Source organism: Oryctolagus cuniculus, chromosome 5 (assembly GCF_964237555.1).
Source record: "Oryctolagus cuniculus chromosome 5, mOryCun1.1, whole genome shotgun sequence".
NCBI lineage: Eukaryota > Metazoa > Chordata > Mammalia > Lagomorpha > Leporidae > Oryctolagus > Oryctolagus cuniculus.
In genome coordinates, this window is record NC_091436.1 from 116552800 (window position 1) to 116660326 (window position 107527).

The 107527-nt window shown below is 45.5% G+C and overlaps 1 protein-coding gene and 2 pseudogenes across 1 annotated transcript; 2 read left to right on the plus strand and 1 right to left on the minus strand.

Annotated features, from left to right (window-relative positions):
• Positions 1-5123: 5123 nt before the first annotated feature.
• LOC100355456 (protein ILRUN pseudogene) lies at positions 5124-5937 on the minus strand (annotated as a pseudogene).
• Positions 5938-23237: 17300 nt separating this feature from the next.
• On the plus strand, positions 23238-89353 carry GCM1 (glial cells missing transcription factor 1). The gene is made up of 6 exons (XM_002714506.5): positions 23238-23444; positions 72996-73193; positions 84072-84324; positions 84977-85089; positions 86156-86284; positions 87733-89353. Exons 2-6 carry the CDS (start codon positions 73125-73127, stop codon positions 88471-88473), a joined length of 1305 nt encoding a protein of 434 aa, XP_002714552.1. The 5' UTR covers positions 23238-23444; positions 72996-73124; the 3' UTR covers positions 88474-89353.
• Positions 62937-66108, plus strand: LOC138849873 (kelch-like protein 8 pseudogene; annotated as a pseudogene).
• Positions 89354-107527: the final 18174 nt, after the last annotated feature.

Consider the following 107527-nt stretch of genomic DNA (forward strand, 5'->3'; position numbering starts at 1 on the left):
CGTGGGCCGCCAGGTTGGAATTCGCCAGGTTAGTCCGGGGAACTTGGACTGAATGCCGGTGGTGGCGGAAACATTCGCGGAAGCCGCCGCGTGCAGAGAGAGCACGGGGCGTGAATAGATGGGGAACGCAGGGGCTGGCGCGAGGCCGTGGTGCGGGCGCGAAGTGCGTGGAGACTGCGGAGCGTGCGCGCAGAGCCGGGAACCCGCCGGCGGGGCGAGGCGCCGGGAAGCCGCGCAGAGCCGTGAAGCCGCCGCGGGGCGGGCGCCGGCGGGGCGAGGCGCCGGGAAGCCGCGCAGAGCCGTGAAGCCGCCGCGGGGCGGGCGCCGGCGGGGCGAGGCGCCGGGAAGCCGCGCAGAGCCATGAAGCTGCCGCGGGGCGAGGTGCCGAGAAGCAGCCTCGGGGCGAGCGCCGCCGGAAAGCTGCAGGGATAAGAGAAACAGAAGTTTTAGAAGTAAAGTGAGAGAAATAGGAATGCTGGAAGATAGAAGTAAAATGGGAGAAATAGGAATGCCCGGAGATAGAGAAATAGAGAAATAGAAAGGCCTCCCTACAACACTGCAATGTGAGAGCTTGGATTCGGTCTGCCTGATTAAGTGAGGCGATGAGCACCTGGGCGGCTAGCAGCTTATGCGCCGCAGGTCACCGAAGACAGGCACGAATTAACATCAGTAAGGCTTCCCCACAATACAACAATGAGAAAGCTTGGATTCGGTCTGCCTAATTAAGGCGGTAAGCGCCAGCAAGCAGCTCGACCAGAGTATGAGCTGCAGGTCACCGAAGATAGGCACGAACCAACACTAATAAGTCTCCCCCACAATATGGCAATGAGAAGGCTTGGATTTGGTTTGCCTGATAGGGCTTGTAAGCCCCTGCAGGCAGAGCAGAGCATGCGCTGCAGGGCACCGAACACAGGCACGCATCAGCGCCTAAAAACCTCCTCACAACATGGCGAAGAGAGGACCCGGATTCGGTTTGCCTGATTGATAGGACTTGTAAGAACCTGTGGCAACTCTAGCAAGCAGAGCAGAGTGTGTGCCGCGGGACACCGAAGACAGGCGCGTATCAACGCCAAAAAATAAAAAGAAAGGGGGATCTGTGGGGAGCAACTCGGACTATACTGTTACTGGAATTAAGACTTATTCTATGCATCTGCTCTCCCTCTGTGGGGAGCAATCCTGACTAGACTAAGTTACTCGAATTAGGACTTATTCTATGCATCTGCTCTCCCACAATATGGCGCTGGGAGAGAAGTAAACAGCTTCCGCACAGCTGCCTCCAGTTCAACCAATTAACTGTAGGACTTGCTCCTGATTGGAGAGCAGCGTACTCAGCCGAGTTGGGATTGGCGGAGGAGGACTATAAAGGAGGGGAGAGACGACATGCACCAGGAACATCTATGGGGAACATCTAAGGGAACCCGTGCAGCCCCCGAGAAAGCCGGCCGGCGGTGTGCCGCTCCCCTGCGGAAGTGGGGAATGCGGCCAGGGGGAACTGCCCTTCCACGGAGGTGGAAGGGATAGTAGCCAACCCGGGAAGAACCAGCAGCAGACCCGGGGAGGGCCGAGCAGACGAAAGAACAGCGCAGGGTCCTGTGTCGTTCCTCCACGAAGAGGGGGAGCGACATAATGGTGCCGTGACTGGGATATGAAGCCTAGGCAGGGTTTAGTGTCGTTCCTCCACGAAGAGGGGGAGCGACAGAAAAACCTCCTCATCTTCTTCTCATCCAAGGCACCATGAGGCCCTGCCACAAACACCCACCCAGCTTGTGTGCTCCACACACCACTGTCCTGGAAGGGGCAACCACTGCTGCTCCCCATTCATCCAGGAAACGAGGGACGGGAAACGCAGGGCAGGGAGGGGAGCCAGTGTGTGTGTCCGAGCCCTCGCCGCCCTACCATGCTCTCCTGCTGGGGCTCACCGTGAATTCGGGGATCTCTTTGTTCTCACGCCCACTTCCCACCTGGGCCATCTTCAGGCCACACCAATGGAGTTGGTGACTAAGGTTCTCTCTAGGCTGGATGTGACTTTGATGGGCTTTAGGTGACAGCCAGTGGGAGAAGGCTGGCTGTTTCTGGTAGAAAAATGCCCCAAATTCAATTGTTCCTGTGGGAAAAAGAAAAAAAGGCATGCACCTGTGCACACAACCCACACAGCACAAACAGCTCACTCCATGCACACAGCCGGGTTCCTCCCAAGCCAGAGTCCCTCCGCCTCCCCATCTGGCCTCAGACCTGATGACCTAAGGATGGGCCTGCCTCACTTCCTGGACGCCACACATCGTGCTCCTGTCCAGAGGTGGCCGCCACTTGGGAAAGACTCTAAGAGGAGCAGGACTACTGCGGCTGAGAGGCAGCCTCTACCGACCCTCCAGGCAGGGGAGGAGAGGGGCCCTAGGCATTGCTCAGAACCCACACCAGTGAAGGGAAGACAATGACCGGTATTGAGGCCTTCCTGGGCCTGGGGAAGTCATGTACCCTCTTCTGCCCCACGCCACGGCTTGCACTTGCTCTGGCTCTCTGCAGAACCCACTTTTCCAAGGATGAACACAAAAACGGCTTGACCTTGGGAAGGAAGCCAAGGTATGTAGGACATTTAACTTACCAGGTGAGGTAGCCTACAAGCAGGAGGAGCAGCAGGACCCCACTCTGGCAGGTGGACAACGAAGGTCCTGGTGGCAAATCGAGGGGCACCTTGTGTGGGTCAGATGGGAGCCCAGGAAAGCAGGGGCTGTGAAACCCCCCACGATCCTGCCAGGGGCAGCTAAAGGATGTGCTGCTTCAAGGTTATCAAGAGGGAAGGATGGCTGGGCACGCGTGGGCTCCCAGGTGGCAATGTCTCAGAAGATTGGCACCAGCAGCAGCAGCGGCTGGGCCTAAGAGGGCTCTCAGACAAAAAGCCATGCTGAGCCCCAGGGCATGGGCACCAACAGGGGCTCCCTCTGCTCTGCTGGGGAGGGGCCCTCACGTGTACATAGAAAGCAGGTGCTCCAGGGAAGCCCTCCTCTAGCCCCAGACCCGGCTGTACTGCCCTCGTGGGTGGATATTCCCTCTTTGCCTTTCTGACAGATGTGTGAAGATGAAGGGGGAGATTCATACAAGCTTTTTCTTCCACAATTAAACTTTAAAAAAAAGAAACAAATGGTGAGAATTTGAATTGGTCCCTCTTATTATAGTATTGAAATTAAGTCTACTTAATTTAACAAGTCATGTTCATGCCCTTGGGGTTGGCGCTGTGGCACAGCAGGTTAAAGTCCTGGCCTGCAGTGCCAGCATCCCATATGGGCATCGGTTCTAGTCCCGGCTGCTCTTCTTCCAATCCAGCTCTCTGCTATGGCCTGGGAAAGCAGTAGAAGATGGCCCAAGTCCTTGGACCCCTGCACCTGCGTGGGAGACCCAGAAGAAGCTCCTGGCTCCTGGCTCCTGGCTTCCGATTGGCGCAGCTCCAGCCATTACGGCCAATTGAGGAGTGAACCATCGGATGGAAGACCTTTCTCTCTGCTCTCCTCTCTGTGTAACTCTGACTTTCAAATAAATAAATAAATCTTTAAAAAATAGTCTCAGAAGAGAATGAGGAGGAGCAAACACCACACATTTTTTGGAACTCGGACACCCAGAGACAGGCAGGCAAGCAGACCCTCGTCCACACCCAGGCTCTACGACCCCTTGCAGCCATCATTGCCTGATCTCCCTGCTAGTCTCACACCCCTCGGGCTGGATGGGGGTGTGGTAATAAGCAGGTGACCTGCAGATACACCCTAAATACGTTTCCAACTCTCAAACCAAGACTCAAAGGAGGGGGTGAGGGACTTTGCATATTCTTGTATCTTTGGCAGACAGCTGTTCTAGCCTGGCTCAAGCTTCCTGGAGAGAGCCACAGCTCAACCCGCTTGGAAGCCACAGGGGCCAGTGAGGCCGCCAGCCCCGGAGAGCAGCAGCCACAGCAGCCATGCAGCCTCGGCTCCCGAGGGGCTGCCCCATGCCCAGCTCCTCTCCAACAACTGAGCATCCTGCAGGGGTGGGCTGCGGGGGCAGGGAGGTCCTCTAATCTCCACCTAAATGTGGTTTCCAAGATCAAGTAGGCAGTGACTGAGGCCCGTCCTGTGACATAGTCCCCACCTGGAGCTGTGTTTCCGTGCTTCTATCAGCTCAGCCTTCACTAACAGGCTAACTGGAGGGGACACAGGGAAAGGAGTTGTGTGACAACAGAGAACCACGGGACACCTGCTGGTGAGCTGCACCGACATCAAGTGCGTGCACGTAGCCCGCGCATGGACAGCACAGGGGCCCTCTTCCCAGAGTGAGTGGGGAGCCACTGTGTGAAGAGCCCAGAAGAGCAGTAGGCAGGGCAGCACAGCTCTGCCAAGAGAACCATGGAAAGAAATCCATCTGAACTGTTGCAAGTGTGTGCGGAAGGACGCCTCTCGGCCTCAGCAACCCCACGTCACCAAGAGCTGTCCTCGAGGCTTCCTCTGCTGGCCACACAGGGGAGTCTGGGCTTCAGAGAGGTTCTGATGCTAACACGCCTCAGGGTTGCTGAATACAAATGTCAAAGGTGTAAATCACAGAAGTTTAAAGAGAAGGAGGAGGAAGGGTGATAACTCATTGGCGGATGCCATGAGAAACAGAAGGGGTCAGACTTCCGGAGCCACGCGGCATGGCAGCCACGCTCAGTCGGGATCGACTCTGCAGTCCCAAACAGGCGACACGGTTTTCACCCTGCACATATCCAGAGCAAGCACTATTCTATGAAGAGTACATTATCCCTTATTTAAAAAATAAAAGTGGGAAAGGGGAAAAATTAACAGGTGCTCAAAACTACAACCTCTCTGTAGGCAAAATAATTTTTGTTTAGAAAGATGGCACACACACCCCCCCTTTAAACACTTTTCTCCTTCCCGGGTGACCTAATGACTTGTTGGGCTGACACCTAATGAACAAAACTCAAAGTGGCTGCATGGTTTCACTCACACATGCATACTGCGTTTACTCAAAATTGGTCTGTTCTGCTTCCTCCTCTTCTTCCAGGATGAGGGGCACAGCCAGGGATCCGTGCTATGTGGTCTGCAATCCCCCAAAGTCAGGCCTTCTGTCTTTTGTTATTTTTTCTTCTTGCTGATGCCCGTTTAAGACTGGCTGAAGGGGGAAGGCCCGTGGGGCCCCTGACTGTAAGTCACTACTATTAAGTTGTTCGCGTGACTGCTGGGGGAGAGATTTACAGAGTCTATTCTGATTTTGCTCGGTTTGGTCAAGTGTTTTTGCTGATCGAGTCGAACTCGGAACACCCAGGGTCTTTTAAGTTGTTCTCATTTGATTTGTTGGCTCCTTTGGGGAGAGGCAAATGGGTTGGAGCTTCCTTCTACCTTGCGATGTGGCTGTGTGTTGAACTCTGTTTCAAAAGATGACAGCTGCTGTGTTACTCCTAAAAGTCCACCCACCTCCACCCTGAGTATCACCCAGATGACATCGCCATAGTAGAGCCCTGTAGCAGTGCTTGTCCCCACTCTCCCTGATACATTCCTGTCTGCTTGGGGCTGCACACCTGGCCGCTGACATCTGCAGTCTCTTGGTGCTCTAGCGATCTCACTGTCACCATGTTCACGTGTCCAGATTGGTCTCCCCCCACATACTTGAGATAAACCCCGGGAGGCCAGGCTTCTGCCTCAGGATTCTGGATTCCCCTGTTTTTATAAACTGAGTATCAGGAGGAATTGACTCCCCTGCTCCTATGGTGACATCTTCAACAAAGGACATGGAGGGCACACTGATATTTGGGCTTTCAAAGTCATAATAGGCTTCAATTGCTGCTTGCAGGTTCCAGGTGGTCATTTCCAGGAAGAAGCCGCAGCCTCTGGAACTCGGAGATGAACAGTCCCTGTTGGTGTTGCCCAGCCAGCTGGGCATCAGCTCGGGGTCCAGGTCCACGTCCATGACCTCCATGGTGGGGCCGGACACTCACTTCCTGACCTCCTTACAACTGAGCTGCCGCCACCACGGCTGCAGGGCCTGGCCCAGGGACTGGGAGGAGACTGTTGGTGGCAGGTGCTATAACCCCGCTCCTTTGAAGTAGGCCCCGGGCCTCTCACTGCCTCGTGGGGTAAACCCACTCAGCCACTCACTCACTCTCACACTCCCTCCCCTCCTCCCCCCCCCCCCCCCCAGCATCGACACCGCCTCTCGCTTTGCTGTTGCCTCCACCTCCATTCCCAAAATTTGTAAATACGTTTCCTTGCATAGTGGAGAGGACTGTGTAGATGTGACGAGACAGGGAGAGTATCCTAGATTATGCAGGGGGACCCAATGTAACCCCATGGGTCTTTAAAAGGGGTGAACCTTGGGGCTGGCATGTGGCATAGTGCGTTAAGCTACCTCCTGCAATGCGGGCATCCCATATGGGCACTGGTTCATGTCCCAGCTGCTCCACTTCTGATCCGGCTCCCTGCTAATAGCCTGGGAAAGCAATGGAAGAGGACCCAAAGTACTTGGGCCCCTGCCACACACATGGGAGACTTGGATGAAGCCCCTGGCTCCTGTCTTCAGCCTGGCCCAGTGCTGGCTGTTGTGGCCATCTAGAGAATGAACCAGCAGAAGAAAGATTCTCTGTCTCTGTCTCTCTATCTCTGTGTGTGTGTGTGTGTGTGTGTGTGCATCTCCCTCTCTCTCTCTAATTACTCTGCATTTCTAATAGAAATCTTTTTTTAAAGGGTGGGAGGAGACCCTTTCCCAGATGTGTCAGAGCTGGATGTGACCATGGAAGACAGGTTGGAGACAAACAACTATTGTTGGCTGTGAAGATGCAGGAAGGGGTCCAGTAGCCAAGGAATGTGGGCTGCCTCTAGAAACTGGAAAGAGCTGGAGATTCTCCCCTGGGGTCCCCAGAACAGAGTGCAGCCAATGAATTTGAGATCAATGAGACTCAGGTTTGAGACATTGCAATGGTTTGAGACCAGTGAGACTCCAGTTGGACTTCTGACTTCCAGAGTTCTTAAGATAACACATCTGTCATTGTCTTTTTTTTTTTTTTTTTGGACAGGCAGAGTTTAGACAGTGAGAGAAAGAGAGAGAGAAAGGTCTTCCTTCCGTTGGTTCACCCCTGAAATGGCCACTAAGGCAGGCATGCTGCGCCGATCTGAAGCCAGAAGCCAGGTGCTACCTCCTGGTCTCCCATGCGGGTTCAGGGCCCAAGCACTGGGCCATCCTCCACTGCCTTCCTGGCCCACAGCAGGGAGCTGGCCTGGAAGAGGAGCAACCAGGACAGAACCGGTGCCCCGACCAGGACTAGAATCCGGGGTGCTGGCACCACAGGCGGAGGATTAGCCTAGTGAGCCGCGACACTGGCCTGTCATTGTCTTTTTAAACCACCAAGTTTGTAGTCATTTATTACTGCACAGAAGAAATGAATGAAATCCATATTTTTCCATTCTTCATATTCATGAATGTGTCTTTTTCTCCTCTAGAAAGTATTCTTGATTTCATCTTAAATGTTTCATTTCCCTTATCTTCCATTAGCAAAGATCTTTCCAGACATCCCTTCCTGACTTTTCCAGGAGCTGTGAAATTGCAAGGTTTTTATTTGTTAGCATGTGCCTTGTGACTGCTTATAGATCGCATTTTGTAAATAAGAACAGGACACTCCAGAGAGGCCAATGGGCTTGTCAAGTTCACACAGTTACTAGATGGAAGACAAAAGACGAGTACCACACCTAGGCCTTGACCACCATGTGCTCTATTTATCACTTCCTTCCCCTTCAGAACAAAAATTAAAAAGTAGAACAACTTGGTTTTTTTTCTTTGTTTTGGAGCTCTGAGACATTCCTAGAGTTGACATAGTATATGCTGAGGCTTCCTGCAGAAAGTCCTGGAGAACTTAGTTCAGTGACGAACTCCAGGAACATGTTTAATCGGCTTCTGTGCTCAGATAAGCTTGGGGAATGCAGCATGGTTATCCCTGCCTTGGGAAGTTGTACACCCAAGCTTAATAAAACTTCTTGGGAGTTCTGTAATAGAGAAACACGTACTAAGCCAGAGTTTGCTCTTTTCATGTAACACCCATATACACGCAGCAAGAAAGGCTGGTGTGGACAGTCCTTCCATGTCTTGTCTTTTCTGTGTGGTTTGCTTAGCACTGTGAGTGTGCTTGACCTGATCGTGCAGTGTGGGATCCTCTGGGAGTTGAGCAGGTGAGTGCCAGCACAGAGCCATCAGTTATCAGCCGTTCTCTCTTGCTTCCTCATTAGCAGAACCCACTTTAGTTAAGTCAGTGAGTGCTAAGCTAAATGTACTCAATTTCTCAGACTCCTTTGAAGTTAGGTGTGGTCGTGTGACATGATTCTGGCCAATGAGATGGGAACAGAAGTCTGCGGAGACACTCTCAGAAAAGTTCACACATGCATTTCTTCATCTTTCTTCTTCCTGCCCACAGTGCAGAGGCCCCATGTGGAGGTCCAGCAGCCATCTTGTGACCATGAGGGCAAAGGCCATTTACCAAGAAAGGCAGGACACTAGTTTGCAAGAGCGTAGGCACCTGATGACAGGAAGTCATTTGCCATTCTTGGGGCAGCCTCTAGGCTCTTTCAGAGCATGTGAGAAACAAACTGCCCTGCAGTTAAGTTCCTGTGGCCAAGTTTTTGCCAAGTCACCAAATTCAGTGGATCTCAAAGTGTAGCCCCCAGACCAGAAGTCTCCATACCACCAAGGAACTTACTAGAAGTGCACATCCTGAGGCTTCATCACAAACTTTACTGAATATGGACTCCAGAGGTCAGGCCCAGTGACATGTTTCAGCAAGTCCTCCTGGTGGTCCTTGAATACACTCGAGTTTCTGAATGTTTGACCTAGGTCACACCTGTCAACCTTCAGTGAATTTAAACCCAAGGCAGGGGTGGGCACTTAGCCTAGCAGTTAAGATACTGGTTATGATACCTGCAACATATATTGGAGTGCCTGGGTTCAATTCCTGCCTCCAGTTCCTGATTCCAGCTTCCTACTAATGAGCACTTGGGAAAGGCTCAAGTTATTGGATTATTGGGTTTGTGCCATCTACACTGGAGACTTGAGTTGAGTTTCTGGCTCTCAGCTTTGGCTCTGGCCCAGTCTTGGCCATTCTGAGGAGTGAACTAGCAGATGGGAGCTCTCTGTCTTTCTGCCTCTCCAAATAAACAAATAAATAGTTTCAAACCCAAGTTCCAGGCTCCTGGCTTTAGCCTGGTCCAGCCCTGGCAATGCAGGCATTTGGAGAGTGAACCAAGAGATGGAAAAGCTCTCTTTCTTCCCTCTTTCTGTCTGCCTCCCTCTCAAATAAGAACGGAAAAAATTTTTAAATATATTAAAAAACAAATAGTTGAGTTTGGGCAACAAGGCCCATATCCACAGCTAACAAAGCATGGTTTCTGTGGGAGGAAGTGTCCTGCTGTGTCTTCAAAGTCTCACAGATATAGAAGTGAAGATAACAAAGATGCAAGTGGGAGCTGCCAGCACTCAAAGGGTGTGGTTGATCCTGGTTCATGTAGAGTACCAAGGGACATTGCAATTTTTATGGGAAGGTTTCCCTTTAGTTTTTCTGAGATACTTCCCTGTGGGTTGCCTCCAACTCTGGTCATAAAGCAACTAAACCAGAGTATAAATAAGACTTGTTTATATCTAAGAATTTGCACATGCATATACAAGACTGGGGATGGGGCCAGTAGTGTGGCATAGTAGGTTAAGCATCTGCCTGTGGCTCTGGCATTTCATATAGGCGCTGGTTCAAATCCCAGCTGCTCCATTTATGATTCAGCTCCCTGTTGATGGCCTGGGAAAGCAATGGAAGATGGTCCAAGTGTTTGGGCTTCTGCACCCAAGTAGAAGACAGGGAAGAAGCTCCTGGTTCATGGCTTTGGATCTGCTCAGCTCTGGCCATTGCGGCCATTTGAACCAGTGAATGGAAAACTTCTCTCTGTGTCTCTCTGTCTCTCTGTGTCTCTCTCTCTCTCTCTGTAACTCTCTCTCTCTCTCAAGTAAATAAATAAATCTTTTTAAAAAAAAGATTGGGGAGGTTGTAGTTTTAAATGACCATGGTGTCTGGCAATGTTATGAGAATGCTTCAGGATGTACGAGGATCCCATTCCCAACATGTGATCTCCAAACTATTCCATCCCTAGGTGACTGTTTTCTCTGAAATAGCCAATGGTTAATACGCATTCATTTTCCAAAGAGGGTGCTCACACACTTTTGTTAAATCCTCATGAGAGTCCTAGAAGGCCACTATATGTAGTGGACATTTGTTAGACTCTTGGAAGCATAAGGTACCTGATCCTCTGCTTCCTATTCCTGGGTTCTGTGGAGGCTTCAGGACCCAGAGGCAGGTGTCAGTAACTCAGCAGCAGAGGTGGTGCTGAGAGTTTAGCTCTGCAACAACACCTGCTGTCCAGTGGAGGTAAAGTCAACATCAATTTCCTTACCAGAACAATCCTGCAGCTTTCACCTTGCATGATTTTTCTTGCTCCCTGGCTTCCCTTGGTTTCTGCGCGGCCTCTGCACCTGATTCAGACAGCCTTCCCCTTTATTGTGTGAATTGCCTAAAATTCTTCCAGAAGCTGCTGTTTACCCAGGCAAGCCAGAGTCATTTTCTGTTGGTTGCAACAGAACATTGTGTCTGACTAACCCAATAGTATTGCCATGTTTTTCAGATAAAGAAACTGATACACAGAGGTTAAGAAATCCACCAAATGGAACTTCCCAGCCTCCAAGATGGTCCCCAGTGAGCCTCACCTCTTAGTTTCCACACCCTTATGTAGTCTGTGTAGAGTACTGCCAGAAGGGATGGTATGTAACTTTTTTTTTATTTATTTACTTATTTGAGAGGTAGAGTTACAGTCAGAGAGAGACAGAGAGAAAGGTCTTCCTTCTCTTGGTTCACTCTCCAAATAGATGCAACAGCCAGAACTGTGCCCATCCGAAGCCAGGAGCCAGGTGCTTTTTCCCAGTCTCCTATGCAGGTACAGGAGCCCAAGGACGTAAGGTCATCTTCCACTGCTTTCCCGGGGCATAGCAGAGAGCTGGATTGGAAGAGGAGCAGCCGGGACTAGAACCAGCACCCATATGGCGGAAGTGCAGGCGGAGGATTAACCTACTGCGCCACGGTGCCAGCCCCGGTATGTGACTTCTAAATCCAGATCGTAATTGCTGCTTCTTTACTGCTTTCTTGGGTTTTTTACTCTGAGCAAAGTCAGAACTGTATCATGGGGACGTATTAATCATGTCTTTTATTTTTTATTCTGGTGTTTTTACAACTGAGACCTTGCTAACCCTGGAGGGACTGCTCCTCTTAGGGCTAGTCAATCCCTAGAGATAGTGAGCAATCATTCTGTGAGGGCCCTTTCCAGCTGCAAACCAACCAATCCAGAGGCCACCTCCCTCACCACCACCATCTACCTTCTGCTCTAGTCACCCTGGGGCCAAGTACTAGACAACTGGGGCCAGCCCATTGCCCAGAGCCTGTTGAGATCGTTCAAACCAGCCAATGGCAAGCCTGGTTACCACCGCCCTTACTCATTCCTTCCCATAGAAACCACAATAAAGGCTCTTACCCACATTTCCCCCTACCCCTCTGCCTCCTGACACACACTGTTGCTCCCTCCTGGGTCCCCTGGGATGTGCCATGCCCCTTCCTCTTGGGAATGTGAATATAATAAACTCTTTTCATTGGCAGTCATCTCCTAATCTGTTGGCCTTACCATACCTAAGTAATAATAACAAAACCTATATTTTAAGACAGAGGATGCTCATGAAGCCCTGTGGAGAAGCCCATGTGGAGAGAGGACCTGAAACCTCCCAGCGCAGCCAGCACCAATTTGTCAGCCATGTGAATGAGCCATCTTGGATCGGATCCACCAGTCCTCATAAAGCCTTGGGATGACAGCAGACACCTGCCTGCAAACTCGTGAGAGGAGAGAGTCTAAGCCAGAACTGCCCATCCAAGCCACTACCAATTTTGTAACCCACAGAAATGGAAATATAATACATGCGCATGCTTACAGTACTGACCCTTTATCCATGGTTTTTCTTTCTACAGTTTCAGTTAACCACAAGTAACCATGGTCCAAAATATTACATGGAAAGTTCAAGAAATAAGCAACTCACATTTTAACTTATTATGACCTGTATATTATTATAATTGTTGTAATTTATTATTAGGTGTTGTTAATCATTTACTATGCCTAATTTACAGATTAAACATCATAAGTATATATTCTCAAGGAAAACCATAGTATATACATGGTTCCATACAATTCTTGGTTTCAGCTATCCACTGGGAATCTTGGTGTGTCCCTGATAGATCAGGAGGAAATTACTGTGTGTGTGTGTGTGTGTGTGTATGTTTTAAATATTTATTTACTTGAAGGGAGTAGTGATGAAAGAGAGAGAGAAAGAGAGAGAGAATCTTTCATTTGCTGGTTCACTTTCTGGATGGCCACAATGGCTGTGTGCTGGTCCAGGCCAAAGCCAGGATCCTAGAACTCTACCTGGTCTCCCACATGGGCTCCCACATACTTGTGCCATCCTCTGTTGCTTTCCCAGGCACCTTAGCAGGGAGCCAGATCAGAAGTGGAACAGCCAGGACTAGAACCTGTGCTCTGATATAGGATGCTGGCATTGCAGGCTGCAGCTTAGCTCACTGGACCACAACACCGGCTCCAACTCCTGTGTTTTAAACATTCAATGCTGATGTTATTTATCCCTCAGCAATGACTTCTTAGTGGAGGAACTGAGATTTGATACCAGGTCCATGCAGTTCTCAATGAGGCGTCCTCATTGCCGCTGCTGTGTGCCAGCATGAGTTATATTAGGACGATTTGGGCTCCTCATTCAAACAATAAGAAAACTACCATAATCTCACATAGCAAAACTCAAAGATGGGGAGGTTTCAGTGCTGATGAATTAAGCAGCCCAGAGACAGCCCCAAAGACCCAGGTGATTCGCTTTCTCTGCTCAGCTGAGCTCACTCAGCCTGTCAACTGATCTCATCTTCAAAGGTGGTTGCAGCTTTCCAGGCCTCTCTTTCAGGCATGATCGTGTGCTATCCCGAAGCCTCTCAACTGACTGTACCTTATGGGATGGAATTGCAGTCCATGGCCACATGTAAAGCAGTCACTGATGAGTGAATGGGAGAATAGGAGCACAGTGATGGTTAGAATTCTCAGGGTTTCCTCCTGGGGCTGAGACTTAGGAAACTTCCTCTCAGTTACACAGCACTGGGGGCACCCTTGGACCAAAATCTGTGTTCTGGCAACAAGGGCATGTATACAGAAGGGGACTGGCGGTAGTGGATGATTTAGGTACATTATCTTCTATCTTCCAGGAGTGGGGGGCCTTTTTTTCTGCCAAGGGTTATTTGTTTATTTATAACACCATTTGCAGGCCATACAAAATGTTCAACTTAAACATTAACCTGCTATAGATTTACTGAATTTTGAGTCCTGCCTGTGGTTGCCCTGGCAGGACCAGACCACATGATTTTCTGGGCCTTATGTAGCCCATGGACTGGAGGTTCCCCACCCCAGTGGCCATTAAGGGGTCAGCTATACAAGTTTGAAAGGAAATACAGACTGGGAGAAGGTGTGGGAAAAAGCAAAAGAGTCGGGAAGGTAGGTGGAGACCCGGTGAGAGGCCTTGGGCTCTCCGCACAGAAAGAACCTCCCTTTGTCCTGGGCAATGAGTCTTTCCCTAGAAGCACTGTCCACTCACCCTACTTTGCTTGCTGAGGTTGGGTTATGTAAGTGTTGTCACATCTGACTGCTCTTCCATTTTACCAGTCAAGATGAAAGGACCCAGCTGCCTCCAAAAGCCTCCCAGTCAACAAACCCAGAGCAGGCTGTAGGTGATCAATCAGCTGGTGGCTCTGATTGAAATTCATCTGCACTTCCCAAGGTGGAAAGCAGCAGCAGATATGAAAAAACTCCTCCTCCATATTAGATGAGGGAAGGCTCTTTGTTTCAATGATAGTTTGTGTCACCAAATATATTCAGCTTCCTTTATCTGGGCATGGAGTAATTCAATATGGAGAGTAAGAGCAATAGGGCACTTAAAATTCAACCCAGTTAATTTTGTAGGTGTGGAAAATCAAGTTCACGTTGAAGTGACTTAGGTATGGTCACAAAGACAAAACTGAGACTCAAACTGAGTCTTCAAGTTCTTGCTTCACAAACTGTTGAAATCTTTACTTAATGTATGCTAAACTGATCTTCTGTATATAAAGAGAATCGAAAGTGAATCTTGATGTGAATGGAAGGGGAGAGGGAGTGGATAAGGGAAGGGTTGCAGGTTGGAGGGACGTTATGGGGGGGAAGCCATTGTAATCGATATTCTGTACTTTGGAAATTTATATTCATTAAATAAAAGTTAAAAAAAGAAATTAAAAAAAAAAAGTTCTTGCTTCAATACTCTTTCTCATTACACATTGTGGGAACAGATTCTATGCCAAACCTAAGAATTATTTTTCTGGATCACAGAATTGCTTTAGGTAAAATGGTCTAAAGTTCCTCATGTTCATCTGAAATTACCAGTTATGTTTAATATTGAGCTATTTATTTGTAAGATTGTCTAATTAGACTTTTAAGCTCCACCCTTACAATTTATTGGGTGTTTACCAAAACAGGCCAGCATTCCAGTTAATATTTCAACCACTTTTGTCACCCTCCAATAAATTACATAAGAAATTATCAGAGTAAATTTTTTCCTGTGTCAACAGAAATTAGGGACTCCTAATTTCCAGGACAAGAGTGCACTGAACTCATTCCTTCCAAGGGAGTATAATAAGCTTCCTGAGAGGCCCTTTCTAAAATAACTCTCTTCTCTCTCCCGCTGACTCACAGGACTAACCTTACCTGACGCAGACCCGCATGACTCGCGCAATGGGAATTTCCCAGCAGTCTTGCTTCTTGGGTGATTTTCACTCTTAGTTTCTAAGTTTGTGCTGCAGAGGTCAGAAGGAGCCGCAGATGCTGACTAAGTGGGTCTCTGTCACCATTTTCCATAGCTTTCCCTGCCAAGACTCATTGCAACTTTGGAAATATCATAAATGATTAAATTTATATGAAAGACTCTAATAAAGACTAAATCTGGTGAGGGGTGTGTGTGTGTGTGTGTGTGTGTGTGTGAAAGGGAAAGTAGGTAAATTTGGGGGTTGCAATTTTAGCACTTGAAACCGAAAAATAAAGGATAGTTAGCATATATCCACAATAAATGTGATTTTCACTATTTTGGGTTAACTGCTTTGCTGTTATACCCAGAAAAATAATTTAAAGTGTTCATAGGTTTAAGTAAATGATCCACAGCAGATCATCAGAATCCAAATTGGCAGTCTGTTCAGTAACCATTGCTTCAATTTTCAGGTTGCCAAATCACTACCAGGAAAATATGCTTGGTCAACCAAACTGTTTAAGATTTATTTGTCCTCACCCACTCTGGCCCATAAGTGAGTAAGCTAACGTGCGCAAGAAGCAAGGTTAGAAACAAACTCTGATTAACAATCCATTCACGCAAGATACATTGAACACTTGCTATGTGGCAGGTTTTGTGCTTCAATAAAAGAAAGAGTAACTAGGAAAAGATGAAAGGTTTCCACTGGGTGTCACACACTGCCAGGAGCATGAGCTGCACCTGGTGAGGTACCAATCTTAACTGGCATAAGGAGATAATGCCAGAATCTTTTCAGGAGGAGGTAGGTTCTGAACAAAGTATAGGGAAGGGTAGAGTTAGGCAGACATGGATCAGGAAAAATGAAGGTTTGGAAAGAGGCACAGTCAAGGACTTCAGACTTAACATGACAGAGGGTGGGGGTGGAGTGAGGAGTTGGATGGGAGCAGAGGGTGGAGGACCAGCTCACAGAAGGCTGTGCCTGTTTGCCTGGAGATCAGACTAAATCTTGAGGGCCGTGGGAGCCACCAAAGGAATAATTTCAAGCAGAGGGGATTTATTTGGAGCTCACTGGAGGAGGAGTGAGGAGGCTCATATTTCTGTGTGTGTGTGTGCACATTTAATCTTGTTTGGACAGGCCTTAAGCTTGGTAAAGGACTGTGGAAAGTATTTAAGACTAAAGAACCAGTGCATGCTATCATGCACTATTGCAACAGCCTATTCACTCACATAGCACACTAGGATTCTCAATGAGTATTTCCTTCTCTACATCTGAGCAGAAGTGCTGGGTAGGGAAGACAGCAAATAAAAGAGATGGCAAACGTGGATTGCCATTTTAATCTGTCTCCAGGTCTCACACTGATGTTTCATTGGAGTATTTCACATTGGCTTCTTTAAACTTTTTCTCATGAAGGTCTTGACAACTGCCATGTCAACATGTGCCCTTAAAACAGTACACAAGGCAACTTTTTGCTGACCACAGGAAATAATTGACACTCTTTGCTTCCCTCTTCCCAGGCATTTGTGCCTTTACATGAAGTCATTTGTATTTCAGAGTTTGCAACTGGGTTCTTTAGCTTTTAGATGCCAATATTTATTTGCATGAGCCATACAAGAGAAACTGAGAAATTCCTTCTGTGGCTAAATACTTGGAACTTTGAAGAGAATGAATAGTAAAGATTCTTTGTCAGATGCAGATTTTATTTAAAACCTGCATCACGTGGCAGGTGTTTGGCACAGCACTAAAGATGTCACCTGGGGTGCCCACAACACGTATTAGAGTGCCTGTTTTCAAGTCCCAGCTCCACTTCCAGTTGCAGATTCCAACTGATGCACACCCTAGGAAGCAGCAAGTGATGGCTTGAGTGGTTACGTCCCTGCCACCCACATGGAAGACCCACACTGAGTCCGTGGATCCTGGTTTCATGTTGATCCAGCCTTGGCTGCTGTGGACATCGGAGGAATGAACCAGCACATGGGAGACACCCCCCCCCCTTTCATTTAAACTAAATAAAATTTTAAAACCAGCTTTATGGAACTAAAGGATAAGATATGCTCATTTAAAATTTTAATTACTATCATCTCATGAATTGCCTTGACCAGACTCAATACGTTAAAATATATACCACACAATTAAGATGGTTTCACCAAATATATCCATTTTTCATTAAAAATTCAGACACATTTAAGATTTTTGGGGGTAAGATTTATTTATTTGGAAAGCAGGGTTACAGAGAGAGGGAGAGACAGTCAGAAAGATCTTCATTCCATTGGTTCACTCCACAAATGGCTGCAACAGTCAGGGCTGGGCTAGGCCAAAGCCAGGAGCCTGCAACTCCATCTGGGTCTCCTAATTGGACGGCAGTGGCCCAAGTACTTGGACCATCTTCCACCACCTTCCCAGGCACAAATGCAGGGAACCAGATTGGAAGTGGAGCAGCCAAGACTTGAACTGGCACCCACATGGGATGCCAGCATCCCATGCAGTGGCTTAACCTGCCACACCACAATTTAGGCCCCTTCTTAAGCATCAAACTTCTTTTATGGCTCCTTTACCCATCCCTATATTCACATCTATGTGTGTTTTTTTTAAAAAACTGATTTACATCTTATTTTAAAGGCAGAGAATCAGAAAGAGAGAGATCATCCATATTCAGGTTTATTCCTCTAATGTCTGCTACACCCAGGGCCAGGCCAGGCTGAAGCCTAGAGCCAGGAACTCAGTGTGGGTCTTCCATGTAGGTGGCAAAGACCCAATTACTTGAGCCATTATTTGCTGCATTGCGGATGCACATTAGCAAGAAGCTGGATCAGAAGCAGAGTAGCTGGGACTAGAATGAGGCTCTCCAAGATGGGATGCAGGAACTCCAAGTGGCGACTCATGCTCCTGAGACAAATGCCCACCCCATATTCAACATTTTTTAAAACAAATAATACATTTTATCAGATAAATCAACATGAGGAATTCTCCACAACCCCCATAAAATATTTCTATTGTTTTAGGCACAAAAATGCCCCAAATAAATCTATTTCTGTGCTGGTTATGTTTTAAAATATTTATCTGGAAGATGTTCAGAGGTTATGAACTCATTGAAAAAAATTATATTTTTCTGTGATTCTTTTTTACTTAAAAATTCACATAATTGTACGTATTTATGGGGTAGCATAATACAAGTAATTCCAAAAGCTGTACCTATGAAATTTATATTTATTAAATAAAAGCTTTCCAAAAAATACAATATAAATATACAATGTATAACGATCAAATCAAGGTAATTAGCATTTCCATCTTCTTAAACAGTTATTTATTTGTGTTGAGAAGCTCAAAGCCCTTCTCTTTTATGAAATATATCTTTATGAAATATGTCAAATGGTTGTTATAGTCACCCTACTGTTCAATAAACATTAGAATCTGTTCCTCCTATGCAACTGTATTTAAAAAAAAAAAAACTATTTATTTATTTATTTGAAAGAGAGATCTTCCAATCACTGGTTCACGTCCCAAATTGCCAGAACTGCTGGGACTGAGCTAGGCCAAAAGCCAGAATCCTGGAACTCCATCTAGGTCTCCTACATGAGTTGGCAGGGACCCAAGTACTGGGGCCATCATCTGTTGTCTTCTCAGGCATGTTAGCAGGGAGCTGGATCAGAAATGGAGCAGCTGAGGGTTAAAGGCCTGGCCTGCAGCACCAGCATCCAATATGGGCAGCAGTTCAAGACCCAGCTGCTCCTCTTCTGATCCAGCTCTCTGCTATGGCCTGGAAAAGCAGTGGAAGATGGCCTAAGTCCTTGGGCCCCTGCACCATGTGGGAGACCTGGAAGAAGCTCCTGGCTCCTGGCTTTGGATTGGTGCAGCTCTGGCCATTGCAGCCATCTGGGGAGTGAACCAGCCGATGAAAGACCTCTTTCTCTGTATCTACCTCTCTGTAACTCTTGTTTTTCAAATAAATTAAAAAAGAAAAAAGAAAAGAAATGGAGTAGCTGGAACCCACACTGGTGCTTATAGGGGATGCCATTATCACAGGTGGTAGCTTAACACACTACACATGACACCAGTCCCTGTGATTGTATTTTGATATACTTTATCTAACCTCCCTCTATGCCCCTGGAATTTTATTTTTTTAAGATTAGTCTAGGGTAATTTCACATAAGGAATCACGGGATGAAGCTACATCTCTATTTTGTAGATTTGTAAGTTAGCAGTGACGCCCTCTGCCCATTCCATTAAAGACCACAAAGGCCTTAAATGCCCCCAAAGCTGACCTGTGCACTTCCCTCATCCTTTTACCCCAGCCTCTGTAATTTGTGACATAAGAAAAGGATCAAGCCCAGCTCTGGCCATTGCAGCCATTTGAGGAGTGAACCATCAGACAAAAGACCTTTCTCTGCCTCTGCCTCTGTCTTTCTGTAACTCTGCCTTTCAAACAAATAAATCTTAAAAAAAAAAAAAGATTATTCAAGGCTTATTGCATGATGCTCTCCCCTCCTAACTAGCCTGGAAACTGACTGTGGATGAATTTAAAGCAGAGTGGAAGGCAAGAGCCGAGGCAGAGGCAGAGGCAGATTTGGGGACATTTTTCAAATACCTGATGTGGGTCTAGGTGGCAAGCGTGCACTTCTCAGGAGTGACTGCAGGAGGAATACGGGTGAAGCACAAGCGAGACACAAGGAGTTAATCCCGCAGGGTACAGGGCAAGAGCCAGTAAGGAATTCTAAAAATAATGCCTTCTCCTTCACAAGCGAGGCTGTCTGCGAGGAGCAGAATTGGCGAGCTTATTAGCTTCACTGCTTTGCCCTCTGCAAGCTGACATTCCCAGCTTAAATCCTGGCACAATCCTAAAATGGGAGTCAGCTCTGCAAAGGTAGGGAGAATTGAGGACACTGAAGAACAGATACTAGGAGAGCTTAGTGGCAGGAAACGAAGTCTCAATTGCACAGCGTGTTAGTGGCAGCTCTGCCTTCTTGTTGCTCTACACAAAGGTGAAGGACAAGGAAGCAGCCCGAGTCCTCGTGGACAGCCTTCCTCTCGTTCCATCTCTTGGTCGTTCTGTGGTGTCAGTTGCTCTGGGAGGAATAAGTAGAACAGAAATTTGCCGAGGCATTGGATTGTGTATCCACACCAATTCCATTTTCTGTGCCCTTGATGCAAAAGGAGCCCTTGCTACAGATCCCATTTCCTAAGAAACTTGCCACTCAGATCAACAAACCTTTTCTACAAACACTGCAAATTGTTTTAAGTCGTGGTGCTCACCCTACAGCTGGTTCCACACAGTAAATCTTCTCCCCCTTTCTGCTGCTCCTCTAAATTTTCCACCCTCAAATATTTTGGTGCCCTGTACCAGATATTAGAGATACATAGAGGATCAGAACAGTCTGAATGAGTCTCAATCTGGTGAAGGAGATAAACCAGGCTGTTAAAATCGTTAATAGCAAAGCCATTTGTCATGAAGTTGTAGCTCATATTAGAAGTAGAACTTATACTTCTTATTTTTTTTAATTTGAGAGGCAGAGAGAGAGAGAGAGAGAGAGAGAGAAACAAAGAGATATAATAACTCCTATCCACTCCTTCATGCCCAAAATGTTGCAACAGCTGGAACCAGGAGCCAGGAACTTAATCCAGGTCTCCAACGTGTGTGGTAGGAACACAAGGACTTGAATTATCACCACTGCCTCCCAGGGCCTGCACTGGCAGGAAGCTGGAGCCAAGAATACAACCCAGGCACTTTGATGTGGGACATAAGCATCTTGACCAGCATGACTGCTTGGCTAAATGCCCACAAGAACTCACACCTTCTGACTCATAGTGACGACCTCTATGCTCTGCATACAAAGCATGTACTCTTTATAATTAGGCAAATTCCTTTCCTAAATGGATTTATCATTTCAGAAAAGGCTATTTGTGTTAAATAACACAATTTCACGTGCTATCTCATTGACCCCAAGCCCTTTTTCTTTTTAATCTGAAAGGCAGAGAGACAGAGAGGGGGCAAAGGGGGAACAAGAGAATCTTCCCTCCATTGGTTCACTCCCAAAATGCTAGCAACGAGAGAGACAGAGAGAGAGAGAGAAAGAGAGAGAGAGAGAGAGAGAGAGAGAGAGAGAGAATATATAGAGAGAAATCTCCCCTCCATTACTTCAGCCCCCAAATGCTAGGAGGGAAGAAGGGAGGGAGAGGGGGGAGAGAGTGAGAATATATATAGAGAAGTCTCCCCTCCATTAGTTCAGCCCCCAAATGCTAGCAGGGAGGGAGGGAGGTGGGGAGGGAGGGAAAGAGAGAGAAAGAGAGAGAGAGAGAATGAATGAATCAATATAGAGAGAGAGGTCTTCCCTTCATTGGTTCAGGCTCTCCACCCCCGCAATGCTTGCAATAGCTAGGGCTAGGCCATGCTGAAGCTAGGAGCCCAGAACTACATCCAGAATTCCCATTTTGGTGACAAGGACTCAAGTACTTCAGCCTTTACCTACTGCTTCTGAGGGTGTACATTAGCAGGGAGCTGGAATCAGGAGTAGAACCAGATCTTGAACTCATGCACTCTGATATGAGATATGCGTATTCTAAGCAACATCTTAACCATTGCAGCAAATGTCAGCACCTCACCTCCTCAAGATGCTTTTCAAAGAAAGACCTTATCTGAAAAAAAAAAATAAAGCCTTCCCACCACTAGAGAGGTGGCCTATGAACTTAGGCTTTCCCTACTGAATGATTTGGAGCACATACAAGGGAATCCCTTCCCTCTCCAGAAGGCTCATCCTGGCCCTGTTGCTTGTGGAAATGTAAACTGACCAGGCTCTTAAATTTTCTGAGCCTTAGGTTACATGACCGGGATACAGGGCTAATGCTCATGGAGTTATATTAAAAATGAGATACAGGGCCACAATATTGTGCAATAAATAGAAGTGATTATTATTAACTGGGAACTATGTATTATCTCATTTTTAAGCTCCTTTCCTGATAAGGATGGTAAGAGAAGATCTGACTAGCAGGTGTATCTTTCTGAAGGGAGGCAGGTATTGTGACTGGTGATATAGTAGAGGCAGAAGTTCAAGTCTTCTATTTGATAAAGCATGGTGTCCCTGGACACTACAGCTGGGCTTTTGGGAGTAGACTGATAGCAACCCCAGGAACCCAGAGTGGAAGTATTGAGTGCCAGAGAGACCAGCACAGGTCCCAGAAAGGCTGAAAAGTTCACAAGTTTATAGATAGGCTAGTGATATAAACCCAGAGAAGACATTGGCTTATGTTTATTTATTTTCATATGAGCAATCTTCAAATCTTTTTGCTTTCAGGTTTTATAAATTCATCTCTCCACCACTGCAGCCACAAGTCTCAGAGAAGCTAAGTCTCCATTGCTTGGTGAAGAGCACTGCATCTGTCACCTGCAACCCCACTCTGTGAATAGTCAGGACCACACCCCTTCCCCCTCTCCCTTAGAGATCCAGCAATGGTTCTGTAAAACCCAATCAGAACATCACTGCCATGATGCAACATGGGGAGCCTAGTTTATGTCCTAAACCTCGAACTTCACCTCTATGTTAGCCAAAGATCACATCCTCAATGTTTTGGTTAGCTATAGCTATGTAGCCAACCACCCAAATACAGTGCCCCCCCCCCAAAATATCCATTTAATTTGCTCATGATTCTAGGAGACAGAAATGAAGGCCCAGCTCAGCACTTGTGCCCTATGTGGGTCCTCTCGGGCCGTTGACTCAGCCATGTACATCTGGTGGTTGGGTCTAGATGGAAGACACAAGGAGGTTTCTGTCCCTTGTCTGGTGCCTGCTGCTCCTTCACGTGGCCTCTCTACACTTCTGACTTGCTCTTCTTCACAGCACGGTGGTCTTCAGGTAGTCAGACCCTACATGATGCTGGCTTCCCAGGGAGTACATGGCAAAGGCAGGAGCTGCAGACCTCTTAATACGCATACTCAAAAGTTACATGCCTCACAAATTCTGCATTTCAGTTGACCAAAACAAGTCACAGGACCAACTTGTGTTCAGAAGGAGGGTAAACAGAGCCCACTTCTCATGGGAGGAGGCCTAAAGAACTTACAGCCATGTTGCATCCTCTGCAATCACAGCAACCTTGCCTGCCCTCTAGTCTAAGCCGCAGGCGCTGCTCACGTCTGCTCACGTCCCTCCCGGCACCCTCAGTGTCTGCTTCAGGACATCTATCACAAGACAGGTGGATGCCGAGCTGTTTGCCTCTCAGAAACCTTATCTCAATGAGGGCAAGGAATGAAGGAAATGTGCTTAGACTCATTGTGTCCCAGTGCCCCATGCATTGCAGGCTCTCAGAAAACATGTGTTTGAAAACCGGAAAAAACCCTCATGGTGATAAGGCAAGAACACACTCAGAGAAGCCTCGGAACAACACAATAAAGTTCACAAGGTAGAATTCTTTGGAGGTAAAAAATGTGCGATAGTGCAGTAAGCCTTTGAAATCTGTCTTTTCGGATAGCAAATCTCTCATTAGCCATCTAGGAATCTCATACTTCCTGTCTCTCCTACTGTGGAAGAAAACATCTGGCACGTTCTGCCCGGCACCTCTAAACGTAAGTTTTCGAAAACTATCACCATTTTAAAAACTTTGCATTGCCATAAAATACATACAAAATGTCCTATCTTAACCATCTTCAAGTGTCCAGTTTTGTAGAGTTAAATTTTTTCACATGGTTGTAAAATCAAACTCCAGAATATTTTCTTCTTGCAAAACTGAAACTCTGTACCTATTGAACAATAGCTGCCATAACTCACTCTCCCCAGCCCCCGGCAAACACCACTCCACTTTCTGGTTCTGTGAATTTGACTATTCCAGGTCTCTCATTTTGTGGAATCTACAGTACTTGAATTTTCTGACTGTCTTATCTCATTTAGCACAGCGTCCTCAAGGCTTATTTGTGTTGTACTATGTGTCATAATTTCCTTCCTTTTCTATTTTATTTTAAGATTTATTTATTTATTTGAAAGGCAGAGTTACATAGAGGGAGAGGCAGAGAGATTTTCCAGCCACTGGTTTACTCCCCAAATGGCCACAACCACCAGGGCTGGGCCAGGATGAAGCCAGTAGCCAGGAGCTTCTTCTGGGTCTCCCTGGTGGTTTCAGGGGCCCAAGAACTTGGACCATCTTCTGCTTCTTTCCCAGCCACAGGGAACAGGATCAGAAGTAGAGCAGCTGGAACTTCAACCAGCACTCATATGGAATGACCGTGGCTCATATGTTGGCTTATGAGTATGCCTGGGTATGCCACAACACTGGACCCAGAATTTCCTTCCTTTTAAAGGCTGAATAATATTCAGAAGTAGCTATATTTTAAAACCATTGATTTAGTTTCCATTGTGAAAGTAAAGGCACCCATTTCTGAGAAGACTTGAGAAGAACAATGCCTAGAAACACTAAATTTATCTGCCCATCCATGTTACGTGGCCTCATTCTTCAATTTGGGCACCAAGAAGTTTATGTTGCCTTCTTTAATCAACTCAACAACCCTCCAGTGTGTCAAAATTCATCTGTGCCAGGCAGCAAAACGCTTGACAGAGATAAATGCTAATCTATCCTCAGGACCGACTGCAAAACTGGCAGAGCTCAATACAAAATGAAAATGCAGGGTGTTTTGTTTCAAAATCATCTAGAAATTTAAGATAGCAACAGCAAAGTATTCAATTAAACATGATACTTTTAGAGGTTCGTGGAAAATGTAATTAATAAGCCTGCACTTATTTTGGCATAAAAATATTTTGGGTGCAAATGCATGGATTTCAAAAATTTTGTTGTACCATGATAGAGTCATGATTTTAATTATAATTTTCCATACATTTTTAAATTAAGTATTTACATTTATTTATTTGAGAAGAAGAGTCAGAAACAGACACACAGAGACCTATTCACGCTGGTTCACTCCCCCAAATGCCCACAATAGCTAGGACTGGGCTAGGGTAGTAGCTAGGAGTGGAGAACTCAATCTGGTTCTCCCACATGGGTGGCAGGGACCCAAGCACTTGAGCATGACCGGCTGCCTCTCAGGGTGCACATTCAAACCTACCCACTCTTAAATGGGATGCAGTATCCCAAGCAGTGTCTTAACCACCTATGCTCAATGCCTTCCCCCTTAACATAGACTTTGAAGTTAGCATTGCCTCTACTGTAAGGGCTTCCCCAGAAAAATACTGACTTGGAATTTCTGCCTGTGTCTGAAACCCTCGTTTTTTCAAAATCACTAGACTGTCCTTGAAATGCAGCAAAGCGATGCCCTAATACTTACTAGGAAATCCTCTTGAGGCCCAGTTTTTGTGAATTATTATCTTATCCAAGTAGAATGAAATATCACAGGGTTGGTGATATATTCCAGCTACACAGGGCCCTGGAGGAATTCCCCAAATATCTTCTGGTTTACTAAGATATTTTATTATGGCTGACAGCTGAATTTATCAAGGCTTTTTATCATCTATACATATAATTAAGGGGATTTTAATCCTTTAATCTGATAATATAATGCTTTTTGATGAGGGTTTCCTTATATTGTACACCCTTACATTCCAAAGTTACACTTTAAATAGTCAGATGGGCACCAATTCGAGTCCCAGCTGCTCCACTTCTGATCCAGCTCCCTGCTAATGAACCTGGGAAAGCAGTGGAAGATGGCCCAAGTGCTTGGGCCCCTGCATCCATGTGGGAGACCCGGAAAAAGCTCTCTAACCCCTGGCTTCGCCTGGCCCAGCCCCAGCCGTTGAAGCCATCTGGAGAGTAACCCAGCAGATGGAAGATCTCTGTCTCTTCCTCTCTGTGTAACTCTGACTTTCAAATAAACAAATCTTCCAAAAAAATGGTCAGATGGTGTTAGTCCTTTACAATTGTGCTGTATTTATTTGGTAATGCCTAGGACTGTCGTTCATATTTATAAGACTGGTCTATCATTTCTTCTTGTCTCTTTTTTCATTAGGTATTACTATTAAGGTTATGTTGTTTGGTAAGATGAATTAAGGGCTTTGTGTTTTCTGTGATCTGCAATAGTTTAGATAATACGGAAACTTTGCTGCTCTTTAAAGGTAACACAGAAGTTTTTTCATAGTTAACATCTAAATTCCTGTTCAGTCTCCTTCCTGGCAATTAATTAGTTTATTCAAGTTGTTTTATGTCTCCTTGGAACCAGGTTTGACATTTCTATTTTTCTAAGCCGACTTCCTCCAGTTCTCATTTGTTTCCGTGGAGCTGAATATTACAGCTGCTTGTAATTCCTTAGTCATGTCGGTGCTGGTGAATATGTACATCTTTCTCATTCCAATTTTTCTGTATCATTTACAGAAAATGTGAATTTTTAAAGAGGAAGATCCTTTTAAAAGAATCTGGCTCAAAAGAAGTTTATCTTTTCTATCCTTTCAAAGAATCAATCTTCTGATTTGTTTTACTTTATATTTCTTTATATTTTCTGATTATAATTAATCACTTTTAGCTTCTGTCTTTATTACTTCACTCTTCATACCTTTTAAAAGAATATCTGTGGTGTTTACCTAATTTATTAAGATGAGTACCAAGTTTTTTATTACTATTGTTTTAGCCTTCTTTGGTTTTTTATTTCTTTTTCTATAGGATCAACAATTGTCAGTCCTCAGGGGCCTTTTCTTCCTTCCTTCCTTTCTTTTTCTCCTTTCTTTCTTCCTTCCTTCCTTCCTTTTTATGACTTAATTATTTGAAAGTCAGAGTGATGCAGAAAGTACAGAGATTTTGCATCCATTGGTTCACTCCCCAAACAGCCTCAACAGGTGGGACTGGGCCAGGGCAAAGCCAAGAGCTAGGACTCTATATGGGTCTTCCTGATGGGAGGCAGGGGTCCAGGTACTTGGGCCATCTTCTGCTGTTTTCCCAGAAGCATTAGGAAGGAGCTGGAGCAGAAGCACCCCCTGTGGCACAGCGCCAGCTCCTAGACTTTCTTCTTTGGGCATTAATGTGTACATGGTTATAAAATTTCTTTGGAATACAATTCTCGAAGTTTCTTTTCTATTTTACATAAAATATTCTCCTCTTCATTAAATTCTACATGTTCATAATCTGTTTGATTTTTCTCACTAACTTTTTCACAAATGAGTGTTTCTTAATTTACACATAATTAAAATATTTAATTATTTTTTATTTATATCTAATTTTATTGTGTAATGATCAAAACTTCTTTAAAATTTTTGGTATGAGGCTTTATTTAAAATCTTAAAACTGTTAAAATCTTAAAATTTTGTTAGATGTTTTTATTTGAGACTAAATACCAAAAATTTTTTTATAAATAATCCATAGACATGTGAGGAGAAAATCTTACTTGAAGGATATAAAGACCGTGTCTACTGGGAGCCGGCACTGTGGTGTAGCAGGTAAAGCGGCAGCCTGCAGTGCCAGCATCCTATGTGGGCGCCAGTTCAAGTCCCAGTTGCTCCACTTCTAATCCAGCTCCTTGCTAAAGAACTTAGAAAGCAGCAGAAGATGGCCCAAGTGCTTGGGTCCCTGCCTCCCATCTGGGAGACCCATATGGAGTTCCAGCTCCTGGCTTTGGCCTGGCCAGCCCTGGCTGTTGAGGCCATTTGGGGAGTGAACCAAAGGATGGAAAATCTCTGTCCTCCCTGCATCACTATCGTTCTCACACAAATGCTTCTCATTTTTAGGGCGTTAAGAAGGTAGAGACTAAAGGAGTTGGGAGGCCCCCATTTCCCAACTGACCTCTCTTAACATGGCTCACCCACTTCCCCTTCCATTTTCAGGTGCCTGCTGGGCATCAGGCAAGGGGCTAGGCACCAGGACATGGAGCATGGATGAGACCTTGGAACAGGCACATCAGTAAACGCTGTCAGGACAATGTGGGACATGTGGTGACAGGGCCCAGCGAGGACACACAGAGGGTAGTTGAGTCTAGCATGCGAACGCATGGGAGGTTTCTCAAGGAGACTGCCTTGTGTTTGGCCACTAAGATGCATCCCATTCCTCACAGTGTTCTTGTGTTTTACACAGTGCTTATAAGCCACCTGATTTTTGTTCTTCTTCTTTTTAATTTTTTTTTTTTTTTTTTTTTTTTTTTTTAGTTTGAGAGAGAGAGTACTGCCTACAATGGCCAGGCCAAAGCCCTGGGGCACTCAATCCAGGTCTGTCAGGTGCATGTCAGGGACCCAATTATTTGAGTCATCATTGCTGCCCCCGAGGAGCCACATCAGCAGGAAGCTGGAGTCAGGAACCAGAGCTGGGTATCAGTTGGAGGCACTCCTATGTGACCCATGTGTCTTCATTGGCGTCTTAATGGCGAGGCTAAATCCCTGCCCCTTTCTATTCTTTTAAAATGAGAGGAATCTATGATACATATAATATGACATGTATGATTATATCAAGTGCCTTAGCTTGCTTGGACTGCTATAATAGGACACCATGGACGTGGTGACTTACAAATGACAGAAAATTTATTTCTCACAGTTCTGTGGTCTGAGAAGTTCAAGATCAAGCCCTGGCAGATTCTGGGTCTGGTGGAGACTCATTTCCTGGCTCACGGAGGGCTCTCTTCTTGTTGCGTTCACACATGGCAGAAGGGGCAGGGAACTCTCCAGGGCCTGCACTGATGTCAATCATGAGGGCTTTGCTCTCACGACCTAGTCAGCTCTCAAAGTTACCAACTCCTAATGCAGGAGCCCCTTGCTTATCCATGGGGGAATATGTTCTAAGACCCCCCTGTGGATTCCTGAAACTGCAGGTGGCATGCACTCCATATACTAGCACTGGGATATATATAAATATCATAACGTCAACCCGATAACCAAGATGGCAACTCAGTGACCCCTGGGCAGGTAGCACATACAGCATGGTTACGGGGGGCAAAGGGATGGTTCATGTGCCGGGTCCACAGTGAAGCAAGATTTCATCATTCTACTCAGAACAGCACACAATTTAAAACTTACAAACTTGTGTATGTCTGGAATTTTCGTTGAATATTTTCAGATCACAGTGAACTGTGATAACTGAAAACCATCAAAAGTGAAACTGTGCTTGGGACAGTGGGACTACTGCACCATCATATTGAGGATTGGGAGTGAACATATGAAGTGTGGTGAGACATGGACATTTAGTCTGTAGCATAAAGAGTGCTTTTTTCTTCTTGCTAGTGATACACTTTTATCTGATATGATTAGATTTTCTGCTCGGAGACCTTTGTAAAAGTGTTCAACAGTTGCTAGAATTTTTTCTCTCACCACTGAACTTTCTGGAAGGAGACTTGTATCACCCAGATCAGAAATGCTCCAGGTTGTCACATGTGGAAATGAAAGTGACCCTTTCACAACTTTACTGAGCCAATAATGAATACATAGGTCAAAATGAGACTTGTCTAGTTATCCCAGACTAAGATCTTTTATTAGAACTATCAAGCTGTCACTAATCAGAAGTGGTCTATTCTGTATTTACTATGGAACACTTTGTGATATTTAACCTATCCAGAGAAATCATCAGATATCCTGTCCTCTCCAATAGCTGCTGGTCCTCCTGTCATTTCATAGTTATTTTCCCAGATTTTTTAAAGCATTTATCTCTAGGCCATCAGAATTCCTGACTTCCATCTTTTACTCCACTGGCCTTCATTCTTTAGTGACACAGCAGGTTAAGTTCGGCTTGGTATGCCCACATCCTAGATCACAGTGCCTAATTCAAGTCCCAAGTGCTCCACTTCTGATCTAGCTCTCTGCTAATGCACAGTGAAGGCACCGGATGATGGTCCAAGTACTTGGGCCCCTGTCACTCACATGGGGAATCCAAGTGGAGTTCCTGGCTTCTGGCTTTGGCCTGGCCGAGCCCCAGCTGTTGTGGGCATTGAGGAGTGAACCAGTGGATGGAAGATCTCTCTTTCTGTCTCCCCCAGTCTCTCTGTGACTCTGCCTTTCAAATAAACAAAAAATAAATCTTCAGAAAAAAGAATTCCAGATGTGAAGTCTGGCTGCATGGAGAATGGGCAGCGGGGGTTTTGGGAGAGTGCTGAGGAGAGGAGCGTGCCTACCCTCATCACCTGGCTGCCTACCATCTCCTCACCGGCCTGCTGGGCCTTTGTCAGGCACAGTGTGACAGGGATGCTGGCGTTTTTGCCTGAGGCATGGGTACAAACTACCAGCTGGGCGCAGGGCAGGATGAGGGTGTCTAGAGTTCTGTGGAGATGACAGGCACCGGCTGGAGACCCCTGGGGTCCTGTCTGTGTCCTGCATGGCCGGTACACAGCTTGACAGTGAAAGACAAGAAATGGACCCTGCCCCAACACCCTTCCACACAGAGCAGGGAAGCAGTGACTACAACAGACTCCGGCAGCCTCCCTGAGCCCGGAGCACCATTGCCTCTCCTTTCTCCCATCCGCAGAACAGAATCTCTTTGCCTCTGTTTCTTCTTCCTTTCTGGAATCACTGTGGGGTGATGTGGGGGATGGAAGCAGGGAGGGTGTTTTGTCAGAAGGAACACGGCTCACCCAAGAGCAGCATGGTTACACCTCTCTTCCTCCATCCCTACCTCCCAGGGCCTGGCTGATCCTCACCTATCACGAACCCAAACTTCCTCCCCTGGGGGTTTGGTGCCCACACTCTGAGGAGCTAGGCCTCCATCAATTCCACCCCCCCAGTCACATGCCCTTCCTCCTGTTCCTGATGATCCACAAACAGACAGATGGTGCAGTCGTCAGACCCAGCAGCCTGGGCTCCACCTGCGGGAAACTGGAGAAGGGGCAAGCCCACCTGGCCATGGACAAAACCAAGACAAATATTTGGCTCTGAACAGATGTCCATGGAACAAAAATGACAATGATCCTCCACTTGACCAAGAAAAAAGCCAACTGGCCATTCTCCCATAAGAACAAAGCACAGCCCTGCCCCTTGAGTGTTGCTGGGTATCTGCCCATCCAACCAGCCTCACCTACAGCAAGGACCTGAAACCTGGAAGGGAAGCCTGCACAAGGAGGGCGTTGGGGAGAGAGGACAGAGGGTTTTAGAAACAAACTTACAGTAATACTGAGGGCAGAAGGAGAGGGAGAGACGATTGGAGGGGCAGAGGCTGGTCCTGAAAAAGCAAGCAGCAGCTTGTGCAGTGACTGGGAACACAGAAGAGTTTTTTTTTTTTTTTTAACTTGCAAAAGATTATGCAGAGTGGCATCTCTTAACTTTGAATAAATTTAGAGCTTTCTAAAACAGGCCTCTTGTTTTCTAGATACTTTCTGCTTCTTTTTGAGTGAGAACCTGCTGTGTGCCAGGCACTGTTGGGAAGGGTAGAATAAATTCATGGCTATGAACCTGGAGTCAAGGCTATGACTGCAGTGACAGCAGGATGTCCTGGGGTGCTGGTGTGTGCCAGTCAGCCGCTCATGGGGCTGTCCCAAGTTCTCTTCAAATGTAAACAGATAAAAATGGAGAAAAGAGCTGATTGAGTTTTTGTTTGGGTGTTTATGTTTTGGGGATCACTGGCTTTAAAAAAATGCTGCTGCATAATCCAAGAGTAATTGAATGGATCTTTTGATATTCTAATCCCAAACCAAGAGTTCTGAGTATAATTCATTTCTACAAATGCTTACTGAGCTGCTAGGATCATTTTTTATTTGTTGCCATGTTTGTTTAAAGATGATTAATTATACAATAATTCTCTCTTTTTAAAAAGACTTATTTGTTTATTTGAAAGTCACAGTTACACACAGAGAGAAGGAGAGGCAGAGAGAGAAAGGTCTTCCATCTGCTGGTTCACTCCCTAGTTGGCCGCAATGGCTGGAGCTGTGCCCATCCAAAGCCAGGAGCCAGGAGCTTCTTCTGGGTCTCCCATGTGAGTGCAGGGCCCCAAGGACTTGGGCCATCTTGTACTGCTTTCCCAGGCCATAGCAGAGCTGGATCAGAAGTGCAGCAGCCGGTTCTCGAACTGGAGCCCATATGGGATGCCGGGACTGTGGGTGGCAGCTTTTCCCATTTCCCATTTCCGGTCCAGCAAGCTGAACTTTAAAAGAAAGGCTGACTTCCAGCTTGGAGAGATATTTCCATGAAAAATGTGCACGTAACTTAAGATGTAAAATTGTTGTTCAGACAGTGGAAAAACTTCATCCAACTTCATCCTCATCTTCATTGTCTTTTTCTCGTTTTCAAATATTTGTCGAACTTCAATTATAAAACAAAGAAATTTTAATATGTTACCTATTTGGGAGGCAGAGAGAGCAGAACAAGAGAATGAGAAAGAGATCTTCCATCCACTGGTTCACTCTCCAAATGCCTGCAACAGCAGGGGCTGGGACAGGCCAAATCCTCGATCAGGGAATTCAGTCCAGGTCTCCCACATGAGTGGCAGGAAACCAGTTAATTGAGCCATCACCACTACTTCTCAGGATCTGTGTAAAAGGGAACTTGGAGTCAAGAGTCAGAACTGAGTAGCAAACCCAGTTACTCTAATGTTGGATGCCAGCATCTTAACAAGCTACTTAACCATTAGGCCAAATGCATGCCCCAGAACAAATGTTTTTAATTCTTATAACCTGCTGAAGCACTTATACCCTTCTGCTTAGAAGGAAATTCAGCCTCCAGGTAACTCAGTTGTCTCCAAAACCATACCCCTAACTAATGTGATGTATTAAAGTGGTAGATGCAGGAGGAAGCTCCTGGCTCCTGGCTTTGGATTTGGCTCAGCTCTAGCCATTGCGGCCACTTGGGGAGTGAACCAGCAGATGAAAGGTTTTTTTCTCTCTGCCTCTGCCTCTGTATCTCTGCCTTTCATATAAATAAATAAATCCTAAAAATAAATAAATAAATAAAGTGATAGACAAATTTTCTCTGTGAAGGGCCAGATAGTAACAATTTTGTTTTGTGGGTCATATGGTTGTCATTGAAACTCTCAATTCTGCTTCTGGAGGGAAAAAGAAGGCATAGCAACACATAAAGAAGACCATGGCTGTGTTCCAGTGCAACTTTATTTATAGATGCTGAAATATGAATTTCATATATTTTTCATGCACCAGGAAATATTCCTATTTTGGTTTCTTTCCAAATCATTTAAATATGTTAACATTATTCTTGAGGTGTTTACAAAAAAAGGCAGCAGGAGAAGTTTGGCTCAGGGTGCTATAGTGGTAAACCTCTGACTTGTTATGTCTCAACTTAGAAAAAGTCGGCATAGACCTCCAATATTGAACAGAGGGAATCTTAGTGGTCAACAGTCAGTGATGAAGGTGCACACATTGGTGCCAACAACCACTATTTACAGTGGAATGACCACGTGCCTCCATCCTATGCTTTACTCAGATCTCTCATGTCATCTTTGTAGCAACTCCGTGAATTGGGGTCGGCATTATGGCATAACTGGTGAAGTCGCTGCCTGCAATGCCAGCGTCCCACATGGGCAGGGTTTCCAGTCCCTGCTGCTCTACTTTCCATCCAGCTCCCTGCTAATGTGCATGGGAAAAGCAGCAGAGGGTGGTCCAAATGGTTGGGCCCCTGCACTTGCAAGAGAGACCCCATGAAGTTCCTGGCCCAGCCCCAGCAGTTGAAGCCATATGGGGAGCCAATCAAGAGATAGAAGATGTCTCTCTCTCTCTCTCTCTCTCTCTCTCTCTCTCTCTCTCTCTCCCCCCCTTCCCTCTCTTTAACTCTGCCTTTCAAATAAACAAATCTTTAAAAAAAAAAAAAAAAGCCTCTGTGAATTGCAGTTACCCAGGAGTTTCCTCTCTTTACAGATGCAGAAATCGAGCCTTGGAGATGTTAAGGAGCTTGCTCAAGGTCACAGAGTTTGTGATTGTGTGTGACTCTGAATTCAGGGCATCTAAAACGCACAGGGCTGAATGTCTTTTACCCTCTCCCCTCTCACGTTTTTTAAGCATTAAGTATTTTTTTTATTTTAAATTTATTTACTTTCTAAAACATTAAAAACATTTTATTAACAATAACTGTACATATTTATGGGGTAACGTGTAATATTTCTGTCCATACACAGTGTGTCTTCCCAGTGAAGGGGACGACTGACAGAACGGGAGAAAGTGTTTGTAGGCTACTTGGCCCTTTCACTCTTGTCCCCAGCCTGGCAGGCCTCTCCTAGCGCCTTATCTAAAAGGCCTGCTTCAGCTTCAGCATTGCCCAGTACTTTGAATGCTTTCCTCCAGATCTCTTCTGGAACCCATGCATCCTTCAGGTCTTAACTCAAATGTCACCTGCTTAAAGAGGTCTTTCCTAGTCACCTGTGCACACATATGCACACACACACACATGCACAAACATAATCTGACGTTCTCCTCATCCTGTACCAGCTTCTGAAATTGTCTTTGTTCATCTATTTTCTTTTGTCTCCATTAGTTTGCAAGCCCTTGACCTTGTCCATCTTTTACCATTGTCCCATTTCTGCAACACTTGATACACAGTAGGTATTCAACAAGTTATAACTCCATATTTGATTCCACATTTATTAAGCAACTTTCAAATTCCAATCTATTCTCATCTGTTAGGAGGCACTTAATATTCATACGAAATTCTAGAAGTGAATTTTTGTAAAGATTTATTTATTTATTTATTTGAAAGGCAGAGTTTCATAGAGACAGAGATTTTCTATTTTCTGGTTCATTCTCCAGATGACTGCAATGGCCAAAGTTGGTCCAGGCCTAAGCCAGGAGCCAGGAGCTTCATCCATCTCCCAAATGGGTGTGGGGCCCAAACATGTGGGCCATCTTTCTCTGCTTTAACAGGCATATTAGCAGAAATGTGGATCAGAAATGGAGCAGCCAAGACTGGAACCAGCACTCACATGGGATGCTGGCATCACAGGTGGCTGCTTAACCCATTATGCCACAATATGCCCCTATTCACTCATTTATTTGAAGGGCAAAATGACAGAGAGGAAGAGACAGAGATGGAGAGAATGTCTACCCACTGGTTCATTCCCCAGGTACCCACAACATCCACATCTGGGCCAGATATTATTGGACAGGTCCTGTGCTCACACACAATTACTGATGTGAAAAAAGGACTCATATCTGAGAAAGAACATTTATTATTACCACAGGCCTTAGGAGAAAGGGGCATGTCACACTGAGGCCCAAATCAATCTCCCCACAGAGAGAGAGGTTTGGAAATTTATGGAGTTAGGGTAATTGGGGTGGAACTGAATGAAACAAAGCAATAGAATATGGTCGGCGCAGCAGCTCAATAGGCTAATCCTCCGCCTACAGCGCCGGCACACCGGGTTCTAGTCCACGCTGGGGCACCAGATTCTGTCCCGGTTGCTCCTCTTCCAGTCCAGCTCTCTGCTCTGGCCCGGGAGTGCAGTGGAGGATGGCCCAAGTGCTTGGGCCCTGCACCCGTATGGGAGACCAGGAGAAGCACCTGGCTCCTGGCTTTGAATCAGAGTGGTGCGCCGGCCACAGCGGCCATTGTGGGGTGAACCAACGGAAAAAAGAAGACCTTTCTCTCCGTCTCTCTCTCACTGTCCACTCTGCCTGTCAAAAAAAAAAAAAAAAAAGGCAGCAACAGAGACCCAAGTATGTGGACCATCAGTTGCTGCCTCCCAGGCACTTCAGTAAAAAACTGGATTGGAAAAGGAGCCAAGACTCAATCTCAGGCACTCAGATATGGTATATAGGCATCTTCAGTAGTGGCTTAACCTGCTGTGCCACAATGTCTACCCCCTACAGTTAATTTTAAAAAATTAAGCCAAGCCAAGCTGTTGCTAGTTCAGGGATCCTATCGCTACACTCAATCACTTGCAAGCAGCCTTTACTATTTTTGCCATAATCGGGTGATTTCTATGAAAGAGACTCAAGGCAAAACATAAACAAGCACTTGACAGAGGCTGAGGACCTGTGAAATGGCAGGATTTTACAGCAGGTGGGCCTACCCCTCACTTCATTTGTGTGGATTCAGTGTAGGCCTTTAGCATGTAGGAAATTAAAATTTTACTCTTTGGAACTTTCTGGAATTTGTTTTGGAAAATTTCCCAGCCGAGGTGGTTAAATCTGCAGATGTATAATGCACAGATGTGGAGGACTGGCTGTACCATCTTGTTATTATTTACTTAATAATTTTTGCTAAATGTGTGCATTACAAAAACTTAAAGACATTGTAAAAGGAAATTTTATGTGGTATCATAAAATGAAAAAGCATGTGCCACAAGTAAAAAGTAACTAAAAATAAAAACAACAGAAATAAAAAGGATATCCTTAAATATAGTTTGATGCTATCACCTGCTGGGGGGTGGTAGCTCTTGTTAAAAGGATGATTAGCAAGTGTTAAGGACCCTCTTCTCCTAGATTTAATCAGGATGATGGAAAGCAGTGAGCCATTGAATTTAGTACAATCAGTGTCCTACTTCATGGCAGGCCCACTGCACTTTGAGGAAGCGTCCTGGAGATGACCACCTGGTTGGAAGGATTCCTTCAACTTGTACTTTGGGTGCAGGGGCTGGTGTAGGTGGAAGGGTGGCCTGTGCAAGCATTTGGGAGGTGGGTGTGGTATCGGTTTGGGTGAGCAGGTATCTTTTTCCGAAGATGATATATTAGGGCTTCCTAACATCTCTGGCCTCACAGATAGGAATCAAGTCTAGGCCTTGGCTCCTTGGCTATGGGACGATCTGACTGCAGCCCCACACTTACTCATATGGATATTGAAGAAGGAAAAAACATGCTTTTTTTTTTTTCCTCTGTTCTTTCTACTAGAAATGTTTATCATGGACAAGCAGAAGAAAAAAAAAACAAAGCTAAGAACAGAGGAGTTTCTGCACAAGTAGATGTCTGTCTAATCTAGTTTTTCCCTTTGAATTTAGCTTTTGCTGATCGCCATAGTTACCCTCACTAACTCTAGTGGACCATGTAAAGGGAAAATTAATTTATGAATGAGACCCTGTAGTATAAAGGACTCTGTATTTGCAAGTGGGAAACCTGTAATCTGATTGTTCAATACTTTTTAGCTGTTAGAATCACTGTGACTGTTATACACCATCTCCTGTCATTTCTCATTTTCCTTCCACCTTCCACCTTTGCCCTCAGCCCCTTGTAAATTAGCTATCCTGATGTGGACTAGCCTAAGGGGTCTTCATGGCTCCTTCATAAGTCAAGAACAGCACTTCATTCCCTCCTGAAAAGCAGGGGCCTGGACTAATTAATCTCTTGTACCCACCAGTACCTTGTTCACAGAATCCACAAATTAGAGAAAACCAACTGTCCATTGGTACCTGACTCCTGGACTGGAAGCAAGCATGAGATATTCCAGTGTTTGAGCCGGTAGCCAACACGACAAATTGAGATTTATAGACCATCAACTGTGTATCGTAATGATGATGATGACAAGGAATTTTCACTGAGTATTTACTTCTCACAGGAACCTCATGTGTTAGTTTTTATCCTTGGTTCCACTTTAAAGAGGTAGAAACTGGTATGCATGCAGAGAAGTCACATCATTGGTGCACGGCACACAATCAAAAGTAGTGGCAAGGATTTTGCATTCAGCCCATCCAAAGGGATGGGCTACCAAGAGGTCTAGGAGACCTGGGGGTGACTGGGTGATGGAATCTGGGTGATGGTGTCTGGGCAGTTACTGAACTGCGTACCTTTGTTAAAATTCATAAATCCATACACATGGGGAGGATGAATTTTACTCTGTGTAACACATTAATAAACTCAGTTTTAACAACAACCGAAAACCAACAGCTAAGGAAGAGAGGGAGGGAGTTGAGGAGGAAGGAAGGAGGGAAGGATTCTCCATGGAGCAGGCTTGGCATCTGGAGACCAAGAAGACTCCCTGTGAGTCCTGAGCAGCGTGAGCCCCCAAGCCATCCAGAGAGCCACCAACCCCAGTCTCTGTGTCCACAGCCTCGGAGAGAAGAACAAACACTTCAAGGGAGGGAGCTTCTCTCTTCCTCTGTGTCTGTGCCTCCCTGCAGCAGCTGTTTCCCGGGCTTGTCCCTGCCCTTGGCCCTTGGTTCATGCTCTCTTAGGAACATGGCCTGTTCTGGTAGACACAGTACTGGCTGCCGAGAGCTGAGGCTGAGGACTGTTTGATCTCACCTTGGTTTCACCAAAGCATGAAATTCAGGCATGAGACTCGCAGGAACCTGAGGTTTCTGGTGGAGAGTTGGCCCATATTGATCTAAGCAAATGGATGCCTGGATAAGCACTGTTACCCCCAGCAGTCTGACCAGAATGGCTGAAAAAGCATCCTGCCAGAATGAACTAGAAAGTACTGGGTTCCCCTGCCAGCACCCAGATTTCCATTTTTTTTCCTCATTAGCACAAAGAGAATTACCTAATCCCAGCCTGTTTATTTCATTCTAAATTACAGTCCCAAGGCCTTTGCTGAGTTGTCATTTTCAGGAGATCAAAGTGTTTGCTAGACAGAGCTGATTGATTAGCAAGCTAACAGACCATTTGATCTCCTTTGTGTACCCAGAAACCTCCCACCCCATTTTACTTTTCAGTGAATAACTTATGATTTGTGCAATTTACATAGGCTTTTTAAAGTTGGCCTTTCTTCTAGGTAAAATGGTGATCACACATAACGCTGAAGGTGAGTAGAAAATAAGTAAAGGCTCAAAGGCAAAAGTCACTTAGCAAAGTTGTTTGTTCACTCAACTCAAAATAATCAAGGTGAACAAAACAGACAAAAATAATTTGCCTGGTGAAAGCAGCATTCTGCTGAGCTGCATAGCTAAATACACTGTAGAATAGGTTAGAAGTTGGTAGAGCAATGTCAAACAGGAGGGCATGGCTGTGGGGCCAGGCCCCAAGGTGGGTGAAAAGGTGACGTTTCAGCAGACTTGAGGGCAACACCGAGGTAAGCCACACAGCTTCTAGGGAAGAGAATTCCAAGTCGAGGCAACAGCCAGGCACCAAGAAGGGGAAGACCTGCCTCCTTCCAGAGGCAACCAGGAGGCCATTGTGTTGTCCTGTGATCTGACTTCCATCTGAAAGGATTGTTTTTGGCTGCTTGTGAGGAAGAATATCACATAGGGTGTGTTAGGTAGGCATTGCAGGGAGGTGAGGCCTGGTGAGACATGGCCAGTGCTGGAAAGAGTGTGGAAAGCCAGCCATTAGCATTTTCCGACAGATTCAACGTGGCATGGGGGAGCCAAAGTGACCAGTGATGACTGCGAGGACTTGGGCCTGAAAGGAAGGATGATGTTGCTGGTACAAAGGCAAGGGAGACAGGTTGGGCATGGAGAGGAACTTGGATTTCAGTTCTGGGCCAAGTGTTGGGCTGGAATGTTGATTTGGGTAGGGCTGGGCAGCTTGATTTTTTTTTTAAGATTTATTTATTTATTTGAAAGGCAAGGTTACAGAGATGCAGAAGCAGAGGGAGAGAGGTCTTCCATCCGCTGGCTCACTCCCCAGATGGCTGCAATGATTGAAGCTGAGCCGATTTGAAGCCAGGAGCTTCTTCCAGGTCTCCCACGTGGGTGCAGGTGCTCAAGCACTTGGGTCATCCTCTGTTGCTTTCCCAGGCCATAGCAGAGAGCTGGATTGGAAGAGGAGCAGCCAGGACTCAAACTGGCACCCATTTGGGATGCCAGCACTGCAGTGTAGCAGCTTTACCTGCTATGCCACAGCACCAAATCTTTACTTCTAATATATTTTTTAAATGCTTAATTAGAAACTCCCAATACAGAAGTAATCCTAGCAAGCCATTTTAAAGCTTCATTGTCTTGGGCCAGTGCCACAGCTCAATAGGCTAATCCTCTGCCTGCGGCGCCGGCACACTGGGTTCTAGTCCCGGTCGGGGTGCCGGATTCTGTCCCATGTGGGAAGCAACCCGGACTAGACTAAGTTACTGGAATTAAGACTTATTCTATGCATCTGCTCTCCCACAATATGGCGCTGAGAAGGGAGAAACAGCTTCTACACAGCTGCCTCCAGTTCAACCAATAAACTGTAGGACCTACTCCTGATTGGAGGAGAGCAGCGTACTCGGCGTGTGGGTAGCAGAGTTGGGATTGGTGGAAGAGGACTATAAAGGAGGAGAGAGACAACATGCACCAGGAACATCTAGGGGAACATCTGAAGGAATACCTGTGCAGCCCCGAGAGAGCCGGCCGGCGGTGTGCCGCTCCCCTGCGGAAGTGGGGAAAGTGGCCAGGGGGAACCGCCCTTCCACGGAGGTGGAAGGGACGGTAGCCAACCCGGGAAGAACAAGCAGCAAACCCGGGAAGGGCCGAGCAGACAAAAGAACAGCGCAGGGTCCTGTGTCGTTCCTCCACGAAGAGGGGGAGCGACATAATGGTGCCGTGACTCGGATATGAAGCCTAGGCAGGGTTTAGTGTTGTTCCTCCACGAAGAGGGGGAGCGACAGTCCCAGTTGCCCCTCTTCCAGTCCAGCTCTCTGCTGTGGCCAGGGAGTACAGTGGAGGATGGCCCAAGTGCTTGGGCCCTGTACCTGCATGGGAGACTGGGAGAAGCACCTGGCTCCTGGCTTCAGATCAGCATTGTGCGCTGGCCACAGCGGCCATTGGGGGGTGAACCAACGGCAAAGGAAGACCTTTCTCTCTGTCTCACTGTGCACTCTGCCTGTCCAAAATTAAAAGAAAAGCTTCATTGTCTGATAGGAATCTACCATTGTGTCCACCAATCTCCAATGCTCCTTACCCCACAACTCTCCACTGAGGCATGACATGCAGTGGCCAGGAGCCCTGTCCTCACCAAGATCACCACTGCCTAGGTGTGGTCCTCCAGCTGCCGGAAGTTATCGGCCTGGGCTGGAAGCCCTCAGGACCCTTGTTAATGCTTGAATTTACAAATATTCCCACATTGGCTGCACCTGAACGCTCCGAGTAAACTCCGCCCCACGCATGCACGTCCTTCACAAGGCTAGAGGTCAGCCAGGACAGTCCCAAGGCTCCCAGCCCTGGACCACTTAGGGCTGCCTACTGGTTAGCCCTGTAGCCCCCTCCATGGTGCCTTGTCTTCACAGGGCCCACCCCATCCTGCGGCTCCAAAGTGACGGCCCATCCGTCACCCACAGCCAGGGCTTTGGGCAGTTTGAGCGAGGGCAGAGACAGGTGAGAAGAAAGCTCCAGGTTTTTCTGACTAAAAACCTTCCACCATGTTAACATGGAAAATCTGCAGTGTGCTCTGGGCTTGTCCAGTCAGGGCATTGCCTGGAAATCACCTAAGCAAGGACCTCTAATAAAGCATCAGGTGTTGAGATGAAGGCCACGTGATCCTTGTAGGGGCAAGGGAAATTAAGTGCAGGGGGAGGGGAGCCGTTAGCAGGGGCAGATGCGGCTGGTTTTTCCTGGAACGTTGAGGTTGAGTTATGTATTAGTTGCTCTTGCGGTGGGGCTAAGAAGGCAGTGGGATAACGGTGCAGGGACCTCAGGAGAGGACTGGGCTGGGGGCATCTGTTCCAGAGCCCTCGGCCTGAGAGATAGGTTTGAAGGCTGTGTGACCGAAGGATTCTAATGCAGGAGCGGGCAGGCAGAGTCTAGGGAAAGAGTCCCAGGGCTCTCTAGTGATAAGTAGAGAAAAAGAGGAACAAGGCCAGGAGACTAGGAGGAAACAGCCACCCACTAGGCGTATCTAGAGGGTGTGGTGCCTGGGAAGCCATCTAAAGAAAGTACCTGGAGGCAGAAAGAGTGACCCACCATGTCACACGCTGCCTGCCCGACCACCAGGTAAGAGGGGACCAAGAACGGTCATCAGAGCTAGGCCTGCAGAGACTTGGTAACTTGGATGTCAACAGGTTCCTAGAGTGTTGGGAGATGGTTTAGGAGAGATTTGGAGGGACTGGGGAGTTTTGCTGCAAAGGGGAGTACTGACAAGTGGTGGCGGGGGGAGCCAAAACAAGAGGCTTTATTTATTTGTTTTTAAGATTTATTTATTTGATGGAGGCAGCGCTGTGGCCCAGTGGCTGGATGGCCCAAGTGCCTGGGCCCCTGCACCCAACATGGGAGACCTGGAAGAGGCTCCTGGCTTCAGCCTGGCCCAGTCCTGGCTGTTGCAGCTACTTAGGGAGCCAACGGCTGGAAGAGATTTTCTCTCTCTCTCTCTCTCTCTCTCTCTCTCAATTTTATTTATTTGAAAGGCAGACTAACAGATATCTTTCATCCATTGGTTCACTCCCCAAGTGGCCACAACAGCAGGCGCTGGGCCAGACTGAAGCCAGGAGACTGGAACTCCATCCAGGTGTCCAAGTAGATGGCAGGGATCCAAGCAATTGGGCCACTAGACGCTGCTTTCCCAAGCATATTGGCAAGGAGCAGGATTGGAAGCAGAGTAGCCGAGACTCGAACCAGCACTCTGATGTGGCGGCTGCACCACATTGCAGGCCACTTAACCACTGGAGGAAAGCGGCCGGCGCCGCAGCTCAATAGGCTAATCCTCCGCCTGCGGCACCAGTACCCCAGGTTCTAGTCCCGGTCAGGGCGCCGTTTTCTGTCCTGGTTGCTCCTCTTCCAGGCCAGCTCTCTGCTGTGGCCAGGGAGTGCAGTGGAGGATGGCCCAAGTGCTTGGGCCCTGCACCCGTATGGGAGACCAGGAGAAGTACCTGGCTCCTGGCTTAGGATCAGCGCAGTGTGCCGGCCGCGGCAGCCATTGGAGGGTGAACCAACGGCAAAGGAAGACCTTTCTCTCTCTCACTGTCCACTCTGCCTGTCAAAAAAAAAAAAAAAAAAAAGACTGGAGAAAAGACAAGCTTTTTGGAATATTAATAGGAGGGATTTATTGGGCCTGTGCAGGGTGGGTAGAAAGGGTAAGGTGGTGTCCTTGTGGAGAGAAGAGGGGATGAGACTGTGGCCTTGGAGCGGAGCATGGATAGTCTGCAATGGCCTGGTGGAGCCTGTCTTGGTAGGCGCAGGTCACGCGGTTTCTATAGCAACGACGCTAACAGTGAGGAGCAGACAGGGAATACGCACAACACAACTGTGTTTAAACAGCAGTGAAGTTTGGATTATGTAATCTTCTATATCACAAAATATTTTCTTCTGATTCCCACCCCCAACCGTTCAAAAAACGCAAAATCGTCACTGGCAGGAGGTACAAAAGCAGGCCGGGGCTGGATCTGGCCCAGGACGTTAGTGGACCCACCCTGCTTGCCTCTGACAAGAAATTGACGAAAATGGGAAGAATAAGTGGGATACACGTGGGGTGGGAGTCAGGGTGGGAGGAGTGGAAATTCTCCATGGTGAAGGAGGACCCAGGGCCGAGCATGAAGGAGAAAGTCAAGATTTGAAGGGACCCAGCGTTGTGGCACAGAGGGTTAAGTGGCTGCCACTTGCAATGGCGACATCTCATGTTAGGGTCCTTGTTCTGGTCTTGATTGCTCTGCTTCTGATCCAGCTTCCTGCTAATGTGCCTGGAAAAGCAGCAGATGGCTTCAGCCTGGTCCAGCCATGGCGACATTTCGCCAGGCAGCCGAGGGCCCCTCTGACGAGCAGTCAGGAGTTAACAGGAGACCTGTCCAATGGGGGGCGCTCTTCAACCATGTCAGCTGTGCAGATAGGGAGCGTGTTATCAGTTAGGCTTTAGCCTCAGCTGTGTTTTGCTAAGGGAGTTTTGAGTCAGAGGAGGCTGAGGAAATAGAGTTAATATGAGTATATGAGAGCAATTAAGATGATTGCAGGCTTTCCACATTTAGCAAAAACAAGAGCGTACTTTAAGACATTAATGGAAAGTGGAATTAAATGATAAGTTTATTTTACTGCAAAGAACTTTTGAAACCCATGCTTATGTGACTCTTCAAAAAGTTTGTGAGGGATGGGTCTTTGGCACAGCTGTTAAGATGCTGTTTGGTATGCCTGGAGTGCCTGAGTTCGAGTCCCCTCTCCTGATTGCAGCTTCCCACTAATGCACTTCTGTGAGGCAGCATGGATTGGCTCAGGTAGCTGGGCCCCTGCCACCCGTGTGGGAGACCCACATGGAGTTCTGAGCCTCTGGCTTCAGCCCTTCCCATCCCCAGCTATTGCAGGCATTTAGGGAGAGAACCAGAGAATGGAAAATTTCTCTCTCTGTCTCTCTTTCAAATAAATAAGTTTTAAAAAAGGTTAAGTTAATAAAAAATGTATTATGGAGACATTGCATAGATTTTAAAAAGTTTTTCACCAAAATAAATTTATCTTTTAATTCCATTTTCCACAAACTTTCTGAAATATCACTATATACAATGCCCATTTAAATTTGAATTTCAACCAGATAATGAAGATTTTTTTATTATAAAGATGAATAGAGGGGCTGGTGCCGTGGCACAGTAGGTTAATTTTCTGCCTGCAGTGTTAGGCTTCCCATATGGGCACCAGTTCTAGTGCTGGCTGCTCCTCTTCCGATCCAGCTCTCTGCATCCAGGGAAAGCAGTGGAGGATGGCCCAAGTGCTTGGAGAGGAGACAGGGAGGAGGCTCCTGGCTTCATTCGGATTGGCGTAGCTCCGGCTATTGCGGCCATTTAGGGAGTGAACCAATGGAAGGAAGACCTTTCTCTCTGTCTCTTCCTCTCACTCGCTATAACTCTACCTCTTAAATAAATAAATAAATTAATTAATTAATTAATAGAAGAATTCCCATGGTTAGAAAGGAGAGAGGCCATAAAGCAGGTGAAGAAGGGTCAATGGATCAGAAGCTCTAGTGGGAGAGATTGTGAGTGTTGCCAGAAAGGGGGTGCTTGAAAGTCACAAGGTGGAAGGCAAGGAGGCAACAGTTGGCACTGGAGTATGAGCAGTTATGGTCACTGGTCATGACAAGGGGCTGGGGTCCAGCCATGAGGGTGAGTGGGTGGCAAGGGGCAGAAGACAAACTCACTGCAGGTGAGGAATTCAAGGAACAGAGTTCAGAGAGGTCCTACGTGGATAGTGTATGGATCATGCCACACAATGACTAAACAATTGTGTGTTTACTGTATGAATAGTGTTACATTGGGACATGAAATAAAAATCATTAGGAGTGTTCCAAACCCAAGCTTTTGGTCTAAGGTTAAGGTGCTGCTTGGACACTCAGTGACACTCTTAGAGTACCTGGGTTCCAGTGCCAGCTCCATTCCCAGTCCCAGCTTCCTCCTAATGTGTACCCTGAGAGGCAGCAAGTCATAGCTCAAGTATTTGGGTCCCTGCCACCCATGAGGGTGACTTAGATTGAGTTCTGGGCTCTGCTCTTTGGCCTAGCTCAACCCAAGCTATTAGACATCTGGGGAGTAAACTAATGGATAGGAGCTCTCTTTGTCTCTCTTTCAAATATGTATGTATATACAAATTACAAAAATATATGTTCCTGTCTAGGGTGACATGGAAACTGCAGAGACTAGAAAGGTCTTTTACAGCAATCTGGAATGTTAGGCTAACAAATTTCCGACCAACGGTTCTATTGTCCCCAATCCTGTAGAGAGTGGCAAAACCAGCCAAATCAGCCTATCTCCATCCCATTTGGTACACCTTAATAGGAAAGTGTTTTTTTTTTTTTTAAGATTTATTTTCTTTATTTGAAAGACAGAGTTACAGAGAGGCAGAGTTGGAGAAAGAGAGAGAGAGAGGTCTTCCATCTGCTGTTTCACTCCACAGATGGCCTCAATGGCCGGAGCTGGGCCGATCTGAAGCCAGGAGTTCTTCCGGGTCTCCCACACGGGTGCAGGGGCCCAAGGACTTGGGTCGTCTTCTACTGCTTTCCTACACCATAGCAGAGCGCTGGATCAGAAGTAGAACAGCTGGGACTCGAACCGGCGCCCATATGGGATGCCGGTGCTGCAGGCGGCAGCTTTACCCACTATGCCACAGTGCCGGCCCCAATATGAAAATGTTTAAAACACTTGAAGCACCTTCCTCTTCTAGTCTTGGAGCCTTTTTTATTCCAAACATGAAGATACAACATTCCAGGTAGCTGGTTCTTGGTTTCGTTGCTTATTTCCAAGTCATATGTAGTTAGAGGAGACTGGATTGTTAACTCTCTTTGTATGTTATGATGTCATATAAACTGTGATTGGATAAGTTGTAGGTTTTTTTTGTTTGTTTTTTAAAGATTGATTCATTAATTTGAGTAGAGTTACAGAGAGGGAGAAGCAGAGGGAGAAAGAGAGGTCTTCCATCTATTTGTTCATTCCCCAAATGGCTGCAATGTACAGGGCTGGGCCAGACCTAAGCCAGGAGCCAGGAGCTTCATTGGGGTCTCCTATGTGGTTGTAGGAGCCCAAGCACTTGAACCATCTTCCACTGCTTTCCCAGCCACATTGGCAGGGAGCTGGATCAGAAGTGGAGTAGCTGGGATTGCAACTGGTGCCCATATGGGATGCCAGCGCTGCAGGCGGCAGCTTAACCCACTATGCCACAGCTCTGGCCCCAGGCTTCATAATCTTATAAAATACTTTAGGATATGTTTTTGCTTTTTTGTTTTGTAAAATGAGTATAAATAGAGAAAGGGGGAGGGTTGAGCCTTTAAAATATGCATTGGATATATATGGTTGGTGCTGTGAAGTTGGGCTAAAGAGAAGTCAGGTGTCCTGCTCAGGTGAGCAGGTGAGTAGGATCAGACCCTTCAGGAAGGAAAGGCATAAACAAACATTATAATCACAGATTCTGCACTCACTAGACTGGGATATTCGACATAAACAATCAAAGGAGGACATGGCAGAGGCTGTAGAATAGTCAGGTTTTCAAATCAGTCTGCTCTGCAGGCTGCTCACCCTCACCAAGAGATGTGGCTACTTCTCAAGGAAAAGTAAGATCCATCTCGGCATCACATAGAGATGGGAAATGATGATTTCCGAGTTCTTTCTGTAGGCTGTTTGCATGGTTCTAAAATGTAAGCTCATGAAAAGGCTGCAGACTCAGTAGGGAAGCTGGGAGCCAGCAGTGTCCAGGGACATCCTGATGAGGGAAGGCAAGGGTAACTGCAGGGAGTGGGTGAAAGTTCCCCGGGGCCAGGGCAGTGTTAGCTCGCAGCTGTGTCCTCAGTTCCCCCAGCGCACTTGGCACAGCGAGGGGCTCAGTAAATATTTTCCGAGTGAATAAATCGGAGAACAGCGAAAGGAAACCTTCGGACTCTCCCAGGGTAGCTTGGGCCACTCTCCCAGATGTGTAGCCTGAGGCATTAGCATTTCTGACTTGGGTTCCTCCAGTGAATGAGAGAGCTTCAGCAGAGATTAAGTAACACAGCAGCTGACACTTGGCCTGTTCCTTTTACCTACAGGGAAACAGATGGCAAGTAGTGAGCGCATGATGGAAGCCGTTTTAGAGTTTTTTGTTCTAAAGGAAAATCTTTTTTTTTTTTTTAATTTGGAAATCTTGGAACCTAGGAAAATATTTTCCAATCAAGTTTATTGTTTACTCTCCATTTTAAGTCAACTCCTATGAAAGATAATTTTTACATACATTATCTTATTAGACCCTGGAAAAAATCCTTTGGAATAGGCAACATTCTGGGGAAAAAAAAGTGACAGATATGCAAAAAACTAAACAAAAGCAGGTTAATGGATGAGATAAGACTTCAAACCCAGGCTATCTGATGTCAAAACCCGAAGTTTACCTAACTTCTCACCCAGAGCCAGACTTTTCACAGCAATGGTTCTTTCTAGATTTAGGGGTCATCATGGTATTGATTATTCCAAAGTTCTTCTTTCCACAATATTGGAATCATTCTCTGTCGATTTCAGCCCATTAGCACGGGGTCTAGGATCTGGAGTGTGCAAAGGGAAAACAGAGCTGGCCTGAAGATGCAGCTGTGTCCCAGTGACTGTTCCCGCTGCCTGGGCAAAGCCCATGGCCCTGCACACAGGGGACAAAGAAAATGCTTGGTGCATTGACTCTAGTTTGGTCTTTCTTGCTGTGATTGCTAACGGATGAAATAGCTCCCATTTCACTCCCTCCAAGGTCACAGCTGATGTTCTGCAAGCTGCTGGCTCTCTGCCCAGAAAGCTCTCCCGGGGAAGATTGACTTAATCTCCTAATTCATTTAGTCAGAAGTGTTTGTTGAGGGCCTACTATGTCCTGGGCAGTGCTGGGCCCATGTCAGTGAACCAAGTAGACATCTGCCCTGTAGAGTTTACCATGAGTTTGAAAAAATAAAGAGCTCCTCTATAATCTTTCAGAGAGTGATAACTGTTGGGAGAGATGGGAAGGAAGAAGTAGGAAGAACTGGGAATTTCAGAATGGGAACTGGGGTGGTTACCACTTAAATGAGTTGGCTATGTGGGCCAAGATGAGGGGTGTGAACCAGGTGTCTTGTGGCTATGGGCGGGGGGAAGGGTAAAGAAGGCTGTGCTCCTGCAGCTCCAGCACACCTGGACAGACAGGCAAGGCCGAGGGTTGCAGGAGGCAAGGTGAGAGACATGGTCCACCTCCAGCCACATGCAGCTGTAGAGCGCTTAAAATGCAGTTTGTCCTCCTCCGGCTGTGCTGTGAGATGAAATGTCTCAGAGCGTTTCAAAGACTGTGAAGGAAAACAAGCAACAAATATCTCAATTATCATTTTGATTCCATGCTGAAATAATATTTTAGAGACACTGGGTTAAATAAAACAATGCTATTCAAGTTCATCTCGTTTATTTCTGTTGACTCAATTTAAACAGCCACAGGTGGCTCACATTCTATTTCTGCTGGACCGTGCTGGTCTGGAGCCTTGAGTGCCTTTGTAAAGATTCTGGATTTTGTTCTGAACAAAGTCGGAGCCCTTGGAGAGTTTGAGCAGAGGAGTGATATGATCTGACTTTTAAAAAAAAAATTCAGGTGGGAGGCAGTGCTGTGGCATAGCAGGTTAAACCTCAGCCTGCGGTGCAGGCATCCCATTGGGCACTGGTTCATGTCCTGGCTGTTCTACTTCTGATCTACCTCCCTGCTATGGCCTGGGAAAGCAGTGGAAGATGGCTCAAGTCCTTGGGCCTTTGCACCCATGTGAGAGGCCCGAAAGAAGCTCCTGGCTCCTGGCTTCAAATCAGCCCAGCTCCAGCCATTGTGGCCATTTGGGCCATTTACTTATTTATTTATTTATTTGAGTTATTTATTTGAGAAGCAGAGTTACAGAGGGAGAGAGAGGTTCAGAACTAGTGATGGAAAACCTCTCTCTCCCTCTGTAACACTGCTTCTCAAATAAATAAATCTTAAAGAATAATCCAGGGCCAATGCCACTGCTTAAGCCTCAACTTGTGATACCTCTGTTTTGTATCAGTGTCAGTTTAAGTTCCCAGTACTCTGTTTCCATTCCAGTTCCCTGCTAATGGCCTGGGAAGACAGTGGAAGATGACCCAAGTGCTTGTGCCCCTGCCACCCACGTGGAAGATCTGGTTGGAGCTCTTGGCCCAGCCTGGCTATTATGACAATTTGGAAAGTGAACCAGAGGATGGAAGATCTCTGTCTCGGTTTCTCCCTCTCTCTGTGTGTCGCTCTGCCTTGCAAATAAATCTTTAAAGGTAAACTTAAAGAATCCTGTTGATCACTGTGTTGAGAATGAACTGTTTGAGCACACACATGACAGCAGAGAGACCAGCTGGGAGGCTGTGGAGTAAGCTGGGGGGAAATGATGGTGGTTTAGCTCAAGTGGCAGTGGTGAGATGTGGTCAGCATCCTGAGATATTTTGAAGATAGGGCCAACAGGATTTCCTGTGGAATTAGATGTGGGTTATGAAAAAAAGGAAGACATTGGTGATGACTGCAATGATTTTGGCCTGAGAAACCGGAAGGATGGGGTTTCCGTTAATTGGGACTGGAAGACTGGACAGAGCAGTGGAATAGGAGGTTGTCAGTATGGGTGTCAGTCACATGGAGACATTGAGTAATTGGATATTAGCCTATGGTGCTCAAGGGACAAGACCAAGCTAGAGACAAAAACTTGGAAATTTTCAAAGTGGCAAAGTCAACAGACTAGAGGATGCCCACATCCAATTTTGTGTTCAGTACCCAGCTCTGTTCATGACTCCAACTTCCTGTCAGTGCAGACCCTGGGAGGCAGCAATGATGGCTCAAGTAATTTGGTTCCTGCCACCCATATGGGAGATCTGGATTGCATTCCTGATACCAACTTCAATGTTTAACCTGGGACTGTTGCAGGCATCTGGGGAATGAACCAGAGGATGGGAATGTTCTTTCTTGCTCTGGCTTGCTCTCTCTCTGCCTCTGCCTCTGCCTCTCAAGTAAATAATTAGATAATTGTTTACAACAAAGAAAAAAGTGCAAGGAATGTGCCTTGGAATACCAGGCAATGCTGGATTGGATAGAAAAGGCAGAATCTATAGGACTAAGAAAGGAGGAGCAGAAACCAGATGGCTGTACCCTGAGAGTCCATAGAAAACTGTTTCTAGTAGAAGCAAGCGATCTGCTGATTCCAGTGTTGTCTGCAGATACAGTTGAGGATACAAGTGACCGACGGATTAAGGTGATGTGCAGGTCAGGAGGAGTTTCTTTGGCCTGAGCAAACGCCTCCATGCATTGGGTACACCCAATAATAGCAGGAAGGGCTTTGAACCAGCATGAATCAGAGTCTGCAAAACTGGAAGAAGAAATAGAGAAACAGGGCCAATGAGGGATTGTAAGTAGTGATGGGAGAGATAGGAGCAGGTTTATGTGCTGATGGAAATAACCAGTAGGGAAGAAAATTGATGATGTGCGGAGAGAAGGTGGACAGTTGGTGGAGTCGTGTTCCTGTGGTGATGAGAGCTCCTGTGTAGGACACAGGAAGGGTGGTTTACAAGCAGAGACGCGGACCGGAAGGGTGCAGATGTGATAGGGACGTCACATCGTGGAAGTTCTGTCGGTGTTAGGGAGCAGGACCACGGGCAGGGTGAGCTGTGTGAGCTCTGCAGAGCGAGTTGAAAGTGTAAAATAGTTGCCTTGGAGAGTTTGAGTGAACACACTAGGGAAATACACAATAACGTTTATGCCCATGGATTTGAAAAGTGACGACCCAGGCAGGGAGGTGTATTCACAGGAGAGATCTTAATGATTGACCAGAGTTGACTTACTCAAATATTTGTTGACTCTTATCACAGCAGCAATGTAATAAAACTGCTCTGTAGACAGAGTCGCTAACTAATCATCTGCTGCCTCTTAGGAAACCTTGCTGCAAGAGCCCTGCCCCCTGTTGGCCCTGTGAGGAACTGTGGCTGTGAAACACCCTAAAAGACAGGGCTGCCACCTGGTGGCCAGTCACTGCTGCTGCAGAGACGCCAGTCTCAAGCTCACTGCAGGACTTTCTCGATGTTCCCACCCCGTGACTAGCGGCTGCTCCCCCATATTGGTTAGCTCTGTATTTCCCCACCCTCACCATCCCAGCCTTATTCTCAGCACCAAACAAATCAATCTCTACTGTGGGATGCTCGTTGCCTGGGAAGGTTTCCATCTTAGCAGACAACACTGGTATCAAGAAGACCTCAAGAGCCAGTGAAGTGAAATAGTTATTGAATTTCAAACATCTGAGGGACACCAGGGCAAATGATATTTTAGATCAAGGGTCTGTACATGCGATCACCCCACATCCTGTCAAGTGCATGGAAAACCACTGAGCATAACTTTTGTGCTTTTCTATTACATTTATATCAGATAACTAAAAATCTACAGTGCCTGAGGCTCTAAATGTGCTAATATCTACTTATCACCCAGTGGTTTGTCCTCAGAAATCTTTTTTTAAAAAAGATTTATTCATTTATTTGTAAGGTAGAGTGACAGAGTGAGGAGGTGGGGGGGGGGTTGGAGAGAGAGGGAAGGGGAGAGAGAGAGATCTTCCATCTACTGGCTCACTCTCCAAATGGCCACATATCCATCCTGGTCTCCCACATGGGTGTAGAGGCCCAAGCACTTGGGGCCATCATCTGCTGCTTTCCCAGGCTCATTAGCAGGGAGCTGTATTGGAAGTGGAGGAATTGGGACTGGAACCAGCACTCTAATATGGGATACTGGAGTCACAAGTGGAGGTTTAACTTACTGTGCCATGACAGCAGCGCTGTCTTTAGAAATCTTGAATATTCTTCTCTCCTTACACTTGTTTCCTAGGTTGATTAAAATTTTATAATTAGTACTATTACTATAAATGTATTGGTGCTCTTTAAAAATTCAATGAATTATCCAATAGGACTATGTAGCATATCAGGTTTTATGATTTTTTGGTAATTTTTTAAAAATTATTTATTTATTTGAAAGGCAGAATTACAGAGAGGCAGAGAGAGAGAGGTCTTCCATCTATTGGTTCACTCCCCAGATGGCTGTAACAGCCAGAGCTGTGCCCATCTGAAGCCAGGATTCAGGCGCTTCCTCCGGGGATCCCACTTTGGTGCAGGAGCCCAAGGACTTGGGCCATCTTCTACTGCTTTCCCAGGCCATAGCAGAGAGCTGGTTTGGAAGTGGAGCAGCCAGGTCTTGAACTGGCGCCTATATGGAATGCCGGTACTACAGGCAACGGCTTTACCCCCTACACCACAGCACTGGCCCCTGTAATAACTTTTTAAAGAAAGATTATTTATTTGAAGGACAGAGTAATAGAGAAGAAACCACACACACACACAGATCTTTCCTCTGCTATTTCACTTCCCAGATGCTTGCAACAGGCAGAGCAGAACCAGCCAGAACCAGGAACTCCCAGGTGGGTGACAGGGAGTCAAATACTTGGGCCATCATTTGCTACCTCCTAGGGTGTGCACCAGTAGGAAGCTGGATCGGAAGCAGAAGAGCTGGGAACCAGGCTCTCTGATATAGGAAGTAGACATCCTGAGTGGTGACTTAACCCACTGCCCTAGATTTTGTTTTACTAACAGATTAGATTAGTTATCTGGCAGCAAAACCCAGAAGCGACAGAGCAGCAAGTGGGCAAGTATCTTTCACTCACTCTCTATTTTTACCTAAGTTATACCTGCATCTAAATTCAAGTGGTAAAAACAGCTTCTGACGCAAGCCCACAAGAAACTGGTCTGTGTCTTCTCACCTGCCCGTCCTGGACTCACAGGAAACGCCCCTGAGCTCCTTTGGCAATTTCCCTTGGTATTTTTCTCTGTGTTTCTGTATAAAATGCTGATGCTTCTCAGTTTATGAATTTCAGACTTTATTCACTCTCCTCCGCAGAGAGAATTTTGAGTAGAAATAGTTTTGGCAAGTCAACAATTAGCATTCTCGTTAATATGATGAACAAATGTAGTTCATTGCTGAGACAGAATCCTCTCTTTTCCCTCAGTCGATATTTGCCTCACTTTCCCACTTGGCTTTCTATGCCTTCCTTGTTTTTTTTTTTTTTTTTCCTGAATCTGTACCCTGCACTGATGAATAATTTTTGCACATTCTCAAAGCTTTGCTTCTCAGTTTTCCCTGTATATACAGTACCTCCAGAGAAACAGAACTAATTCCTATTTATTCCTATGAGTGTGTGTGAGAGAGAGAGAGAAAGAGAGAGAGAGCAGAGAGAGCAGAGAGAGATTTATGTTAAGGAGTTGGAGCACCTGACTGTTGAGTTTGGGAAGTGCAGACTCTGCAGGGGAGGCTGGCATGCTGGAATCCCAAGAAACAGCTGAGGTTGCAGCTCAAGTTCAAAGGTAATCTGTAAGCAGAATTCCTTTTTCTTTGGGAGATATTAGTCTCTTCCATCTCTGAGCATTCTTTTTTTTTTTTTTTTTTTTTTTTTTTTGACAGGCAGAGTGGACAGTGAGAGAGAGAGACAGAGAGAAAGGTCTTCCTTTGCCGTTGGTTCACCCTCCAATGGCCGCCGCGGCTGGCGCGCTGCGGCCGGCGCACCGCGCTGATCCGATGGCAAGAGCCAGGAGCCAGGTGCTTTTCCTGGTCTCCCATGGGGTGCAGGGCCCAAACACCTGGGCCATCCTCCACTGCACTCCCTGGCCACAGCAGAGAGCTGGCCTGGAAGAGGGGCAACCGGGACAGAATCCGGCGCCCCGACCGGGACTAGAACCCGGTGTGCCGGCGCCGCTAGGCGGAGGATTAGCCTAGTGAGCCGCGGCGCCGGCCTCTGAGCATTCTTAAGCCCTTAACAAGATGAGGCTCATCTACATTAGGGAAAGCAATCTGTTTTACTTAAAACCTACTTCTGTAAGTGTTAATCTTAACTTATTCTCAACTGAAAAATATTTTCACACCAACATCTAGACTGATGTTTGACCAAACATCTAGGTGTTGTGGTCTAGGCAAGTTGACACATAAAATTAACTGTCACAATTTAAAAAGAAATAAACGTACCCATCAACCTCCCTCCGAGATCCTGTGCACGCCCGCCCTGCTGGAACTTCCACACACATCTTCCTGGGCTTCTCTCGGCATCATTTCTCGTTTTGGTGGAACACATCCTTCAGTAGCTTCCAGGACACAGAGAAGGAATGTTTCCGGGACACAGTCTTTCTGTGTTTGGAAGTATTTGGTATTCTTCCCGCACACTTGCCTGACATGGGTTACTCTGGAGTCAGGGCTCACTTCAATTTCTCAGGGTTGGAAGTGCCTTGCCCTCAGAGTGTTGGAAGCCTCACTCAAATTTCTTGTGCTTTCTCAGAGCTGATACTTTAGTATAGTCTGGTGAAATTTTGATTCCTATCTTTTGTATATAACTTGAATTTTTTCTCTGGAATTAAGAATTTTTTTTTCTAAGGGCTGACATTGTGGTGAAGTGGGTAAAGTCACTGCCTGCAAAGCTGGCATCCCATATGGGCTCTGGGTTCGTGTCCTGGCTGTTCCACTTCTGCTCCAGCTCCTAGATGATGAGAAAGCAGCAGAAGATGGTCCAAGTACTTGGACCCCCTGCACCCATGTGGGAGACCTGGGAGAAGCTCCTGGGTTTGGCCTGGCCCAGAGCTGGCTGTTGCAGCCATCTGGGGAGTGTACCAGCAGATGGAAGACCCCCCCCCCCGCCCCGCCGAGTAACTTTGACTTTCAAATAAATAAATCTTTAAAAATAATATCTTTTCCTCTTGATTCCCAGTGTCCTAAACTCACAGTGATGCCTCTACTGTGGATTGTATTGTGTTTATTGTCTTGAGCGCTGGGTAGAATTTTGTCCGCAATCCGATGTCCTTCATTTCCAGGAAAGGCTCTTGTTAATTTCTTCTTTTTGATTTTCAATTATTTCTTTTCTTGGCAGCTTTCAATTTTAGGTGGGTAGACTTCTTGCTCTGATCCTCTAAATTTATATCCTATTTTTGTTCTCTTTGATTTTTAGTTTAATTCTCTGATTAGTGGATTTTCCTGATTTCATTTTCTGTTTGTTATAAATTTTTTCCTAAAAATTTTTCTAAAGATTTTCTAAAGATCTAGCATTTTTAGATTGTTATATTTATAATTTTCCCAAACCCTTTCTTGTTCCCTTTTTTTTCTATTTTCTGTTGCATTTGAAACTCCATTCTCAAAAACCTTGGTGGCATAATTGTAACACTTTTTTTTTTTTTTATGATAGGCAGAGTTAGAGAGAAAGGTCTTCTTTTTTCCGTTGGTTCAGCCCCCAAATGGCCGCCATGGCCGGCACGCTGCGCCAATCTGAAGCCAGGAGCCAGGTGCTTCCTCCTCGTCTCCCATGCGGGTGCAGGGCCCAAGCACTTGGGCCATCCTCCACTGCCTTCCCGGGCCACAGCAGAGAGCTGGACTGGAAGAGGAGTAACTGGGACAGAATCCGGCACCCCGACCGGGACTAGAACCCGGAGTACCGGTGCAACAGGCAGAGGATTGGCCTAGTGAGCCACGGCGCCAACCTGTAACACTTTTTTTTTTTTTAATATTTATTTATTTATTTGAGAGGCAGAGTCATAGAGAGAGTGAGGGAGACAGAAAAAGTCTTCCATCTACTAGTTCACTCCCCAAATGGCTGCAGTGGCTGGAGTTGGCCTGATCCGAAGCCAGGAGCCAGGAACTTCTCTGAGTCTCCCATGCAGGTGTGGGAGCCCAAGCACTTGGGCCATCTTCCACTGCTTTCCCAGGCCATTAGCAGGGAGCTGGATCAGAAGTGGGACAGCCGGGCCCGAACCGGTGCCAATATGGAATTCTGGCACCACAGGTGGAGGCTGAACTCACTACGCCACAGTGTCAGCCCATGCAGCACTTCTTGTACTGTTCCTCTTTCCTCCAAGTCTTGGTTAGTTCATTGGTTGGTTTTACATCTTTCTCCTTCAAGTTGGTTACTTTTCCCAAATGTGTAACCATCTTTGTTCAAATTGAAGAGTGAGGTCATTTTTTTTTTTTTAAGCTTTATTTTATTTATTTGAAAGAGTTACAGAAACAGACAAGGAGAGACAAAGATCTTCCATCTGCTAGTTGGTTCACTCCCCAAATAGCTGCAATGACTGGGGTTGGGCCAGTCCCAAGCCAGGAGCCAGGAACTTCTTCAGGGTATCCCATATGAGTGCAGGGGCCCAAGCACTTGAGCCATCTTCCACTGCTTTCCCAGGCACATCAGCAGGGAGCAGAATTGGAAGTGGAGCACCCAGAACTCAAACAGAACCCCATATGGGATGCCAGCACTGCAGGCCATGGCTTAACCCACTGGGCCACAGCACCAGCCCCGGGAGGTCATAGAGCTGAATTAAAGCTCTATGTTAGACTTAATGACTGGTGGGTTCTCCTTTAGGGTATCAGTGAGCTCCCCTTTTCATTGGGAAGCCCTAAACTATTTGCATTTCTCCCTTATAAGACTGTTCAATTTTCTCAGGAAAGAAAGATCATCCAGGGCAGGTAGTTAAGCCACTGCTTGGGATGCCTGCATTGTGTGTAGTGGTGCCAGGGTTTGAATCTCGGCTCTGCTTCCAGTTCCATCCTCCAGCTGATGTATATCCTAGGAGGCGGCAGGTGGTGGCTCAAGCATTTGAGTCCTTGCCAGCCAAGTGAGTTCCAGGCTCCTGGCCCAGCCCCAGCTGTTGCAGGCATCTGAGGAGTGAACCAGTGAATGGATGATCTCTCTGTCTATGTCTCTTCCTTTCAAATTAGGGAAGAAGAAGGAAAAAAAAAGGAATCATTCACTTCCTGGAAGCAGATGTGATATCCAAGCACAGTTCTCACTGCTGATCTGAGGACAGGATGGGGAGAGCAACGAGAGCCACACAGGTCATCAGGAGACTCTGATCATGCTAATTTCCATCTGATGTGCATCCCTAATCGTCCCGGTTCTCTAGACCCCAAATTTCAAACTTCTCCAAATCTAACACTTTAGTTATTCAGTTTCCTAAGAGAATAGTCTCAGATTTCCGGTGGGGTAGAGAGAGATTATTGTCTGATGAGTGGATAGGAGAGGATGGCCCAATCACTCCATTCTTCAACAGTTAATGCTTTTGTTTTCTTCAAATCTGGGATCTCCAGGTGCTAAGTCTGGGAGCCATTTGGCTTTCTAGTCCACATCCACCTCCACATAGGTCCTAACATCCTGCTTTGCTTAGTTAGTTCCTGATGTCTACCTTGTCTTCCAAAGAAATCAGTGAACTCTCTGTTTCAGTATCAGTATCACCTTCTCTCTCTCTCTCCCCTCCTCCCCAGCATCAGTTCAAAAGGCTCAGTGCTCAAGGGGCCATCACAGCCTTGCTCTGGGTAGTTCTGTATGGGGCAACTGTCATCTACGTAGTCAATTTCATACCTACTTTTCCAGAAAAAAAGCACAAGGGTCAAGGAACAATCCAAGCTCTTCTATTCCACCTGTACAACACTTACCTCCCATCATCACTTTTTGCTTTTTCTTCTGACTATTGCAGAGTCTATAACAGAACTGGGAGTCATTTCATTCTTTTCTAAATACATATTCTAGCAGGCCTGATCTCACATAGACATACTTTCCCATTAAAAAAAAAAAACAGATATTTGCTGTAATGAGAAACTGTCACGTAAAATCACATGATTAGAAGGACCTTAAGAAGTTGAGATTATATTGCTAAGCCTTAAAGTGAAATTATACATAGGAAGGACTTCAAATACTCATTCACAGCCCCTGAGTGATTGTGTGGCCAGAAGGTCAGAGCTGGGGATGGGATGAAGAGGCCCCTGTTGGTCTCTGATCCTACATTGCCTGGCCATGAGCTGAGGTCCTCAGCTTCTTTCTTTGTAAAGTTGCACAATTGCTTGCCTTGCCCTCCTTAGAAGATTGTTGTAAAATCAGATGAAAATATTTCTTAATTGCACACTATGCTGGTGTACTTATAGATAAGTTGACGGAATTCGTCAGGAACTCTGCAAGGTGTTAAGCGGAATGTGGAGTTAAAAGTAGTATGTTCTCTGACCTTATGAAACATACAATTTGGTAACATCTCTTTAAAGAAGAGGAGAAAACAACAAAGACAAAAATCTAGCTTTTTGTTTAGCATTGGAATTTGCTTCTCAAACTTGAAATAGCACAATGCATACTTCTCTGACACACCTGTTGCCATTGGCTCTTGGGTGTTTTCCTTTGCCTGTGTTAAACACACAGTGCTCCATGGCACTTTCAATAGCACACAGAAAGTGCTCTAGCCTGCAGAGTAAGACTGGGAAAGCTTAAATGCAGGGAAATGGACCCCAGTATCCATGAGTGGATGAATGGCAATGTGGAATCAACCTTCTAATCAACGTGACAACCTTTCCATGAGCAGACATCTTGGGCAGTCATCCCGGCCAGCCCCTGGCTTCAGGCAGGGAAGATGTCACCATCCCGTGTTACCAAGGAAGCTATACTAGGGCCCAAAGAGGTAAAGCAACTTGTGCCAAGTCACACAGCAAATGGAGGAGTGATGTTGAGAACTCAGGTCCTTCCTCACCAGGACCTGTGTGCTATGTCCTGCTCTCTTGGACACCAGCTCTCTGTGTCTCCGTTTTCCTACCACATTCTAGAATTACAGTGCTAGCTGCCCTAGTTATTGTGCAAAATTCTTTGAGTGTCTCAGACAGTTGCTTATCTGGGGAAAGGTGGGTGATCAAAAAGGTTTTACAGGGGAGATGCGGTGGTTATCTAGAATCGGGTCCTGGACTGAGTCTAAAGACAGGCATCTGAGCATGTGATCTGATGAACTGGCTAATCTCTCTAGAGCTCAGGTTTCCCCCTCTGTGTAAAGACATGCCCAGCTCAAAGTATTTCTGTGACGTTAGATGAGAGTTGCTTATGAATGTATTTTGAACAGTGTGAAGCAATGATGTGGTGGATAGAGTCCCGGGATGCCTCAGACACTTTTAGGAGGCTTTCAAGATCTAAACTCTTTAGTATTTGTTTCTCTGAACTGTCAATCTCTCATAAGTGTACAGTGGAGTTTTCAGGGGCTACAGAACATGTGATGTTTCTATCAGACCAAACACAGCAGAGATATGAGATATCCAACGGTCTTCTCAAATGTCAGGTATTAAAGAGACTTGAAAAAATCTTCAAAGTGTTACTCTTACTAATCTTTTGTTTTCAACTTATTTTTCATAAAATGTTCCTCACATTAAAATGTAATGTGTTACTGTTATTTTTAAAGCAAGTTTTAATTTATTTTCATCTTATTTGAAAGGCAGAAAGAGAGTGAAAGAAGTAGACAGAGACAGACAAATCTTCCACCCACTGATTACTCCCTAAAGACCTGCAACAGCTGGGGCTGAGCCAGGCTGAGGCTAGGAGGCTGGAACTCAATCCAGATTTCTCATGTGGGTAGTAGGGACCCACTCCCAGAGCCGTCCCCTGCTACCTCCCAAGGTGCACTTTAGCAGGAAGATGAAATTGGAAGCAGAGCTGGGACGCCAATCCAGGTACTCTGATATGGGATGCAGATGCCCCCAGAGACATCTTAACTGCTGTACCAAATGACTGCCCCATATTACTCATTATTCTAGACTAGTAAATAAATGTCTTTCAGTTCTAATTTCCAGTAAGGGATTATTATTATGTAGGACAATATAAACAAAATCTCTTTGAGGTTGTCATGAATGATTGAGAGTGTAAACCTGTCCTAAGACCAAAAAGTTTGAGAATTGCTGCTTTAAGTAATATACAAACAATATGTGTATTTTTGTTTTATTTCATTTATGTTTAAAAAGGGCAACACATGATTTAAAAGGATGCATGTTTTTTATACAGCATGCAGAAATTATAGAGTAATATAAAAAAAGAAAATAAAGTCAAGTGCTTGGCTGAGTGGTTAAGCTGCCAGAAGGGCCACCATATCCCATATCAGGGTGTTTAGGTTCAAGTCTCAACTCTGCTCCCCAGTCCAGCTTCCTGTTAATGCATGCCCTGGGAGGCAGCAGGTTCGCTCTAGTGGTTGGGTCCTGGCCACTTGTGGAGGCTTGGATAGAGTTCCCAGCACCCAAATTTGGCCCTGGCCCAGCTCCAGGGGCTATAGGCATTTGGGGAGTGAACGAATAGAAGAGAATCCTTTTTCTTCCTTCTCTGTCTCTGTCGAATAGACAAGTTGGAAATAAGCATTACAAAGAATCCTATAATACAAACAACTAACATTTTAATGTATTTTTCTAACTATTCTTTATATTTTTTAATGTTTATTTTCATCTGCTTGAAAAGTATGGTGACAGAGATTGATTGATTGATCATCCATCCACTGGTTCACTTCCCAAATGGTTACAATAACCAGGGCTGGGCCAGGCCTAAGCCACAAGACTGTAACTCCATCCAGGTCTCCCACATGGGTGGCAGGGGTCTATCATCCACTGCCTCCCAGGCACATTAGGAAGCTAGATCAGAAGCAGAGTAGCTGGGACTAAAACTGTCACTCTGATATGGGGTGTGGGTAATACAAGCAGTGGCCTAACCCACTGTGCCACAATACCCGCCCCACTCCACAGTCTTTAATTTTAAAAATTTTAAAGATTTTATTTATTTGATAGGTAGAGTTACAGACAGTGAGAGGGACAGACAGAAATAAAGGTCTTCCTTCCTTCCCTCCACAATGGCCAGAGCTACACCAGTCTGAAGTCAGGAACGAGGAGCTTCTTCCTGGTCTCCCACACGGTGCAAGGGCTTGGGCCATCTTCTACTGCTTTCCCAGCCTGTAGCAGAGAGCTGGGCTGGAAGAGGAGCAGCCAGGACTGGAACTGGTATCCATATGGAACGCAGGTGCCACAGGCAGAGGATTAACCTACTGCACCACAGTCCAGCCCCTCCATATTCTTTAATTATAAATATCTAACGTGATTTTTCTAGGCGTCAGCCTTTATGTTGAGTGATATGAGGGGTTTTAGGTTGTATTTTGCTGGCTTTTGGACTCACCTTTTACTCGATTATTTCCAGCTGTGTCTTCCTGAGATGTCAACTGTGGTCATTAGTGAGTCTTCTGTTATTGTGTACCATCCACTACTTTTCATTGCACCTGTTCTACCCCTCTTCTGGTTGCTAAAGCCTAAATGTCCTGCCAAAGAAGATCCTTCAGTTGTGCCTTGTCATACTATCTCTTAAGGGCTCCATTGAGCAACTCCACTGCTAGTGAGTGTAGGTGTTGGCTACAGAAGGGGTGGGTGCTGTGTCTGCTGAAATCAGCCCCCTTGTCCCAGAGCCTCTGAGTGGTGTTTTGCCCTTTGGGTTTTGATGGTGTCCAGATTTCATGAAAACATCTCTTTCTCTTTCACCTATCAACTTCACCACCTTTGATTCCTACCATCTTTCTGGTACTGAGAAATGAGCCCTGGGAGGGGCAGAGTGGGGTGGTTTGCATTCAGGGTGCTCAGTATGATGAGAAACAGCTCTCCTCTGATGGCCAAGGCTTAGGACATCCATGCAGCGGAATCGCTTCAAATGTCTATCCATGGGTGAAAGGGTAAGCAAAATGTGGTGCGTATAAACAATGGGATTATTTTTCACCCTTACAAAGGAAGGAATTTCTGGTATGTACTTTGATATAGATGAAAAAGGTGTTATGACGTCAGTTAGCCACAACAAGAACATACTGCAGTCTCACTTTTGCCAAACAGGAGTAGTCAAATTCATAAAGATGGAAAGTAGAATGGAGGTTGCCAGTGTCTAGTGGGGAAGTAAAGTTAGTGTTTAGTGGGTAGCGTGTCAGTTTTCCAAGACAAGAAGAGTCCTGGAGATGAATGGTAGTGATGGTTGCACAACAGTGAGAGTGTGCTTAAGGTTCTAGAACTGTACCAGGTACTTTATAGCCATAGTTCTCAAGCCCTTTGGTGTCAGGACTAGTTTTCACTCTTAAAAGTTCATGAGACTCTCAAAAAATTTTTGATTATGTGGCCATATCTATCGATATTTACCATATTAGAACTTTAAACCGAAAGTTTCAAATAGTTTTTAATTCATCTAAAATAACAGTAAGAAACCATTAAATTTTAACATAAATGGGGTTTGTATGAAAAATAACCAGAGGTTAGTACATTACTCCATCATAGAAGTGACAGGATCAGACTCCTATTTTGTGTAAATGTGGTTCTTACCGATAAGAAAACTGGTTTTGAGTTCCTGATTTGCAAAATTATTTAAGCGGAATCATTTTTTGTTCTGATTTTAGCCATATTTTTATTAACCTGTAGGTTAATAAATAATAATTCTCACCTCTTAGTACAAAAACAAAATGATGGAAACATTAGAAAATTGGAAACAATCCACTAGGACAAATGGGAGCTTACTTTTTAGTTTGTCCATTGTAGAGGTCTACACTTGGGTTCTTGGCTGTGGTTTTGATAGTATGTAAGCATATGCTTGCCATACTTTCTATTGGTCAAATAGTTCTTAAGTCTTACGTGTAAATATCTTAAAATGTTAAAATATTTTCCAAAGAGCACCATGACATGCAGAGTCTTTCCCACCTAGACAATCAACCAGGCATCTCTGGTCTGCCCAGAGATTTATTTACTTTTTTTTTAAGACTTGTTTTATTTATTTGAAAGGCAGCGTTACAGGGGGTAGGGGTGGGGGGAGAAAGAGAGAGATTGATTTTCCATTTAGTTGTTCATTTCCCAAATGGCCACAATGGCTGAGGCTAGGCCAAGTCAAAGCCAGTAGCCAGGAACTCCATCCTTGTCTCTCTGTGGCTGGAAGGGACCCAAGTACTTAGGACATCCTCTGTTGCTTTCCCAGGCACATTAACAGGGAGCTGGATTAGAAGTGGAATAGCTGGGACTTGAACCAGTGCCTATAAGGGATGCCAGCATCACAGATGGAAGCTTAACCCACTATGCCACAATACTAACCCGCCCAGAGATCTAGAGAATACAGATCAGTCTCTTTCTGATAACAGATGCAGCTGAGTATGCAATTTCAGATGACACATTGGTCTTTAGAAGTGAAGGATACGATATGGACCTTGAGGAACTTCATGTAAGAGCCATAGTGGCTTACATTCTGAGAAACTCTAAAGGAAAAATCCGGAGTTTAGATTTTTTTTAAAAGATTTATTTATTTGAAAGTCAGAGTTAGAGAGAGAGCTTCCGTCTGCTGGTTCACTCCTCAAGTGACACTCCTCAAGTGTCAGGGCTGAGCCAGGACTGTGCCAGGAGCCAGGAACTTCTTCCAAGTCTCCCACAAGGGTGGAAGGAACCCAAACACTTGGGCCATCTTCTGCTACTTTCCCAGGCCATTAGCAGGGAGCTGGATGGGAAGTGGAGCAGCTGGGATGTGAACTGGAGCCTATATGGGATGCCAGTGTCACAGGTAGCACGTTTACCTGCTATGCCTCAATGCTGGCCACAGAGTTTAGTTTTGCACTGTACAGAGCAGCAATCCCGGAGTGGTGCTTCAATTATTTGCTTTAGCAAGTGCACATGCTGGGTAAGTGTCTAATGAGGCTGTCAACAATTACCCTCTGTGTCCTGTATGTTGATTTAAGCAAGACATTACAAAGAATTTTCTGATTTTAACAAATAGTTTATTCACTTATTTAAAATTTATTTATTTATTTGAAAGGCAGAGAGAAAGAGAGAGATCTTCCATCCACTTGTTCACTTCCCCAAATGCCCGTAATGGCTGGGGCTGAGCCAGGCTGAAGCCAGGAGTCTGGGTCTCCAACGTGGATGGCAAGGAGCCACCTACATGGGCCACGACTTGCTGCCACCCAGGGTGCACATTAGCAGGAAGCTAGAATCAGAAGTGGAATTGAGACTCAAACCCAGGTACTCTGATGTGGGATGCTGGCATTATAAGTGACATTTTAACCACAATATCCCTAGAGTTTTCTGATTTTAAGGGATAGCAGATGAGTCCCTTTGGATGCTACTTTTGGAAGAGTAAATGAAAAGGAATGATGGGATAGATTCTTGTTTACCTAGTCTAGGAGGGTGGAAAATGTGTTAGGAAATATCTAATAGGTATAAGTTGAAAACACCCAATTCCAAAGAGTGAAAGCATAAAGGGTACTTGCTGGGCCACATGATTGGGAAGGGGAAAATTGGAGCAGGCCTGGGGCTTGGCTGTGTCCAGGCTTCTCCCCTCCCCTCCCTGTCCCCTCTCCTGTGTTGATTCCATTCTCTCAGATTACGCAGTGTGCAGGCAGAGATGACCATCAGCAGGCCTGAAGTCAGGCTTCCAATTTGGTGTCTGAGATGAAAGAGCAATCCCTCCACCTCTAATTTAGAAAATTCCAGGGAAAGACTAAATAGGTCAGCTGCATTCCATACCAGAAAGGACAGAAAAATTTAATGCACAGCTTTGGGGGGAAAACAAGTTCCTAAAAAAATGGGAAGGTCAGATGGTAGAGGACTGTTGATATTGGAGAGATCAGAATATGATAGACTTCATCATGAAGGGAACGTCTTTTTTAAAGATTTATTTATTTGAAAGGCAGAATTATAGAGTGGGGGCAGTCTTCCATCCTCTGGTTCAGTTCCCAAATGGCCACAATGACCAGGGTTGGGCCAGGCCAAAGCCAGGAGCCAGGAGCTCCATCTGGTCTTCCAAGTAGGTATAGGGTTCCAAGCACTTGGGACATCCTCTTCCGCCTTACCAAGCATGTTGTTAGTGGGGATCCAGATCAGAGCTGGAGTACTCAGGACTCAAATTTGTGCCCATTTAGGATGCCAGTATCACAGACAGTGGCTTAACCTGCTGAACCACCATATCAGCCCCTGGGGATGTGTCTTATTTTTACTTATTTATTTATTTTTAAAGATTCATTTGTTTATTTTGAAACTCAAAGTTATACATAGAGAGAGAGACAGAAAATCTTCCATCCACTGGTTTAATCCCCAGTTGGCTGCATGGCAAATGCCAAGCCAGGATGAAGCCAGGAGCTTCTTCCAAATCTCCCATGTGGGTGGCAGGGGCCCAACCACTTGGGCCATCTTCTGCTGCTTTTTCCAGGCCATTAACAAGGAGCTGGATTGGAAGTGGAGCAGCCAAGACACCAACTGGCGCCATTTGGGATGCCAGAATTGCAAGTGGCAGTTTTACCCTCAACGCCACAACACTGGCCCCAGGGAAGGTCTTTTAACATAATTTCTCTCTAGCTGATAGTTCTCCGATATGATATAGAATCAGATCAGTGGAGTACAGTAGCACCAATGAATACACATCGCGGAGAAGTTGGCTCTGTGGCTCTAGTGAACCATGTTTATGCAGTAGGTGGCAATGATGGAGTGGCTTCTTTATCTAGTGTGGAGAGGTATGATCCACATCTAGACAAGTGGATAGAAGTTAAAGAAATGAGTCAACGAAGAGCAGGCAATGGAGTTAGTGAACTTCATGGTTGCTTATATGTTGTTGGTGGTTTTGATGATAATTCACCTCTGAGTTCAGTTGAGCGGTATGACCCTCGAAGCAACAAGTGGGATTACGTGGCTGCACTTATCACTCCCAGAGGTGGAGTTGGGATCACAACAGTGATGGGCAAAATCTTTGCAGTTGGTGGTCATAATGGCAATGCATACTTAAATACAGTAGAAGCATATGATCCAGTGCTGAATAGGTGGGAGCTTGTGGGATCTGTGTCTCACTGCAGAGCTGGAGCAGGCGTGGCTGTGTGTGCTTGTTTAGCCAAATCCGAGATGTGTTGAATTTTCGATTTCTTGGATATTTACAGAAGTAGAAAATGTTTCGTCTTTCTGAATGCCATTTGTCTGCACTTTCAGAAGCTTATAGGAGTGATGTAAGAACCCCTTAATTTCAGTTTGACTAGAACACCAAAAGACCTAGCTGTGTTAATTTCATCAAACTGAGTCTGTAGTTTTATTTTTTAAATTTTTTGTGAAAAGGATTTGTTTCATGATAAACACAAAGTGAACCAGAGGAGATATTAGAGAAGGCTTTCAATTTGATAGTATTCTAGTGTCCAGCTGAGAGCCCTTGCGAAGGAATGCTGCAGATGACATGACTCCTGAGAGGAATCTGAAAACATCTTTACCTTTCTTCTTTGGTCTAGTTAGTTGTTTGTGAGCCCAGGATTTGTTATACTTCTGTTTTGTTATCTGCCACAGTCCTGGTTTCCTGACTGTACAGAATCTGGACTTAATTGTTATCAGAAAATGATGCATTTTTATAAAAAAAAAAAAAGTCAGTTTGCTGATCCTGGGAGATTGGTTACTTAATGATCGTTGAAAGATCAAGTTACTTAACCTCTCTACACCTCAGTTTCTTTTTAATAATTTCATTAAAATATAGTTTAAAAATACTATACTTCATGAAGTGATTATGAGGGTCAAATATTTGGAACAATGACTAGCATACAATAAATGCTAACTGAAAGTCCCCAGTAGAGATGCTGGTGTTGTGCCACAGCAGGTTAAGCCTCTGCTGTTGAAGTCAGCATCCTATATCAGAAGGCTGGTTTGAATCCCGCCTACTCCACTTCAAATTCAGCTTCCTTTTTATATGCCTGGGAAGGCAGCAGATGATGGCCCAAGTACTTGGGTCCCCACCATCTATGTGGGCAACCAGGATGGAGTTCTTGGCTCCTTGCTTTGGCTTCACCTAGACTTGGTCATTGTGGCCATTTGTGGAGTGAACCAGTAGATCTCTCCCCCCCCGCCTCCTCCTTCCCTCCCTCACCTCCTTTCTCTGTGTCATTCTGCCTTTCAAATAAATAAATCTTTTTTTAGAAGAAGTTCACAGCAGAGGGGCTGGGCAAATGAGTGAAATTTGAACCTGGGATATCCATTGAGGTAGGGTAGATGACAGGAAGACAGAGTTACAGAAACAGAAGTTACTCCATTAGGCAGAACCAGGTATCTGAAGGCTATGAATTGGAAACCGCAGATAGTAGTCTATGCAAACTGTTAGCACTGAGGATCTGGCATAGTCATTCTGAACCTGAGGTGACCCAATGCTAACTCTCTCCCTGACCCTCTCTGAACATTTGGAAATAAGGAGGTGGCGGGTTATAGTTGACTCTGTGACTGGCATCCAGTGTCTGGAGAGTCTATGTATGAAACAGTCCTTCATAAAGAATTATCCTGTCTAAAGCACTACTATGGAAGAGTGATGTATAACTTTTGAGTGTACAGGAGCTGAGAAAAAGATTCTAGACACTGAACAGGATAGAGCAATTCATGCAGTACTGTGGTCAACAGGCAGATCTCTGAGTTCTATCCAAACTCTGCCATTTAAATACTTGGGTGATATTATTTCTCTGAGTCTTGATTTCTTCTTCTGTACTAGAGGCATAAGAATAGGGTCTACCTGATAGGGCTGCTATAACGATGAGGTGTGATAATACAGGGAGGTGCTTAGCATGGCATCTGAAACACTCTAAGTGTTCAGTTAAGCAAAGTAGCTATGATTATTATTGTGATTCATAACAATGATAGAGATCCAATTAGGAGAATTTCGGTCATAGGTTAGGATTTTAGCCTTAAGAAAGCCGAGGTGCCATTACCTGTCTTGGATGTCTTGTCTAAGCTCAGCCAGAGTGTGGAGACAGAATTCCTTAGTTCCCTCTGGGTCCCAGTAGGGCTGGTATTTGGAACAAGGATGGTTCTGATGGTGCAGGTGAAAATCCAGCAGGTCTTTCTGGGAGGAGAAGCAGGAAGGTGGAGGAGGGAAAGAACCAGAAGCTTGGCTGGAAAGTCAGGGCTGACACTCATCAACAATTAAAGCAGTATATGGACAGTGCAACTGCACTTATGCATATAATATCTGTGTTTGGTTATATATATAGGAGAAACCATAAGTCTGAAAGGACATGACCAAAATGTTAATATCAGCAATCTTGGGAGATAAGAACACAATTTTTAATAAAAACATTTACTTTAGGAGCCAGCATTTTGGCACAGTGGGTTAAGCTGCCACCTGCAATGCTAGCATCCCATATGGGCACTGTTCAAGTCCTGGATGTTCCACTTTTAAAAAATAAAATTATTGAAGGTTATAATTCAATGTAATTTTTTTAAAGATTTAGTTATTTATTTGAAAGGCAGAGTTACAGAGAGGCAGAGGCAGAGAGAGAGAGGTCTTCCATCCACTGGTTCATTCCCCAAATGGCTGCATCAGCCAGAGCTGAGCTGATCTGAAGACAGGAGACTGGAACTTCCTCTGGGTCTCCCACATAGTGTAGGGGCCCAAGAACTTGGGCTATCCTCTACTGCTTTCCCAGGCCATAGCAGAGAGCTAGATTGGAAGTGGAGCAGCCGGGACTTAAACTATCACACATATGGGATTCCTGCACTGCAGGTGGCGGCTCTACCGGCTATGCCACAACCCAGCCCCTGCTCCACTTTTGATCCAGCTCCATGCTAATGCACCTGGGAAAGCAGTGGAAGATGGGTCAAGTGCTTAGGCCCCTGCCGCCTATGTAGGAGACTTGGATGAAGCTCCTGGCTTCAGCCCAGCCCAAACCTGGCTATTGTGGCCATTTGGGTAATGAACCAGCAGATAGAAGACCTTTCATTTTGTAACTTTGTTTCTGAAATAAATCTTCAAAACTTTTAACATTTTATTTTTTATTTGAAAGAGAGGGAGAGGGAGAGAGAAAGATATCTATCTCCCATCCACTGGGTCACTCCCCAAATGCCTGCCACAGCTGGGGCTGGGCTAGGCCAAATCCAGGATTTGGGAACCTCATTCTCCTACACATCTGACAGAGATCCAACTATTCATGCTATCGTTGCTGTTCCCAGGGTATGTATCAGCAGAAAGCTGAAATCAGAACCAGAGCTTGGACTTGAACCTAGGCACTCCAGTATGGGATATGGGAGTTCTGAGTGGTATCTTAAGCCTTGCACCAGATTCCTACACCAAAATATGACCCCTTTTTACAAAAAAAAATCCTAGATTTATTTTGTAGTTAGGAAATATTAGTTGTAAGTAATATAAGACGGTTGTATCACTTAGAGTCAAGAGTTCTGAAATAACCTCAGAAATGAAAAGTCCTGTGTTTCAGAATATTGTGAGAAGGCCTCATAGGGAAGTGGCACTCTGGGGCTCCTGAAGGATAGACAGGGCTTAGCTACATGGCTGGGGAAAGATATTCTAGAGAAGAGACCTAAGCTAGTGGCTAATCCTGACAGGTAGGTATGACTGTAAATCCACTCTTAGCTCTGCTCTGAGATTCTGCAGCTGGACCCTGTAGACATTTCTCTTTTGCCACTTGACACAATGTTAGGCTTTGTCCTGATACAATATGATTGAGAAAGTTCTTCTTGACCAAGCTTGAGGCAGGGAGAACTTCAGAGAGGAGAACAAGATTGGTCAGATAAAGTACAAGGCAAGTATGCAGAGTCTTAAGCACAAGCTTCAGAGAGTTCGTGAACTGAGAGACTACTGAGAAAACTCAGCTTTGCAAAGCTCTCTGAGCAGCTGCCCAGCACAACTCTCTGGTGTTTCAAGCATTTTACCTTCTGGCCTGTTCATTCCATTCTCCCAAGCCTCATCGGTGATAGTTTGGATCTCCCCACACGTGCTGACTCTTACTAAAACTGCCCATGCTGTTGCCTTCATATGAAGCACCTGTCTCCAATCTCTGTTGCATGGTCAATGTCTACTTATCCTTGGGAAGCTTCATCAGGCATCATTTTGGTGAAAGAATGTTCCCCTGATTCTCCTCCCCCATTTCATAACTCCCTCCTCTGTATTACTTACTGTCTCTATCTCGTGTGTCAAATTACACTGGACTTGTTTAATATCTTCTTTCATCTTTTCTACTAGACTGAGCTTAGCAACTGTAATTCTCCCTTGTATCTCCAGAGCCTCCTGGACTACCTGCAACATAGCAGGTGCACTGCACTACTGTGGGGGATGCTGGTGCTCTCTCTAGGAGGAAGGGATAGTGTTATTTGGGGGGTATCAGACACTCATATCATTGTTAAGTCTAGGATAGCATTTTGGCGTTTCTGGTGTAGGAGCAGTTGGTTATCCAATATCTTTTCCAATAAATTTTAATCAACCTAATAACTCTCAGCCTCTGTCTTTCTTCTGTCTCTTGTACACATCAGGGTAAATAGTGGGACAATTAGGGGTGGCTGTGCATTGGTGTGCCTTGGGCCCAACCTGTGAAATTACAAGAAGGAAAACAACTGTGCTTCCTTGTGAGGTTTTTTTCAATGTCCATTTTAGTTAAAATGTCCTCTTAACATAAAGGAGGGAAAAGTTCAGATGCACACCATGGAATATTCATCACATTGCTCACATTCTGAGAAGAATCAGGCTGGTTAAGTGACTCTCGGGCTGCTCTCGCCTATCCTGAGCTGTGAGCATCTGCATTTTGATTGGACTGTTGCCAGAGCTCATTAGCATAATGTACCCTGACCTGGAATAGGGAACAGTGTCTGCTCAGAAAATGACCAGAGCTTGCTGGGACCTGAACCAGAGAAGAGATTTTTATTACACACAATATTGACCACATCTGCACAAGAAGTCAGAAGGTAAGAAAGCCAGAAATCCCAATAGGAGGCAAATGTAAGGGCTACCCCATTCCTACAGTGTTTTCTTTGTTCTGGTTTGTTTTCTATAAAATTGATAAAAATTGAATATACTTTTACCAAGAAGCTTTAAAAAGAAGTCTTGACAAATTTAGCTTTTTAATCCTGTAGAAAAAGTGAGTTTACTTTTTAAAGGACTTTAAAACAGTTGACTTTTCTATGTGTTGTTTGTAATTTTCAGGAAAATATTAAATTAACACTCCTTCATTTGGCAAAAGTTTATATCGAAAAGAAATCTAAAGAGCAATGTAGCTTTTCTGCTGTATGATTTTTTTTAAAATTCTGCTTCCCTTAACTTAAAACAAATTAGAGAATTATGTCTATAGCGTCTAGACTTAAAACATTGTTTTGGTTTTTGAAAATACGATCTTACTTTCCAAGGATTTTTTTTCAAGATTTTATTTATTTATTTGAAAGGCAGAGTGACACAGAGAGGGAGAGACAGAGAGAAATCTATCTTTTAGTTTATCTGCAAATGGGCACAAAAGCCAGGGCTGGTCTAAGTGGAAGCCAGGTACCCAGGACTCCATCTGGGTCTCCCATATGAATGGCAGGGACCCAAGCACTTGGGTCATCACCTGCTACTTTAGCAGACATATTAGCAGGGAGCTGGATCGGAAGTGGAGCAGCTGGGACTTGAATCGGCACTTGGATACCAGCATCACAGTCTACTAGCTTAACCCACTGTATACAATGCCAGCCCTTTTCCAGGGTTTAAAAGAAATGTATTCTGATTAATTTTAACAAAATTTGGGCTATCAGAGATACTGTTGCTTCTGTTCAAAGAGCTAAGTCCACAAACCTGCTGCTAGATATTTGTATCTTCGCATTTGTTATTTAAGTTCTTTGAATTAAATCGGCCATTGCTTCAGAAACTAAAAGTTTATAGTATTTTACTTAAAATTCAAGGGGATTTAGTCTTAAACATCAATGCCTGAATTGGTGGGGCAGAGACTTTAAGTCCTTTGAGTCTGCAAGTGATCACTAGATTGTATGATCACTAGATAGTAGCTTGCGTGGTAGGTGGCATGGGGGAAGAAAGAGACTCAGTCTAGCTTTTTATTTAATGATCAAAACTTTGTTTATATGCTCAGATCAACAGTCTTCTCTCTATGTACACCTTCCCTAAGGAGAGCTCAGTGTTAGGAAGTATTAAAATCACAGAAAGTTAAAGAATTGAAGAACAGACTTCACGGGTCTCCCTAAGATTTAGATTATTAGTCTAACTTGTAGTTTGAGTTCACTATTAAGTAGTTCCATATGCCATTATTATACCCCTTATTTTTATGAGAAAGCCAACAAATGTAAATGATATACACATGAACATGTTTTATTTCATCATCTACCAACAAGACATTACATCTGCAGTATGATTCATTTTTTTTTAATTCAGGGTAGTCTTTGAAATTTCATTCTGTCTCCTTTCCCTCCACTTCCCCCTCCTCCCTTCCTTCCTACCCCTTTCCCCTTTTAACCAATTACAAGTAGAAATTAGAGCAGTATTTCTCATGAGGGAAGAAATGCAGTTTAAACAAACATTTTAAATTATCATTTACGTAATGTAATCATAGACGTGAGATGCACTTAAGAGGGTAAAGGAGAGTGATGCTGCTGAAAATAAAGTCGAAAAATCCTAGAGGATGTTCTAGGCCAAAAAAGTCAAGAAACACAATTTGCTTTATTTTATTTATTATTTTACACTTAAACATTTTGCCATATTCACTTCAATGCAGACATTATATACATGCACCTATATGCTATTTTTTCCTTGAAAGTAGAGATACTAATATCACAGACAATGATCACAACGTGGGAAAGAAGAGTGTATTCATAATTTTAAAGCAGCAGTTCTCAAACAGGAAATTTTACTACAGTCCACACAATATTTGTCTGGAGATACTTTGGTTTTCTTACACCTAATGGGCTGAGCCCAAGGATGCTGCTAGAACTTCTATGTGCAAGATAGCTCCACTCAATTAAGAGCTATCTTATCAAAAATATCAGTATAGCCCAGCTGAAGCAGCCTGTTTCAGAGAAATCTGATAGAAGGACATTAGCTGATGATTCCTGCAGATAGCCAGTACATGTGGGATTTATTGAAGAGGGCACAAGTAATTCCTCATTTGGGTTTTTAAAAAAAATACTTCTAGATAAATCCAATGTATTGTTCCCCTCTTGTAATGTCACCCACATTGAAGAACACCAGGCCAACTCTAACTCTGCTAGGCACGGGTGTGTGATGGAAAAATGTCCTGTGCATTGACTGCAGATGACAGCCGTCCCCACCAAGGCCTCCACACCCTGAACTGGCAGTGCAGTAAGACGCCTAAATCCAAGGGTGAAAGCAGTGCTCCCGTTACTCTAATTCCTTATTAGACTTATAAGTTTTGCAATGACTTTTGTTTTGTATTTTATTTATATGTTGGTACTTGCAAAAATGTCAGTGAAACATTTTTCTTTCAGACAGGCACTGGTCAGTCTTCCTATTATTTGTTTATTTTTTTAACCCCAGAAAAGAGTCTCTTGGTCTAAGCTGCTTGAGTGAACTGATCCAACTATATCAAGAACCTTTGAGAACAAAATTTTCAAGCACACCTGAAGGAGTCAGACAGAAACCTACGGGTGTCTTGACCTGATTATCATGGAACCTGACGACTTTGAAGACAAGGAGATGTTGAGCTGGGATATTAATGATATGAAGCTGCCACAGGTATGTACCTGCTCAGTAGGACTCTGCCTTTAGCATTTGGCCAGGCAGCCTTGACTGTATTAAGCAGCTAGGACCTATGAGGAAATTGGTGAGGGTCCCAGCTGGGTAAGCTTGCCTCCCACAGAGCTACATCTGAGCATCCAACCCAGGATTTTTAAAGAGAAGCCTGGACCTCTGATTGAACAAGTTTTTAACTACCACATCCCCTAGTAATAAACTAAGGCAAGGGAAGTGCTGCTATTCTCTTTCCAAGGTGGTTTGGCTCAGTTGTCCTCACCCTGGCTGGCTGGTTTGACAAAATCCATAATGATTCATTTGCTAACAGAGTGACTCTTTATCATGCATAAGTTCCCAGGCATCCTTATTTGTTATAGTAATAGTGTTAGGCTAAACCTATAACCAAAACATTCTAGAGTGTTCTAAAGGTAGTTCTCTAGTGGAACACAGCACACGCTTGTAGGATTATAAATGCCATGCACCCACATGGAATTGCTTTCCAGCTGCAGAGTGACCCCCACTGCATGCTTTCTTTGCCTTCCTCTTGGGCAGTTGACTTTGTAACTCAATTTGATGGAAAGCGTTAGTTGTTTAAAACTGATTTTCCACGTGTGTCACTCATGACGTCCTCACCCTCCCTTCTGGCCATTTGAAGATGATTCCACCAGGAACTGTTTGAAGTGGTGACCAAGGCGACTAAGGCTGGAGACCACCAGTACCAAGTAACAAAAAGGTCAGCCCAGTCTGCCCGAGCAGGGAGGGAGGAATGTAAACCATCCTGAGCTGGAGAAGGAGAATGGAGATTCCACAGTTTTGATTCGCAATCATTGAAATTGTCACTCTGATGAAGACTGTCATGTGCTTCTTTTTATGTTTTTCCTTAAATTCTCCCCACGTTCTTCCTTGGTAGGTCTTGGGAGAGCTGGAGGACAGAAAGCGTGGGCCACTTTCTGTTCACTTAAGAAGGATTAGAGGCCTGTGCTCCTGTGCAGCTTCTTACCCTGCTGCTTGGGACACCTGCATCCTGTAGCACAGAGCTTCCGATCCAACTTCCCGCTAAGCACATCCTGGGAGGCAGCAGGTGACAGAGGGCTCAATAGTTGGCTCCCTGCCATCCACTTGGGAGACCCAGGTGGAGCTCCAGGCTCAAGGCATTGGCCTGGCCTAACCCTGGCAGTTGTAGGCATTTGGAAAGCAAACCAGTGGATGGAAGATCTCTCTCTTTCTTTCTGTTGCTCTGCTTTTAAATTAATTAATTAATTAATTTTAAAAGGCTGGCTGAATGAACCACAACTAACTCCTGCAGATATCCATTTTAGGGATTTGTGTTTGCCATTGCTCTTAATAGATATCCTGATTATTGTAGCTAGTTGGGAGAAATACAAATTTTAATTGCCCTGGGCTAGGGGATCTATATTTTTGCCCATTTCTAATTTCATGATTACAGCCCTTGAATAGTAGCTGGACATACACAAGATCAAAAGCTGAAGTAAGCAGATACACACAGCACTCTGCAGCATCGTGTTCTAGTGTAGGGTCTTAGTGAGTCTCAGCACTCCTGGAACAGAGGACAACACTGAGCATTAGTGTGCATGCTTCTTGGAACAAGATCCATATCACTCCTCAGATCCATAAACTGAAGAGAGAAAGAGTCAGTCCCTGGGGGGAAATGCAGGGCTCATAAAATTTCATGTTCCAGCATGAGTTTCCAAAACAAAAGTGTTCTTAACTTTCCAGAGTATTAAACAAAAATTTACAGCAAATGTACACATTTGGTTTTGGGGCATGTGTTGCTTCTAGTTCATAGATAAAGTACTGAGATTGCTCATGGAAATAGCTAAATGTTCTTCAACTTGTTACATATATGAGGAAAATTATTAACATGTACATATTCTGAGCAGAGACTGCACCATCCTCATCTGGGTTTATGCTAGCTCTAGAATTGTATCAAAAGTGAGTTGGGATGAAAAATAAAAGGTCTTGGAAAGATTTCCAAGCATATTAGATTTTTATGTTTTGCAAACATATCTGGTAGCAAAGTTATACTATGAAAAGCCCACAACCTTCAACAAAAGCCTTGGATTGGAATTCTAACTCTGTCTCTTTGTATTTGTAGAGCTTGGTGGTAGTTGTAGTAGGGGATCCATTTACTTTTTCTGAGACCCCTTTCCTCTTCTGAAAATGAAGATGTTACACCAAGTGTTCCCTTACATGCCTACTTGTTCTAATAGTTAAAGAGTCTAGAATTGTCAACTTCTTGCCAAGCACAGTGTCTGGTAAGGGCCAAATATCAATTGACAAATAGGGATTTCATTAATGAATGACCCCTTTGCTTATTATCTGTGTGACACTACACAAATTGATGTTCTTTTTTTTTTAAGATTTATTTATTTATGTGAAAAGACAGAGTTAGAGAGGGAGAGACAAAAAGATCTTCCATCCACTGGTTCACTCCCCACATGGTCACAATGGCCAGGACTGGGCCAGGCCAAAGCCAGGAGCCAGGAGCTTCTACTAGGTCTCCCATGTGGGTACAGGGGTACAAGCACTTAGACCTTTCTCTACTGCTTTCCCAGGAACATTGACAGGGAGATGGATCAGAAGTAGAGCAGCCAGAACTTGAACCGGTGACCCTGTGGGATGCTGATGCTGCAGGCCATGGCTTTAACCCACTGTGCCACATGCTGGCCCCCAAATTGATGTTCTTAAGCCTTAGTGACCCCTTCTGTGATACGAAAGTAGTACTTCTTTTCATATCTTGCCTTAGTCTCTAAGCTGTTTAGATCAGTGTTTCCCAAAAAGTATCCTATAGAGTATAAGTTACAGAGAACTTTAGTGGGTGTTGTGAAGAAAGAAAAAGGGCAACATGAGGTCCAGTCAAGTTAGACCTATTTCTTTACTGCAGACCTGGAGCCTTCTTCACCACCTTGTGTGTGGGTGGCTCTCGCAAGAGGAGACTATGTTAGGTGATGTCACCTTAACTTGCTTTGGACCATGGAACTCTGTTTCCATGGGGCCCCCTCAAATAATATTCCTTGGACTAGCAGTTTGAGTATATTTTTAAAAAATGGTTTAAAAGACCAAATGCAGTGCCTTGTTATTACAATAAATTTTCCCCAATTTCACTTTGTCCTATCTACTTTCTGTATAAATAATTCATATATTTTTCATAATTTTGTATTCTTTCTGGAAAAATTCTGTATCACATGGGCATATTCCTTTTCTGTTCATCCTCTCACACGTTTCAAGTTTCAATTTGTAAATGCTAATTTGGTAATTTGGGTAGTCATTTATCCAAGTGTAACACTTCTGGTCCTAGAAACTCCACATCCCTTTAAATACTTTAGCTATATCAAGATTTATAAATTTTTGACAACAGTGAACAGTGATGTCCTCATTAGGACATCAAATATTTTCAAGTGGCTGGGCTATGCCAGGCATCAGGGCTCAGGGATGTCAGAGCCATTAAGCTGTGTTAATCTCCATGGAAGGGCTTGTGAGCTTCTGGGCCACTAGAGCAGGACCGATGCTCAAACAGAATCAGTGCATGTAGAAAAATGCTGGAGGAGCTTGGGAAAGGAGTATGCAATTCAGTATGACTGGCACAGAGAGTGAGGTAGAGCATCTAGTCAACGGCTTTGATGATCAAGGCTAAGGGTAGGGGCCACAGTGGGAAGGCTCTCAGACATCTGCACTTGAAGGAGCTATGCACAGGTGTTCAGCAGGGAGATCTGGGGAGCTCTTGGCTGGAAAGATGCTTGAAAGAAGGATATCCTAAGAGGCCTCATTTATTTTACAGGTAGTGAGAAGCCATTAGACTTGTTGGGCTAGAAAGCATGATCAAATCCTAGGGGCTAAAAAGGCCCGGATTCTTCCAACTCTGCCTGTCCTCAGTGAATCCTTCCTCCCCTGTATTTGTTTCATGTACCTGTCCCCTCCCCATCACTTTTTTTAGCTATAAATGTCTTAGTAAATCTTCATTTCACTTCTCTCTGGCCACTCCTTTGTTTTGATTCCATTTCATCTAAATGCAACCTCTAGGGAGCCATTGTAGAAATGCAGGCATTGGCTTACAGCCATCATTGATAACAGTCTTTATTCCAGGCCAATGTTCTATACTCATTGTGCTTTTCCTTTCTAGTCCCCTTACATTAAAATTTCCAAGTTGCATTTGGAAAGTTCAACTATAATCACTTAGATTTTGCTTGGTCCAAGTAGTCAATGAATGGTATTGGTTTAATCTTCATGAAAAATGTGGATGACGTGCTGCGGGAGAGTGTCATACTCACATCAACACTGATTGTAACACTGCAGAAAGTGCCTTCTAAGATTCTTTTTTTCGGGTTGAAATTCAGTTTCTTTTTCTCTTAAATAGTACCCAATTCACCAAAGAAAGGAGAGCACTCACCCCATTCCTAACACCTGCCAGTTTCCCCAAGTAAAGCACTAGTTGTTCTAGTGGCAGCACAGCGGACAAACACCCTCAATCCTTTTGTCTTAAACACAGAGCAGTTTTCACATTAAACCCATGGCCAAAGCCACACCAGGCCATTAACACATGAGATTCCAAGGTCTAAGTGCACGTTTTTATGCAGAAAACATTCTCTGAAATAGAATAGTGGAGCCACCAAGGGACAATGGCTCCACTTAATTCATACTTGGACTATGATTTTAGCAAAATTCCCTTTGCCTTTGTGGAGGATGAATCCAAAACTGTGAGCAATCCTAATAAATTGAGCTCCTTCTGTGATTACGTTTGGTTGACTGTGATTGGAATGGGCCAATTGCAATAATCAGATGTGTCTTGGTGCCACTGAGCTAACGGGTAAACCAGCTTCTGGATTTCTTGTCAATTATTATTGAACTGCACAATCAGGTCATGTTGTCACTGGCCTGACAGGGACACCCATGACTGCCCCCTGTTTGCCCAGTGTTATCCCTGGCCTCAAGGTCATTTGAACTTCCCTAGGACAGCTCTATCTTTGTGGGCTCCTATGATCACTGAGGCCCCCACTGTTAGGGAAGAATTCTTCTGTCACTTTGTGCTGTGTGAAATGGGGATGGAAGTATCACTGTGTCTGGAGAGGCAGCGATTTTCTTTTTCTTTTCTTTTTTTTTTTTTTTTTTTTTAAGATTTCTTTATTTGAAAGGCAGTGTTAGAAAGAGAGAGACAGAGAGACAGAGAATTTTCCACCCACTGGTTTACTCCCCAAATGACCGCAACAGCCAAAGCTGGGCCAAGCCAAAGCCAAGAGCTTCATCCAGGTCTTCCATGTGGGTGCAGGGGCCCAGTCATTTGTACCATCTTCTGCCGCTTTCCCAGGTATATTAGTAAGGAGCTATATTGGAAGTGGAGCAGCTGGGACTCAAACTGGCACCCATATGGGATGCCAGCATTGCAGGCAGTGGCTTAACCCATTAGCCACAACACTGGCCCCAGAGATTTTCTTCTGGGTGCCCAGCAGCAGGTGCCTTGCTTAGCTGAATGGAATAGGAAAGGAAAAGGAGAAGAGTAAGAGGCAGGTGACAAGGAGCTTGAGAGCTGGCACAACTTGATCTAGCTTTGTGTTTTCAGAGCAAATGAGGAACTTTGTCCCATGTCCTGATCCTTTAACTCTGCTAGGAAATTGCAGGATTAGACCAGGGAGGGATTCTTGAGCTGACACACACGTAACAAGGTTTTTGAGAGGATTGAATTTCTCTCCTTGATGACACCTAAAATTTGATTTCCAGTTGGTCCAGAAGAGGTAAGTTCCTGAAAAGTGTGTAAGAGTATGAATCAAAGTACTGTTTGATTTTTCTTCTTTCTGAGAAGTGACATTTAATTTTCTATGTAATTTGCTTAGAGATATATCTGTTTCTCTCATTGTATTTAGGAACACTTATAAGGAATTAATAAGCTACTCCCATAACTTTAAAAACTATTTAGATGTTTGCTTTCTATGTGATTACATGGCATTCTTTATGAAAATCTATTTAATAACAATAATATAGACATTGACACATTATTCTACAAATTTTGTCATTAGTTTAATAGTGTACAGCTAATTCTTTTTGATAATTTATTAAAACTTCAAGTGGTTAAGTAAATTAGAATAAAGATGATATAAAAGGTACCTGTGATTGTGTAGACTTTTAAAGATTTTGAGTGTGGCTGGCGCCGCGGCTCACTAGGCTAATCCTCCGCCTTGCAGCGCTGGCACACTGGGTTCTAGTCCCGGTCGGGGCACCGGATTCTGTCCTGGTTGCCCCTCTTCCAGGCTAGCCCTCTGCTATGGCCCGGAGTGCAGTGGACGATGGCCCAAGTGCTTGGGCCCTGCACCCCCTGGGAGACCAGGAGAAGTACCTGGCTCCTGCCTTCGGATCAGCGCAGCGCACTGGCCGGGGTGGCCATTGGAGTATGAAACAATGGCAAAGACCTTTCTCTCTGTCTCTCTCACTGTCCACTCTGCCTGTCAAAAATTAAAAAAAAAAAAAAAGATTTTGAGTGAATTGGAGGATAAATATCTTGGCAAAAATTATATACAGAAGCCATAGAAATATTAATTAAACTCCCAATGGTTGTCTCCATGAGACTATAAAATATATTTAGATTTACACGTTGGAAACCTTAGGAATATTCCCTTTCAATTATAAACTACTTAACCAAGAGGAAAAACAGAGTTACTCATGAAGAGTTAGAAATTAAAATAAACAAAAGTTTCAAAAAGAAGAAAATATTTTGTAGGGATTTGCTAAACAAGATTAAGAAATGATTATTCTCTGCCGGCGCTGCGGCTCACTAGGCTAATCCTCCGCCCGCGGCGCCAGTACCCCAGGGTTCTAGTCCCAGATGGGGTGCTGGTTCTGTCCTGGTTGCTCCTCTTCCAGTCCAGCTCTCTGCTGTGGCCTGGGAGGGCAATGGAGGATGGCCCAAGTCCTTGGGCCCTGCACCCGCATAGGAGACCAGAAGGAAGCACCTGGTTCCTGGCTTTGGATCGGCATAGCTTCGGCCGTAGCGGCCATTTTGGGGGTGAACCAACGGAAGGAAGACCTTTCTCTCTGTCTTTCTCTCTCACTGTGTAACTCTGCCTGTCAAAAAAAAAAAAAAAAAAAAAAAAAAAAAAAAAAAGAAAAGAAAAAAGAAAGAAAAGAAAAAGAAATGATTATTCTCCCTTTTTAATTTTACCTCTTTGATGCCTTATATTTAAAGGCTTGGAAAGTGCTATCATCCATTTGACACAGGCTCTTTTGCATTGTTGAGGTCTGAGTTTTCTGTTCATTGTGATGTCAAAGATCCCCCTGCATGTCTAGATGAAAAGACTGGGCATTAATAGGCAGAAGAATGGCCAGAAGTGAACACATTTACTCTGCATGATTTTCTCGGTCCCTACACTGTCAAAGTCACTACTGCACTGTGATTTGAACAAGAAAATGGGGGTGGCAGCAGAGAGGCTGCCAACCAAAAAATAGCTTGAAAGACCGGAGACCATTTCTTCTTCCACATGCAATGCTGGAATACCTAAGACACTCACAGACATATTCCCCTCCTCCTGGCTCATGGGCTTTAATGGCCCCTGTTGCCTAAGGGGAGTGTGCACTTATCTTTACAACATGGAAATCTCCAAGTCCTCATCTCAGCCACCCTGACAACTGTGCTTTGTATTGGAATAAGAAGCCAAATCTACCAGTAGATTTTTATAATCCAAATTATTAAAGGAGAGTTTTAATGTTTAACCTCCATATTTACTATTTCAATAGATAAATTATGATGCTTTCTGTGGCATTTCTGTGACAGAAAAGAAGAGAGCATTTGTTCTGGCTTTCGGTCAGAAGAAGGAAGAGACGAATGGAGGGTGGAGGGAAGAAGCGGGAGGGACTGCTGCCTGGGGAGCACGTCTTACCTGGGGCATTGAACCTTGGCAAACTCAGGATTACCAGGGAACCGGGGAGGCGAGGGAAGGCCCTGGCAGTGGCAGACGGAAGCATCAGCGTCTCGTCCTGGCTGTGCCTCCCTCAGCACGATCTACTGCAAGCTGCCTGATAGACCAGAGCGGACTTGTCCTCCTGGTGCCACAGCCCTGCAATTTACACCCTTCCCCTTGTCTTCTTGGCTACGTCCCGTTCCTGTGACACAGCTGTCACAGTACAGCTCACCAGGGCCAACCTCTCTCATTGCTCTGAGATGGAAGGTTGTGGAAGAAGAGGTGCACCGGGTAAGCTTCTGTTTTGGTCTCCTGCCTCACATTTAGCTTGGCAAGGGTTAAAGCATGAAGTGCCCTCGCTGGGTGGCTCCTAGAGCCACATTGACCCGTTGAGGATGGCCTCTGATTTAGCAGAAAAACAGCTCTGTGCCAGGCAGGTGTGCTTTGTGTGTGTTAATCCATTTGGTCCTCATAAATGTGTCATAAATCCATAAATGATATAAATGCATTTGTGGACTGTACTGAAAGAACGAACATGGCTGTATTCTAATAAACCTTATTTACAAAATCCAGCGTGGGCTGCAGTTGGCCCGCAGGCTGGAGCTGGTGGTCCCCAGCTCTGATCCGTTCAATAGTCCACCTGACGTGGACATAAAGCCTCCCACTTCTGTCCCTCTGGCAGTCCCTACTAACAGACATTGTTGTTAAGGATTTATAGCTTACAATACACTTGTTCTTCACTGTACATTTGTGAGTCAGGTTTTATCAATGTCCCTGTTTTAGAGAAGAGCAAAACAAAGCTTCAGAGGCCAAGTCCCCTGTCCAGAGTTTCATGTTACAAAGTTCTTTGGCACTGACTAAACCTGAAGTGTAACTCATAATCAATACCTATCCATCCTGTGGAGGATGCTTGTTCTCTTTCTTCTATAATTGCTTGTGTTTTCTTGTGTTCATTTTAAAGAAGATTTTTATTTTATTTTATTTGAAAGGCAGAGTTACAGAGAGGGAGAGGGAGAGACAGTGAGAAGGAGGGAGGGAGGGCGGGAGGTGGGGAGAGAGAAAGAGATCTTCCATCCATTTGTTCACTCCCCAAACGGCTGCAACAGCCAGGACTGGGCCAGGCTGAAGCCAGGAGCCTGGAATTTCATCAGGTTTCCCACGTGGATTCAGGGGCCCAAGCTCTTGGGCCATCTTCTGCTGCTTTCCTAGGTGTATTATCAGGGAGCTGGATCGGAAGTGGAGCATCCTGGACTTGAACCATCACTCATCTGGGATGCTGGAATCACAAGCAGCAGATTAACCTGCTGCACCACCACAATGCTGGGCCCTCTTTCCTCATATTCTATGCTGTGCTTTCTTTTTTTTGGTCATATTTTATTTGTTTTAATTGACATATAATTGTGTGTATTTATGAGGTATGATGTGATACTTAGTGTAAATATTACATAATGATCAAATCAGGGTAATGTGCATTTTATCACCTTAAACTTTTATCACTTCTTTATGGCAATTACATTCAAAAATCTTCTCTGTGCTGTGCTTTCTTTCTAAGGAAGCAGAGGAAAAGCACTCTAATCTCTTTCTGGGCTGGCTAGTACCTGCCTGACAAAAACTTTTCTTATGTTGGCTGAGCTCTGAAAGCCTTGGGACTGGGCACTGCCCATTTGGCTGCTGAGACTACTTGATGAGTCTCATTCTAAGAACCAGGCAAGATTTGTCAGTCACAGCTTCTCTGCACCAGTGTAGGACCTAGGAATAGGCGCGACAGCATCAGTGACTACCATTTATAGCTCACAGCATGCGAGCTGTCGGCTAAGTATTTCTTCAACATTATCATATTTAATCTCCAGAATAGCTCTTGCTTTAGGTAGATCTCATTATCCCTACTTTGCAGATGAAGAAAACGTACAACACATGCTATAAGGGTTGAATGTCCTTACCACCAATCTTTTATAATTATTGTGGTCAAAACACAACACAAAATTATCTTAACTATTTTAAATGAACGCAGAAGTAATGGTCATGTATGCACATGGTTATACAGCTGGCCTCCAGAACATTCTTGTCTTCAGAACTGTAGCTCTGTCCCTTGAACACCAACTCTGCTTGTTGCTGACTTGCCTTCTGCAGGAGAGGTTAGCCAGATGTGCGTGCCCAGGAAATAGTGCCAGTCTTGGCAAGAGCACTGAAGCTCTTTGGAAACCAGTCAAAATAAACTCAGAACATGGGGGTGGAGACAAAGGAAGGGAATCTCCATCCGGGGAGGACCCTGCTTCAAGACTTTTCTGAACCAAGGTACTCCAGTTTTTCCACCGCTTATCTCTGGTGACTGCGGAACGAGACATTATCTTATGATCCTGCCATACTGCTTTCTAGGTTATTGTGTAAGAACATGATGTTACTTCACCCTCAAAAATTCCTACTGAAAAATAGTCATTACTTTTATCACCAAGGACAAGAGAAACATCAGTCAGAACTCCGAGGGGCAAACTCATGGCTCATTTGGATCCAGTGATCAAAGGCTCACAGACGCAGCGGCCACTTTGCCACTGGTGTGCAGCAGAATTAAACTTGGGTGTCTTTTGCTCATCTTGGTTTTTGTTTTTTGAGAGGCGCAGAGACAGACACACAGAGAGCTCCCATTCCTTGATTCACTTCCCAAATGCCCACGACTGCTGGGGCTGAGTCAGGCCAAAGCTGGGAGCCAAGAACTCAGTCTGGGTCTCTCCCATGGGTGGCAGGGACCCAAAATACTTGAGCCATCACCTGCTGCCTCCCAAGGAAGCTGGAATCAGGACCAGAGTTGGACTTAAATCCAGGCATGCTGATGTGGGATGAGAGTGTTCAAAATGGCAGCCCAACCACCTGGTCACCCTTCTTGCTCAGCTCTTGATGACCAATGTCTGTTGACCCCACAGTGGTGGATAGTTGTATTTTCTAGCGTCAACTATAATAATGTTCTTTGTGTCTCTATCAGAATGTGCAAAAGACTGACTCGTTCCAGGAGTGGCCAGATTCCTATGTGAAGCATGTCTATAGCTCTGAAGACAGGAACGCACAGAGGCACCTGAGCAGCTGGGCCATGCGCAATACCAACAACCACAACTCCCGCATCCTCAAGAAGTCCTGCCTGGGCGTGGTGGTGTGTGGCCGCAACTGCTCTACAGAGGAGGGGCGCAAGATCTACCTGAGACCTGCGATTTGCGACAAAGCCAGGCAGAAGCAGCAGCGTGAGTGGGGCCTGGTGGCACTGCCAGGGAACCTGGCACCCATTCAGATGGGCTCTATGTCCCATCACACTCCCCAAGGACCCAATCCTTGTAGTTGAGACCAAGGTTGCTCTAATACATAGAGCATGTTAAGGAGGAATAAGCCAGTCCCCTTGTCCCCAGGGCCTGCCCCAACGATCTGCCATGGCGGGAATACCCACAATTAAACTTCCTTGGGTTAAAGTACTAACTTGAGGTCCCTGTTGAAAGGAAAATGTATTATTAGGGGGACTAACATTAGTTCATTGGTGATTCCTACACAGTTTAGGAGAAAATAATTTATTAGACTTGTCACCTGACATCTTGGGACATGGGTCCTTAAGAGGTCTCAATAAGAACTTTCTGATCTGAAACAGGAACGGTGGGATTGATTTGAGTTTAGACTCAATTCCACCCAGTTAGGTTCATGTCATCATCATGTGCTGAGATATTTGTTTTTTGTTTTTTGTTTTTTGTTTGTTTGTTTTTGTTTTGTTTTGTTTTGTTTTTGACAGGCAGAGTGGACAGTGAGAGAGAGACAAAGAGAAAGGTCTTCCTTTGCCATTGGTTCACCCTCCAATGGCCGCCGCGGCCAGCGCGGTGGGGGTGGTAACTTTGCTCTGTTCCTTCATAGGGAAGCACTGTCCCAACTGCGATGGACCGCTCAAGCTCATTCCATGCCGAGGCCATGGTGGATTCCCGGTCACCAACTTCTGGAGGCATGATGGCCGCTTCATCTTTTTCCAGGTTGGATTTGAGTTAGTTCTATTCTTCTGTTTGGCTTTAGCATCACAAATGTTGGCAGTGTTCTCACAATAGAGGGCATCCCTAGAAGCTAGAGATATACAGGTGAAGGGAGAGCAAACGTCTGCCCTGCACATTTCAGTGGAGGTTTGAAGGGCTGAAGTGTCCTGGGAGGGGACAGGCTGACTGCCTGGGGACCAGAGGAGAGCCAGTGGCTGATGCAGTCACACCAGGTGAGCACAATGCTCCCCAGTATGCAAAGTGTGCCGCTGAGCTTGGAGTCTTCTGTAAAACTGAGTTTGAAAACCAGCTCTGACTTTTAACTTGTGCTGTAAACCTGAACAAGTTACTTCCCCTCACCCCAAAGCCCAGCCTTCTCTGGAATGTGAAAGAAGCACTGATTGTACTGGTACATAAACAATAAAAGAATGGACTCTGGGTTTGAGTCAGTGGGGTGTAGATAAACGGGCTCCCCAAATCTGCCAATTTGTAGCATTTGCCAATTTCTATGAGAGTAACTATTCCCACCATGGCTGACTTCAAGCTGCCAATGTTTTTAACAATCAGCTCACAAAACTACTGAGTGATTAGCAATTGGCTTTCAGCTTGACTGGCAGTAGCTAGGAGAATCCCAGGGGAATCCTAGGACTCTCATTAACAAGGGAAGGTTACCTGGGTGGTAGAATCTCTCTGTCTCAGTTTCAAATTCTGTAAGCTGACCATGATAGTAATAGGATGTAGCTCAGTGGTTATACTGAAGATTATACAAGATTAAGTACATTGTATGTCTAGAAGAGCCCTGTACATAGGGAAGGAAACATTCAGTGCTGTTGTCACTGTCTGTATGGCTTAGTGGGGTAGATGAGAGGCACCACAGGAAGCAGCAGCATGGTAAGCATGGGTATGTGTGCATGGCAGCCTGGGGCATACTGGGAGGTTCACCCAAGCTCATTCCAATAGGCAGCTATAGCCACTCAGTCAAGTGGCTGGATATAGAGTCAAGACTTACACACCAAGTATAATCTAGTGGCTTAGTTTGTTTCCTTTTTGTTTCCTCACCTCCTCTAAGTCAAAGGGGGAACATGATCATCCAAAACCAGAAACCAAGCTGGAAGCCGAAGCAAGAAGAGCAATGAAGAAAGTGCACACTGCACCTTCCTCCATCTCCCTAAAGCTGAAGAGGAGCCCAGACACAAGGGTAACCTCCCTCTAACATGTGTAACTTCAAGCCCCAGTCATTGTCCCTGGTTCTTTACTAACAAAGGAAAGTCACTCATCTATTCCCATTACTACTGGGCTACCCTGCAAACAAACATTCACCAAAGAAAGTGCATCTCAGGTTTTAATCTTAATGCCTACCGTCTTCTTGTGCATGCTCTCAGTCACAGATTCTATGTAATTATAGACCTGTCTTCCCCACTACAATTTAAAGGAGAAACTTGAATTAGTACTTAGCCTATATTTGGCACTCTATATTTTGGTTCTAATAGGCACGGAAATGAACTGAAATGATCTCCACTAAATATTAATCTCATGCACCCCCCACCCGATTTCCATACTCCTGCCTTGAGCACAGATTATTTCCTTCACGTACTCTACCAAAATGGGACAAACAGTCTCTGAAAATGATGGACATCCAAGGTGGTGGTGAGGGGGTGCTCCTTGTAGAGAAGTGTCATGTGGAGCCCACTACTGTAGGGACATCATATTGTAGGTTGTTGTTTGCCCAAGTGTGATAGCTATTTCCCATGCATTTCCTGCTGTTCAAAACTCTACATTTCTTTTCAGAAAGCAGAGATGGAGCTGGTCCATCCTTGGTGGCTCTAAATGTCCCTGAAACATTGTCATTGGAGTCTGCTGTAGGGAATGGGGATCTCCAGATCCAAGTGGCTTGTTTCTCACCACTTCTCCCAGCCACAGAACCCCATGTGGAAGGTGTTTCCTCCCACTCCATCTACCTGGTCACAGCCCTTTCTTTCCACCCCCTAAAACTACCCTCTCCTTACCTGACTTTTCCATAAACAAGAGTATATCTTAATTCTCAATCAGTTTCTTTTCCTATGATTACCTGGGAAGCATTGTGCTTCCTCTACTTTTAAGACAAATTTGCCATATTGTGTTCCATACATCTTAGTTATGACCCAACAAAATTCCCATGAATTCAAGGAAAAATGTCTTGGGAGGAAAAAAAAAAAAAAAAACCCTCCCAGACTCCAACCAGCACTCAAAAAAAAAAAAAAAAAAAAAAAAAAGACAACAAAGTGGAGAAATGATGAGAAAGATAGTTGTACTGAGTAAAATATAAATCTGAAGCTATGGTTTGATTTTTCTTCAGTAGCTCTTCGTAAATTTTTCAGGCAGGCCATTAGGATATCAGATCTGTGTTGGAGTAGAACCATCTCCCCACACTGCTGTCTCCTGGCTGGGGCTGGTCAGCCAGCTTCCATCTGGAGATGGGGCAGCCTTGGCTTCTGTCTGTCTTGGGTGGTTGTGGTAAAGCTGCTGTGAGTGTCTGTGCTTCAAGGATGTAAGGAATGAGGAACATCCGACAAGCACTTACTAGTACAGAGTAACTCAGGCTGCCTATGGTAGCTGTGTGTGTGTGTGCTTAACTTATTAACGTGAGCTTTTCGTTTTCTTTTCCAGCCTTTTCCAGGTGAAACACAAAGTCAAGGAAGTTTCCCTTTAACTTGGTCTTTCCAAGAGGGTGTCCAGTTGCCTGGTAGTTACAGTGGACATTTAATAGCTAACCCTCCCCAGCACACAGCCTTCAGTGATTGCTTATCATTCTCCAAGAGCTATGGTCCGGGGGAAACCACCAGTCTGGCAGACCAGGCTTCCATGCTGGACCCCCCCAAGCTCTATGAAAAGCGCAGATTTTCCTCCAATAGGCTGTACAATAGTGGAGACCTGCTTCAGCCTTCTGCCTCTGGAGCCTACCCGGATTATGACGATCTGCAACCATGGAGCAAAAATGCTGCTTTGGGGAGAAATCCTCTTAATGACAATTATTGCCCCAATTACCCTTTTCCTCTGACCAGCTGGCCTTGTGACTTCTTTCCTTCCCAGAACTCTTCCGAACCCATTTCCCAGCAGATTCCGTTGGAACCACCTGCAGCCAAAACTGGCTGCCACTCCTTATGGCCAAATCCAGGAGGAGAGGTTTATGAAGAGAAAGCACCCGTGGATTTGAACAGCTATGTCCCTTCCTTCATGTACCATGCACCCCAGGAAGACCCCTTTCTCCTCACCTATACCTCTCATCCTCACCAGCAATATTCACTGCCAGGCAAGAGCAACAAGTGGGAGTTTGAGGAAGAAATGATGTGCATGGATTTGGAGCACTGCAACAGTGAAATGTTTCTAAACCTCTGTCCTTTAAGATGACTGAATTACCCTGCACACATATACACACGCTCACATGTGCTTTGGGAAAATGGCTGGAAGAATCTCCTCAGGGAAAAAATTTCAAAGATGTTCTCATTGATTTCAATGGAAATCATGACAAGTAATGGTCAAGACTTCTCTCCTCACACAAGTCATCTTTTTGACTCCTCTTCCACACTAGTACTTCCTTCCTAAGCAGGCATTGGAAATTTGTCCAATCTGTAGGTGAAAGAGCTTTGATCCCCACCTCCCACCCTCCAGTGTTGGGGGGCTCTCAGCACCTCAGTTATCCCTTGAGTTTTCTTTGTCACAGATGCATCTCGATCAGAGCAGAGATATGGAAAGCGCACCTACCTAGGATCTTACCTATGCCTTCTTAGGGACTGATACTGAAGGAACAGAAACTGGATGGGTGGAAGAGCTGAAGATTCTGCCGCTGAGCTGTTCCATACTCTGTCTAGTCCTGGGGTTAGTTTTTAAAAGGTGTGTTTCCTAGGTGATTTCTAAGACTTGCCATACAGGAAGATGCCCTAACCCCATGTTATAAAGAGCAGAAAAAGTAAATGGTCACACATAGAGAAATTCTGGCGGTGGCTAATGGCTTCCTCTGTCTTTCCTTCCCTTCTCCTTCCCCAGTGACTTCTTCCACAAGGGCTTGGGTTTTGTCCTCTTTAGCTTTACTCTTAATGGCACCAAACTCAGTGCCATGTTTGTAATACAGGGGGAAATGTTTATAGAAGTCTTAGTGTAATTATCATAGCCATGGTTGGCCAGCAGTATTTGAATGCAACTTCCTCTTCTTTGCTGAAGTACTTTATGTTAAAGGTGAGTCTAGCCATGAACTTTGGAAAGAGCCATACAATAAAAAGATTTTCAAAAATGGTCTCCTGTTGTATTATTTAATAAAAGCCAAAGTTATTCTTTATTTGAAAAGACAGGGAGAGAAACAGGAAGAGAGGGAGAGGGGGAAGGAGGAGAGAGGGAGATGGGGAGAGAGTATTTTCCATCTGCTGGTTCATTCCCAAATGCCCTCAGTAGTCAGGGCTGTGCCATGCTGAAGCCAGGAGCCCAGAACTCAAATCTAGGCCTCCCACATGGGTTGCAGGGACCCCAATACTTAAGCCATTACCTGCTGCCTCCTAGGGTACCCATTAGCAGGAAGATAGAATTGGAAGTAAAGCCAAGACGCAAACCCAGACACTGATACAAGATGTGGGCATCCCAAGCAGGGTCTTAACTGCTATATAATTCTGTTTTACTTTAATGATAACAAATGTACATAATGCAAAATTCAAAAGTAAAGCTGAAGTCCTGCTCCTGTTATTCTCCCTGCAACACAAACTAGCCTCTTGTCTTTCAAAGATCAGATGCATTCTCGCATAGTCAAGGGGTCTTCAAAAACTTCATAGAAAATGTGTATTATGGAAAAACTATGCATGGATTTCAAAATTTTTTGCACTAAAATGTATCATTTTAAAATAATTATTTATTTCAAAGTCAGAGTTTGAGAGGAGAGGGAGAGAGAGACAGATCTTCCATCTGCTGGTTCACTCCCCAAATGGCTGAATGACTGGAGCTGGATCAGGCTGAAGCCAGAATCCAGGAGCTTCATCTGGGTCTCCCACTTGGGTGAAGGGGCCCAAGGACTTGGGCCATCTTCTGCTGTTTTCCCAGACATATTAGCAGGGAGCTGGATTGGAAGTGGAAGAGCTGGGACTTGAACTTGTGTTCATATGGGATGCTTGTACCACAGGGTCCAGTCTTATCCACTATGCCACAGCACTGGCCTCAATAAAGTTATTTAATTCCATTTTCCATAAGTTTTTTGATGCACCCTCATATAATATATATAAAATGTATAAAATTTGTGAATATATAACATGTTATATCAATTTCTTATATACACATAAGAAGACATGCCAGATTGATTTTTTTAAAAAAATTATTTGAAAGTTACAAAGAGGTGGGGAAGGCAAGCTTCCATCCATTAGCTCACTCCCTAAAGGGCCACAAAGGAGCAGGAACTACTTCTGGATCTTCCACGTGGGCATCAGGGGCCCAAACATTTGGGTCATTTCCTGCTGCTTTTTCCAGGCCATCAGCAGAGAACTGGATCAGAAGTTGAGCAGCCAGGATGTGAACCAGTACCCATATGGGATGCCAGCATTGCAGGCAGCAGCTTTACCTCCTTTGCCACAATGCTGGCCCCATGCCAGGCTGATTTCTAACATGGTTTTTGTCATTTTAGGACCCAAGTTGAACACTTGGTTCTTGGAAGCATATAAGACCATGGCTGCCTTATTTTTAATGCTTTCCATTACATGACTGTTATAATTAAATGGTCTCAACATTTAGATTGGCTTGAATCTTCTGAATTTGTATAAATGCATAAAACAAATGTATTTGCTTAGTAGAGTTGCAAAGTCCATATAAGGACCATACAGACCAAGAAATAGCACTTGTACCTCAGAAAGTCTCCTGGGGCCAGTGTTGTGGTACAATGGGTTAAGCTGCCTGCAATATGGGCTCTGGTTCCTGTCCTAGCTGCCCCACTCCTGATCCAGCTCCCTGCTAAAGGCCTTGGAAGGCAATGGAAAATACCCAAGTGCTTAGGCCCCTGCCACCCACGTGAGAGACCTGGATGAATCTCTTGACTTTGGCCTGGCCCAGCACTGGCTGTTGCAGCCATTTGGGGAATGAACCAACGGATGGAAGATCTATCTTTCTAACTTTGCCTTTTAAATAAAATAAATAGATCTTTTAAAAAAGAGCAAAGAAAGTCTTTTTACTGTCCTCAGTCTCATCTACTCCTCCTCACCAGCCTCTTCCTCCATTCAAGGGTGATCACTAGTCTGGTTCTTTGTATTTTTGCTACCTCTGTAGCATACTTTGAGGCGTGATTCACATGGGCCTATGGGGGCAGGAGGAGCTGCCTTCCTAGGCCCCTGCAAGGCTTCTGCAGCTCTGAGGGACCGGGAGTTGGTAGCAGTGCTGTGCCCTCCTCACTTCCACCTTGCAGCACCTCAGGAGCAAATGTGATAACCGCACAGTGTATTGTGCAAGTACCATGAGCTGGGGATGGCTCCAAGGCCTTGTGTGCATATTATGCTTTGAGTTCTCTAGGAGCATTTGAGTGAAGTACTTCTTACAGATGAGGCAAACAAGGAAAAGGGGGTCACTTGTCCAAGTCGGTAAAGGGTGGGGCCAGGATCAGACCCCAGGCCCTCTGACTGCAGAGAAATGTTCCGAATCCATTGTCTGGCTCTGCCTGTTACAGCAGTACAAGAGGGAGGTCACGGATGGTTCATCCACTCAGGCTTGGAGACATCAGACATCCCATCATCATTTTCTTTCTTCCAGAATAAGGGTCTACTGCCATCCTGGAGCTGGGAACTACATTTAAGTCTCCCATGTGGGTGACAGGAACCCAATTACTTGAACAAACACCACTTCCTCCCAGGGACTGCCTTAGCAGGAAGCTGGGATCAGGAGCTAGAACCCAGTACTGAAGTAAAGCATTACAACCAGTAGGCTAAACATGTGCCCTGTCACACATTTTTAATAGCCTTTCTTGGTTACGGCCGGCGCCATGGCTCAACAGGCTAATCCTCCACCTAGCGGCGCTGGCACACCGGGTTCTAGTCCCTGTCAGGGTGCCGGATTCCTTCCCGGTTGTCCCTCTTCCAGGCCAGCTCTTTGCTGTGGCCAGGGAGTGCAGTGGAGGATGGCCCAAGTGCTTGGGCCCTGCACCCCATGGGAGACCAGGAGAAACACCTGGCTCCTGCCTTCGGATCAGCGCGGTACGCCGGCCGCGGCAGCCATTGGAGGGTGAACCAACGGCAAAGGAAGACCTTTCTCTCTGTCTCTCTCTCTCACTGTCCACTCTGCCTGTCAAAAAAAAAAAAATAGCCTTTCTTGGTTACATATGATATGTAACACTTGCATTGATTATGTAACCACTGTGCTTCTAGCCTGTATTTTTCTACCACTGATGTGGCTGAGTTTCAAGTGTGCTGATTAGGCCCTCCATTTACTGGGAGTGTTTTCCTGTCCATGCAGGGTAATATTTAATCAAGAAATGGGTAAATGGAGACAACTGAACTCAGAAAGCAAATAAGGCCATACCTAAGGTTTGATCAATAGAGCTGGATGGAGAGTGGGAGCTGTTGGTAAAGGTGTGAACAACTTTGACCCCAGACTACACCTTCCCAGCCACCACTTGCTTTGGTCAACCAGACCCTGTCAGAGAGTTTACCAGGAAGGGTCAAAGCCAAAGTGGACATGGACATGGGGCATGGTTGGAAGGTGAAGATTCTGTCTTGGTGACTATCTGGGTCCTTCCAAGCTCACAGCACAGGTGAGAGAGAGAGACTGCAAAAGTGGGATAAGGGGAGATCTGGGAGAGATGGAGTGGAGAATAAAAAACAGCTGGTGTAACTGATGGAAGGAAAGATGGGATGTGGGTGGACATTTGGCTTAGAAGGTAAGATGCCACCTGGAATGCCTACATCCCACATTAGAGTGCCTGGATTTGGGTCCTGGATGCACTCCTGATTCCAGTTTCCTGCTAATTCACTCCTTGGAAGACAGCAGATGATAGTTCAAATACCTAGATTGAGTTCCTGGCCTGGGGCTTCAGCCTGACCCATCCCTGGACATTGTGGGCATTTATGGGGGGGGGGGGGGTAAGCCAGCTGATGGGAGCTCCTGTCTGTCTTTCAAATAAATAAATAAATGAACGAGAACAATGGCTTGTTAAAATGAACTTCAAAAAATGATGGTATGAATTTTAAAACTAGAACTGGCTTCCAAACTTTCATTCCGGTGTTCGAAACAGAAAGAAGAGCCTTTGGCTTCTGCCCAGAATCTCTCCCTGGCGACAACAGCACAGTGAGAAGAGCAGAAGCCCAAGTCCTGGAGTCTTTGAGCAGGTTTGTTGCTCACTCCACAGTTACATGGAGGCCACTCTACAGTTGTTTTGCCTTCCACCAGCAGGGAAGGCACACACCCAGGAAGCTGGTTTCCAAGCTGTCTTTCACCTGCTGAGAAAAAACTATTTTGAAGATCTAAGCATCCCCAGCTATGTCTTGGGGTTTTTTTGATCTGTCATAGAGAAGCTGTGTTGCTTGTGGTGGAAAATACAATAAAGTAATCGGGTGGTGTCCTAGACACACGGAGTTCTTCTGATGCAGAGGCCCAGCGGTCCTTGTTCCTTCACACTCCTTTTGTGCAACTGCACCCCAACAGTTTTCTCCTCCTGAGTACAACAGAACAGAATCAGGTCCTTTCCTCGGAGGAGAGTAAACAGCTCATGTCCAGTGTCCTGGCAGTTGGGGCTGTTCACGTGCCCTTAACAAACCTTCTAAGGACTGTCCTGTCGACCCATTGGCCCTTGCTCTGGCTGTCAGGGTGCCAGAGGAGCTGACATCCACGAGCTGTTGAAACATGTTCTGAGAGGCAGAAGGCTTTCCAGGATGGCTGGGAGAGGAGATGGAATACTTTGGTGCCTTTCCCTGAGAGTGTAGAGTGTGCCAGTCATTGCGCCAAATGCTTTCTAATCATTACCTCATTTAGTCCTGAAAACAGAAAGTGTTTTTGTCCTCATCTCACAAACAAGGAGAACAAGGTATTAAATAACTGACAAGGACTGAGGAGGCAGTATAGACTAGCAATTTAGAGTCTGCACCTGCAATCCAGGTTTTGACCTACTGCTGTTAGCTGGTGGTGGTGGGGTCTGCATATGCCTACATTTTCAATTTTAGCAAAACTTATCAAGGCAAACTGTGCTGCAAGGGTAAACTACAGGATGTCTGCTACTACAGGTAATTGTTCAGCCTGGCTGAGTAAGTTTGTGAATCACACAAGCTTATCTTTGATTCATTCTATATGCTACTTCGGTACCCCTTTCAAAAAATTTCCAGCATGTTCAACCTTATTTGTAATCACAGAAATGCAAGGTAAAACTATACCAACATTCTCTTTCCACCTACCAGGTTAGCAATGACCCCAAACTTCAACCACAGGCACTCTGACACACGTTGACAAGAAGGGAAATTTGGTAATGTCTACCAAAATTACTAATGGCTGTCGCTCCCCCTCTTCATGGAGGAACGACACAGGACCCTGCGCTGTTCTTTTGTCTGCTCGGCCCTCCCCGGGTTTGCTGCTGGTTCTTCCCAGGTTGGCTACTGACCCTTCCACCTCCGTGGAAGGGCGGTTCCCCCTGGCCACTTTCCCCACTTCCGCGGGGGAGCGGCACACCGCCGGTCGGCTCTCTCGGGGGCTGCTCAGGTGTTCCTTCAGATAGATGTTCCCCTTAGATGTTCCTCTTAGATGTTCCTGGTGCATGTTGTCTCTCTCCTCCTTTATAGTCCTCTTCCGCCAATCCCAACTCGGCTGCCCACACGCCGAGTACGCTGCTCTCCTCCAATCAGGAGCAGGATCAGCTCCTGGAGGTCATCACTCAAGTTGGCAAGAGGCAGCTGCGTAGAAGCTGTTTTCTCCTCTCCCAGCGCCATATTGTGGGAGAGCAGATGCATAGAATAAGTCTTAATTCCAGTAACTCAGTCCAGTCCGGGTTGCTCCCCACAATGGCTTACCCTTTAACCATTTCACTTTTGAGATTTATTCTACAGGTATACTGGCACAAGTGTGAAATGGGGAGATAACAAGTTTATCCATGGTGTTATTCTCTGGGTAGTAAATAGTCCAAAATTAACCAAACATCCATCAACAGGGACTGGCTCAGTAAATCACAGTATAATCATCAAATGGAATAGTATGCAGCAGTGGAAAAGAATGATGGAATGATGGAATTCTCTAAATATCCTTACAGAAAGAACTCTAAAACTTTCATTCTGAAGAGAATGGAGTGTGAAAATTTACATCTATTGTATGCTACTTATGTTGTGTGTAAAAAAAATGAAACTTTGCATTAGGTTCTTATTGGTTTGATTATGCATAAAGAAACTGGAAGGCTACATAGGAAACTAGATGCTGTGTGTGTGTGTGTGTGTGTGTGTGTGTGTGTGTGGAGAGAGAGAGAGGAGTACCCATCCATTGATTCATTCCCAAAGCAGCTGGGCCCGGGCCAGGCTGCAATCTGGAGCCAGTAATACAATCTATGTCTCTTACATGTACAAAAGGGATCCAATTGCACCATCACCTACTGCCTCCCAGGGTGTGCATTAACAGGAAGCTAGAATCAGAAGTGGAGCCAGTATTCAAACAGGCACACTCTAACACTGAATATTGGCATCCGAACTTCTATACGAAATGCCCATTCCATGGTTCCTAATATTCTTAAATCAGAATAATTCTGGCTCAGTGAGGTAAGTGGCTTACTGAAAGTGTAATGTCTGCAATGAGGCTCAGATCAAAACAATGCTTCCCCAATTAATAGCCCCTATTCTGAAAGCAGGCATATCTGTTTTCTAATTTATCTGATACCTTCATGTAACCTAACAACAAGTACTTCTTTGGCCTGGGAGTATATATGTCACCATGTGGAAATGAAAATCACCTTAAGTCTATGAAAAAAGTTTATTTTTACCACATACTAATATTTCTAAAATAGGGAGATGCATCTCTCTATTTATGTATATATTTAATGTAATAATGTTTGTTTCTTAAATCTTGCTAAAATCTGTTGTTAAATCAAGGGCTTGTTTTATGATCAACAGCACCAAGGCATCCAGGAATCAGGATGACCTCAGTTCTCAAGAGCTCTCGGTCTTGTGGGTTCCCCCAGGAAGTTCAGTCCTGAGTGGCATTCCCTCCCTGAATGTTTCCAAAGTCCTAAGCCCTGTGACAGGTGTAAGTCAGGGATGCCTCAGGCTCAGCTGCTTGGATGACAGATCACTTTTGTCCTGGGGTTCACTCTACCTGTTATGTGGCAGTTCGACTGCCAAGGAGCCCTTAGAGTGGGTGGGAAGACAATCAGAGCCACTGTTTGCAGCTCCTGGCATCATTCTCTGGCTGCTGTTGGGACTGGTCTGCCTTGTCTCTGCTAGTCTGCCAGTTTCTGCCTCCTCTGCCAGTCTGCTATGACACCACCATGGCTCTTGTCCACACCTCTGCCATCTGCATGTGAGTATTCAGCAACAGCACAGGGATGCTAGTCTGGCTCACTCTATGACTCTGCCAGGGTGTGGAGCATCAGTCGGTGTGTGGCTACCCCCATCACCTGCTCCTGGTGGGTGCTACTCAGCCATCTTCCCTAGAACAAGGGCAGACTCCCTTCTCCTAAGGCTCCTCCTAAGGGAATGCTACTGTGAAGATGTTTGGGCCTTGGTGGCAGCCACTCTGGGAGAGAGGACCAGGCAGGTGGCCGGAGTGGTCATCCTGCCTTCAGGACATAGTTTCTGTAAAGACCCAGATCTCAGTGCTGAGCCTGGCCTTTCTGCCACATTTCCTGGAGATCCTGGTGATTAGTCCCCTTGGATTCCCTATGCCTCCTCCTGATAAGCCTCACTTTCAGGAATCCTGCCACACTCCTCAAGTCTCAGCCATTTAAGTACATGCCTGTATCCCAGCCATGGAAGAGTTCACCTTCACTCTCCCAGAGCTCCTGAGCACTTGACTGCTCCCTGGCTCAAAGAAGAAAGACACACTGCCACAGTAGTAGATGGTGTAAATCCCAGGGCAATCTGGCAAAGTGACTGACCACACCTGATTTCCAAGCGGCTGAGCCTGAGGTCTACGGGACTTGTACCTGTCACACGGTGCTTAGGGTTCAGGGGCTAAGGCCGAGCACTCACAACCTCCAGTGACATTTATTGAGGCTCTGCTGTCAGGGGCTACCAAAGCTCCCTCTGGGATACATGGAAATAATAATTTTTGAAAGATTTATTTATTTATTTGAAAGGCAGAGTGACTGTCACTCCCCATGTGGCCACAACAGCCAGAACTGGGCCAGGCTGAAGCCAGGAGCCAGGAATTCCATCTGGGTCTCCCATGTGGGGAGCAGAGACAGAAGCACTTGAGCCATCACCTCCTGCCTTCCTAGGTGCATTAGCTGGAAGCTGGATCAGAAGTGAAGTAGCCCCGACTCAAACTGACACTCCAATATGGGATGCTGGCATTGCAAGTGGCAACTCAGCCCTCTGAGCAATAGCGTGATCCCCTAGAAATAGGAATTATTTAAATCCCATGACATTCCCAGAGTTCCAAGAAGCAACTCATACAATTCACTTTGGCACATCAGTGCTCATTCTGTCTCCATCAGCCTGTTTAGTCATAGTGTTTAGCAGACCCCCAAAACTGGTCAGATGAATTTCTATAGAACCCTCAAAACTGGGTCTGCTTGCCCCAATTTCTGACCCCAGGATGGTAGAAAAAAGTAGGAGTTTATTTGCAATGTGCAGAGCAAGAAGTCAGGCTCAGTTAAAGCCCAGTTCCAGACTCCTCAAGAGCTTAAAGGCAGTGAATCCTTGAGTTCAAAGTTGGGAATGAGGGAATAAGGGTGCAGCCACGCCTCCTGTGTCTGGTGGGTCCACAGCGTGGGACCACCCTTTGCTTGCAACAGGGGCCATGTTTCTTTTCTTTCTTTCCTTTTTTTTTCTTGAATGCCAAGGGTGGACTCCAGTCTTTCTGGGTCCAAGGTATACTGGGTATTTCCATGTTGGATTAGGGCCTGTGTTCCTGCAATTTTCAGAGTAGATGCTTTGTTAAGTTTAGGGATGATTCAAGTCTTTATAATCCAGGGTCTCCCCTCTGGCTTTACCCTGTGTCACTCCCTTAACTTAAAACGTGAATCTTTACAGAGGAACTGCGGGCTAAGGAAGAGATACTGGGGCCTGATAAGTCTGCATCAAAGGCAACAGGGGTGTGGGCTCGATTTCAGTTGTGAATTCTCCTGTTGGATTTTACTGGCTCTCTGGTAGCAAAAGCAGCCAGGGCTTAGGGTAGAGGCGTGGTTCCTGGACCGAGGTAAAGAATTCCAGGTTTGGATGTGGAAATATGCTTTGTACACAGGAAGTTCCTTAGAAATGCTTGGCATTTCTTAGAAACCATCAAAGTCTAGGGTGTTGTTTGCATCACTTTTATTGTATTGTAAGCACAAAATTCTTAGAATCAATCAATCTCTTGGTCTTGCTCTTCCTCCTGGCATCCATTATCTGAGTCATAGCCTCACAACACACATGAGCTACAGGCCTGGCAGCTGGTTTTGGACTGTGGACCCTAAAAGATGCTGTTAAGAAATCCATAATCCTGGCCACTGAGATTGAGATCTGCGGCCTCACCTCACCACATAAAGCAGCCAGGGTGGTGCGAGGCAGGTCGGAGCAGCAGAGTTGAGGATTGAGCAATGACTTGGGAAATGCCATTTGCTGCTGCCTCAGGAGCGTGGTATCCACATTGTGGAGAAGTACAATGGGCCTGTGTTAGGTGCCAGGAGATTTTGTTGAGCAGGAAAAACTTCTTTCTCTATCCCTTTAAACGCTGCAGCTGGGGCCCAGGAAATTAAACTGACAAAAGAAAGATAAACAGGAGAAAAACAGGTTGTTTCATAGGCGCACTGGGACTTCACAGAAATGGCATGAAAACCCCAAAGAGATGGTCAGACCCGCCCTTAAAAAGGGCAATGAATCTGTAGAGCAGTGACAGACGAAGGTGAAGGGTTCTGAGCTTCCAGGGGCCACAGAGCGTGGGGAGGTAACTACAAGGGGAAGCTCACGGGAGAGAGGAGTAACTTTAGTAAGGTTTATTGTATAGATTCCTCTTCAGGCCGTGTCCGGGCTAGAGAATCTACAGTCATATCTGGTGACCAAGTCATTCTGCTCTCCTTGTACAAGAGAGGAGGAGGACACCTTCGCAAGGAGAAATCCATGTCTGGTTTTTAAACAAATATCAGAAGGGTAGAGATTTTTTCCAGTCTGCTCTTTCTTACTTGCCGTCAGCATATTCTGTGGCATATTCTGATCCCCTTCAGGTTTGTGTGATCATCCTCTGTCTCTGGGCTGGAAGCAATGTGAAGGCGGGAATGACCATGTGTGTCTGTCGTGCTCACAACTGTATCTCTGGATGCTAGCACAGTGCCTGGCCCATTTTCTTGACTGTAAATTTAATGGATGAATGATTCTGAGACTTGGGCTTCAGTTTCCTTATCTGTGCAGGGAAGATAATGATCTTGTCTCAGCATCTGGATAAATCACTTCTTTCATTCAATTACTCTTCAGCAGATATTCCCATGGTAATCATGAGAAAGAAACAGTATTATCTTTTATTTCAGAAAGAAAAAAATATGGAGCCAGCGCTGTGGCATAGCAGGCTAAGCCACCGTCTGGGCACTGGTTAGTGTCATGGCTGCTCCTCTTTGATCCAGCTCTCTGCCTATGGCCAGGGAAAGCAGTGGAATATGGCCGAAGTGCTTGGTCCCCTGCATGCATGGGAGAGACCCAAAAGAAACTCCTGGCCCATGCCTCTTGGCTCTGGCTTCAGATCGGCCCAGCTCTGGCCATTGTGGCTATTTGGAGAGGAAGACATTTCTGTCTCTCTGTCACTCTTCTCAAGTAAATACAATCTCAAAAAAAAAAAAAGAAAAAAAAATAGTATCAGCGTAAAAATGTCTTTTCTTGGCTTTCTTCAGATGTTCCCAGGGGGACTGTGGCCAAGCTATGGCAAATGGCAGGGCACAGCACACTACAGCACATCACCAGGGAGCATTTTCTCATTTTGTCCACTCCTATGACAAATATTTATCCAACATTTTGAAATATGTGGACCACTCACCTTCTGCTAAGGAAATTGCACTATGGTGGGAGACGGTTGGAGTAGTCAGTGTTACACTCTGAATACTACAGCCTACAGACAGAAAAAGACAAATCAGAAGCCTGCTTTTGCATAGCTGCTAATTGATGTTTTGTAACAGTGTGGCCCTGAGACCTCTTTCCTGTTTTTACCATAACATTTCAGATGATCATGGCAAACCTATGGCTTAGGAGCAAAAGGTCCTTAGAGTGGGAGTTCAGTGTCCTGGATCTTATCTAGAGCTCCTCTGGCCTTGTCTTTGGGCAAGCCACATCTCTCTGGGCCTCCATCTCAATCGGCTCCTCTTGGCTCCACGTTTTAGGATGGCAATAGCAGTACTACTTTGGATTAGCCAAGGCAGGTGCTGCTTTTTCAGGGCATGGCACCCTGTTTCCAGGTGATGCTGGTGTCCACCCCATCCCACTAGTCAGCAGACAGTGGCTGGATCTACTACTGCCCTAGTAGTGGGGGAAGGGGAGGGAAGGGTATGCTTTGTTCATCCAGCTCTCCTGGCCAGAGGACTTGAGGGACCAATGACACAGCTAAGAGACACTGGCCATGCACACGCATGGGAAGAGTAAGCTCTAAGAAAGGCTGCAGGGAGGAGCGAGACTTTGCTCTGCTTGCAACAGGCCTAAGGACTCAGTTGCACCTGGGAAGGTTAATTCACCAGCACCTTCCACATTAGTTCCTCAAAGCCAAGGCTTTGCAGAAGGCTTCACATACATTTGGCACCTAGAAGCCCCTACCCTGGGACTCCATGGCAGTGGTGGGGAGCAATGGGAAGGTCTCCACAGATAAGTTGCTTAAATTTTAGGAGAAAAGTAAAACCCAAGCCAACCATGCATAAGCTTTCCTCTGAAGTGTTCTGACCTGTGGTGCATGCCAGGATGGGGTAGAAAGTACACACATGATGCTGTGGATTCGTTCTGAAAGGAGGAGCGCTATGGGGGCAAGAGGCACAGAAGCACCACACAGACACTGGGAGTTGGGTGAAAGCAGACCAGAGGCGAGCAGCCTGCAGACTCGTTGATTTCAGTTGGTACAGCAGCTTATATAGCCGAGGCAGCCAATCCGGTCAAGGAGCTGTTTATGCCCTAGCCAATCACTGCCTGTTGCCAGGCAGGCTCCTTTGCCAGGTGGGTTCCAAAGCCATTCCTGAGTAACTGATGCTCGCTTGCCAGTGGCCATCTTGGCACAGCCTTCTCATTCCACTACACACACAGGTGAAATAATCACCCTCCGGGCGCCCTGGAGAGAAGCACGGGGGAGTAGATTTTATGTAATCAAATTACCCATTGGCTGCAGGTAGATCTGGGAAAGCCTCCGGGAGGAAGAGTAGAACTTTTCTGGAGGAGCTGGCCGAGGTAGGAGAGAAAGTGTGCTCCAGATGCCGGCAGAGCAGAGGGACAGCATCAGGTGCATCAGATGTCGTGGGAACCAGAACTGCTCTTGGCTAGCAGAGGACCCCAAGGACGAACTGTAGCGAGACTGCAAAGGTAAGTCAGTGTCATATCATTCTGCGCCCAGCGGCAAAGCCCACGATTTGGGCTTGAACCTGTACGGCACATGCCCCCAACTCACAGACCCCTGGAAATGGCTTTTGTTTGGCCCGCAGAGTGGTGGGGTTATTTTCCCTGTTAGTTTTGTTACCAGTTTGCTTATTAATAATCTGAAATATTAATAAGCCTTGTGGGCTCTTGCCACCAATTCAGAAAAGAATTCTGAATACTGGCACAAATAAAACAGGCAACATGATAGGTTTTAAACTTTTTATTCAGTGAGAGAAATGCATATGAGAGTGAGGCCATTAATCTAAGAGAGAAGGGAAAGTCTGGAAATTAAGTTGGAATCCATACCAAGCAGAAAGCAGGCCAAAAGTCACGCGCAGCAAACATTTGTTTTTTTTTTCTTTTTTTTATTATTATTATTTTTTTTTTGACAGGCAGAGTGGACAGTGAGAGAGAGAGACAGAGAGAAAAGTCTTCCTTTGCCGTTGGTTCACCCTCCAATGGCTGCCGCGGCCGGCGCACCGCGCTGATCCGATGGCAGGAGCCAGGAGCCAGGTGCTTTTCCTGGTCTCCCATGGGGTGCAGGGCCCAAGCACTTGGGCCATCCTCCACTGCACTCCCTGGCCACAGCAGAGAGCTGGCCTGGAAGAGGAGCAACCGGGACAGAATCCGGCGCCCCAACCGGGACTAGAACCCGGTGTGCCGGCGCCGCTAGGCGGAGGGTTAGCCTAGTGAGCCGCAGCACCGGCCAAACATTTGGTTTTGAGCAACTATTAACAGCTTACCATGGGCAGCGAAGGGAAGGCACAGAGCATGGTTGGCCCGAAGGCCACGTGCCCTGAAGGTACAGAGCAACAAGGGTCCAGACTGGTGAAGAAAAGGGCAAAAGGCCAGGCCCACTGTGTTTCAGGCCTTTAATCCACTTCCAAAGGGGAGTGGTTAATTAGTCTGATTGGCAGGTGGTGGCACAGGTGTGGTCAGGTAGGGGCATGTGATCACACAGGGGGTGTGGTGAAGGCGTGGTCTTCCAGCTCACAAACCTGATCAGTTTTATCCTCTATGCCTGCCTACATCAGTTTGAGTCAACATAAAATACACAGACATTTCATATACAACCCAGATTCCCAGTTTCTCTTTAAGAGATAGAAGTTCTGGCCTTAAGGAGATGATGAGCAGGAGTTGAGTGGCTGCTTCCCTTGCAGACCCGGCTCAGAGTCCAGGCTGCTGCACTGGGTCCCTTGACTCTCAGCGGCCTCTTTACATATTGAGTGCATGACCCCTGCCAGAGAGAGTGGAGTGTAAGAGGTCTGAAAGGCCACAATGTGGGAACAATGTAAAGAGGAGCCTCCATCAGACTAGCCTGGGGCAGCGTCTGGACTGGGCTGGGGTGACAGCAGAGGCAGGGTGTCTGATAGGAGACTATCCTACAGGTTCAAGCAAGAGGTGGTGAGGCCCTGACCTTAGGCAGTGCAATGAATGAAACAGAGGTGGCCTTATTTGTAGAAGGCACTCGTGCTATCTAGTGGTGTGATTTGAAGGGCAGCAAAGTCTCTGTTCTAAATTCATTCCCAGTAGGCGTGAAGCCTATAGTCAAGCAACAATATGCCCCAGCTGTGAGGAGTGCTTAGCACTTTCCCCAGAGCAGGTTATATTCTCAGTCTCATCCCGACCGTGACCTGGTTACCTTGGTGTGGTTACCATCGCCCCCATTCTGCAGATGAAGAAGTTGAGGTTTAGAGAGGAACAGCTATTTGCCTGCAACCACTCAGCCAGTAAAAGGCAAAACCGGAAGAAATTTTCACCTTCAGGTTCTCAGTCTGAATTCATGCCCCTTGGTCAAGTAGATTCCTGTACATTGCACAAGGCATCCGTCTCTGTGCTCTTTAAAAGTGCAAGTACATCTGGGTAGGAGAAAGCACTTCTGGTCTCAGTGACAGTATGAGTGTTACCATTTGAAGATGGCTCAGAGTTTCATGTGAGAAGGGCGCGGGAATGGTTTTCTGTTGCTTGTTTCCAGATAGGAGGGGCATTGTAGGGCAGGACACAAAGCCCAGCCGCAGAGACAGCATGCCTGGCTGTGAGTTCCACCACAACCACCCTCAGGGCCAAGTTGCTAACATCTCTGTGCTTCTGTTTCTTCATTGTACGAAAAGACGGCTGCACTTGTTCATAGCATTCTTGTGGAGATGCAATGCATGAATGTGGAACAAATTTAGCACATACGAGATGCTGCTTGCTCAGTTACTCATGTTTCCATAAGCCAATCTGGCGAATGGAGAAGAAAGTGACATGGTGTGCACCTGGAAGGAGAGTTGGCACAACCCACTGCACATCGTATCTGCCAAAAGGGGGAGACACCCCTGACCCTAAGCCATCTGGGTTGTTATCAGTGGTGGAAACAGAAAGGATAACATGGAGATGGACCTTGCTTTAGACTTTCCTTCCAAGGGGTCAGAGCCGGCACTGTGTATTTCTGGGTCAGCCAGAGGAAAGAGATTGGAAACTGGTGGAAATGGCAAAACCCAGATGTCCATGGGTGACTGAAGGCCAGGTGTGTAATGCTGGCTGACATAGCCACAAGTGCTCAGCAGCGGGTACCCTACTGAGGCTAATACCTACTAGTGGTGCTGCCTTCTAAGAACTGGGCTCATATCCTGCATTCAGATCCCCAAGAACAGGGCCACAGAACTCAGCAGTGGTGAGATGGCCCAGGCAGTCAGGCCGGGGCAGGCACACTGATGGCTCCTCGGAGATGTCCATCACCTATCCTTAGAACCTGTGGCAAAAAGAACTTCCCAGATATGCTTAAGAAATAGCAGAGGTGCCCAATCTAATCATGGATCTAATCATGTTTGTCCAAGTTGTTCCTGGTGAGTAAGGAGCAAACTCTGCCTCTCTGATTCCTCATTGTAAGGCAGCCATTCCTTAGTTTAATCTTCTGAGTCCTGAAGCTCTTGTGGTCGATTACCCAGTACATAGATAGGTCCAACCTTAACTCCAACATATTTGAAAAGCAGTAATTAGGGTAAATAAAAGGGGATTTTTTTAACTTAAAATGTTTTTTAAAAGATTCATTGTACTTGCTTGAAAGATGAGTAACAAAGAGAACTCTTCCTTCTACTGGTTTACTCCCCAAATGGTCACAATAGCTTGGAATGAGGCTGGGTCAGTTTGAAGCTAGGAGCCAGTAACTCCATCTGGTCTTGGGAGACCCAAGCAGGTCACAGGGACCCAAGCACTTGACCCATCTTCCCCAGCCTTCCCAGGTGCATCGGCAGGGAGCTGGATCAGAAGTGGAAGAGGGGCCTGGCGCTGTGGCATAGCAGGTAAGCTGCAGCCTGTAGTGCCAGAATCCCATATGGGGATTCAGGTTCCGGCTGCTCTGCTTCAGATCCAGCTCTCTGCTATGGCCTGGGAAAGCAGTGGAGGATGGCCCAAGTCTTTGGGCCTGTGAACCCACATGGGAGACCTGGAAGAAGCTCCTGGCTCCTGGCTTCGGATTGGCACAGCTCCAGCCGTTGCAGCCAACTGGGGAGTGAACCAGCAGATGGAAGACCCCCACCCCCCCCGCCGCCTCTCCTTCTCTCTGTGTGTAACTCTTTCTTTTTAAATAAATCTTTTTTTTAAAAAAGTGGAGCAGATGGGTCTTAAACAGGTGCTCATATTAGATGCTGGCATCACAAAGGGAGGCTTAACCTCCCAATTTAAAATGATTTTTGAGTAACATGTAACACTTGTATATTTTTACGGGATACAGTGTACTGTTTCAACTCTTGTGTACAGAATAAGCAGATTCAATCAGATTTAAAAAAAAAATATTTGAAGCCTACCAGCTCTTGCCTTCCAGTTCTTTTACAGAATGTAACACATTGCTATGAGCTGTAGGCACCCACTGTGCTGTGGAACATTAAACCTTTCACGTCTAACTGTTGGGATACTTAGTATCCAACCTGCCCTCTTTCTCCTACCCCTCTTTCCCCAGCCTCTGTAATCACAATCCTGAATCTGGGTGGACTGTTTTAGACTCCCACGTGTGGGAAAGAACATGCAGTGTTGTTTCTGAGAGTGACTACTTTCACTTCACATAATGTCCTCCAGTTCCATGAGTTTTGCTGCAAATGTAAGGATTTCATTCTTTTTCCGTGGTTGAATAACATTCCATGGTGGATATATGGTAAATTTTCCTTATCCATTCATTTATGATTTTTTAAAATATTTTATTTATTTTTTGAGGGACAGAGAGGAAGGTCTTCCACACGCTGGTTCACTCCCCTAATGGCCACAATGGCTGGAGCTGGGCTGATGGCAAGCCAGGAGCCAGGAGCCCCCTCTGGGTCTCTGATGCAGGTGCAGGGCCCAGGCACTTGGGCCACCTTCCACTGCCTTCCCAGGCCACAGCGGCGAGCTGGATTGGAAGAGGAGCAGCTGGGACACAAACCAGCACTCATAGGGGATTCCGGCACCACAGGTAGAGGCTTAGCCCACTACGCCACAGTGCTAGCCCAGCCACTTGTATTTCTTCTTTTGAGAAATGTTTGTTCAGATCCTTTGATTGTTAATCAGATTGTTTTTTGGTTGTTGAGTCACGTATATATGCTGGATGTTAATCCTTTGTCAGATGCATAGTATGTGCTTCTCCCATTCCGTCAACTGTCCTTACACTCTGTTGATTGTTTGCTGTGCAGAAGCTTCATAGTTTAATATTATCCCATTTGCCTAGTTTTGTTTTTGTGGCCTAGGCTTTTAGGGTCTTATCCAAAAAAGTCATTGCCTATATTACAAATGTCTTGATGTGTTTAGTATATATTTTTCCTAGCAATTTTTAGTTTTTAGGTCTTTGATCCATTTTGAGTTGATTTTTTAATTGAGAGGTGGGGATGGAAGGAGTTCTAGTTTCAATTTTAGGCATATTCATATCAAATTTTCTCAGCACCATTTATTGAAGATACTTTCCTTTTAACAGTGTATATTTTTGGTATCTTCTTTGAAAATCAGTGGGTTATAAATGCATGGATTCAGTTTTACAGTCCCCCTTCTGTTCTGCTAGTCTGTGAGTCTGATTTTAATGTGAGTACCATGCTGTTTTGGTTATAATAGCTCTGTAGAATGCCTTGAAATCAGGTATTATGATGCCACAGCTTTGTTCTTTTTATTCAAGATTGTTTTGATACTTTGGGTTCTTTGGTTTCCACATGAATTTTAGGGTTGTTTTGACAGGTTCTGTAAAGAATGCCATTGGGATTTTTATGGGGGTTGTATTGGATTTATATGTTACTTTGGATAGTGCGGACATTTTAATTTTTCCCCTCTGTGATCATGGGACATCTTTCCACTTTTTGGTGTCTTCTTCAATGTCTTTCATTAGTGTTTTTCATTTCATTGTCATTGCCATTTTAGAAATTGTTGTCATTCTTTGTTAAATTTATTAAAGTTTTTATAGCTATTTTGAATAGCGCTGTTCTTATAATTTTCTCAGCAACTTCATTATAGTGGTGTATAAAAATGCTACTGATTTTTGTGTGTTGATTTTTTGAAGATTTATTTTTATTTGAAATGCAGAGGGACAAAGAGAGATCTTCTATCCAGTAGTTCACTCCCCAAATGGCTACAATGGCTGTGGCTGGGCCAGGCCAAAGACAGGAGCCTGGAACGCCATCCCTGGAGAGTGACAGGGGCCCAAGTACATGAACAATTTCCTGTTGCTTCCTCAAGCATGTTAGCATGGAGCTGGTTCAGAAGCGGAGCAGCTGGGGCTCAAAGCAGCACTCCAATACAAGATGCCAGTGTTGCCA

Bases quoted from the DNA above. Each gene is read 5' to 3' on its own strand.
- GCM1 (XM_002714506.5), top strand. From the start codon at position 73,125: ATGGAACCTGACGACTTTGAAGACAAGGAGATGTTGAGCTGGGATATT. The intron at 85,090-86,155 runs GTTGGATTTGAG...ACCTCCTCTAAG, and splicing joins GCCGCTTCATCTTTTTCCAG to TCAAAGGGGGAACATGATCA. The intron at 86,285-87,732 runs GTAACCTCCCTC...TTTCTTTTCCAG, and splicing joins AGAGGAGCCCAGACACAAGG to CCTTTTCCAGGTGAAACACA.